Source organism: Topomyia yanbarensis, chromosome 3 (assembly GCF_030247195.1).
Source record: "Topomyia yanbarensis strain Yona2022 chromosome 3, ASM3024719v1, whole genome shotgun sequence".
Lineage (NCBI taxonomy): Eukaryota > Metazoa > Arthropoda > Insecta > Diptera > Culicidae > Topomyia > Topomyia yanbarensis.
The window spans coordinates 12,947,811-13,091,989 of NC_080672.1; the positions used below are offsets into that span (position 1 = coordinate 12,947,811).

The following is a 144,179-nucleotide window of genomic DNA, read 5'->3' on the forward strand; positions in this document are numbered from 1 at the left end:
TTATTTAAACGAAAATGAGCGCTTCATCTTTGCCGTACCCAGCCTTCGCGCATCCTTCAACCGACAGGGAAAACAAACGCCTCCGCCTTCACAGACATAATTTTACAACAGGACCCCATTGAGTATAATGTTTGATAATTTTATCTCCCAAATTAAATGCCATTTCCATTTTTCACTTTTCTACGCCTCAGCAGCTAGCGCCTACGGCAGGGTGGGGAGAATGTGGGGGGGGGGGGGTGCAAAACCCAGGCTCTGCTCTGCCCAGCCTCTGTGAATATTTTCCTTTCAGAGTTCTGCGTCATCCAAGCAAGCGCTGGCCAGGCTCCACGTGGTCTCTACCCTATCGCTTCGGGTCGGGTGTGCGCTGTCTGATGGGATGGGATGAAGGCAAGCATGCTTCATAGCATTTTAAGGTTAGGTTCGGTTGGGAAAACTTTCTTGTTTTGTTTAGGTTCACCTGGTTTATCAAGGGGATATGAATTGTTACTAAAATAAATAAGCTTGTGGGGTTGGGTGGGGTGAAGCGATTAAACCACCAGTGCCTTATAGCAGGGGTACATTATTGTTAAAGATTTGAGATCTTTTGCAGATTGTAAGTGTAAAAAAATTTCTTTTTTCTTTTCGTCCACAGTGAAACAGGGTCGCAACTTGATTCCGATGGATCCAAACGGTTCGAGTGACCCGTACGTCAAGATTAAGCTCATTCCAGACTCGGACAACGTGAAGAAGAAAACTAAGACGATCCGGGCGTCGCTGAATCCGGTGTGGAATGAGACCCTTGTTTTGTAAGTTGTTTACCATTTTCAGTTTGACAGATTCTGATCTTAATTCTGTTTTTCAGTGAGCTTAAAGCAGAGGACAAGGACCGGCGTGTGCTGATCGAGGTCTGGGATTGGGATCGGACCTCGCGGAACGACTTTATGGGTTCACTGTCGTTCGGGATCTCGGAGATCCTGAAGAATCCAGTGGACGGATGGTTCAAGCTGCTCACCCAGGAGGAGGGCGACTACTATAATGTTCCGGTGCCGGAGGAGGGTGCCGATCTGGTGCAGCTCAAGAGTCAGATGAGGGTAGGTTTATTGACACGTCCTTTCGGCATTGTGTTAATAAATTTTAATATTTTCAAATGCAGAAAACATCGATCTCCAAAAAGATCCCGGTACTTGGCGATAAGGATGTTCCTCACAATATGGGCAAAAAGGATGTGATACGAGCCACGGATTTCAACTTCTTGATGGTTCTCGGCAAAGGTTCGTTCGGTAAGGTGATGCTAGCCGAACGGAAGGGAGCCGATGAGTTGTATGCGATTAAGATTTTGAAAAAGGACATCATCATCCAGGACGATGACGTCGAGTGTACCATGGTGGAGAAACGGGTGCTTGCCCTGTCCATGAAGCCACCATTCCTAGTGCAGCTGCATTCCTGCTTCCAGACAATGGTTCGGAATGGTTTCGAAGGAAATTCGTTTCAGTAGAAATTTAATTAAAATGCTATTTGTTTTCGGCAGGATCGCTTGTATTTCGTGATGGAGTACGTCAATGGAGGGGATCTTATGTTTCAAATTCAACAATGTGGCAAATTCAAGGAACCTGTTGCAGTGTAAGTATTTCTATGAATCAATTTACATGTTTCAGTTTATGGTAGCATCTGATTCGATCAGTGCAAATGGTTTATTATCTGGAAACCGATAATATACAGCTTCTAAATTTCAAAGGCATGTACCTATTGGGCTGGAACTCCGTGGCGTACGATAATAAAAGCTTTCCGCTGATTTTGTGCCGGGGTAATCTCAACACCATGGCGTAGCTCATGACGACCAGGCTACAAAATGGATACTAATTTTCATTTAGCAATGTAACAACAGCCGTGATTTATGCCCCGTTCCGGTGGTCATGGGAATGGAACGATTGTTAGCCAGTTATTTTCCGCGTTGCCTAGCGAATATGCCGAGTAAGCGTGATAATTGCCGGATAATCAATTTAACGCACGAACAAAGTTGAATTGAACGAAGTTGTTTGGCGCTTGATGTTCAATAGGCATGAAAAAATTCTGCTAACATGGGCTTAAATAATAAATATATTATTCGTAAATATTCATTACAAATCTACAACCGTAATAAATGTACAATGTGTCATAGCACATGGTAAAACGATTTGTTTACCTCTATTGAAGCCTTGTATTACACCCATTTACCCTCAGCCCAATATGTAAATTTATAACTGCGGTTATATATTGCAGAATTTAAATGTCAGCACTGTCTACGTTTAATCCAACGGATTAATCGATGATATGAAAGAAATATTCTTAAAGTCGCTCCGACTCATTCCGAAACAGTTTGTATCACTTTTATTTCTATTAGTTCAATTCTATAGCTAGAAGAGCAGAACCAGCAGAGCATGATTATGATTATTTTATAATTAGGTACATATAAAATGCAGTGGCGTAGCCAGGGGGGGTTTTGGGGGTTAAACCCCCCCCCCAACCAAAATTAATTGGATTGAAAAAAAATTGATGCTGACGAATTTAATTTAATATTCCACAAAATATTTTTGGAAAAATATTCTCTGATCACTACAATGAGAACTGTGTTTAAAGCGTCATGAGAACTTTTGGAAAATTGTGGGAAGGGGATCTTGTAACTTATCTTTTAGCCAAAATCCCATAGTTGTCAAATTTCTTCAATGTAAAATAAAATAACTGTCTGAATTATTATGAGCTCATTTTTGGAAAGATGCTTCAAAATATGGATTAGAGACAATTTCTCGAATGGGAATCTAAATTTGAATAGGTTGATTGCATATAAAACATAAGCTTGTTTACCGAAAACTTACATACATTTCAACATTTGCTGAAAATGTATTTTTTTAGATTGTGTAGAGTTTAGACAAGAATTCAATATGGGTTACAACAAGAATAACATTTCAGAAACTAGTTGAAAGCTGATGTAATTTTATCTCTAGCAGGTCAGGATCGGTTTTATGAGCATTGGATTTTTGTTGTATTATCAACTATATGAATAGCCTCTTAGCAGGATGCAATGAATGGCGTACTAAAATTTTGTGTGCTACGTACTAGTACTGCAAGTTGTGAGGTTGACTAATGAAGAAAAGTAAAATTAATGCTCGATAAATTTTTAACGGTCACGATCACATTCATTCGAAACTGCCAAATTTCGATGTTAAGTAACATTGAAGAATTTCAAAACGTAAAACTGTTCATCTGCTGATAGAATAATTTTGACGGTTAATCCTCCTAGAAGTAATTATAGACAAGAATTACTCTTCAACCAAATTTGGGTCGAGACTTAATGTCTCCAGCAAAGTTTTCGAAAGTGCTATTTCAAACAACTTTGTCAAAGACATAAATATCCCACATATTCAGAGTATCGAAATATAGTAGTAGAAAACCTTTACAACAAGCTATTCTGAAATTACTGTATTTGATAAATCTCTTCTGCGGTAATTAAATAATAAATTCACATTGCGTTCAAGGTGCCTTTGAAGTGGATTACTCTTCGTCGCCTATTTATTGTTCAATATAGTAATAATCCATTGAAATAAGCCAAACATTATTTCGATAAATTGAATTTTGTATTTCATTTTTCTATCTACAACCGCTAGAAATAATCACCGAACATTTCCAAGTTGTCTGGAAGGAACTTGATAACTTATCAGTGCAAAAATGTTCGAACCTTCTGACTGCAATTTTTCTAACTTATGACCATCGGATCGATCTGAAACCTTTCGGAAAATGAAAAGCGAAATAAATAACTCCAAGCAACGGCGTAGCCAAGAGAAGGTTTTGGGGTTTAACACCATACAGCCCCCCCCCCCCCCCCCCCACCACACCAAAAAAAATATTGGATTGGAGTTGAAAATTTATTGATGCTGACTGATTTAATTCAATATTACAATAACAATTATCTGATCCGTAGATTGATAACCTGTTGTTGTAAACATCATGAGGGCTTTTGATAAATTGTCGGAATGGGGTCCTGATATGTAACTGATCTATTGGTCTTGATTTCACAGTTGTCTAATAGCATCAATATCAAATTCCTGCCTGAAAACATTCCAATAGAAAATTCCAGAGTTCTGTAATCAATCGTAATTCTCAGATTTATTTTCAAATTTTCAGTTTTTTTCCTACACAATATTACGAAAGCTTATTAAACAATTTTTCCTAATAAGTTTGTGAAAATTATAAACTATTTGATATTTTTTAATAGTTTTATTTTTTATTCAACCGTGATTTTTTAATAAATAGTGACCATCGCTTCACAACGTAGTCTATTTTTCATGGCTTGCGGTGAGCACGATCTCTCGAATTGCTGAACTGAAAATTATGGAATAGAAATTAATTTTTAGTATTCTTTACAGACCCACTGGTGCCCTAAGACGATTTCGCTAGATTTTTAGAGCACTGTGCACTAGACTACCCAGAAAAATGATGAATTTTTGAAAACTCAATCGGCCCACCCCTGAGTCGATTCCTAGTCCCACCAGGAGTACTTGTACCAAATTTGAAGCAAATCGGACAAGTCTAACTACCGGACCAACGTGCCTGAAGTTTATATTGGATTTTTCAACAATTTACATGAAGAAAACTCACTAGCTCGTATTTTCGCTGCTAGGGGGCACTGTATGCATCGTATTATCACTGTAAGTGAAAATAAGAAGTATAATTGAATTGTCTACAACTTAGTCGAAGACTGCAAGTAAATCCGACTTTGTTAAAAGAAGTTATTAAACTTTTAACGAAGTGATGTCTGAGTCAGTTTTGCATGGGGCCTAGCAGTGCATGGTTGAGTATCAGTACTCGAGTCCCGCGAACTATATATTTTTGTGAAATAATGGTCAGCTGATCTGTCAGTGAAGCAAAGTACGCACCCATACAAGACCAACAAGCCGATTAGCTTTTGCAGGCTTGCTTGCAACATTGTATGCAACTAGGCTCTGCCCGCCCACAGCTAGTCGCAATTGAAAGCTCTAACAAAACAGAGCTCTCTGTCACTCCGAGAGCCACCTGCCTTTGACCGTTGGAGGCATCAAAGCAGAAGCCGATTGCGGTAGACCACGTGTTTGCGAGTACGCACAAAGTACCAAGAAACCACATTTAAAAAATTTTGCGTTGGTGCGCATTGTACTTGTCAGAACCTTTGAACGTATTGGGCAGGGTACATTAACGAGGTTAAAACGTTCCTATTTCGGCTGGATCTTCTAACGCTTGGCCGGGATAGTTGAAGGAAAAAGCGTAGTCGCCATCCGCCTCGGCGGAGTCACATAACTGACCATCAGTACCTTTAACCCTTGGGTGGATCAGATTAAAACTAGGTTAAAGGGTAGACGTTACTTGCTTAGGCAAGAACGCATCCAAAGCATTTGTCGAGAAACCCGTTGATTGAAAATCTGCTGTGCTGATCGTCGCCTAATCACGACCCCGACAGGGCTTGCTGACAGAATGGCGTCAGCAAGTGCCATTTCTTTGGGGGACCCACCGCCAGGTGATCCACCAGAAACCGGTAGAATAAACGCCAACGAACGAACGCTGCCTGAGTGGATGGACCACTCTGGCATGCACGGACAAAGAATAGTTCTACAGCTACGAGCCGCTGGGGAAGGGCTACTACCAAAAAACCCATTTGTTATAGGCAAATCAATTGAGAATATCTGCGGAGGAAAAATTGAATCAGCCCACACAGAGGATAGGGGTTCCAAATATGTTCTGAGAACCAGAAGTACCGAACAAGCGAGAAAGCTAATGAACATGCATAAATTGATCGATGGTACGGAGGTTGTGGTTGACTCTCACCCAACCTTGAACCGAGTACGCTGCGTGTTGAGTTGTCGAGATGCTATTGACGTGCCAACAGAAGTTCTACTTAAAGAGCTGGCACCATTGGGGGTGATAGATGTTCGTAGAATCACAAGACGGATAGAAAATACTCGAGTGAACACGCCCACATTGATTCTAACTTTCCACGGAACTACATTCCCCAAGCACATTTACTTTGGTCCCCTACGAGTGGAAACACGAGAATTCATCCCAAATCCAATGATTTGTTTCAACTGCTGCAGTTACGGCCACACAAAAGACAAATGTCCCGGCAATACTGTGTGCCAAAACTGCTCAGGTGCTCACAAACTTGAGAAAGACGCGTGCAAAGAACCAGCTCACTGCAAAAACTGCAAAGGTAGCCACTCACCTACCAGCAGGGTGTGTCCCATGTACATTAAGGAAGAGAAAATACTAAAGCTGAAGATCGAGAAGGGGATATCGTTTAGCGAAGCTAGAAAGGAGTACAATAAACAGAACGGACAGCAATCATTCGCAGCAGTTTGCAGTGCACAAGACAGACTGAATAACATAAGGAAGGATGAAGAAATTCGAATGCTGAAAGAAGAAATTCTTAAACTCAAGGAATTGCCAAAGGAGACAGAAAAGGACATTGAAATCCGGAAACTGCGCAGCGAACTCACTCAAATGCAAAAAATGATAGCCGAATTCAACAAAATGAAACAAGAGCTGGAAGAAATGAAAAAGATGAAAAGTATGGAGTACGTCGATATATCTGAAGACGACCAGGACCAGACGATGTCCGATGCAAGTGATTCTAAGGAAGACAGAGCCAAAAAGGATGAAAAAGTGAAGGCACCAGCTGCGAAAAGAAAAATTCAAGGGACGGACAGTGAAACCGATCCCCGAGGAAGTACTGACGAGAAATCGACGGGAGCAATACCGAAGCCTGGAAAACACCCCATCCTTGTCAAAAAGGGAAGGGGTAGACCGCGAAAACATTGAAATTGCTGAACAAACCAAACCTACACTAAATGAAATCTCTGGCGACGAAATTGGCACTGACAACGGATACGAAGATGATATTAATAACGAAATTATTAACGATAATGAAATACCCTCCCCGCATGCAGGACTGCACGACACAACCAACGAACAAGAGAACCACGTGATACACGAATCAGGTTGGTTGGGGCAGAGTGAAGAGAAAGTAGCCTCCCCACTCCTTCAAGAAGGAGAGAACGATTTTGAGGACGGGAGCGAGGACGCTATACCCCAACCTGTGCTCCGACGGTCACTCAGACGTTCTGCCAACCACAATAAGGAAGCATCCCGAACGCAACCACTATCAGTGATATCCTGGAACATTCAGGGACTAAGTACGAGCAAAGCAGAATTGGACATAATTATCAAAGAAAGGGATCCGGCAGCTATCTGCCTCCAAGAGAGTATGTGTTCATCTCGTAACGCCCCCAAGATCAATGGGTATACCGTATACCACCGTGAGCGACAAGGTGGCAGACGAGCCGCTGGCGGCATAATCACTGCTGTCAAAAACGGAATAGACAGCGAATAGACAGCGAGGAAGTACACACCGACACTAGCTTTGAAGCCATGACCATCAAGGTAGGCCAACCGTTGAACCTGAACATAATGAACATCTACCTCCCACCCAGTGAAGAAGTTACCTGCAGTGGATTGACTGAGCTGACCTCACAGACAGAAAACCCCCTCCTGATGGTTGGAGACTTGAACGCCCACCACCCCCTTTGGGGCTCCACTAATATCAGTGCACGCGGGCAGATCGTAATGGATTTCGTAGAGCAGAGTGAATTAACCGTGTTGAACACCGGTGAACCCACCCACGTCAATCATGCTACAGGGACCTTATCGTGCATTGATATTGCTTGCTGCTCGATTGACCTAGCAGGATTACTTGATTGGTCCATGTACGACGACTCTCATGGTAGTGACCACATACCTATGTGCATTACCTTGCCTGGAGAGCCCCTGCGACAAAAGACGCGAGTTAAATGGAAAATCGAAGAGGCTAACTGGGAGCTGTACCAATCCTCAGTGAATTTCGAACGGAAAAACGATGCTGCAAACCAAATCGAAGAAATCACGCAGCAGATACTCAAATCAGCAAATGCAGCTATTCCGAGAACAAAGGGTTTTACAGGCAAAAAGTGCGTCCATTGGTGGAATGACGACATAGCTTCCAAGATCAAAGCAAGGAAAAAAGCTCTAAGGAAGCTGAAATCAGTAAACGAGCAAACTGAAAAGGAAGTGGCTACCGAAGCATATCGCAAGGCTAGAACCTCCGCCAGAGAGGCGGTTCTAAATGCGAAGAAAGCGTGCTGGGAAAAAACGGCGAATAGCTTCACCGTACAAACACCTACCAAAGAAATGTGGAGTAAATACCGCCAGATACAGGGCAAAAGGAAAAGCGAACGCATCAATGCTATAACGCTAAATGGACACACCGCTAATGAGGATCCAGCGATTGCAGAACTTCTAGCAAACTCATTCGAAGAGATTTCTAGCAATGCTGCATACGATCCGGACTTCCTGGAACGAAAAAATCGAAACGAAGCAATTTCTCTGGACATCCCAGAACAACCGGAAGCTGAGTACAACCAAGCTTACAGTTTTCACGAATTGGAAGAAGCGCTGGAAGGACTCCGTGGGTCTACCCCCGGCCCCGACGATGTTCATTACGCGATGATCAGTCATTTACCGCTAGACTGTAAAATGCAACTCCTTGAAGCATACAATCGGCTGTGGTCAGAATCGATTTTTCCCGCAGAGTGGACCAAATCAACAGTGGTACCAGTTTACAAGGGGAAAGGAGAGCGCACGGACCCGCGAAGCTATCGACCCATATATCTCAACAGCTGTATGGGCAAGGTCTTTGAGCGCATGATAAACAACCGCTTAATCCACCTGATTGAAACAAGAAATTTGCTCCACCAGCATCAGTACGCGTTCAGAAAAGGTAGAACCACGGTCGACCATCTTGCGACAATGGAGGAAGAAATTAGAAACGCGATGGCCAAAAATCACTACACGCAAGTAGTCTTCTTGGACGTAACCAAAGCTTACGATACCACATGGAGGAGACTAATTCTTCAGAGAATAAAGGAGTGGAATATTGGAGGGGAGATGCTCCGATTCCTGGAAAAAATGCTAAGTGTCAGGACGTTTCGAGTTCTAGCGAACGGCGCGTTCTCCAACGAAAAAATGATGGAAACAGGACTCTGTCAGGGATCGGTGCTTAGTGTAAGCATGTTTCTAATCGCAATAGACACTATTACCCAATACTTGCCGCCGAATGTAAAATGTCTAATATACGCAGACGACATAGTTCTTCTCGCTAGCGGAGAAAATGCAACAGCAGTCGAGTCCCAACTACAATCCGCTCTAGACATGATCGAGATATGGGAAGCGGAAACCGGGTTCAAAATATCCGCCGAAAAAAGTGCTTCAGTGATATTTAGAAATCTGCGCTCTCGCAAACCACGAAACGCGAATACACTACAACTGAACGGCACAACAATTCCACGAGACAACAGCCACAGATGTTTAGGAGTGAGTTTTGACCAATTCTTACAATTTAGGAAACATGCAGAAGAAGTGAGAGCCAGTTGCCAGCAAAGGATACAGCTTATACGCAGCGTAGCCGCGAGGAACTGGGGAGGGGATAGAAGTACGTTACTAAAACTGTATCGCGCAACAGTACTGGAAAAACTGCTGTACGCTGCACCGGTAATTTCAGGAATGAACGAAGCTTCACTGAAAAGACTGGAGACTATCCACAATACTGGACTTCGAACGATAATAGGAGCATTCCATATGAGTCCTATCAGCAGCTTGCTAGCAGAAACAGGCATCCCGGACATACGCACTCTGCTCGAGCAGAGAACCGCAATATTTACGGCGCGGAGAAGAGCCATCGATGATGCTCAGGACGACGCTACCAGCAGGGAAAATGAGATGGTAAGCAATGATGATTTCACATCCAGTGAAGAGACACAGGATAGTGGAGAGCTTTGGGGAACAATGCCGAGCACGGCTAAGGAAGTGAATTCAACAGGATCCAGAGGAGATAAAGTGTTGAATGAACTTCAATTAACACTGCCAAAGCTAAAACGATTTACGCGCCCAGGTATTGCACCTTGGGAGAGGCATAATATTCCAACAGACAAGAGCCTATTTCTGAAAGCAAAGCAGGGAGCGCAACCAGCAGAATTGCGACTGCTGTTCAAAAAACTGAAAAGTATCGTATCCACCAATGCATCTATACGGATGGGTCAAAGGTGGAAGACAAATGCGGCTACAGCGTAGTTTCAGAAAACCTGGTGATCCAGAAACGAATTCACCATATGTGTAGCATATTCACTGCTGAAAGTATGGCAGTAAAGGATGCATTAGCATGGGTGGCAGACCAAGAGCATATTGGAGCCTTTCTCATATGCACCGACTCCATGAGCGTACTCACGTCTCTTGAAAGGTGGAAAACTCTGAGTAGATGGAAAGATGAGGTTGGAGCACTGTACAGGAAAGCTAAGAACAACGGAACAGAAGTGATTGTGTGTTGGGTTCCAAGCCATATCGGAATCACAGGGAATGAAAGGGCGGACCGAGAGGCGAAGGAGGCCCTAAAAGCAGAACAGATTGACGAGAAGGCGATCGACATAAATGAATTTAAAACTGTCATAAAGAACCGTATATGCTGCTTGTGGCAACGGAATTGGGACCAAGAACAGTTTAACAAACTACGCGAAATTAAAAACACCGTCATACCTTTTACCAAGGCGACAGGAAGAAACAGACAGGAGAGTGTAAAATTAGCGAGACTACGAATAGGACACACAGCGTTTACACATAGCTACTTACTCGAGAGGAGTGAGGCACCTCGATGCCAATTCTGCAATGATGCCTTATCGGTGAAACACGTAATCGTGAACTGCACAGGACTGATCGAAGAGCGGACGCGCGCAGGAATACCGACTAACATGAGGGAAGCACTGGCGGACGACCAGGAAAGAGCGGAGAAAATTCTCACATTCTTCAAAGAAATCAAGCTATACAATGGAATCTAAATTTATTTTGAAAAATGAAATGTACATATAGCTTCTCAACGGACCTAAATGACATTGGTTAAAAAGGTCCTTAAATAAAAAAAAAAAAAATAACTCCAAGTAGAATGAAAGTCGTTCTAAACTCGAACTTTTTCGAATACTGTCTTTCCATTATTATTCGCTTTATGTCGCATTCCATATTTTGATATATTATTTTGAAGACCCATATTTAAGATCAATACAATAGTAATTCTTCAAAAGGGCTAATGAGACTTTTGTAAACAAACTTATTTCGCTCATTTTTCCGCTACAGAGTTGAATTTTATGAAAAATACACATGAATCAACATCTTTGCCCTTGGTAGAATCGATTTCAAATGTTTTCTGTGTTGAAATGATAACAAATTAAGAGAAATCAGCAAAACAAAAGTTTGTTCACAAATCTTATTAGCCCTATTCAAATGTTGATATGGAATAATAAAATCAATCAAGATCAATTTCGATTTTTTTTTAATTTTGCGGTGGTGTAATCCCTTAAGTGGTTGATTTAACGGCTTCTTTCAAAATTTATCGAACCTACTCCCAGTTTGCGACAGAATTGCTCAACTGAAAATTATTAAATGAAATGAATGAAAACAAACATTAGACTGTAGCATTTTGTACGCATGCACTTCAGAGGTCCAAGGGTTACAATTTCTGTTCTAGTTCTCGGATCGCCAACACATTTTTTTTCGATTTTTTGGCCCAGTTCTCAAGGGAAATCCAGTTTTTAACTTTTTGCATACATATTGAATGAAGAGCTTAGATAATGTATTAGTAATAATTCGATTGTCCGTTCATTTTAAAAGGCTATTTTCTATAACTTTACAACTGATTTAATTTCACTTTCAAAATTCCTCGAAATATCATGTTCTAAAAGTTCTCAACCGATATAATATTCGAAAACAGTTATAAAAATGTCTCATCACACTGGTAGATGGATTCAAAGCGTTTTTTTAAATAAGTGCACGAAAAAACATGCGCCCTTCTAAAACATACTTCTGAATCAAAATGGTTTTACTGTTAGTCGAAAACAAGATTTACAAAACGACCAGAACTGCCAAATATGAATCGGGAATGGTCGAGTTTATTGACATTCCCTATTTATTTCTAGGATTCATCATACACATCATGACGTTATTTATTTAACTGATAATCGATTTTTTCCTTTGAATTGATATCGATATCTTTATCCTCAAGAAACTGACATAGGAACATGACTAAGATAAGCGAGCCACTCAATACGTTGTGTACATTGTGTTTAACTTCATTTTCTAGCCCTAATTTATTTCATTTGAAAATTTATCCCCGCCCTGTCACGAAATCTTGATTTTATCCCTACTGGTAATATATCAGTAGGGTATCTTAAATAAACTTGTTACGTCACTTTTCAGTTAACCCCAGCATCCATAAGCTACACATTGTCACAATTATTTTTCACCTATTCCACCCTTAATACAAGGCCTCTGTCTAGAATATACTTTTTTTTGCTTAACTAGTAGGTAGGTATTTGAATAAAGAAAACTAATATCGTCCGGCGAACCTGTTAGCGATGGCCCTCGCGATGCTAAATTGATATAATCCTTCGGTGTTCGCGATTCTGAAATACTTCGAGGTAATCTTTTTTCTGTGTTCGCGAACATCGCGTCGAAGCTCCGTGTAACTGTTTCAAAAATATCGATCACACGAACCAAGAGCTTAGCTCGTGTTCGTCGAAAACTACGCAAAAGCTTTTACATATCTTTCCGAACATCAATGAAATGAACAAGAAGCTTCATTTGTCCTCGCCGAAGAGCATGCAAAAGTATCGCCCAAATGTCCGCAATTACGATGGTAAGCGATTGTGATGCGAAGCTTGTGAATACGAACCAGTAACGCAAAGCTTCGCGCTTTGAAAGTATTCGAACATAGGTTCGGTTCGAATATTTCCTGCCATTGGTGAATGGCCGAGCTAAGTTATCATAAGCGGAAGGAGGCGATACGGTTATAAATTTTTTTCCTTCCCCACGAAAGGCGGACGTACTTTGTTGGCAAAGTCTTCTGACCATGCTTCAGAGTAAGAAGACACTGATTTTGTAGCAAATTGACAATTTCGAAGCCTCCGTGCAGTGTCCCACAGTTTGGACATCGCAGTGTCTTTATTTAAATTTGAGACAGACTTTTTTCAGTATATTATCTTTTTCTGCTTGCAAACACGTGCGAATATTGTTTCTCGTTTTCTATAACTCACTAATTTGTAGGCCTCAGATTTTTCTAATCGACACTTGGAACAATCATCATCCCACCAAAGCATTGGTAGATGCTTTCGTGTGGGCACTGCGGAAATTGCTTTTGATAAACTCTACGAATTTCGAGTATTTTTCAATTGGATCAGAAAGCGAATCTATGCTTGAGTTGTTATTGGAGAGGATACTCCCGAATTTCGACCAGTCTATATTCTTGGTAAGGTCAAGTGGGATAGTTACCTCTTCATTGAAAGTTCCTTGTGGCCAGCAGTTTATGAGCAAAGGTACATGATCACTACCCATGAGGTCATTCAGGGTTTCCCATTGGCAATTCAACGCTATTCCAGCGGAGACTAGAGACAAATCTATGCTTGAATTAGTAGCTGGAGGATAGGCAATACTAGTAAACTCAGCGGTGTTGAGTAGGCTAAGCACGTACTCGTCACTTATATCGTATATAATTCCCTTGGAATTAAAGTCTCCGGTACCCTTGAAATTAAATGTGTCTGTTGCCTTTCTAAACCCTGGGACATCTTTGGTTTTTGGTATTGGTGGCCATTCGTTCAGTGAGTTAGTATGAGGATCTAGGGGGATTTTTGTCCTGTTTTTTAGAAGGTGTTTCTAATTGCCTTTTTTGCGTTTGATTGGCGGTGGGGCAACGCAGCTGCAATGTGCAAGTAAAACGTCCGAATCCGATTCATTTTCGTTTGGATTGTTGAGAAGATCAATGCTATTCGAAGTATTCACAGCGGAAGAGGCAGACGACAGTATTTCAGCATAGCTGAACTTGCTACGGTTGAAAATTTTCTGTTTGATTTTTTGTTTACACTCATCCGCTTCAAGATCCAGTACCCGATACATTTCGTCACTGAACCGTTTATCCAGCTCGAGTTTCTTCCTCTCGATCTCGCCTTCTTTTTGCAGCCTTTCTTGTTCGTGCCGTCGTTGCTGGTCACGTTGCTATAACTCATTTTGCCGTTCCATAAGAGCTTTCTCTTCTGCCAGCCGTCGCAGATTCATTCGAGTCCTGGAAGTGGACGTGGTTGATGACCCGATGACACTATGTACGACTTCCGAGCAAATTTTGCAGACGAAATCCTTTTCGCTAATGCTATCGTTCACACGCTAGCACACTGATAATGCCACCATGCAAAACTGACTCAGACAGGCAACCATCCGACTATCATCCACCTGCTCACAGCCTTTGCAGCTGTAGCTCACTGACGTAGCTTCTAAATCCGATGGAATGATTTTATAATCTTTTAGTTTGTTGGTCGTACTTATTTCGGCGTCTTTTCAGCGAAAACACACAGTGAATATCCCGTGTGAATGTAGCTAAAAGTATATTTCAATAGTATATCTATTGCCCGTCTATCATTACCCACACCACTCCACGAATGTGTCAGCTAGACTGACCGAGGGATCTCGCTGGGACCGGCAAGATAAGCCGTAACATCTATTGAAACATATGAAAAGGAATGTGTCCTCAAATACACTGGTATTGTGGTCAGACGCGTGTGGTGGACAGAACCATAACATAAATTTGCCTTGATCAGGGCCGGCGGAAAGCGTGGGTAGTGTGGGTAGTACTACCCACTCGAAAATAACCGAGTGAACCATTTTCAAAAAATTTAGATGCGCAACGCATGTATCTCGCACTGCACACATTTGAAAACATCGATGTACCACAATTCCATTTGCATAAGCGAACGTGATTTAATGTGAATGTAATGTAAGCGTGTGCATTAGACCTCTCCACATTTTTAAAAAGTTTTGAAATATACATGAGTCAGATCAGATTTTTGTTCTAGGTGTGAATTTAAGAACTTTCGCCAAAAACGACGTTATTTGGACATGATTTAGAGGTGTCTCCAATCAAAAATCGTGTTTTTGCTATGTTTCCATAGGAAGATCACTTACACTCTGATATAATAGGCCCTACATGCCCACATATCATCAAAGGTTGTTCCTTAGACATATGTTAACATGTTTTAATAGGTGAACATAGCTCTAATCACAATAAAAAATTTGTAAAATGGATTTTTATATAGAAAATGATATCAAAGCCAAGGAAAATTAGTAGTATTTTTTCTTGGTTTTGATATTCTTTTCAATATAAAAAACCAGTTAACAAATTTTCTATTGCGATTAGAGCTATGTTTACCTGTTAAAACATGTTAAGATATGTCTAAGGAACAACCTTTGATGATATGTGGGCATGTAGGGCCTATTATATCAGAGTGTAAGTGATCTTCCTATGGAAACATAGCAAAAACACGATTTTTGATTGGAGACACCTCTAAATCATGTCCAAATAACGTCGTTTTTGGCGAAAGTTCTTAAATTCACACCTAGAACAAAAATCTGATCTGACTCATGTATATTTTAAAACTTTTTCAAAATGTGGAGAGGTCTAGTGTGCATTGTGAAAAGGGAAATAATAATAATACCCCTCACCCTATGCTTTCTACCCACTCGGGTGTAAAGTGTTTCGCCGCCCCTGGCCTTGATTATGATGTTTCTTGTTGCTTCAGATGAATGTCAAGTTGAAGTGATTGAGCATAAATTTTGCATTAGTGGACATAGCTACCTTCCTAATGATCGTGACTTCAGTCAAGTTGAAAACAAAATGCGAAAGATCAGCAATATGTACACTATTATAAGTTTTGCGATATAGTTCGATCTTGCAAGCAGAATAAAAAAAAGTTCATCGTCACGAAAATGGATACCAACAATTTGATGTCAGCGAAACCACTGAAGGTATTGATTACAAATCGAAAAAAGAGACGTTTGCAAGGAGAAAATCAACTGGCTTAATATGAGAGTGATTCGTGTTGAGAAATCAAAACCAGGTATTCTGATTTTCAAATACTCACACGACAGTGATGCATCCTTTATAGAACTGGACCTTTATAGAAAGAAATTGGGAGGAGCTCCATCATCTTATGAAGTTACTATATCCTGAAGGACACCCAATTTCATCCGCCAAGTATGCTGATCTTTTGAATATTTCGAAGTACGTGATTGATAGAAAATTTTCTTCAATTAAGTGTAATTTCAAACATGTTTTCACTTAGAACTCCAATATTAGAAAATTAATTCAGCCAGAGCGGACTAAGTGCAAACACATCTTTTAACTATTCATTTTTATACAAGAACCGAACTGAATTTTCTGAATATATGAAGTGTTTTAGTTAAAAACTTATTTTCAATTCGATTCTAACTATAGCTGATCCCTTGCATTCTTTGATAATGAAGTTACTGACAAATGAACTTTCACATGAAATATCTGTAAACTATGTTTTTGGCGCTCGTTCCGGTCTGGCTTAACACAGGCCAATTGAGCCAAGTTTTATGATAAATCTAGGACCACGATTGGTATTTTTTTTAGTATTTTGAGAATATCGGGTATCTGGATGACCGCGGAGTACTCTATGACTAGAATAGTTCTTGAGATGACGTTTGCAGTGAAAAATAACAAAGTATTCAAATGTTTTACCTCGATAGTCAAATTACTCAAACATGTGACTTGCGTTCTTTGTTCCTTCAGAATCGTAAAAATTAGTTCAAGGTGTTTTTATAGGAATTCATTGCTTTCATATGAATCCAACATACCAAGAATTAACTCTAGGAATATAGGAATTGGAACTTTGGATAACTGTTTTCATAAATGAAATGTGATTAATATGTTATTTCAAAATTATTGCACTATGTACCCAGTGGGCTCATTTACTATATTATATCTAGAGGCTTTGGAAGATATTTCGCAGTCAAACTTATCCGGAATATGATTAGTAATTCTGGTTGATTTAAGTATTTGAGTATTCCAACTCAATCAATCCGATTCCGACGATTTGCGTCATAATGTCTATAGAAACCAAATAGAACTTTAAACCAAATTTCGGAAGCTTTAACAATTTTTATCAAATTAACTCATACCCCAATATCTCTCCTCCCCCCGCAAACAGATTCTACTCCGCGGAGATCGCCATCGGGTTGTTCTATCTTCACGCACGCGGCATCGTTTATCGCGATCTGAAACTGGATAACGTTTTGCTGGATCAGGACGGCCATATCAAGATCGCCGATTTCGGTATGTGCAAGGAGGGCATCCTCGGGGACAAAACGACCAAAACGTTCTGCGGTACACCGGATTACATTGCACCGGAGGTAGGTTATTCTGTTTCGATGAGTAAAATAATTTTTAAATTTTCTGATCGATTGCAGATTATTTTATACCAACCGTACGGGAAGTCTGTTGATTGGTGGGCCTACGGAGTACTACTGTACGAGATGCTAGTCGGTCAACCTCCGTTCGATGGGGAGGATGAGGAGGAACTGTTTGCGGCCATCACCGACCATAATGTGTCGTATCCGAAGAGTTTGAGCAAAGAAGCCAAAGATGTTTGCAAGGGGGTAAGATTTGATGTTCGTTTTTGTTGGGTGAATTAGGACTAATTTCGTTTGTGGATTGCAGCTTTTAACCAAGAATCCGCAGAAACGTCTCGGTTGTGGACTGCGTGGTGAGGAAGATGTTAGAGCTCATGCCTTCTTCCGTCGTATCGATTGGGAAAAGATCGAGAATCGTGAGGTTCAGCCGCCATTTAAACCAAAAATTGTAAGGATTTCGATTGTTGGTGAATCACATTTTTAAGGTTTTTATTTTAAATTCACAGAAACATCGCAAAGACGTGTCCAACTTTGATCGCCAGTTCACCTCGGAAAAGACCGATCTAACACCAACCGACAAGCTGTTCATGATGAATCTCGACCAAACGGAGTTCAACGGGTTCTCCTATCTCAATCCGGAATTTATACAATACATCTAAGGAATTCGGAGCGCTGATAGCAAAACGGAAGGCATCACAACTTAGGAACCTACTTTTTAAACCGGAGGTCTCTCCCGTGGACTGGGACCGTAAACTTGATAAACCCCAGGAATTAAGTATATTCTGCTCAATTTCAGTGTCGTGCAAAGTAGCGGAATGTTTTGCAATCCCAAAGATATAATAAAAATCCCCATTTTAACGTGTAAGAAATGTCCGCGATTGTACTCCGTAGAATACATGTAAAAGTCATACTAGCGTTCCAAAGTGTTTCTGAACCTGTTTCCGTCTTCCTCTTGAGACAAAAAGAAAAGAGAAAAAAAAACAAACTACTAAATCGACACCAAAATACTACAAATACATTTCACTAGCTGCGCGTCTAGTTGTTTGTGAGCAGTATTCCCCTTCCACCAACTTTCCAAACGTTAACGGGCTTCGATAGTGTCCCTGCAGCGCAAAGATTTGAAATCCAGGCCAAATAATCTCTAATAGTACTGTTAATTCAGCTGACATGTGGCACCTTGTTATCTACTATACACACACACACTCACACACCCTTTTATATAGTTAAATGCGAATACAATGTGAATACTTTTTGGATTATTATAATATACAAGATGGATATAAAAAAAATATTTTATTTAAATCGTAAATGTTGAAATACATAAGAATATAAGAAGACAAGTAGCAGTAGCGGAAACCTAACAGGAATGATTAGTGCACTCAACAACCGAAGATTCCTTTCTAATTGCAAATTACATTCTCAAATTCTCTTCCGCCACCTGGTGGCAAATTCAGAAAATAAAAACGTACCCCGGTTGGTAAACAAACCAAAAGTACTGTCAGTGGTCGGAATGGCGCGCCTACTACGACGCTTTTCCGGCACGCTTTTTTCCAAAAGCAAATTAAAACCAATCGCCTAACTTCCATGCTGCGATGAGTAGGCTGGAACAAAACAAAACAGAACAAAAAAAAAACAATACCATAACGATAGCAAATGTGCATTGATGAGTTTTCGATCGAAACTTCCATTCTTCAGTAGCAATAATTATGATTATTAAGCAACATCATCTCGACTATGTATGAATTGTAGGCTGGTAGAAGAAGAAGAAAAAACACAAAAAAAAAACATAAACAGTAAAGAAATGAAACAACAAAATGGAGCTTTAATCTTGCACTTTATATTATACATAAATAAAATTAAAACAAGTATATTATTCTTTTTACTTAATAACATACATTTAAACGAGTAAATAACATGAGTATATTTAAATCATAATTGTGATAATAGTGAAAAATGGTCATTTCAAAAAAAAATCAAAGAGACTATTCCGCATCTCTTTCAAACCGTTGAATTCTTGCAAATGGAACCTCCGGGACCGGTGTTTTACATACATACTCACGCAAATGGCGCATGATGATGATGATGGCAGAATAAATTGACCTTTTAATAGCTAATCTTACGGGAAACTAGCGAACAAGTGTCGTAAAAGAACGGAAGTTTATTGTATAGTATGGAAGCTAGTATTTCTATTTATTATCGAAGCAAAAATATGCATGTCGTACATAACAGAAGAAGAAAATATGCAAAAAAACCCTAGGATATTTATCAAAATACCCAAAAAAACACGAATAAAGTGGAGAATGGGGGAATCGACTCTATACTGAACTGTAGTGAAAAAAAAATGAGGAAGACAAGCTGAGGCAAATCTCACTATAATTTTGACAATCTGAATGTAGTTAAACTATATGAAACAAAAACAAGAAAACAGAATAGTTCTTAGTACAGAAATCGATTTGAGATAGCGAACAAGGAGTAATTTTACTATAAACAGCTTAACTGATGAAAAGAAAACAAAAAACATTCCAATTTCCGATGAAGAAAATGTAGAACTCATCAAAAGTTGAAACGGAAACGGTAGATATAATCACCTAATAGATATTTATTGATCACAAATAAGCAAAAGAGCAATTCAAGTTGCATGAGATTATTTACTCTTATTTGCTTGAACAAATTGCGTTGTGTTGTTTGCGAAACAAGGGGTAAAATCAACTGATAGTCACTAATGTTAAACAAAAATATCTGTTCGACTAGTTTTGTAAATGTTGTTGAATTTGAAATCATCTTACCTATATTTCTGCAGCGTTCTTGCCTATACTGAATACTTTGATATATTACAGTAAACACAATATAAAGAAAAGAAATGCTAAACAAAAGCGAAAATTAAATCAAACAAAAAACTTAAGTATTCAATCCATTTTGACGAGATTGGGACTTGAAAGGGCGCCGTCGAAACGTTGCCACTGTTGAACCGAGATAATCTTGACCGTCAACGAAATCCCACCTTGTGCAAAAAAAAAACAAAAATTTATTGTTATACAAGCAGTAAAAACAAACAAGCAAACAAACAAACATTGCTGTCTCAAACTAACACCAACACACCAAGTTTAGATGTGCAATTAGTTCTACGATCCTTCGCTAGAGAATGCTTTTCTTTCCGATCCAAGTAGACCAGGCGACGCGACGCAACGCGCGCTGGCCCAATTTCTGTTACCATATGCAACCAGCGAAAAAACAAAACCTCCTAGCACACCAACCAACCAACCAACAAAAAAGTGCGCGCGCGTTCGTGGTCGCTAATTCTCGCCTATACATGCACACCGCGTGCAATCGCAGCAGGCAACGGCTCGGACGCTATAGGTCACAGTCAACCAACAACAATAAATTGAAGGGAAGAAAACAAAAAAACAAATAAGCAACCCAACTATAAATGAACCTGAAAATAAATGCTGAATAAGTGAGACATAAAAAACAAGAGTTTACAACCAAAAAAAAAATGAATACTTATAAATATTTAATAGCAAAGCAAAATGTGTAAGGAAATTTCTATTTCACCACTGCCTTAATTTTTAAATCTGTAACAATTTGTGAGAACCGCGAAATCACACTCATAAACATACACACAAGTATAAATTAACCGGTGAAGAACAAAAACAAACGTGAAACTATTAGAAACGTAAAGTCCTGTTTCCCTCCTAACTATGTACTGAGATGGTATTAACTGCAGACAGGCGAATTATATATATCGTTGAAGAAAAGGCTAGCATAAAATGTGCAAATATGATTTTGGATACCGGGAACCCCCGTCTCTCAAGCAAGCACGAGTTCAGCTAAACCGCTCATCTCATTGAATTTAGAACTTTAGAGCAAATGTTATCAACACATGTAAAATTTCAACAAACAACCAAAAAAAAAGACATTTTACGAAATTCAAGCATTTATATTTCAGTGTTTCTTTTTTCACACCTCTAATTGTTATCCGATTTCAAGAGATATTGATTGAATTTGAAAAGCAAAACAAAAACACATAATCATACTCACGAGTTTAAGAAACAAGGAAAACAAAAAAAAACGGCAGGCGAAAGCTGACAGAAAGCATTTAACGGTATTAATATTCCGGACGGACGGACAGTGGATAAACGGTACACATATTTTGATTGGTAGCAAAAACAGCAAACAAAACAGTAGTTGAAAAAAAAACTTTTAACCAAACACAACAGAACTGTAATTTCGGACGAACTGAAAAACTGTGAGAGTCTGCTTCAAATAATAAGGTAAATACATTGATTGAAAAACAAAACATCCATTCACAGAACAAGGGAAACCAACCAAAAGTACAGACATGCATACACACACTACTGCTAGATTGGTCCTACACAGATGCAAGTGAAAGAGAAATATTCTTTATTCTTCACGGAAATAAAGGAAGAAAGTATGACAGAACGATAGAAAAACCTGGTTTAGTGATGAAATACAGCAAGAAATAAAGGTACTGTTCTTTTATCTGTAGAAAATAAAAATTTTGATTTCAATTGTATGCCGAACGGGAATGTCATCCTTTTACACATCGATCCTAGTAAATATGGGATTTGATAGATCTACGGTATTCAATCGATGTTTCTGTCTTTTTAAACCGACGAAACGGTGCCAATAGCCGTACTTTTGAAGTAGAATTCTTCCAACGTTTCAATATATGGGTCCCGTTTCAAAATTTTCTACCGGAATTTTACCAGATTTTTAAACGTGAATGGAAAAATAAGATTATTACGCTATCTGATTTTACTAGTTGTACATATTGTATCCAATTCGGTAGTATGTACAATTACTAAAAATAGCGGAAATAATGGATTTTTTGAAAGTAGTAATTATCTGATCCATGATTGGTCGGTACAATTCGCTCAAAAAGCAAGCGTTGCTGGGACTGCCTCTTTTTCATCGAATGAACTGCGACGCGTATAAAAAGGGAATGCAAGAAAAATTCGTTAGTTCATCACCGAAGATTCTTGTTTCGCCGTCGGGATAGTTAAGACGTGTCTGATCAGGTTTTCGTCCAGTTTTGTGAAATCGGAATGTCTAAACGCAAACGGCATTCGGGTGGCGCGAAGGCGAGCCCGAAGACAAACCCAAAGCGGAAAAATGTCTTAAGAAGTCCTCAAGTACCAACTGGTGATGTGATGTCAGTGCATTCTGCACAAACGCACCGTGGAAGTCTAATAAGCAGTCGTGGCAATACTGTAATGAATGCCAGTGACTTGAACGGTTTTGGTGATTCAGTGATTGATTCGCCAGAGGAAGAAAAAAAGATGGGTGGGTAATGTCTGCGACATAACCGGAGAGATGTAGAATACATAAGGATCACGTTCTTCAAATATGTTGATACTCATTGGAATTTTCGGACAAAAGGTGATTTGGGCGAGGAATATTTCAAATTATTCTTTACAAAAATGATGGTGGTCCTGAAAAGGACCGTTTTTGTTGGCGATGTTGGCCTTGGTGAGGGAGATGGCTAACGATGAAATAAATTGTTAGCATGAGGAAGTCGCATAGTACTGGCCAATGGCAGAACAGATAATAATTGATTCCTGAAAATCAATTTTTCTTTATTCATGTAAATTATAAATACTTACAAATCTAATAGAAGATTCCTGGTCATATTTCTGAATCATTAGTGCGAACATTGTATAATTTGGTTAAGTACAATGAAAGTTACAAACTTTCCAAACTCGACCTTCTGTTCCTTCCGAAATATTGAAATGGGGTGTCTATATTAAACCGTTAGTCGTGGTCACAATAAAAAAGATGGGTTGGTAATGTCTGTGACATAACCAGAGCGTCGTGACATCAATTCGAGACGTTTAATTACGGCTGAACTTTATAAGCTTAGCTCGACTTTGAAATCCTGCACAATCTCACGAATCAGACGCCATTTTGTTTGCTACTAGCGCGGAGCTGCACAAAAAAATAGTTAATTCGCGGAGGCTGCCTGTGTCTTTCCTTTCCGTTCGGCTACCAATACTAGCATAACCAAAACGAATATTTTGCCTTTCCATCGCCTTCAATCTAGTGGCCAGTGCTAGCAAACTTGCATGTTCAGTTTTTCCATAACAACATTCCAACAATATTTTCAAAGAATGTTGCAGATTTGAAAAGAAGGAAGGAAAAGATTTTCACAAATTTAAATTCTTTTGTTTTATTTGTTAGCGCTGATACTGGCCATGGGATGATGGGGGAACACGTACACTCGTTTTAGTTATGATGGTATTAGCAGCAGAAAGGAATGGAAAAGCAGTGCACGAAAACGAGCGAGAGAGGGTAACTTAAATTCTCTTTCTTTCTTTCCACACATCGTATTTCTTATATAGCTAGGGTGACCATATCAGACGAGTAAAAAACCAGGACAGTCGAAAGGGTACTGATTCCCCCGTTACCTCTCAATCGACATTGCCTTTTCCGCATGTTTTAGGCAGTTAAAAAGTTCTGGGGTCTGGCAGGCAGAGCTTGCACAGTAAAAAAGTTATGGGAGTCTAGGAGGAAGAGCTCTGCCAGAAAGTCTTTCATCGGAATTTCACAGTGGCAGTTCTTGCTACACCATCATAAGCAAACGTTTAATGCTGAGATGGTCTATGCAGTACCGGCGAGGAGTTTTCTGTACTAAAAACACGACATGGACGTAGATCAGAAACATCAGTGATCCCAAGTAGCTTCCCTGCGCTATGCCTGGCAATCTCCATTGATAACCATTATCTCTCGACTTGAGAGCTGCAAAACCTACCGTTGTTACCAAAAATTTCTCTGTTTAATCGATTGTTATATGAAAACTGGCGGATAGCTTGGTGTAAATAATATCAGTTTGAGCCCGAGCTTGAAAAAATTGACATCCCTGCGTGAATTTGAAAGAAAACAAAATTCAATTCATGCACGTCACGGTGAAAGAAATGTTTGGTTCGTTTCCCTCGTTTTCGTTCATGCTATTCTCGCTGTTAATGTTGTATGGGCTTTCACGATTACCTAGTTTGAGTTGCTTGTGGGGCCTACGGTTCACGATCGCGTATCCGTGTTCTTTGTTATTTACTTTAATATCGGTGGTGCCGGCAGTTGTTTGGGAAGTAGTAGGCACATCACAATGATCGTTCACGCTGTGCGTACGTTCTGTTGTTCCAGTAATCGTTGATGCCTGAGCTGCAACTCCGATGGTTTGTGATTTAGCCTTCAAACTACCAAGCCCTCTTCGATACACCAAAATCGACGTTCAATTGGCCATAACTTTTTTTCTGTTTAATCGATTTGGATGCAGTTTTTTGCCAAAGAACCGGAAATTATTCCAATTTTCGAAAATGCTTTAAAAATTGTATTCGGAGCTCCGACCCCGGAGTAAATCCAGATTGCAGTGGGGTACCAACTTTTGGCCATTTTCAGTTTTTCATAAATATTTTCAAAACAACGCTAGAATTCAACATTTTTCAACAAAAATTTGTTAGAAATGACCTTCTTACATAATAATTGCACTTCATATATGAGTAATACGAATTGGCCAGTTCCTGGGAGCGGTTCCCAAAAGTGGCCATTCATGAGCTTACATTGCATATGCTTTATTACAACAGAAACACTAATTTATTTCAACAAATCTTATCAGATCGTCTACTTAGTATAACAAGCAATTAATTCAATAAAGATTTAATATAGATTTGCCACTTTCTGACCAGTTCCGGGAATTCCGGAACATGGTTCCCAGGTCAAATTTTATTTTTATGATAATCATAGCATGCGGCACATCAAAAAACATCAACTCGATGATCTATGAAGAATGCAATCATGTATGAAGACATCCGTACACATGCGGACCCATGATGCCCGGTTCCGATAATTCCGGAATACGGTTCCCAGGACGAATTTTGTTTTTATGATAATCATGGCATGAGGCACAACAAAAAACGTCAAGTCGAAGATCTATGAAGAATGCAATTATATACGAAGGTATCCTGACACATACGGTCACTTGATGGCCAGTTCCGGAAATTCCGAAATACGGCACATTAAAAATCATCAACTTGATGATCTACGAAGAATACGGCAATAAGGCATCGATACAAGCGGACTATAGCAAATCGCATGTGAGTGTGTCATCGCTCCAAATTTGGGCTCCGATCACAACATGTCCCGTATAAACTGAATGTCACTCCTGAATACCATGTCTACAAACATGTCCAGTATGAATAAGAAAATCGGAGACAAATAATAACTTTATTGTGGCGACTTATACTGTGACATTTTACTTATGAGTTTCTCATTTGACTTCCCAGCATTGATTATGATCGCTGAGAAATATTTTCCTAAAAAGGCAAATAAAATTAGCACTAAAATGGGGTAAAGATGAGATTGCAAAGCTGGTGATGAACGATAATTTTTTTCACCACACCAACGGGGAAAAATTATCGTTCATCACGCATATGAAGTTTACCATTGTATGGTATTGGTGATAAAGGAGTAGAGGGTAAAGCCGGCGCAAAACAAAATGTCAATAATGTGGGTTGAGAGAGGGGTGTGGTGGTAAAAAAATACTATCCAATTCTATTTTATCTCCTTGTGGTTCGTTGATATTTGCACTCAATCACTGTGTGCGAATTACTGCAAGTACACGAGGATGACTTTTGGACAAGAGAGCGTTAGCTCAAAATCAAAAAATGCGACCGCGCTATTTTGGGTAAAACTTAAAAAAATAAGTTACGTAACGGAGTGTAGTATCAAGGCTTTGCTTTAAATACATTACAGATCATACAGAAAAATGTTTCGGCCAAGGAACCGTGTTCCGGAATCCACGGAACCACAACATCAATAGACCGCATGTGTCCGGATGTCTTCATATATGATTGCTTTCCTCGAATTGATTTGTTTGGTTATGTTACTCTCCATCAAGTGTCCGTATGTATCCGGTTGCCTTCGTATATGATTGCATTCTTCATAGATCATCGAGTTGATGTTTTTTGATGTGCCGCATGCCATGATTATCATAAAAAATAAATTTCGTCCTGGGAACCGTGTTCCGGAATTCCCGGAACTGGTCAGAAAGTGGCAAATCTATATTAAATCTTTATTGAATTAATTGCTTGTTATACTAAGTAGACGATCTGATAAGATTTGTTGAAATAAATTAGTGTTTCTGTTGTAATAAAGCATATGCAATGTAAGCTCATGAATGGCCACTTTTGGGAACCGCTCCCAGGAACTGGCCAATTCGTATTACTCATATATGAAGTGCAATTATTATGTAAGAAGGTCATTTCTAACAAATTTTTGTTGAAAAATGTTGAATTCTAGCGTTGTTTTGAAAATATTTATGAAAAACTGAAAATGGCCAAAAGTTGGTACCCCACTGCAATCTGGATTTACTCCGGGGTCGGAGCTCCGAATACAATTTTTAAAGCATTTTCGAAAATTGGAATAATTTTCGGTTCTTTGGCAAAAAACTGCATCCAAATCGATTAAACAGAAAAAAAGTTATGGCCAATTGAACGTCGATTTTGGTGTATCGAAGAGGGCTTGGTAGTATGAAAGTTAGTTGATGTTGATGAAGGGCTGTGTGAATGGTATGCTTGCTGTTGATATTGCTTCGTTAGAGGTTTGTGTACATGGTTTCTCGTAGTGTGTCTTCTTGTATAACAACGTAGGACACGCAGGAGTCTGTCCTTCATACGTGCACAGCGTGATGTGAGATTTGGTCACGCGTTTTGCTTTGAATTGAAAGTTCAGATATGAAGGAATAGGTCACTCGCATTCTCACGAAATAAAAACCGTTGGAAATACCTAAATTTCCTCCGGGTTTCAAACTTAAAGGATTCCACCGTTACGTATTCCGACATGATGGTTGTAATAAATTTATTAATAGTACCTAGGTGTTGATCGTGCAGACGCATATCAATCTTATCATTGTCGATATAAATGGGTATCTTGGTCCTATCATGCTCAACGACGTATTGCATGTTGTCTTCCATTGCGTAGCTTTCCGTTGTAGCCAAAGTTTTAAATGTTATCAGTAATAAGTGTTCGAGAGTGGACTGTAACTTGGTGACTATTGGCGAACCGACGAACTCCGCGAATTTTCTACCAAATAATTCGGAAACCGGATAGAAACACTTGCGTTCAGTTTTAATAATTGTATTCCGTCTATTTACATGATTAACTTTGTTTTAATTTACTTCACTCAAATAGCTAATCTTCGACTGCATGTCTTCACACGACGAAAGTACGATACCTTATGCCCTTTATTCTCCAATACAGGTAGCATTTTTCTTCCCTTTCGCGCGCTTCGTTTGCGTTGTGTTTGTTACGCTGACGTGGCGCAGCGGTGCGTGTTGCCATATTATCTAGGCAGGCTGTGTTTAAAAGTTACACACAAAATTTTCATTCGTGACGTTTAAACGGCCCGAACAATAAGTATAGTGAGCTTGTATAACGACGACTTCCGATAGGCTAAACTGCATTTGCAAATTTGCTGTTGAATTTTGCTGTTGAGTTTCAAACATCTTGAAATGAATGATCGATATCGTATCGATGAAATTAACGGTGCTTTATTGTTCACAATGGCTTTGGAAGATATTTATTATTCGATTGCTTTGCTTGTTTATAGTACTGGCACGGTACATATAGACAGCAGACTTTAGGTAGAAACGTTCGTTTGATTCACTGCACTGTTGACAAGCAGAGCGATTGATTAGGTGCTATTTTTCTTTTTATGGAATGGATTTTCAGTAAGATGAAAAAAAAGCCACTAGCAAGTGTTACCATTTGGGCCCTTTACCCCATAGACCAGTTGCAAAAAGCGAGAGCAAAACGCGAGCAAGAGAGTTTGCCATACTGCTGTTCGACACGAACGTAGGCAGTAATAGATACGCTATAATACTGCGTATAACAGTTAGGAGGCTTAACCATACTCTCAAATATGTGTCTTGGATAATGAAAGTATATAACGTTTATTTTATATATAAATATTTCATATAATGTTTAATGTGATTAGGAGGAAAATTAAAATAAAGCACACGTAAATTATTTTTAAACGGTCTAAATAAATACTTAAGCTTTAATATGTAACACATGAACACAAAACATCAAATTACACACACGTTAGGAAAACAGGAAACGCTCGGGATTGGAAAACCATGGGAAAGCAGGAAATAAAGCCAAACGGGAGAGGAAAATTGCGAGTGAGAGGGAAGCTACTGGGTTAGGATAGAAAGAATGCGAATCACTTTTGCTAAAGACTTCAAGAAAGGCAGACATCAAAGTTAAAAAAAGTAAGAAGATAAGACAGTTGGAAATATTTTATACCGTAAGGTTACAGTGGAACAAATAGAGGAGTGATAGAAAGTTAATTAAATAAACCCCGAGAAGGAATCAGGTATGAAATAAAAATAAGAGCTTCCCAGTAGCAAACCTATAAGATTTCCCTCCCTCGTCAATATTATCCGCTTGCAGGACCCATTATATTACATTAGATCCTAAAGCCATCGGAGTGGCTTATAGTCCGAGCGTGGTGTCCCTGAACAGCCCGTCGTCGATAGCGGCACCATTATCGCTAAAAGCAAGTCAAAAGTGCCCGCGAGCTCACTGAACCAGCCACGAGGTTCCATCGAGACCTCCGGGTCATCATCAGGTAGCTGAGTCCAGCCAGAGTGCCCTTGAATCGCCGGCCTGTCGCCGAAGATCAACCGCAGTGATCGCCTATCGACGCACTCGCCAGAAAGTGGCATCGCTGGTCGCATCGGACCCCGCCACCCAACAGCCCACGTGTACCATCGCCACACCAACAGCAGACCATCGCAGCAGCATCCCGTCGTCGTAGCCATCGCCACAGCAGCCGACCGTTTCCCGGTTCGTCCTAGCGTTCGCCGGCCGGCCTTATATACACCTACACTCACACACAAAAATTGTAAGTTACAATAAATAATTAAAAAAAGTGAAAAGACCGTGTTTGTCTTCTGATTGGGATAGAGTGACATTGAGCCGACCCTGAAGCCTCCGTGCCTCAAGCTCGAGCTAGCCAAGAAAAGAGGCCTTCGGAGCCCACCCCAAACGGTCCCCGTGGCTTGACCAGGGACTAGGGGCAATATAAGCCGCGACCCCTCTGGTCCGGCAAGTAACACAAGAGAACTCAAGTAGAAGCAGAAGCACCAAAATGCCGATGTGTCTTTTCAGAGGTACCAAAGGGAATTCTTCGAGTCCCGGATTGAATGACGATTTAAGCCAAGGAGAAGCGCTGGTAACCATTGTTTCATCGATATTGACGAGGTACTCTTGGGAGATTTAAAGAACCATCGAAAGGTACAATTGGGAGATTCGACTATATTAAGTTTTGTTTGTCACATTCCGATTGAGGATGAGTATACGTTGCAGTTATGGTTGCAGTCAGTCGTTACTGCGATCTAGAGCATAGTGAAAATCGAAGACTGAATAGATAGAAATATATTAGGCTTACATGAGCATGAGCATGAGCATGATAACCGTACAATTCGTAGTTGCTACTCCGCGATTGACCAGGACTAGCGAAATTGCACAGAAAATCAACGAATGGAGCCTGGGAGTAGCTATGCATTCTCTGTGCAAGTTTCGAGAGTTCCATATTTTTAAAGTCAATAGCAGCGCCGGCCACGTCCTTACGGTCATCGGGGAAGGAAAGGAATGTTAGTGTAACAAACGTTGTTATGGAGACCGGGTATACCTCTGCATCTCCACGTTTGTCACAGGAAGGAATTTTTGTTAGTAGGATGGGATAAAAAGTTACACAAATCAGGATTCACCGTGATAAGCGATACGATCTATGTAACTCTAAGAATTGTTATCATGTGTTTATTGCTCTGGGCAGCCGGCTGCCGAGAATTTGTGATAGATTTATCGTTTGTTGATTTAATTCGGAAATTCTCAGTTTGTAAACTTCATTTCCAGACAGCCGGCTGTTAGGAATATCATATACGTTTATTTGAATCGAACGGCATGTGAACGATGTTATTACTTCTTGCCTCTCTACACCGGCGAAACACGACAGTTTAAAAGTATTGCATCACTACGCAGAGTTATTAACTTTACTGCCTTGAGATATTTGACGGCTAATACCTATGTTATCGAAGATCTCGTAATACAAGAATCACTCATCGTGCAAAACCTACGGTATTATTATAAACAATAGAACAACTATTTACTGTTTCCTCGCCACGAACAATTGAATAAGATGCCGACTTATATGTCATCAATACTCACGCGCGTTAATATGTAAACCGAAATGTACCCTAAGCGGTATGAAACAAGCATTATTTAAGCACCTGAAACGACGGACACACAACCGACGACACGCGTACGTTTTCATGCTTGAAATCCTACTATAAATAGAACCAAGAATAGCAGTCAAGAAAGACAAAAAGAAAGCAATACACCAATTCAACACAACAATATGCTAACGCCATACAATAGAATAAGAAAAAAAATTAAGAATAAACTCCCGTTTCTGTCGCCATCAATCGAGTATAAAACCAATACGCATATGACGACATATGCCTAACATGACAATCAATAAAGCACTATTTAGAGGATCCGACCAGATGCTCAGTCAAACCTATGCAAACCTCTTAACAAATTTACAACTATACAAAAATGGTCAAAATGCAATGTGTAAAATTCCTCCACTCATTCATGAGATTCCACAGAAATCAGTCCCAACAAAGCCATGAAAGCTTTTCCATTTTCGTCCCTCCCTAGTCAAATCTTCTTGAAGCATGGAAACCTGTCCAAGGGCTGAAGATTAATATAACCCTTCAAATTGTGCACCTTTGGTTTTAATGACTCCTTCAATCCGACCGATAAAAAGGCATATCACCAGTTCACAAGGAACAACGTAATACACAAGTACTATTAAAAATTCCTACACACGGCTTACATATACAAGGTTAGCTTGTTAGAGTGTAAACATTTGACGAGCGGGTGTCATAGAAATTGTCGGCGAAAACAATTAGATGAAATTCATATATTCTTTGCTGCTAACGGATGATCGGCACCTGGTAGATCACAAGGTAGCTACCCCGATGTCCAAAACCTTGGGAACAGAAAATTACGGTTAGATATGTTTTCTATGTCAGCAACCCAATTCCCACTTTTCGCTAATAAACACATAGATGCACTGAATATCTACTGTGTCTAGTGTAATTATGGTGTAATTTACATAATCCATTACACATTATTTTTTCCCCACCGTAAGAGCTTGAATATTGTTAATTATCAACTTTCGAGAAATCCGTTTGTTTATCTCAACGATTTCTCTGACGTCACCAAAAACTGTCAATTCGCGGAGTAGCAAGTCTCGTTTCTGTGAGCCGTGTTCCTACATAGCTTGGAAGTTTTCTCTCTCTCTGCATCATTCAGTGCAAGTTCATTAATGTGAGTTAGCCAATCCCTCGTGGAAGGATTTTCGTCCCAAACTTCAAAAGAGTTTTTAAGCTGTCGAAACATGTATATACATTCCTTTAAAAAGCCTTGATCCATCTCGCGAGCTACCAACTCTCATACATGACTCAACAGCCAGCACTACACTCAGTCAAAACCACGCGTACATCCAACATCCCATGCGTCAGCTGCTCAGTTAGCCAAACAAACACTAAACTTTGTTCAGTTCAAAGGAATATCAGCTCTATTAGTGCCACCCTGTTGACATATACTATCCCACAATGCCGTAAAATCTACGAACATCCAAAATCTCAAAACGAGCAATTCTGTAGATAGATCAAAATAAAAACGACCGCTTATCTGTAACAAACTAAGATTCGAAGCCAGGGACGGATCCAGAACAAAATTGCGGGAGGGGTCCGAAACTTTCTATTTTAAAATCAACATTGTACAATACGTAAACGTAAAAACCTCATTTAAGGTTCAAGTTACCTTTTTTAAGCATGTGTTAGAATTGAACGCTTGGTAGTGTGCGTAGGAAAAATTGTCTTCAGCTTTGCCACCGGATTATCCATTTAAACCTTTTTAAAACTCCAAAATAAGAATATCAGTCGATTTATTAGATCATCACGATTCAATTCATGCAAAATACCTGCTGGCAAAACCATCGGCTTAGCTAAATGGTGCTTTTGAAAAAGTGGCTGTGGTTTTTTCATTGCGCAGTTGTGTTGCGTACCCCAGCTCGGTGTGGTAGTGTGATAAAAAATCACAGCCACTTTTTCAAAAGCACCATCCAGCTAAGCCGATGGTTTTTCCAGCAGGTATTTTGCATGAATTGAATCGTGATGATCTAATAAATCGACTGATATTCTTCTTTTAGAGTTTTGAAAAGGTTTAAATGGATAATCTGGTGGCAAAGCTGAACACAATTTTTCTTACGCATACTACCAAGCCTTGAGGTAACTTGAGCCTTAATGAAATTCAGTAGTGGTCGTCGCATTTAGTTTTAAAAAGATTTTAAGTTTGAAACCGATAAAAAATTCAGACCAATTCAAAATTTCTCAACAAGTTGAAAATTTTCGGGAGGAATCCGGACCCCTAGGATCCCCCCCCCCCCTAAACCCGCCATTGTTCGAAGCCAATGAACCACTGCATGCAAACCAGGTGACAAAAGATGTAAGACGAAAATAGTTAACCATCGACACTTCAGAAATAATCGCACAAACACTATCACTTCGTTTTCGCAATTATCCATCCACATTACGTATCTGTGGGTCTAATAGAAGTAGGAATATGTAATTCAATATTTCACACACGTTTATAAAGCCTCTCAGTACTTGCATGCGAATTAGTGGTATAAGCTGTAGCAAAATAAGCCGTCACGCACGCTCTCTGAGCCCGATCGGAACGACCCCCGCCGCACTCCCCGTCAGCCACTAATGTTGTATATGTCTCGACGAACATATGACTACGGCCCAAAAGCCAACCGTCAAAATCCACCCCGAATGGAAATTCCAGACGAACCGTTACTAGTCGAATACAGTTCACAACAGTTTATGAAAGAGAAAACTTTTCTCTTTCGTTTACTACCAACATCTGTGATTGGCGTGCAACGGTTTGTCCGGAATCCCCACTCAAAGCGGACTGTGACAGCCGGCCTCCAGGCCGCAATCATATGTTTGTCGAGATGTGAATCGTGGGCTCTGCTACTGTGAACACTATGGCGTCGACCCGTTGTGCTTCTGGATTGTTTACATACCTCTGGCCGCCAACACCAGCAAACCGTGTGCTCTGCCACATCTATATATACCTCATTGGTCAGCCACCGCTGCTCGGCTATTCACAGAATTTCCAAAGAACAACCGATCAGCAACAGCCAACAAAGAGCGATACAAGCGCCATACAGGCCAAACCGGCCACGCAAAGCAACACTACGCAACAAAGCTCATCTAGCTCACACAATCTTGAAATCAGCTACACAACTATTGATACCAGCCATTCCCTGCACAGAATATTTCTGTGCCTAGTGTATGGTTTGAAGGTGCGGTAGGAGTCATTTTGTTTTCATCCAAACAAAAATCATTAGAATCATCAAATCGATCAACAGATTTGATAACAGAAGGAAAGATAGAAAAGAATGATACAACCCACATATGCTTTCTCACACTTGATAGAAATATATTAGGCTTACAAGAGAAAAACCAGGACAAATCAAGCATTTTCCTCGACTGCCCAGGACACCATGACAGACAATGCAAAACCAGGACATGTCCTGGGAAACCAGGACGTATGGTCACCCTATATATAGCTTTCTGAAAATTATTTGTTATACACCATAAAATGTAAATTTCAGTTTAACTCTTATTAGAACACAATTAATTGCTCCTGTAAAGAACCGATTATTGTTTTATTGCGGGAGCATAATTCAGACGCACTCCCCGCGGACACGGTGAGCCAGTTTAATGTATTTGGCCTGAAAGTTATGCGCTTGGTGCACTATTTTGCATCCTCGAACAAACCGACCAAGTAGGCATCGTTGGCTTCTCGGGGTATCATTACGACTGAGCTTTGTAAGCGTAGCTCGACTTTGCAGTCCTGTACAATCTCACGAACCAGGCGCTGGAACGATAGCCTACTCTGTTGCCCTTTAGTTGGGGCGAAATTCTTGCAGGGCGACAGTTCCTGATCGGGTTGCGATGAGTCACCAGTAGCTGGGGCACTTTTTCCGACCGTCGTCATCGCCAACTGCTATCCTTCGGTGGACTGGCTGCTTGCTAGTACTTGAACGAATACGAATGATGAGAAAAACCGGCCGACAGATATTTATATAATCGCGCTAATATGCACTGCTATCGCTTTCTTATTAAATTAGCCATTTACGGGGACGCAATACCTTTCATTTGAGACCAAGTTTAGTTGAATCGGTCTAGCCATCTCCGAGAAACCGATGTGACTGTTATTCTGAATTTAGATACTTCCGCCGGGGGCTTCCGGAACCGATGATGGTGGTCAATGTGGCCAAATAGACTTTGAATGGATGTACTACAAATCGAAGCATATTTTTTTCATATTTTGGAAAAAAATTCACCTTTATACATTTATTGCAGAATTTATTAAAATCGACATTTTCTGTGTGTTCGTACTCATCACCCTGTAATTCCGGAACCGGAAGTCGGATCCATTAGAAATTCAATAGCAGCCTATGGGAACGTTGCACCTTTCATTTGAGACTAAGTTTGTCAAAATCGGTTCAGCCATCTCTGAGAAAAATGAGTGACATTTTTGGTCACATACACACACATACGCACATACACACTAGAGTGACAGGAAAAAATGACCCCTATCGGCCAACCCCTGAGTCGATTCCTAGCCCCACCAGGAGTACTTGCACCAAATTTGAAGCAAATCGGACAAGTCGAACTGCCGGACCAACGGGTCTGAAGTTTGTATGGGATTTTTCAACAAATTACATGGAGAAACCCCTCTAGCTCGTATTTTCGCCGTTAGGTGGCACTGTATGCATCTTCTCATCACTGTATGTCAAAATAAGAAAGAAAATTTAATTGTCTACAACTTTGTCGAAGACTGCCAGTTAATCCGGCTTTGTTAAAAGAAGTTATTAAACTTTTAACGAAGTGATGTCTGAGTCAGTTTTGCATGGGGCCTAAAAGTACATGGTTGTGTATCAGTAATCGATTCGTACGAACTAAACCTTTTTGTGAAATAATCATTAGGTTTAGCTCAATGGTATGTTCAGAAGAATTATAGTAAATAATACGAGTCATGTTTTGATTAGAAAATTTTAGTTCCACATATTACCGCATGGAGGGCGCCAACACTAAATTTTTAACGAAGAGAGATAGAAATTTGGTGTCTTCTACAAAGTTATAGAACAGGCATTTTTTAGTATTTCTTCCAAACATCTTAATACTCTATCTCTCTTCTATAAAAAGTTAGTAGTAGCGCCCTCTATGCGGTCACATGTGGAACTAAAATTTTCTAATCAAAACATAACACGTATTATTTACTACAATTCTTCTAAACATACTATTCAGCTAAATCGTACCATTATTTCACAAAAATGTATAGTTCGCGGGACTCGAATACTGATACACAACCATGCACTGCTAGGCCCCATGCAAAACTGACTCAGACATCACTTCGTTTAAAATTTAATTACATCTTTCAGTAATGCCGGATTGACTAGCAGTCTTCTACAAAGTTGTAGACAATTAAGTTATCTTTCTTATTTTCACTTGTAGTGATAATACGATGCATACAGTGCCACCTAGTAGCGAAAATACGAACTAGTGGGTTTTCTCCATGTAAATTGTTGAAAAATCCCATACAAACTTCAGGCACGTTGGTCCGGTAGTTAGACTTGCCCGATTTGCTTCAAATTTGGTGCAAGTACTCCTGGTGGGACTAGGAATCGACTCAGGGGTGGGCCGATTAAGTTTTCAAAAATTCATTATTTTTCTGGGCAGTCTAATACACACACATACATACATATGCACACAGACATTTGCCGAACTCCGGAACAAGATGTCGGTTGAAAATGAAATTCAATAGCAGCCTATGGGGATATTATACCTTTCATTTGAGTCTTAGTTTGTAAAAATCGGCTCAGCCATCTCCGAGAAACCGATGTGGACATTTTGTTAATAAATCCGCACATACACACACATATACATACATACATACATACATACATACACACATACATACATACATACATACATACATACACACATACATACATACACACAGATTACACACATACATACATACACACAGATATATTGGCGAACTGAGTCGAATGTTATATGAGACTCGGCCCTCCGGGCCTCGGTTAGAACGTCGGTTTTTGGAGCAATTGCATAACCTTTCTATATGAGAAAGGCAAAAGAATAATATTTAATTAGCTTAATAAGCATGAGTTCAATGTTATCTTCATGTGATTATAATTTGGAAAGGTTGGTGGAATGGGTTTGAACATGTAGGGAATGGGGGGTTAGTAGAGTGGGAGTGGAGGATGCGTCAGAAATCCTTCATCTTATTTCGGTATACAGGGTGGATGAAGGAAATGCGGGCGTGAGGGTGGTCCAAGGGTAGGGGAGTGATGAAGGAGGGTGGTGTAAGGGCAAGGCGGGGGGGGGAGGGTCGGCGACGCAATACTCAACTGCATATTTTGCCTTCCATTTGAGACTTGGTTTGAGAAAATCGGTTCAGTCATCACCGAAGAACCGATGTGACTTTAATTGTGGAATATGTCCGGAATTCCGGACATCCGGAATCGTCGATAGTGGACAATATATTCAAAGAATGTTTGATTGGCAATCAGTGATCTAGATCTGCGATTAGAAGTAATTTGGTGACCATTTCAATAGTTTTTAGCCTCTGAGGTATTACGATTGTATCGTTATGGGAAATTCCAGTGTATCCTTACTAACACCCCTGTAACTCCGGAAGCAAGAGTCAGAACCGAATGTAGCAGTCAATGGTATTACTGTGTCTTTCATTTGAAATCAAGTTTGTATAAATCGGTAGAGAATTCGTTGCGGAATGGGTGTGATATTAGTTTAGGAACTTGGCGGGTTCCCCGGGGGCGTCATGATCCGTCATAGGTGGCCAATGTGGTCAAAACTGCTTTGATTGATCAGTAGTGATCCAGACCCGCAAACTAGAGTCAGTTACATAAATTTTAATATGTTTTACATCATTTGAACATCATGGTGGTACCAGTTTATATGGAAATTTGCTGTGTGACCGTACTCTTCAACCCGTAACTCCGGAAAGGGAAGTCGGATCAACTAAAAATTCAATAGCGGCTTATGGGAGCGTTATACCTTTCAGATGAAACTAAGTTTGCGGAAATCGGTTCAGCCATCTCTGAGAAAATTGTGTGAGTTTAAATGACACATACATACACACACACAGACATTTGCCGATCTCGACGAACTGAATCGAATGGTGTATGACACTCGGCCCTCCGGGCCTCGGTTAAAAAGTCGATTTTTACAGTGATTGCATAGCCTTTCTTTATATGAGAAAGGCAAAAAGTGCGCTCTGATAAGAAACAGCTGGAACAGTCGTTAGCAGAAGGTAGGATGAGCGGTGATGTACAGAAGTTCGTGAAAAATTGCAACACCTGCATAGTAATTTCCAAAAAAAATCCTCCAATTCCTCTCTCAAGTCGCCAGTTGCCAGAACGCCCTTGGGAAATATTGCAGGTTGATTTCCTGGCAGTTCATGGCTGTGGTTTTGGAGAGTTTATGGTTTTAGTAGACACGTACGTACAGATTTCTCACAGTAGTTGAAATAAGAACTACCGATGCTAGAAATACCAACGAAGCAGTTCAGAAGATTTTCTTCACTTGGGGTTTACTGCTTATCCTACAAAGCGATAATGGACCCCCATTCCAGAGCAACGAATTTCAAAAGGTGTAAAGGTAATTTACAGAGCAATGTAGTAAAATATTTATGATTTAACTGTTAATATTATTAGGCAAGGAAATCTATTCCGTTGTGTCCTCAGACAAACGGAGCCGTAGAACGCCAAAATCAAGGAGTTATAAAAGCATTGGCAGCAGCTAAAGTTGATGGCGAAAATTGGCGACACGCGTTACAGGAATATGTACACGTACACAATACGCTTAAACCACACGCTAGACTTGGAATTACTCCGTTTGAGTTATTAGTGGGATGGAAGTACAGAGGTACATTCTCTTCACTTTGGGACTCAAAATCAGAGGATAGACTTGACCGAGACAACGTACGTGATATGGATGCAAAGACCAAGTTGCAGAGTAAAAAATATGCTGACGCCCGAAGGTGTGCAAAATACTCGGACATTTCAGTCGGGGATATCATACTGATAGCGATACCAAAGAAAGGAAAGATTGCTCCTATGTTCACCAGCGAACGATTCACAGTTCTATCGCGAGTTGGCGCCAAGGTAGTAGTTAAAAGTGACCGCGGTGTTACAAGAAGTATTAATGAGCTCAAGCGAGCTCCATTGCACAGTGAAGACATTGCAGAGAATGTACTTAGTTCTGAAAGCGAAGCTGAGAACAACACAGATGATCGCCATGGCGATACAGAAGACCTCGTCGAGACAATACCAAAGCGACTAGCTCGGAACATTCGCAAACCGGTCAGGTTCTACAACATGTATTTGTATAATATTTTCCAGTAGGATCACAGGATCCCGCACATTTGAAACTTGAATAACCTTAGATAGATGGATTGTTATTATTGCACTAACTTTGTGTTATTTTACAAATTACATTTTCATTAAAAAAAATAAATCTGTACTTACAATATGTCTAATCGTTAATTTATTATTCATCTATCCCAGTCACTACAGACAACCAAAATAATCCAGGCCACGTGAATGTTTTATATTTGTTTTTATATCCTTTCGTCTGCAAGAGGGTAATTTTGTGAACAGAAGATTGTCAAGTATTTCGCTTGAATGATTCCTTGCGTGATCGCTAGTTATCCCACCAAATATGCAGTGATTAAAATCTTTTTCATCGCCAAGAACGGAGTTAAGCCTACGATTCACCAATGTACTGCGCATCTAAGTGGTTCGATTGGTTTCAGATCTGTAAATAACGAATTTGTAAGTGAAATCAAATTGATTGATCATAACCTCAAAACGAAAGATATGTTTCCTTTTAGTTGAATTTCTACAATATTGTACTTATGTGCGTCATACTCGTACTTACTATTTTATGCACGAAAAGAGCAATATATTTATAAAAAAAGCACGGTAAATTTAAAAAATTTAAAAACTGGTTTAGTCTAGGTCTCAGCTAATCCTTAAAGCCAACGAGAATCACAATTAAAAAAAAAATTAATAAGCAATGTATATTATGAACTAGTGAAAACGACTATCGACCACAAATCGCCCTGTGGCTGCGCACGTCCGGACAAGAGTTTGTTTTTATGGAAGAGTCACGCAAAGGGAAACTGACAGCATGTAATTTTGCGGTATACTGTGGGAGGTGTCCACATTTATCTATGTGTGAATGCGGTTGTCATATTTTTGAAAGTTCGAGAAAATAATTAAACCACTTAGAGTTAACTAAAAACAAAAGTGGTGTCATACTTTGTTCGGTTTGGTTAACGCAATGATTGTTTTCGCTAAAAATAAAAATTGTGTATAAATTGTAATCAAAAGCGAACAATGCAAACTAAAAAAAATCGAATGGTGTGCTTTTTGATTTAGGTAAATGTTTACTAATAGGTAAGAGTAGAAGAGGAGAAAGATGTATGTGATATATATTGTAGGTACATATGACGAAGCAATAGTTAAAGGTTGCATATATTAAAAGCAAGCGGGAATTATAAAATGAAAATTATTTCAAGAATGAAATAAAAATACTAAACATTAGATGCATCTGTTTCAAATATATGTGTAAATAAATATTCATCACATAGGGTGTAAGAATAGCATTATGCAAAAAAGCGTAAATTGAGGCACTTACCCTAACTTCATTGTAGTGTGTCGGTGTATGCTTAAATTATCTTAATATAACACGCGACTAATGTTACGGTAACGGAAGTAACTAAAATGAAAAAAATGGAAAATATGATTTCAAACATAGTAGGCGGATGAAAAAAAGATTGGAAGAATTCATTCGAAGAAAGATTGTTGAGTGTGACAGTTGCGGTGCCGCATTCGCACCACCCGAACACCGTTGAGTAAGAAAAAAATGGAGGAATCCGACAGCAGCATACTGGGGAGTTCGCCCAACTCTTTCCAGGCTCCGTTCGCCATTGAGAATATTTTAAACCCCCTCAACAATTTTACCCATGACACTATAGAATTGGGGTTCCCTGTATGGTGGGTTTTTATCACTGGAACAGGTAGTCCGTAGTGTAATTCTTAGCCGGTTGAAACAACTACTACTGATACTACACGGCTTATCTAGGCTGCCCTTATTGAAATTTTAAAGGTACACGACAGTGATTCTAAATTATTCGATTATATTTTCTAAATACTTTTCAACCGAAACAATAACAATCACAATTACGTTTTTGCAAAAATCGACACATCCAGCGTGATCAAATTTACTAACCACATCTGCGCGTCCTTCTTCTCATCACAGTTCTCCATCGTCAGCGTTTTGTTGTTTGTCAGATCCACTGCCAAACATTTTCCATATTTGACACTTTTGAACTGTCCGGTTGCATTGACATTTTGCCATTCCTGATTGCCGCGAGCTCGGTGACAACCGAATACCAGCACCGCTCCACTTCCCGTATAATCGATGCAGTTCCGTCGACTGTTCAGCTCGCGATAGTAGTTGTGGGTCCAGTACTGATTCCGCTCCTGATGGTCACAGCGTGCCATCGTCAGTGAGTTTTCCTCCTTCACGTATTCCAAACAAAACCCGTTTCCAAGTGCTTTATTTTTCATCTGCAAATAAACTTAAAATTTACAGTGACTTTCTAACGAAAAATATTTCAATCACCTCTCCTCGAAAAGCTCCTTCAACCATTGGATTCCTCATTTCTGGAAACGCAGTTTCCACATAGTATAGGAAACTTTTACATTTTGCCCTCTTCCGTATTTCTCTTCTGGAGCACAGCTCACCAATCTCATCCACCGGATATTTCGGAATGCCATAAATATCATAGATTACATGCTTATACTCATCCATCCAAACTTCCGCCAGCCGAAGCGAGTTCGCTCGCACGACATCCTTCGAAGTTTGCTGCATGTAAGGATGACCGGTCTTCTGGATGTGAGCAACCCGGGAGCAGGGTACGGTCATCATCTTTCCGCCACACATCCAACTCTTCATCGATAGTTCAATGTTCTCCACTCCGTAGATTTCGAAACCTTCATCGTACCAACCGACGTGTTCGAAAAACCTTCTGGTGATCGCAAACAACCCACCCGACATGGCCGGCGTATCGAACGGTTCGAACTTGTTGTCATACTTGATCTTACGCGAGGCACGTCCCCACCAACCAAAGTTTAGATCCCAATCGTATGCCCCGTAGAACTGTGGGGCACTCTCCGAACGCAGATGCAGATCGTGCTCGTCAATCCAGTCGATAGTTGGAATCGAAATTGTGGTCCAGTTTCGTGCAACCGGGTCCAAAAGAGCCTCCAACCATCCTTCGATACATTCGACGTGGGCATCCAGGAATGTCAGAACGTCGGCAGTGGCGCAGCGTGCTCCGAGAAGTCTTGCGCGCATCAATCCTAGCCGTTCCTCGGCGCGAACGATCCGAACCTTGGGGTAGGGTAGGAAGTAGTCCTCCAGTTGGATTTTCAAATGGGCTAAAATAATTGTTGTAAGTGAATGATGTTAAAATACGAGTATAAAACTTACGTAGATAGGAGAAGTCGTCTACTAAAATAATTTCCTTGATCAACTTCGCTGGAGATCGATCGAGGATAGAGTGAACCGTTCGCACCAACACTGACCAGGCTTCGTTGTAGAACACAATGACAATAGAAGTAGCCGGTAGATTCGGTAGATATCGTCCCGGTTGTCGGCACCACTCATCCCGGATGTCCGGTAATCTCCGCTTCACCGATATCAGATCGGATATGTACTGATTCAGACCTTGACTATCGTATCCTAGTTTGACCATTTTCCCAACCGAATCTTCAGTTGAGCCCAGTGTGACTGCATATCCCAAATCACCAGGAGGGGTCCAAATATTAGAATCCTTTGTCGTCGTACTTGTCGAAGAAATCATTATTTCGGCTTCCGTGGAAGATCTATTGTCTAATTCGAATTCCCGCTGCCGCAATGGCAATCGCGTGTCTCGTAAAGATTGACTTTCAAGCGCATTCTTACTGTTATTCATGTACCCGACAAAGCAAACCACCATCACTATGGAAACCAGCACTAACAGGTGCCGGGTGATGTGACGGAACATAGCTACCACCGAACGCGCCATCCGTGCTGGATGTAGATACCGAACGAACTGAGGTGCTTTCTCCAGGCATTGCGGATCCCAAAATTATGACCTTATTTCATTTTGGACCCGCACCGAAGAAAGTACAAAATGGAAAGGGACTTTCTGGAAGTGGTTTACAAGGGGCTTTCTTTATCACACATTTTGTGACAATTTGGTTTATACCTTCTTCAGAGCATCAGTTGCTTTACCATCCGGTAACCCTTCCGAGGAGCAAGCAACTCGCTCCTACGATGCAGTTTGCTAAAAAAACAATTTGGGCAATTTCTTTCGTCTGAACTGCAAGCGAGAATCAAAAAAAAAAATGCAAAACCAGTTTCCCGCGTTCTTGCTTGGAGTGCACTTTCCTTCGCATGTTGAACCGTTCTCGTTCACATCTTTCTTACTATAGGGGATAGTGTTGTGAAATGGTTACTGATAGTCTACTTTTACACCGTTCGGTTTTTATATTTCCGTTGTGCACCGGTTTGAATGCTAGAAAAAGTGGAGGTAAGGTGCATATTTAAATTAATCAAACTAATGTGATTTTTAAAATTTCTAATGCAAGAAAGGTGTTTTTACATTTTGGATATCTTAAAACTAGGAGGTTACAATGCTGAATTTTTTTTTTACAAAAGAAAAGGTTTACGGCTATCTTAAGACTAGAAATAAGATTCTATATACAAGGCGAGTAGCTTTTAAATTTTGTACAAGGGGTGAGTCGCTTAGAACCGTGTGCCATACACACTATAACAGCTACGATAATGCGATAGAGGAATACGATCCACAGTATTGCACACTCATTACACTCTTTATTATAATAAGTGACATGTTCAGGTATATTTTGTCAACTCACTTCTTAGGCTGTGAACCATTTGGTGAAATTTTTAACTTTTAGTTAAAACCTGACACTTCGAAAGTTATTTGCAAAATAACCCTACTCTGGAGCATGGTTAAATTTGACAATTCTATAGTTGATTTTGACAATCAGATAGTTATTTTCCGACACGATGCAGAATGAAAGGTGCAAACATTAACTTTTATGAGAACGTTTTTCAATATTTTTCAGATAAACGGAATATACAAAATTCAAACTATATTATGCTAGATAATATGTGTGTTTTGAATTGTCTGTATCGTTGTTGTTCACATATCGGAGGCCCTGCTACTTTACTTTTATTTAACCTGCAAAATCCCAACCATTTAAAAATTAACAAATGTTTGCACCACTCCAATACTACAGTGATTTGACAGCACACGTTGTTTGAGCGAAATTTTGTTAACAAAATGGAGCGCAAGCAAAAGGCGAGAAAAAGTATGAATTGTACAATTATATTATTTGTATGGCTAACGCTTCCTTTTCCAGTGAATGCAACTGAAGTTGCAGCTCTAATCAACAGCCGTATTGCGCAGAATGGGTTATTCACCAACAAACTGTTTGACAAAAAGGACGCCTGGCGGTAACAATTATTTCATTCATGTTCTCCCAATATATTTGAAAAATTTGCATAATTTCCAGAACCGTTCAAGAAACTGCTGGGCTACAACATTTTACTGTCGACCAGTTAAAGGCGAAGTGGAGCAATTTGACGAAAAAGTACAAGGTTAGTATATTGCTTGCCTTCATAAAACAAAGATGTAATGCCAAATATTTTTAGCAACTTATTGCTCCTCCAACTGGAGGTGGTACCGAGAACGGAGAACAGAGAGCTGACCATTGGTTGCACTTCGATAAAATGCACGAGTTCATGTCAACACAACATACGTGTTATCCTCCGCTCGTTGTCAACAGTAATGGAGACATTATCCACAATTAACCGGATCCGGTTCGAGATGAAAGTAATTCAATTGATTTCAACATGAGCGAATATATAGTTTTTGAACCAGAAACATCATTTCTTTCGTCGCCGGAAGATTTCCAACTTCGAACTTCGACACCAAATTCGACGGTCTCGCCTGTGGCTGGTCCTTCAGGTCAAGTACCTCATCGCAGAAGCTCTAACACGGAAGATATGGAAAACAAGATCCATCCGGAGAAAAGGCGGAGGAAGCGCTACTCGCAACAGGATATGTTCGATTTTTTCCGTAAAGAATCGAAACGAAAAAAGAAAGAAAACAAGAAGTGTTTGATGCTTTTAAAATCAATCGCTCAGTCACAGAACATTACTGTTCCTTTCGATAGCTCCAGTTCGTCTGATTCTGATATATGAACTTAAAATTAAACTTCCTGGGTCCTATTCTCATTGCCACGTCACGTAGTGACCAGAAGAAAATGTCCTTCTAGTCACTATGGGACGTGGCAGTGAGGATAGCGCCCCTGATCGAGCTTATGGGAAAATAAAGACGCTTTACTAGTACAGGTTTATTTATTCTATCATAGAGAAAAAATCCGCTACATTTGAAATAGTTCTGACGTTAGTTTTGATTTATAATAGATTCCAATTTCTCCAAAAGTTGCAAACGAAAAGCAACGCCTTCCCCTGTATCAGAAACAGGTTGATATTCAATATCATTGTTATGCATGGGTTCTTCTGCTCCATCCAAGTCAATTTCCATTTCATCGTTCATATCCACACAAATATTGTGTAAGACACAACATGCCACAATAGTTTTGATGCAATTTTCAATATTCAGTTCTAGTTCTTTATTAAAAATACTTCGCCACCTTGTTTTCATTTGACCAAAAACGCACTCAACAACAGTTCTTGATTTACTGTGGAGGTTATTGAACCGTTTTTTAATTGCACTAAGCCTCTGGCCAACAGGTTCTTTAAATGGAGTTACTATAGCAATTGGGTACAAGCTACACGGATAACCACTGTCACCCAGTAGATAATAGCCAGGAGGTGGTTACAATCTCTAATAGTACAAAGAACTATTATACATGACTCGTGTATCATGGACACTTCCAGGAAAACCTACACCTATGTCAATGAATTTGTAGCTACTATCACAAACTGCTTGACACTGAATAGAATAGCTGAGTTTACGGTTGATGTATTGGTCATGAAGAGAAGTTGGACACTTAATACGAATGTGAGAACCATCAATTGCTCCTACAGCTTTATCGAATATCGGTATGCCAGCTCGTTTACAAAATATGTAAGCCACATTAGCGAGATCTTCTTCGTGGGGATATTTGATGATTTGTGTCATTAACGTGTTGAGTGTAAATTTTAACAGCTTATGGCAGATTCTCTTTGTGGTATTTCTAGGAACGTTAAACACTGCACCAACCACTCGACGACTTGTTCCGGTTGCTAACCAGAAAAGGAAAATAGCAACATCTATTTGCAATTCCCATCCAGATCGCTTCTCAGGGATCATGCAACAAAATCTCTGGTAGACGGCAGCTGATACTCTTAGGTGTTCCTTTATAATATGCGGATTTAAATTAATTATCTCCGTCATAACTTTGGATCCAGGGCATTTAACAGCGTACCTTATTCCCTTAAAAATAAATTTATACAATATTCATATTTTGCATTTCCATATTTACCCTTACAGTTCTCGGAGACGGCAGCATACAACGCATATACATTTCCGCTGAATTATCTTCCGGTTTAATGAAATAATAGAATATAACAAATAATAACGTAAACATTATAATCTCTTCCGACAGCATTCTTTTTAATTTTACTGTGAACAGATTGTTTGCTGGATTTGAAAAATCTGTATAAGTGTTACTTTTCATCAGCTGTCAAATCAGCAGATACATAAGCTTATAGATTAGGAGCAGGGTGGCCAGATTGAATTCCTTAATATTGGTAGACTCACTAAAAGTTTATCGATAGTTATCAGTAGCCCTTAGTATTGTTCCAAAATCGTAATGTTAACATAGAATTGCAAAATATTGACAAATGACCCTTTGAAGGAATTTAAAAATGTTGTTAAATTTTGGACCGTTCAGACACTTTATACATAGACTAGCGAAGTGTTAAAACTGCAGCTAAACAGTGTCAAAAAGTGCAGCCAAACGAGCATAAGGGTTTTGTGAGGGGAACCCAGTTAAACTCATTCCGGAACCGGTTCGGATTTCTGAATGGAGTCATTATGGATTCCAGATCAAATGCAACAACCGATTCCGACTCAGAATCGGTTGTTGCATTTGATTTGGATTCCATACTGACTTCATTCAGGATTCCGAATCAAATTCCGAATGGTTTGACCGAGAAGTAGAGGTGGAAGCCCATGCAAAGCTTATGGGATTTTCCGTGATGCCAGTTTACATCCATGGTTGCTAGTTTTACTGTTTTTGTCTCCGCAAGTCTGTGTATAAAGCAGCAGTCAGATGTGAAGACGTGTCTTCACTTTGAAGTCATTTGAAAGGTTGTGAAGAAGGGTTTTTCATTTTGAAGACAAAAATAAGGAGCCGATTGTCACGTCATAGACAGAGTGTATACACTATATGTATATGAAAGGATAGTGAAGACAACTGTCTAATGATTATCTGTCAGTGCTATTCCAAACGAACAAACGACCTCTCAAAATATACGAATTTGACACGTTTGGAATGACACTGACAAATAATCATTGTTCCAATTTTGACAGTGTCGTCATTGTCCTTATATACACTAAGGTCATAGAGACAGCCGGGCCAATTTATCTCTTTTGGGAGTACTGATAGGTTTTAACAATGGAGTTGAGAGTTGCCATTTTGTCCGCATTTCTCTCCGCATATGTCTCCCTAATTGTCGCCTGTAAAAAGATATTCTGATTTCATTTGTAGATCCAAGTCGCTCTAGGATCACTCGAAACGGTGATTTTATATGGATTTTTATAAGCTAGAACAAACTTTTCCGAAAAACCTGCGTAAACATTTGGCCGATGTTAAGTCAGACCGGACCAAGTTACATCGCGTTGATTTCGATAAAAACGAGTTTAAAGTTTCAATCGCAGCATCCTTCACATTATAATTTGAAATTTACTTTTACCATAATTCATTCTAATTGTAACATATTATAATTATGGCCAAAGTGGAATGTAGCTGAAGAAATTATTTATCCAGTGCTATCATTATCTCACTTTTTAAGATTTTGCGACTTAGTCCGGTGTGACTTAACACCGACCATTTGAAAGAAGATCCGTTGAAAACCACCGTCGGACACAGGTTCGCATGCGTGAATCACCATTGTTTCCAAGTTTGCATGCAAGGTCCGCATAGCGATCGCTGGTCGATCGTAGCGCCGGCTAGTGACAAATTGCTACCTGCCGATAGCATTTCAAAGCAAGGCTATTTAGATTTTTGCAATTATCTGTGACATATACTGCCCTTTTATGCAAAAGTGACGTAAACGCCACTTTGGTCAAATTTTACTTTTTCGTATTTTTAAGTTCTTTACGAAAATCCGCATCTTTCAGTGCAAGCGACTTCAAATAAAAATAAAAAATGACTATATATATATATATATATATATATATATATATATATATATATATATATATATATATATATATATATATATATATATATATATATATATATATATATATATATATATATATATATATATATATATATATATATATATATATATATATATATATATATATATATATATATATATATATATATATATATATATATATATATATATATATATATATATATATATATATATATATATATATATATATATATATATATATATATATATATATATATATATATATATATATATATATATATATATATATATATATATATATATATATATATTGTTACCGATCTAAGTTTTAGCTGTTTCGTAACAATATAATTCCATCCACCATTAATTCAATTATAGTATCTAAGTTATGATTTTGTTCTTTTTTGTTAGTTTTTTTTGTTATTGGCTCTCTATTATTATTGTTGTTAGTTTGTTAATTGAATTGAAAAAAATATATTTGTTGTTATTTTTGTTTAACATAGGATAAGTTTTGTACTAACCACTAACCCCGTTAAAATTCAAATCAATAATTACGCGTCGATAATTTGCGAAAAAAAAACATTGTAAATGATAGCGGTTGGGGGAAATTTGGGAATTCTGCCTGTATTGTTCGAGGGCTGAAAAGAGGTCTTTCGTACCCACCCCGGAACGTCCAGACCAGGCGTTGGGGCCTAAGACGTGTTCCCCTCTGGACCAGTCATAACTCCTCAAGGCACCTATAATCCCGCAACCGTTACCAATCTGAAGCTATTGACTGTACCGAAAAAACCGCAACGGCAAAAGACGGCAAAATAGTCCGCACTAATCATAGGCAAACTGTATAATGCAAAATTTACTAACGCCGAATCTGTTGCTGCATGACTGATTGGCACCGCAGTGGAGTTGAGTCAGGTGCCAGTAATTTAGCCGCAGAACCACTGTTTCCGGAAAAGCTAAGGGAGAGAGAGAGATAAGAAGGACGAGAGAGAGAGAATAAGAGGAATTGGATATCGTAGGGTTCATGGGAAATGATAATGAGTGAGGTAGGTCAGTTTGGATGCAGGTCTAAGGCGAGTAAGTTCAGTGAAATTATAAAACGGTATAGTTCGCAAAGTATAAAATCCTGCGAGAAGTTTCCAACCGAGATCAGTACGGACCGGATATCACGAGTCCGCTCGAAGTGATTTTCCGGTCAAAATTCGGCTTGTGTCCCACCGTTGGCCGCTACGATTTTTCGGAAGTCTGTTTCCATTAAGACGGCAACCCGCCACTACATCGTGAAATTATCAACCCACGGTACGTCCGCCGAAGTCCGCCGCCGCATCCTAGCACGGCCGATGAGAATCGCTCCTGGGTTAGACAACGGTACGCCACTCCATTGTGGAGCAACGAAAGCACCAAGTGACGGTAACATCTCGGACGCGTGCGCAGTTTGCTAAAAGGCCACGCGCATCAGTTCTCCCCACGCTGGAAGCACCGGCGCTACGCTAGTATTGACGCCAAAACCACTGCCTCGTTCGCCAAGCAGCATCGACAGCAACGACGGCCCGCCAAACGGGCTCAGGTACGTTCAATTCCTCCTCTCTCCCACCCACGTGTCGGATCAGCGAAGGGCCCCAACGTTAATAATTAGGCGCCTAAAACTCCGTTCAAAAATGAATTGTAAAATTGTAAACCTTTTCTTTTTGTTCCTACGAGAGCCTTTTTCTTTGTTGGATGGTTTCTATATTGATTCGCCTGAGTTGAAAAATTGTTTAAAAGCGGTAAGTACAGTGAGTCCTCCCGAGAACGGTAGCCGACCCTGAGATCAAAAATAAAGGTGAGCTAGCCGCGTGGTGTTCTTCAAGGATACTTTCAATATATATATATATATATATATATATATATATATATATATATATATATATATATATATATATATATATATATATATATATATATATATATATATATATATATATATATATATATATATATATATATATATATATATCTATATATATATATATATATATATATATATATATATATATATATATATATATATATATATATATATATATATATATATATATATGTTTCATATGACGCAAAAGTTTGACGGTCCCAATTTTTTCGTTATGCATTTTAAATTTTTTGAAACTAGAGGGTTGCGATACGAAATTATCTGAATTACTATATTTAAACAATAAGGGATAATTTTAGACTAGAAATTCCTTGTCATATGTGATAAAATTTTTGTTAAAACTGCAACGGAGGAAGAGCAGGGGTGACAATAAATATTGTTTTTAATTAGCTGAACATTTTCATATTGGTGCTAGGGGCAGATCACTGTATAATAAATTTGCATCAAATTAAAAAAAATGTATTTAATTTCCATTTTTGCATCAGCTTTGCACTTTCTCGCTGAAAAGATTGTTTAACAATCGTTTTACGCTGATCCACTTTGTTCGATATTTAATTGAATTTTGGGTTTCTTTTGTAGGGTTTTGACGTCTTACACGTAACGCAAAATACATTATAAATTTCAATTTTTATGGAAAAAAAAGGATTTAATTTCGATGATTTTTGAAAATGTTTAGCAAGTGATCAGCCCCTAGTATTGATGTTTATTTTTATGTTTGAGAATCTTGTTTTTTTTTTGAAAAAATGTACAATTCTCGACAAACATATGATTACGGCTTAAAAGCCAACTATCAAAATTCTCTTTGATAGGAAATTCCGGACAAACCGTTACTGGCTAAACACAGTTCATAGGAGTGAATGAAAGAGAAAACTTTTCTCATTTGTTTACTACTAATATCTGTGATTGGCGAGTAACGTTTTGTCCGGAATTTTTTTCAAAGACAATTTTGACAGTTGGCTTTTAAGCCGTAATCATATGTTTGTCGAGAATTTATTTGAAAACAAAAAAAAACTGGTGGGCCCCCTGATTGCAAAGATAAATTTGGTTTTTCAAGCATCCTTTTTATTACAGAGGTTCCAGTTTTTTTTGAAAGCATTATTGGCAACGCTGCTCTGCATGCAGTAGACTGGCTAATTGTTTTTCCTCGTCGCTTTGAAAATATTTATGAAAATCAGTTTTGGTGATTTTTATAGAAATCATTCATAATTCGTAAATGATTGCAAAATTTGTAAACACTTTTTGATCGACTTGTGCAAAATTGTGTAACCCCAGTACAATGACATTTATTTACTCTCACTTCAGTCTAAAAAAAAAATTGCAGCGCTCCCTACTTTTTGTTAACAAACCGAAATTAAAACATCAAATTGAGGTTTTGTAAGTTTCTCCATTAAAAAAAACAGTTTCGGTTTGGGTCGGCTATTTACTAAATTTAATCGATTGTTGCCCCGTTCAACTACACTAGCAACAATCCTGATCTAGTGATTTGGTATCTCACAGAAAACTTCCCAGTTAAGCTCAGCCGGAAATGAACCGGAATTCTGGCTGGTTCCAGTTCGTATTCCGGCTCTAGTGACACAACCGATTCTAGTTAGAATCGGTTGTTGCACTGGAGCCGGAATACGAACTGGAACCAGCCAGAATTCCTGTTCATTTCCGGCTGAACTTTACTGGGCTAATGCTTCACACAATTAACCATTCATCTGTCAAAATATCAAATGGTTCGCATTCCGAGTTAAATTCAACCATTTGAGATAAAATAACTTTCGAACTGTCAAATTTTAACTAAAAGTTAAAAAAATTCGCCAAATGGTTCACAGCCTTAGAAGATAGACCTAGGCACAAGTGCAGTAAAATAATCATAGTAGCCCGTGTTTTTGTTTTGTTGAACACTATGGCTTTTCTTGGCACATTGTGGCACAGGCTAGCAAGCCGTACAAGGAAATTACAACTTGGTTTGGGCAAAGCGGTTCACCTCTTGATACTGTATGAATCGAAAAATCATAATGATAATTTACGCAGTCCGTGATTTTGAAAGCTTTGTGAATAATGGCCGAAATTTGGTATACACTACAGAATATTTTTTTCAGTGGCGTAGTAAGAAAATTTTTCGGGGGGGGATATGAATTTTTTTTTAGTATATATATAAAAAAATGTTCAAAAACTTTGTGAGCAGGAAAAAATGTTCAAAAACCAACTCAGGGAACGGGTTTGGGTAGTCAAGATAGGAAAGCTAGTTGTTGGTATAGAATTAATGCTCTTCCCCTACGAGGACAATCTGGGCGGCAAACTTCAGACTGTCTAATTTACTGAGCCCTTCAGTTCCCTTGTGCCATTCAGTACCACTTCCTCGTTGAGCTTCCGACTGGTTCGCGAACTACTCGGTCTAGTCCCCGACGATAGATCTAGCCTACTCCGACGAAAAGTTCCCCGGCGAGAGAAGTTCGAGCCAACCAGCCAGGTGCTGTCAGTTCGGCGATTCCGGTAAAGTAGGGGTTTGCTGGAGCTCCGGCGCGACTGGTGGTGTATCGTCGCGGTCTACGCGGTCTCGTTCCCGGCGGTGAATCTGACTGTAAGCTGACGGAGAGGTCCCAGACGAAAGAAGTTCTCCCGATACCGATTCTTATTTGGTTTCAGTACTACAACTTCTTGAGCCCTTTGGCTCCGTAGCCGGTGCCATTTAGCACCGCAACTCCTTTAAACCATTTAGTTCACTTCTTGGGCCATTTAGCACTACTTCCTTGATCCATTCAGTCCTCGACTTGTTCGCGAACAACTCGGTCTGGTCCCCGACGATGGACCTGACCTACTCCGACAGAGAATTCCCCGGCGAGAGAAGTTCTCCCGAGATCGAGCCAATCAGCTAGCTGCCGAGGTCAGTTCGGCGATTCTGGTGAAGCAGGGTATCCGGTGCACTGGTGCGCCGATGACCCGCGACTAGTGGTGTTTCGTCGCTGTCTACTCAGTCTAGACGGCGAATCTAGCTTACGCTAACGGAGAGTTCCCTGGCGAAAAAAGTTTTCCCAATATCGATTCTTCTTTAGTTTACGCTATTTTTCTATCGGAACAACCGGTGGGGTGCCGTGGTCGTTCTGGCTATTCATTCCGAGTGGAGCGTGACGTCCGGTTCGCTGGCGTTTCGACGACTCATACTCGCTGCTCTGTTGCAGTCTACTCGACTAGTCCTTGGCGGTGAATCTAGCTTATTCCTGCGGAGAGTTCCCTGGCGGTGATTGCTCTCCCGAAACCGTTGTTCGATGTCCATTCCGCTGTAAGACGGTCATGATCTACATCAGCGGTTCTCAACCTTTTTCGTACCACGGACCCCTTAGATATCACACTGGGTTGCTGCGGACCCCCCACAGATAAACATCAATTTTGTATGCTATCAATATGTTATTTTCAATTTGTTAGGAAACAAGATTTGAAATTTCAATATGCACTCGGAAAATATATTTCTCTTTGCGGACTCCCAGCAATGACATCGCGGCCCCCTAGGGGCCCGCGGACCCCAGGGTGAGAAGCACTGATCTACATCATATCTCTGTTTACGGCGTTACGCGTCTTTACGAGGCTTGTCATTCTGTAGGCTACATTATTCGGGTTGATGTCCGGTCCTCCCGTTTTAAGTAGCTCCCTGCACGTCACTTCAAACCTCGGACATTCAAAGACTCTCCTCGGACATTCAAAGACTTCAAAACTCGGACATTCAAAGACGCTCCGGTGTCTCCTCGATGTTCACACACTCCAGGCACAGTGTTGACGTTGCGTACCCACACCGATGAAGATACTCCTTAAGCAGCCGTGGCTCGGTAGGAGCTGTTTCAGGTGGAAGGTCATCTCTCCGTGCTTTCTATTGATCCACGTCGACAGGTTTGGATGAGCCGGTAGGTCCACTTTCCTTTCTCCGTATTATCCCATTCCTGCTGCTACGTCACCATCGAATCGATACTCATCATCTTCCTCACGTTTCTGACGTTTCATTGATTGTAGCTCTTGATATCCTCCGTCAGGGTAATGCAGATGGGGATCATCTCGGCGTCAAGGCATACTGCCTCCGGTACGCAATCGCAACTCATACGACCAGCAGTCGAAGCGTCCAGTACAGCTTTTCGCGGTTTCACTTGGTTTTCAGCGCCGCACCCCAAGCAGGAGCCCCATATCGCAGTATCGATGACGAAACACTAGATAAAAACCCGACATTTCGCATGTGTAATCAACGTGGTTGTTAAAGCTCAATCAGCCGTCGATTATCACTCCCAATTGTTTCAGTGCACGCTTCGATGCATTCACATGCCCTTCGATGGTGATCTGTATCCGCTGAACCGCTTTGCAGTTGCTGTCCAACAACAAATCCGTCTTGTAGTGAGCCATTTGCAGCTTGACCTGTTCATCCAGCTCTCGATCGCATAGATTGTGTCCGTCGCCGACACCTCCATTTCTTCAAGTGTCTCACCGTTAGTGATACATCGTCCACGAAACCAACGATTTTCACTTTCCTGGGTAGCCGCAGTGTTAAGACCCCACACTGATAGAATATATTCGTAAATCGCTAGGAATTAATTTCGTACAAACAACTTTCATAAAATATACGAATTTTTCCTACATATGATGAATCGTTCGTAGTTCTTTCGAAACACTTTTACTTTATATTGCGAGTTTTTCGTGAAAACCGCGAAATGACTTTCGTTGGCTTATTACGAAACAGCTTCATTCAGCAAACGAGTCGTTCGCTGTTATATACGAATATCTTTATAATATTTACGAGCACCATTCGTCAAACCGTCCACATCAAAAGAGCAATATGGAGCAATTGTTGCTATACGTCAGATAATTGTTATTGTCTGACTATTTAGTAGTCGTATCCGTGTCCTCCGGTTGCAGGCAGATTTCCTGAACCTCTTTCGCTTCCAGTTGATTCAGAATCTGGAGCAGTACAGAATCAGTTGAGCCGTCGCGAACTGCTCGTTGATTTTGTATGAATAAGTTTGAGTTTTTCTCTGCCGGAGCAATATCGGTGCTGTCAAACATCGATCCTAAAAGATCGAATGCGACCAACGAAATCGTTTGTAATATACATAAACGTTTATTAAAATAAACGAAACTTTCGTTCATCAAGCGGCCATTTCCTTGAATCACAATAAAATCGAATTGGCCAGATCGATTTTTTTAAATAAAAAAAAAAACATCGATCTTAAAAGATCGACTGAAAACAATAAGAGGCCAATAAATACGAAAACTTTTCTAAAATAAACGAAAAGATTTCGTGCGACGAAATCGTTCGTAATATACACAAACGATTATTAAAATAAACAAAACATTTCATTTCATTCACGAAAAATAATGTCGTTATCAACGATATCATTCGTGCAGTGTACATTAAATGTGTAAAATTTACGAAAGCTTTCGTTCACCATACGGCCATTCTCGTTCATGAAATGAACGAAAATTACTATTTACAATGCACGAAAATACTTCGTTGCAGAAAACGACGAATGAATTCGTGCATTGCATGATTTATTATATTCACGAATTTATGTTATCAGTGCATCTTACATCCCATTCCAAAGTGTTTGACAGAGAATGGAGCCCTGAGTAACGCCCGCTGCGACTCGCATTGCCTTCTGCCCTTTTGTTCGTCTGGTACAGCAGCGCTCTACTCTGGAAGTAGCTCTTCAGGATCTGGGTCATTCTTTTATGCCACGCTGCGGCATTGGTCTATTCGAGGCTGGATGGCCCGGTGACTTCCCTGACTTTGGCAGCAACATCAGTTTCTGTACCTTCCTCATTTCGGGGATTACTATCGTCTAAAGACTTCAGCAGTAGCATCCTGAACATGTCCGGATATGCCAGGATCGCAGCTTTCAGCGCCACGGTTGGTATTCCATCCGGACAGGGGGTTTTCTTTGATTTTAGTCACATCGACGCGTCTTTGAGCTCGTCGTTAGTCACTTGCCACTCGACTGTGTTACCTCCTTCTTCTTCGCCGTACAGTGTCGGTGACCAGGTAGTTGAATCGTGATTTGGGAAGAGACCCTCAACGATTATCTTTAGCTGACATTTTTCAGCGGACATATTTCAGCCGGTGTCGACGGACCCTCGTCTTCGTCATGACGACTCAGTACGCGCCCCAGGGATTGGCGTTGCGCAGCTACTTATGGCAATTGGCTTGCTAAGCTTGATCTCCCGTTTTAAAGAGTCCCTACCTTCTAGATACGTCGCTTGCGCTTCTTTCTCACTCTCCAATATTGCGCTCTGAGCCCGCCTGTTAATGACCTATTCTAACTACTCTAATGCTGGATATATCGAAATTAAAAAAAATCAAACTATTTTGTTTTGACAAATAAAGGTAAATGTTTGTTTTATGATTTTAGTACTATGACGCAATTGAAAAAGTTGTCAAATTAAGTCAAATTAAGATAAAAGGTTGAAAGCATTCGAAACTATCGGCTATTGTCAGTCCATCGCAGGTGGATACTCATCCGACCGCGTCCGACCGTTGGTTTGAGAGCAATTTAAAAATTGTAGTTTTTACATAATTTTGGTGCTTTTTATAAAACATTATAAGAAACTATAAGTCTTATTTAACTGAATCGCCTGCTAAGATTTCTATCAGTTTCGTAAATTGTTTACCGTTTGTAATAGTCATAAATTTTCGATGAAAAAGCCTCACCTCCCTCCCTCCTCACCTTTTCAAACCAGCGGTAAAACTTGTAGATGAGGAACAAAGAGTCATCGAGGAATGTTAACGATACACACTTTTCTTTAGTATAAAGTAGCACTTCCGAAACAATTTTTTTTTCACTTTTGTTCATAGTTGATAAACTGAAAGTGTTTTTTCAGCACAAAATCGTCATCTCCACAACCATTTCGGCCAGTGCAAAAACACCCAACCTGCCACCGTTGGCAATCAGCGACTACGACAAAAACGACACAGAACTGCAATTTTGGTTTTGTTTCGTACTTTTTCATATATGTTTTTACTATGCTTTACCTGTTCACTCATAATTAACGATTATTTTAGTTTCCTTTGAAAAAGGCCGCCAAATACGGTCGAAACGTCGGGCAGTTTTAAAAACAATTCGTTTGCTCAAGTTAAATTGACTGAGAAAGCCGTAAATATTCACAGATAACATAACAAGTTTTGGAATGGTCATCAATAAAACAAGGTAATGTATGTATTGTCTCCAATGTACAAATATAATTTAGAAAATTACATTTGTTAGAAAATCGTCCAACTAATGTTACTATAGCTACCATTCACAATGGTTTCGTTTAGGTTGAGTTTTTGACGAAATATTAGAAGAAAACAAATTTCACACTGTTAAGTGGATTTTTTATGAAAAATGTGCTTAAGATCAAATATTTAAGCTTCTCTTGAATTATAATTGCAAAATAATATATATAACAGCAGAAAATAATTTTGTCCGGGTTTTCGGCCTAATAACCCCATGCGCCGTCTACTGCATGGCCCTAGTTTTCGTGATATTGTCTTGTTAGATCAGCCTATCAACGTACTTGATTCCGTTGTTCGCCGAAGTAACTCAACAACGTCCTTCTTCGTGCTGCAGCAGGGTTATATTGGCTGATGCGGCAGCGAATCGCCTGGTGGTCTCTATGGGGATACTTCTCTCACACTCTCCAGTCCATGTACGCCGTCAGTCAAGGACTACAAAACGTGGCGAAATTTCTCTCGGTAGCGATATCCGTTTCGTGAACCATTAAGCTCCTAGCTCCTCGCTTGTTATAGTCCTCGGAGGTCGGGCTGGCCTCCACAACGTGCCGACAGGTAGGTGTCGAGTCTGCAGCGAATTTTCAATACAAGGAATAATTTTCACAAGATAACTTTTGCAAATGAAACTTTGAGAATTTCATTTTAAATATTAGGTATATTTTTGTTTAACATATTCAATTTTTTCAAATTTCTCCAAAATATTTCGGGGGGGGGTTTCGTCCCCAAAACCCCCCCCCCCCCGCTACTACGCCACTGATTTTTTTATCTTGAATTAGTTGATCATTTTAATAGAAAGACGTATACGAATTACATTATTACCTCATCAGGTGGATGGCATACAGGATGTTTAACAAAATTTCAATTTTTCCAATAAATCCAGAAGATCCGAAACGTTTATACCTGTTTTAAATTGTTTATTTAAATCGCTAGTTGTTAGTCCGGTCGCTTCTCCCCTATGAGGATTGGTGTAGCGTCCGAAAAGAGTACGTTCCTGACACTTGATTCGGTTTCTTATTAAGGCTCAATTGAAATATATAAAAAATGAACCATGTCGAGAATAATAAAGAGTACTGTTTTCAATTTCCGTGGGCACCTTGGCACTTGATTGGAATCTATACTGTGCATTTCTTAGCCTCATGGATTTTTCTGTTGACCCTTAACAGTCGAGTGAAAGGTACAATTCCAGGTTTTGTTGAATGGTAACGGGAAATCTTCTTAGTTTACCGTACAGGACCCATTCATCGATTACTATTATATAGGATGATGAGTCCATTTTCGCCATGGTTTCTATTGTCACCCTACCCATTTGAAACCGTTGGATAGAGCAGTGTCTGCCATCTTTGTTCAACGCATTGAGTCAAATGGTAGCGCAACAATAGTGGCACTCGATTCGAGTTTTGTTGCGTTGTTGATGTGAATTTTTAGGCATTCCATTGATCGTAGGCCGAGAAATTAATGGATTAGTGAGGAAAAAAAATGGACACTTTACCCTTTAACAAAATTATTCTAAATACATGATAAACATCTAATATTTAAGATTGACAGGGTACGTGACAATTTTTTGTAAAAAAGACATGTTTTAGAAAAATTATACCAGTGTATCATATCTGCAATGAATGGTTCATAATATATTTTCTGTCATAACATATGGGAATTTATAATTATTTAATTAAAAATCGTCTTTTCTTTGTTGTTGTTGATGGAGAAAATTCAAATTTTGCATATTGAAAAGTAAAAAAAAAGAGTAGGCGCTGCGTAGCTGCAACGGAAAAATATGCCTTAGCAACTAGAACTAACGCTGTATAAGTAAAACAAAATGATTTGTAAAACGTGCATCTCCAGTGGAGTGTGTGAAATGAACGAATTTCGAAGAATATAAGTCCTTCTCCCCACCGGTAGGCAGGTGAGTCCCGTTGTCCATTGCAGCCAGGGCCGGCGTTACACTTTTAGCACGAGTGGGTAGTAAGCATAGGGTGAGGGTAATAGAATAGGGATTTGTCTCATTTTCAAAATGCACACGCTTGCATTACATTTACATTAAATCACTTGCAGTGTGTTTGTGCAAATGAAGTTGTCATGTAGTGCCCGAGATACATACGTGGCAGATTTCAAATTTATGAAAATGTCCAAAATTTCGAGTGGGTAATTACCCACTCGGTTATTTTCGAGTGGGTAGTACTACCCATACTCCCCACGCTATTCGCAGGCCCTGATTGCAGCTCGTTCAAATTGACTGAACTAACATTGGCCCAGCTGTCTGGTGGCTGAAATCTCTCGCAGTATTTCAGCAAAGAATTGACCCACTGGGTTTCTGTTCCCCAAGTCGTAAGAGGCGACTAACAACCGCTGTGCTGTCAAATGGTGAGATAACGTCGTACTCACAGGTTTCCTATCTCATGCCTACACGTTAGTCTATCGATGACATTCGATCGTTAGACCGGCGTCGGCTGGGTGCTAACAGCATCGGAATGAGAGGGTGGGCCTCAAAACCCGAACCGTAAAATTTATGCCCCAATCCAAGGTGTGACGTAACCCGTGCCGAGGCATCAACACTTCGAACCCCAACTCTACGTAAAACAAGGACTGGAATCCGAAGTGTTGACAAATACCAAACCGAGCACGGAGCCTGCGGGGAACCAGCATGCACCCCACAGTATTTTTGCCCTTACCCTGTCAAGCGGGGCTCCGACAGGGTTGACTTTCTTTCTCTAGCTATTCGTGGGAACAAAACGGTAAACACTAAGAACTCTGTAAACATGAGTTTGGAGGAGATTGTGGCGATGGAGGTGGATGAGGAGAGGGATTGCGTGGAAAGCAAACTTGGAGAGCTGCTGAATAGCGGCTCTTTGGAGGATGATGTGTCCTGCACTTCGTTCATTCTCAACTCTCCAGATAGAGACGAGGATCGGACAGTGACTAGGGAGGGCACAGACCGGTCCGGCGGAGCAACCTTCGTTTTGGCAAGGCTTCGAGGATAAAACAAAAGGAACAGGAAGAATTCGGCACTTAAGCGGAGTGGCGAAGAAACCAGGGGCCGGCGGAAAGAGTGGGTAGTATGTGTAGTACTACCCACTCGAAAATAACGAGGGGAGAATTACCCACTCGAAAGTTTGGAACAAATCAAAACCTGAGATTAACCACGTATGTGTTTTTTTCGCACAAAATTCTTGCGTTGTAAATCTTCGATGTAAAACAATTGCATATTTTTATTCCGATACAAATCACTTTGCTTTACAATTTAAATTTCTTGAGAATAATTAGGATTTGTTTGAAAATTAGAATTATTTATTATATTTATACTCATGGTAATACATTTTGACACATCTACATCTTAAAACAATGAGTTCAGATCGATAGACAAAAAATATTAATATACAATTTTATTCAGACTATGGGATGCAGTTAGAAATATTTTTAAGGACAATATAAACAATTTGTAATTTTTTAACATGAATAATCATTTGATTAAAAATTGAAGCATGGAGAAACAATCACTATAAAAATCAGTAGACTTTGTATAAGGAAGGCAAAAGATTGTTGATCCCAACATCAGTAGCAGAGGCCATATCAGAGAACAATCAGAGAAAAATGACAAGGAAAAAAAGAAATTAAACTTGTAGCTTTGTGGCAAACGGAAGGCATCATAAACCGGATCGCCAACTGTCCTCCTTGGATCCGTTTGGAACTCTTGGGATCACATTTGCAGGTACCTGTTAGTAAGTCAACCAAAAGAGTAGATATAAATAAATTTGGAGGATAGCCAGCAAATCTCGGACTAGAACCAGGCCGAAGGGATTCGTTTAAAGCAGATCTGGCGCTAAACAACTAGAAAAAATCGTGTAAATTTACGTCTCTTGACCATGACTATACGAGCATCAAAAAATAAAATGGTTTTACATTTGATTTTAATTTAACATGTCGCTGAATTTTGCGAGTCACGTAATTTTACTCCACATATGGCGTTTGTTTAAAATGTGTAATTTTATGGCACTGCGCTTGGAAAGTACATCTTTCATGTAAAATTAAACAGAACACGATTATATTTTCTCATTTCGTCAATTACGGTTTGTTAGATTGTGGTAAAATTTAGTTTTCTTTGTGTGTAGAACACTAGGCACACGACCAGACAACATGTTTAATGTCGCAATAGCCGTCACCGCAAGCGCAGAGAACGCTCTTTACGATCCCATTACGCCGCAAATGCGCATTCAACGTATAATGATTGGACATGACCCGAGATGCCACCAGAAGGAAGTCACGACATTCATCCATCCTTTTTAACCAAGGTTGGTTGATGTCTTTGGGATTACTAAACTTCCATTATCCCATTTGACAATTTTCGAGCGTTCTCTAACTCTAAATCTAACTGAAAAATTCGTTAAAGCTGCGCGATGTTTCATTCTAATCTAAGTGTCACTTTTTCTATTAGCCGGAACAGATCAATGCGAATGAACTCAAACTAATATTTGTATCAGGCAATCCGGAACGATTTCAATATAAAGAATCTAGGATCGCCCCTATTCTCTACGGGAAAATTAGGAGTGCTTTCCATTCTCCATCGACCGAAGCGCCTACTTGGAACTGTAACGATGTAGACATGGTCGAAGGTAAATATAAAACCATAAGTTTTGTGGGGAAAATGCTTAGCGCGAGTATCTTTTCTGTCAGATAAATTTGTGTGTTTGAGAACAATTTTTACGTTTATATACATTATTATAATTTCATCGCGAAACGTCTATCATTTGAATGTGAATTTACGTGGAATGCTGCTTGCCGCCGATAAATAATTCTTAGTTCCGTGTATTCCGATCAAAGGTCGAATCAAGTACACGATGTAGGGCCCAGCTGTTAGACGAAATATTGGTTCTCTCCGTTAATCCGTTGACGAACCGGTGCCAATAACCGCGTTTTTCAGTTTGCATCAAGTTTTTTATTTGCGTTTCTAACGTAACGTATATTCGGAAAAATTTGGGCGATCTGAAGTTCAAAAAGTTCTCATAAGACCTTTTCGCATACAATTCTGCGCATTATCTGCCCACAACGGAGTGGGAAACCGTCCACGATTGTTCGCGCCAGGTATTCGTTTCGTCTGACCATTAATCTCAGTGTAGAAAAACAAGCCAGTCAAAACGTTGCACACTGCCACCGGAGGAATTTCTCATTTTGATTCGATTGTTTCGGATATAGTGGACGCGTAGCTCTTTCAATCAATGGGCCCAACAATGAGGTAGAGTACAACGATAAATCTAACGCACTTGGCCGCGCTGGTAGGCATTCGCGTCATTTCCACTGTATTCAAGATGGTCATACTGAAATTGTCGCGAATATCATGTAGTAAGATAGATCGGTTATCAGCATGAAGACAACCCCGTTACATGCCGTGGGAGTTGAAATCTTCTCGAACCAGTTGAGGTACGATGTATATGGAAAGAATATCAATAAATCTTTTCCTATGATTCAGATTTAACAAGCGACAACTTCAATACCTGGTACCGAGCAAAGGCTAATCCGATTGAAATAGCACGTTTTGATCCCCCAAACACTCTGTTGTCGGCCATGGCGAATAATATTATAATTGAGGAAGATCTACGTCGGAAGTAAACCTAGAAAAATAATACGACTAAAGTATAGAGACACTTGAAGTTTTGGATGTCCCATATGGACTTTCCGAGACCAAGAGCCAATGTCTTGATCCTCTCCACATTTTCCACACCTTGCCTTATTTCTACAATGGGTTCTTCGGTTCATGCCCCGGGTTACAAAAAGCGAACAAGTAGACGAGCCCCGTTCAAAAGAACAAATTTTCGAAGAACAAAGGCGAAAGGCTCGAAATGAGGCTGATGGAAAATAAGTTTTATAATACTCCTCGATTTTCACTGAACACAATTGCTTGCATACAACAATTTACACTGACTGAAGCACAGGGATCTGGAAGGAGCTACCCCCTATTTCGCAATCAAGGCCCTTCTCGGAGACTACACCATCAATCTCTACTTCCCGGGTGGGTACGTAGACAAAATACTTTTTCGTACACGGTCGAGTGTTGTTTAGTTAGATCACGCGATTTATCAATTACGTTAAATGGCATGTCTTCGGTCCGGAAAAATGAGACTTATTGATATTATTTTTGCCATCTGAGAAATATTCAAATCGACCTCCACTAAGCCTGAATGAATGTCGGTCGCCGGAGATACCCATCGGCTCACACTCAGCTAGCTTCAAAGCAGTCAGAAAAAAGCCGACTCGGAATAGTGGTGGGGTATTTCGGTAGTAGTTAAATTAAATTTTTTTTCTATCACGAACGTCAACAGCATGGTAGCGACTGCACAAAACATTAACAGTCCTTCCCGTCATGTACGGAAAGCAAGACATATAGTTTGGATCCACGTATCCGATCCGAGAGTCCGGATCTAGACTCTTGTCTGGATCTAAGCACCAAATCTGGGCCTGGTTCAAGTCCTGACCTGGTAAGGGGAAAAGGGGATGGGCTAGATCCAGGGACTGGTCCATTACCGGGTATTGGTGCAGATTCGGAAACTTGTCCGGATCCGGAAGCTGGTCCGGATCGGGAACTAGTCCAGATCCGGAAACTGATCCAAATCCGGGAGGTCCAAATTTGGGTACTGGTCCAGATCGGGAGTTGTTGCCAATCCGGAAACTAAGCCGGATCCGAAAACTGCCTAAAATTTTCTTTCACTATCCTGGTTTGACTCGATACTAATACTATTATAGAAATCGACCAAATTATACTACATCGTCATTCCACCGTTTTCTACCTTTGCGGTAATATGAGTTTAAAACCGCAATGCGCAATTCCGTGGTCTGTTACCAAAAAGGCAATAGAATCATACCCAATAGTAATAGAAACATGCCCGTTGGATTTTGGGTGTAGTATTCAACAAATACATTTTCGCTGAGCCGTCAGATAAACAGCCCTGTTAACAAAGAGGGTTTCCAAATAGCCACCAGATATTATCAGGGAATTTTAATTTTCACTTACACACGCCATATCTGAACTTTCGTCAGTACGAGGAGAAATCACTTCGAATCTACCCACTACCCACTCGGGAAAAAGGTGTTCCGCCGGCCCTGGAAGCAACACCGAAAAATGAGCAGCATTCGCTGTATTCAAGTGAACCTCCAGCATGCAAAAGGCGCCACAAGCATCCTTGCCCGGAGGTTCACCAAAGAGCAACTAAACAACGCTCTTCTACAGGAGCCGTGAGCAAATAAGCACAAAATATTTAGCTTACATTCCTCAGCTCACAAGTTAGTATTTTGTAACGACCAGCAGGCACGTAGGCAGAGTGGGGGGGGGGGGGGGGGGCTAAAGCCCCACCTCACGAAATTTTGCAAAAATAAATTTAAAAACTACAAGGGACAGCCCTATGGGGTTGTACGAACTGTAGACGTAGGACTGCAAAAAAAGAAATACTTCGTGTCTTATTACATTTGGATTAATAATTAATCAAAAATATTTCTTTCCACAGTTCGCTTCACGTATAACCAATCAACATTTATTTAAGATCTTAAGAAAGCAGACAGAAAACTGCGATTTTCCTAAAGTACACATATAAATGTGGCAAATGCAGTGGTCTTAATCATATTACGAAGCAAAACATATACAAGAAAGGCGAATGACCAAGTTGGTTAAAGCCTGCAATTAAATAAATAAAATAAATAAATATACAAGAATCAAAAATAATTTTATATATGAACTTTGATGCGTTTTTTGAAACGGTTTTTTGAGTAACAGTGTATTCATTCATAAATGGGCTTTGAAGTGCCTATGTATTAGGGAGAATCAAAGTGGGATAGGTTGAGTGGAAATGAATCTCGTGGAATCAATAAATTGATGGAACTTATTATTTACCTTCGTTGCGCTTTCCATCAATTCGCGTGAATTTGTGGCTAAGAAAGTTTTTGTCTCCTTAGCCTGTGATGGAGACGACAATACAAAGAAGAAAAGAAAAAAAAAACGTTTTCGTTTTGCGCAACGAAATCTCAGAGACTGAGATGTCTATCATACACGCATGTAACCGCAACAACTTGGATATACATTCAGCGAACGGTGTACAATGCTCGAATCAAACAGCTATGTTAGTAAATGGAATGGAATGGAAGCTACGCACAAAGTAAAATGAGCCAACGCTAGTGATGATATGAATTAGTGCTTTCAAGATTGTACATGAAATATGTGCTTGAAACGAGCACGACACAAGAGAACGCATGGTGTTCGATCGGACAAGCTCAGTCGTCTGCACTACGTAGCGTGTCTCCACAGCCAGTGTAACGGACTTATCATTTTGCTACACTAGCTGTGAAAGCACGCAGCGCAGTGCTCTGCTCTGCCTGCCGTTCAACAGGCAACTGAGCTTGTTCGACCAAATCTGTTCTTTAAATAGTCGATGATGACATCATTCATAGAAGCGTTGCGCGTTAGGTACATAAATCTGTCGTGCCAGACTAGGGTAGCGCAGTCTGCTGTGCGTAAATGCGTGGTATTTTGACTATGTTATACATAATTCAAATTTTTAATGCCACGATATTAAAAATCTTTAGGTTTATCCATTGGAATATATTCTTAGAAGTATTTCTGAGCGATATGCGCAAAAAATTTGAAGAATTTTCCATGAGATGGCTGAATTATAAGCGTTTAAAATTGGACTACTTTTCGTTACATACTATTTTTGTTGAATTTGCAAAGTGTACCCCCATATCGAAAACAAAGACGTAGTCCTACGTCAAAAAAACGTGTTTTTCGGCGGCTTTTAACAAAATTGGTAGCTCATTTGGTTTGAACAAATAATTGAGAAAAAGTTGAAGAAGGCTATTTCCAATCCCCAAAGACAACGGTCACGAAATTCAGTGTGCCTTGTGCGCTTGCTCGAGCCAGTGCGAGGCAAACGACAAAATTAATTACTTTAATATTTTGTGCCTTGTCTGAAGAACAAACGAAACCGTTACTATAATTCTTTCTGTAGTAATCTGTCGAGATGAGTGAGTAGCAGAAGAAAGAAGTGGAGCTCCGGCCAAATACGGTGATTATGAAATTATTGATGACTCGCGATGACAGCATTTATAATGTGGAACATTTCCTGGAAGTGTAAATGCAGGTTAGACTTTTGGAAGTCGCCTTTATCAAGTTCTACCATGTCAGGCATTCAACGCTCATAGCCCTTAAATTAGCCCAGACGAAACCATTCATTTTGAACAATTTAAAACACATAGTTGTGTGTGATAATGCTATAATTAAGATCCTCCTATATATGGACGATGAGAAAATCAATCTTACGCTAAAAGATCGGGCACCGTTTACTTGCAGATTCATGTCACATTTAAGAGAAATGGAATCCATTCCAAAGGGAACGTGTAGGAACTACTTCTCGGTATTTATAATAGTGTTTATGTGGTGAGAATGTCGGTGGGCCGATCCCTTTCATCCTACCTGACCTTGCAGTACAACACACAATGCGATAGTACCGTTACACAGAGAATTATTTGCACAAGATCAAATTAAAACGTGCGAGCTCTGTGAAAAACGGCACATTACGGCCTACCCTGCTTAGAAACCGCTGACTATAAACAATTGCAAAATTTGTGCTCAGGTAATATTGACAATGGCAAAAGCTGCGTAAAGTACCTCAAAATCTACAACCAGCACCATCATTGAGGAAGTTCACACTCGTAAGGACAAGAAGCTAGGAAGAAATCAGATATTCGCGAACATATAGGCAGCAACTACGATGATGTCACGGAAATATACAATACAGTCGTGATTCGCTGATTGGACACTCTTTAACTGGACCGCTTTTTAGTTGGATCTCCGCTAGTTGGACCTGTGTCCAACTAAAAAGCATCTGAATGTCAAAATCTCATGTCAAATTTACTTTGATAATGTATCTAACAATCTTTTATACTACTAATGTCTTCTTTGGAGAGTTTTTAACATTTGTCAGTCGGTCCAACTAGCGAATCAAATTCGTCAGTTGGACAGAGGCTGTGGCCCAACCAGTGAATCACGACTATAGCGAGATAGAAATGAAACAGGTTTCCACGTGCAATGGGTAAGCGCTTGCACGAGATCTGCCGGACAACTATTCAAACTCGTTTTATTATTATCATTGTTTACATAATGGAAATATATAAAAACAAACTCACGGCTCCGTTTGTTATTTGAATGATACATTTTTGAATCGCGCACAATATAGAATTTCCGTATTAGGTCAGTGTACAGCACATTCAAGCTGAGAACGATACAGCCGAGAAGATAGTTTTGATTTAAATGGTCACCTGAGAATAATAAAGAAACTCAAATTAAAACCTTTCTTGACTACAGTTCAAGATAAAATGAAGGCTAAACCGAACTTTCATACATCCAGATACAACGAGAGCCAAAAACTAATGGATTTAAAAAAAAAAAAAATACGAATAATCACAGGTTTACTTACGGGACATTGTCCTGCTAAGTTTCATCTGAAAAACACAGAGCTCGGTACACATTCTCTGCCATTGTGCAGAACTATTTCTTCGACGGGAGCTATACTTCGGAAGGCATGTTATGACGCCTCGCGAGGTATTGCATATGGGATAATTATCTCATGTCTCGTATTGAAGACGGTAGTTCGGAGATTTTGAAACTCTTGGAAATCTACCAGAAGATGTTCCACGGTGAGTCTGGTGTGGTATACCTGACAGACGGGGGGGGGGGTGTAAGTTCGAGTGATCGGATCGCATGTGCATGAGTTATTTTGGTGTGTCCAACTCGTAGGCGAGGAAGGGTTCTCTGTTCGAGCCTGTTACTCCGGTCGGTAAATCGCTCCGGTCCTCCCTTGATTTTTTGAAGGAACCAGGTTGGCTCTTCTAGTGGCTAATAAACCAAGCCGTGGTTCCTACTTTGAAGTGGGATGTAATATCCGTCGATGGGACCAATTTGGTCAGCAATCTTCGGGCCAGTTTCCCACGAGCTGCCAATGAGTCGGCATCCTCATTCCCGCTGATCCCGCAGTGATCGGATACCCAGCATATCGTAGTCAACGGATCACAGGTGTCCTCCATAGCCTGTGTGATGGTGGCGTGACATTCCCGTCTACAAGGCGGATATAACCGACAAAGAGCCCGTCAGAATGATAGTCGGTATTCCCTCTAGCCTCCTTGCGATCGCAAGACTGATGGCAGCAGCTTCTGCCGAGAAAACGGAGCAGCTTGTGGGAAGGCGATAGGCCAGAGCAGCTCCTATTCCGCAGACCCCCACTCCAACTTTTTCTTGCAGCTTAGAAGCGTCAGTGTAGATTATAGCGTGATTAGGGAAACATTAGTTCATCAGCTCGAGGAATTTGGTCTGAGCGACCTCGGGGGGAGGGCCTGCTCACAGCGATCCTGATAGGTTGGTGCTGGTGTACAGACTTCTTGTCCCGGGTTCTGTGAAGGCGAGCTATTTCTGGGAGGTCTGTGTCGGTGTTTTCCAGGAATATATTTTGAGCTGTTTTCAGGAGGGTGCAAGTACTACCAGAAGTCCTTTCGAGAAATTCCAGTATGCACCTGAGTGTGGTAAGTGTGCTGTTAGCGGCTGCCCACCGAAGGATTGCCAGCTTCGACACAAGCTACTTTCGCAGGAGTGCAAGGATCCTCATAAGCCCGTCCAGGTTGTGGCTGGATATTTCAGTTCCGTAGAATATTTTGATGTTGACGAGCGTCGAGTAGGATGCCGGGCACTGGTGGTTCGAATGACGCCTCATTTCCTGCTTTCACAGTGTGTTTTGAGTCTATAAGTGCGATAAGATCGTGAGACGACGATCCAGCGTGATACCGAGGATTTTTGGTTCTCTGAGGAAAGGGATAAATGTAATTCTGAGTTTGACTGGTCCGTTAGTGGTTAGGTGATAGGAATTGCAACAGTGCGATTCTGAGCATTTGGCCCCTGCTTCAGCCCATTTTCCGATGGCGTTTAGTGCGGCTTGGAGCACTCGAGCGGTCGATCCTCCCACTACGAAGACTATGATGTCATCGGCGCAGATGAAAATATAAACTCTCCCCGGCAGAGATACAAAGAGGGAGTTCATGCTGACGAGGAATAAAGTGACGGCGAGGACGGATCCTTGTGGGATACCGTTTTCTTCCACATATGTTCTGGATTGTAGGCTGTCGACTCCCACTCGGAAGAGACGATTATTGAGGTAGTCCTTGATGTAGTTCCCAAGGTTTCCGGTAACTCCCCAGGTAGTTAGTTGTCGGAGAACCCCTCGCGTTAGACTGTGTTGTAGGCCTTGGCGATGTCCAATATTGCTATGTCGGCATGCAGATCGTTTGCCAGAGCCTGTCGAAGGACTTCTTCAAAGGATCCGAGGTGCGTTTTTTTACGAGTACCGGTTGCCCAACCACGGTCCGGGATTGGTCCCGTCTTGGATATGAGTTTCTTGGAGAGCCAAGCAAATTGGTTGAAGTTAAGCAATTTGCAACTGTAGATTCCCTAAGCAAACCCGGAGGCCGTTCATGTTCCACTGTCAAGGGAGTGCGAGCCAGGGGGTGGAGTCGTTTTTATTGAATTCTATCTCTACACGTATTTTCTTTTTAATTTTAGAATTTTTTTGGAAAAGTTTTTGAGGATTTGACGTGCTACTCGATGGTGGGCAAATTATTTTGGAATTGATCTACTATGCAGCACTAAGGAACGTGCAAAAAATTATGTCAAGTCCGATATCGAATCACGACGCCAATTTGGTGTTAATTTGGATATAGTCTAACTGATACCAAGTTCGTGTCAGTTACTGACGAGTAGAACACGAAACATTCAAATCCAACTTATTTAACCGTCACTCGCCAAACACAAATGTACCTAACAAAGTCTTTGATCTCTAAAAGCTCTTTGTCGAAGACACCACCCGTCTGAATATTCACAAATTTATCATGCTTGGTTGGTACCTAGCGCCAAATAGAAATAGATTTCCGAATAAATATTCAGCCGTAGATCTCTTCACTAATTTTAAAATACTCTACCAAAGACACCACCCTTATAAATAGTCAGGATTCTTATTTAAAGCTTGCAATGAAATCCGTCATGATTTGAAATGATTTGAAATGTCAAATCGAGAGTGTAAAAGTGGAAAGGTTGGAATTTAAGCCAATTATGGAGAAGGAGCTTAATTTCTAGTCATCCGCTAGAAAGATCGAAGAAATGGAAATGAAGAAACAAATATATGGCAGAAAAAACTGTTTATTTTTGCTATATCACCGAGCATCTTGGAAAGAAATACGAGTATTTTGCAAGTTTGATCAACAAATAACATTGGTTACCATGAACTGGTGGAATCTGGAATTCATTTTTTTGTTCGCTTTAAATTCTTCCGAATAAACTGTTCAACAAATCCCAACAATTTTTATTGTAAATGGAAAAGTTTGTGTAAATCGTAAACTAAAATAATAGAAGTGTTTGTAAGATTCTCACTTAAAGTAATGTTTGAATGTCTGTAGTACTGCTTAGTTGTAAAATAGTAACAAGTTTAATTGTAAAACCTCAATTTTCATATGAAATGCAGCATTATAAAAAGTTTTGCTGGATGTCGCCAACAATCCAGATTTAAACGTTACACAACCAGCTACGGAAACAGCTTCTGTTTATATACTTGACACGATCTATTTCGATATAGATGTTTATTTAAAACTGTAGGCAAGACATATCCATATTCAACATTGTAGCACATGCAGTGAAAAATGCAGTAAAATCCATATTCATCAGAGGGCGGTGAAGAAGCGGTGACTCTTCTGAATTGTTTTGAAGTTACTAACGCCTAGTTTGTGCGAACGGATAACAGTGTGTTCTAAATTATGAAAATCATAAATTCCGACTTTTTGGGCTGTTAATCCAAAACTTCTGAAAATGTTAATTAAATTGAAACCTATTTAAACTTGTGCTTCATTGAACTAAAGCGCACTCCATCCAATAAGGAGAACAAATTGCCGTCTTAAACAATGCAACTTTATGCAATTATCTACTAGACAAATCATTCCCGCTAACTAGAAGCTAATTGCCATCCCTAAGCAGTGCTCCACTTCCCCAGTCAGGTACCGACGAAAAGTGCTGATCGAAGCAACCCGTTCCGTACCAGTATCTAGTAAACAACGCGGCAAACAACGGCGGTGTCACCCGCCCGAGCGTAGTTCTAGGCTTTTGCAGGGTGGCTTACTTTGTTTGTACAACTGCACGACAAAGAAGGTCTGCCTAGTTGGACGACATCGGCTGCACTAAATATCTGGCTGGCGCTTGAGCAGGCCCGGAAAACGCTATCCACTACAGTGTGTGCTGTTTGCCGTCAGTCCCCTGTCATCGCAGCAGTCCTCAAAACGCGGTTATCTCTGCTGCCTTTGTTGGGCGGCAGCAGGTTCTGATAACGCACGTCTTATTGCTGTATCGCAAACACCGCCCCGACAGCTTGTCCAATTGGTATGTCGACAAGCTTATTCGGCTCAGTCCGCCACACACGATTCGCCGGTGAAGTATGTTTCGGGTAATTGTCAATCATGCTTAATCTCTTTTGTTTTATTTAGATAAACGTGAATTTTAATCTTGTTTTTTTTTCTTCGCATGGTTTTTAACCCGTTCGTCGTGGCATTTGTGGATCAGGCGTTTAGTAAAAGATGGCTCCTTGGAGTGCTGTTTACGATCGTGGCCATTTTAGGGCTGGTTACTCTGTTCGGTTCCAGCTGGGAGATAGCCGACTTTCAGGATATCATTCGTGCGCGCCACTTCAAAAGCTTTGGTTTCGTAGCTAATGAAACAGACTCGCCGGCACCGACTACTAGATCGACCGAAGCGGAAACCACAATTGATTTTGTGTACGTTTCACAAACACTGGATCCAAGACTGCCGACACCTCCCGGTGATATGGGGGCTGCTGTCACGCTTGGTGTTACGAACGAGGCAGTTGCTGATATTGTGAAGTATGGATATGACACCCAAGGTTTGAATCAGTATCTGTCCGATTTAGTGTCCGTGCGAAGGCGGCTTCCTGATACTCGAGATGAATGGTGCCGGCAACCGGATCGATTTCTCAAAAATCTACCAGAAACTTCTATCGTGATTGTGTTCTACAACGAAGCCTGGTCGGTGTTGGTACGAACGGTTCACTCGATCCTCGATCGGTCACCACCTAAGCTTGTGAAAGAGATTATCCTGGTAGATGATTTTTCCTATCTGCGTAAGTGATTGTGTGGAATAGTTTGTGACTGTAGTTGAAACAATTATTTAATTTGATTTGAATACAGCGCACACGAAAACTCAGTTGGACGACTACTTCCGGTCGTATTCGAAAGTACGTATTCTACGGGCTCCCACGAGACAAGGATTGATACGAGCGCGACTGTTGGGGGCGAAGAACACGACTGCCGAGGTCATCACGTTTCTCGATGCTCACGTTGAGTGCACAGTTGGTATAACTTTAAACTGTAGTTTCCTAATTAGTGATAACATAGTTGTTGTGTAATGACGAGTTTCAGTACGTTCGGTGTGTTGACGGTTGTGTATGTGTATGTGCGGTGTTGGGGTTAATATGGTGTTATTGCAACCTATTTACAAAATATTTGAGTAATTCAAAAGTAATCAAGTTTCGTGGCGGAAATTTAGGTTTTCAAGTTCACATTCAGGATGGTGAAAAAAAAACCAACGGAAATGAAATGTTGCTAATATCTCGAGACTGTACAAGCAATCAAATTTCGAGATACCTGCTACGATAAGGGGCAATCAAACATCGACACTTGTTGTAATGAAAACTCGTTTTCGTCATACTGTAGGAAGGTCATAAATGTGCTTCGGCAGTGGAATTTGGTGATATTTCAGATTTAACTAAGGGCTAAGACGGTGTGATGTGGTGCGACTTTAATCTGAATGTTTATTCTGTTGGCATCTATTTACTTAATTTTCTTATTGTCGAAATTTCTCAATTTCTTCTCTTTCCTACATATTTAGTCATTCCCTGAATGCTGCTAGTCGCTAATATTTATAGATTGATAGCAGATGAAAGTAATTATCTAATTTATAATTATGGTGCAGTTCTTCGGGATTTCTCTAAATTTTTATTTAATGTTTTATATAAGGATGAGGCCTCGTGATATCTTCCTATGGCAGCTTTGATATGGTTTCACACATCAATGCAATCATTGGTAAACTATTGAGTTTTGGTTGCATCGGATCTCCTGTTACGATGATACGGATTAATGAGTCGTATACGCATTCCATAGGCAGTCTCTGACCACCATGGTGTAAAAATGAACGGAACTCTTTCTAAATGGGTACCAAATTTCTAGAAACTGCAAGTCTAGACCACAAAGAGTGTTTCTAATTGCATTTGCCTTCTTCCGGCGAAGAATCGAGATGTTAGATATAACTAATACAGTTATCGTTTCATCGTGAAATCGTTGAATCGACAATTTTTCCCGGGGAGGTTCTCATTTAAATGACCAAAAAGTAAGCACAATTCGGTTTTCTTTCGGCCAATGAACAAACATATAAGGAAACAGTTTTGGGATTCAAAAAGCTTATATTTTCGTCTTTTTTCAAGGCGGCATTCCGTTTAATTTAGGTGCACGTGGAATTCCAAACCTGCGTACAGCATCAGGATCGATCTGAAACACAAAACTAAAAATAAAACTCTAAACTAAATATATTGGTGGAATGACCCATTACCGGTTAAAATTTGAAACTTGACGGAATGGTGTTATCTCAAACTTCGAGTTCGATTTTTTAGCCTTTTTTCCACTTTAAGTGAATACAAAGAATTTATTTCGAGAAATCAAAAGATGAACATACGTGGCTCCAGCTGGCTGACAAAGGAGAGGCACGCCTTCCTAACAGAATAGCGTCAAATTTTGGTGACACATTTCTCAACATGGTATTTAGAGATTGGCGAATAGCTGGAATAGATGGAGTGTGTATCTCAATAACGACAATCACTCATCAATAGTGATATGTCATAGTAGATAGTACGCTTAGATTAAGTAAGGGGCATACCACAGTAGATCTAAATACTGGTCGCAGTGGTGCGTCTCAAAAAAAAAGCTGGATAAATCACATCATCCGTGAAAGCAATAACCTTTCTGTTTTCTCTGTTAAGGGGGGGAGGGGGTAAGAAAAAAAATGTTTTGAGATAAATTTTTAATCAAGGGGTTTTATACAACCGGCACCCGAAAATGATAGTCGCACGGATAGAACATGCTTCGTAAAATCAGTTTCAGATATATTAGAATATAAAAATCGGAAATGCGCTTCTAGCTTAAAAATCGGACATAGATCCTGCAGCATAAGAATCGCTTAAAAAATGTTCACTGATAAAACTCGACAAGAATGATCCTTCAGTATAAAAACCGGTTTAACGGACCACTTCAATGAGATTTGTGATAATACCGCATCTGTATTCTTTCTCGTTTTCCTCGATTTAAGTAATTTGAATTGCGTTCATTTTACTTTGATACCTGAAATGAAGTGCAAGAAACATTTAGAAACATTCATCGATTCAAAATATTCATCCGTTACGAAGATTTCCTGTCCCAAAAATCCGAATCTCAGTGCAGATCAGCGCAGTATGGGTCTCTCTGACACTGCAGTATTCTGGGTCAGTTATCTCCGTTACTAAATAATAGAACACACTCAACATACCTTGATCCCTTTATGATAAGTATACGAAGCTTTCCTAATTTATGGTTTCGTGAAAAACAGCGCTGGAACCATAATTTCCTGTCCGAAAGTTTTTTGAAAAAACATGTTTGTTTACATGTCTATCGGCAACACTACAGTATAGCACAAAGTTCTTGAGCACTACGTGAAAACGGTTTGATGGTGGTCAAAATTGGATATATAATCTTTCGAAACCCATGTATTACGTTATAGTAAAATGGAAATTTGAAATAAGTCTTTGAGAGTAAGTTTTATTTCAGAAAAAGTATTACAGGTGAATGTTTATCTCATTTTTTTGCAAATAAGACTATGAACACCTGCTAGCATAATTGACCATTCATAATCGAACGATTGTCACAGTGTGAAAGCTTGTTGCATAAAGTTATATCTCATGGCCAGCTAGTCATAGTTTCGCATGTTTGTTGATACAAATGACTTGAGTTGCATTGATGTCAATTTCTATATCTAGGCAGCAAGTTGAAAAGGGTTTATATTCATTTTAGGAAATCGATGTGTTTGATTGTTTGTACTTTTTACTAAGCACAATGCTCTGTAGTTTACATAAATAGTAATGGTAGAATATAATTCAACTGTATATCTGTTTCGGAGATAAATTGGTATCAGGAGTATAATTCGAATGTAAGAAGTCAACATCTATCACGTTATACGATAAATAACAGGTGAATTTTAAAAGTATTCGTCATAATCAATCGAAACAAATGAGGTAGACTACAACAATGAATGCTTGGCTGCTATTTAGATTAGCAAATAAATTGATAATATTTTTTTGGTACACATCATTACTTTCAACTATTTACGAAAAATGTTTTGAATTTTTTTGTGATCGTATATTACGATCATTTATGTTGTCAACCTTCATCATTCGTTTTTCATTATTGAACGATATGTATCGGTTACCTTAGGCGGAAGAACTCTTGTATGTTAGCAGACAGGGATACAGGTACACAAACCATTTTTTTCCGTCCAACTTATGAACTATGTGCCTGAGTATGGTGTACGACTACTCTGCTTTGCCTAAGTTGTACGAAAAAAAACAATGAAATTGGTGAACTTAGATGTCAATAAGATCAATGTAGAGCCATTTATCCAAGGTTTGACGCAAAACGGAACTTTCTTCGTCGACATGCTTCACACAGCACCATCAGAAGACAAGTGAAGCGAATCTACTGAATTTATGAATCCTTTTTGGTTGGAACTCCAACGTATGATTACTATCTTGAAATTCCAGCTCTATATTTTTGTGCCCACAGGCCAGGCACTTTCTCAATTTTGGCAACGGAATACTGCAGAGTTTGATCAAGAGTTAGTAGATGAGTAAATAATGCGAGGTCTTGTTAGTTATGCTCTAAATAGTTGAGTCATTGTTTTTGTAGCTAGTAACCCTACTAAGACAAGATTTTAAATCAAATCCATGTAATGGTCTGGATAATGACATTCCTATTCCTATGTCCAAATAGTATGCTGGTATATAGATATTGAACTGACATTTTAATCATTGTACTAGTCAAGTAAATAGTCTGTAAGTATCGACCAACTACCATGTGAACTATCGAATCACGGAGAAATGACATTGGCTAGCGATATGATACTGCCCTAGAAGGACACAAGCGCTCTCAGTGTTTCGAATGGAATAAGTTGCGAACCGTTTACTGTGGGTAGTAGATAGAACACAAAAGATGAAGACATCGTAAGCATCAGGAAATGCGACAACTGCTTGAAGAGCATCCCCATCGTTCGTAGAACGATAAATTGATCGGAATAACGTATAACCATCCTGTAAAAAGGTTCCCGCTACTGATCTGATCCCGCAAATTCGAGAACAAGAGAGAGCAGCGGGCAAAAATAAATCTATTACATTGCAACTGACTAGAATTGAATTAATTGATTTACTAATATAATTTTTACTTGAAAACCTACTTCGTTCCTTCTAACAGTCGTTTTCGAAGAAACAATAGATTCACGTAATACCAGAGGTGATGAAAACGAATGCTGTAATTCAGATTAGACCCCAGTCCGATTTTGGTTCAATTGAGAAAAAATTTGCTAGGCATGAAACTGAGTTCAGTTTCATGCAAAATCGACATAATATATTCGCATGTTATTAACTATTGAAGGACCTTTTCAAATGTAACGCTCAATTTATCGCAATACGTATTTTGTCAAAACCCATCAAAGTAATCAACAGTGCTCCTAGAATACTTTGAATGACGGTATACATTTTCCATTGAAGTGGTCCCTTAAATAAATAAATTGTTCGCAGGAGTATCCGTTTTTTTCAAGATTATAAGTCGGCTAAAAAAGCTACTTTGTTAGAATCGGATATATTTCTTTCCGGTTTTAATACTGAAGTATTTTTTTATCCGAGCCTCACAAAGGAATGCCCCAGTCCGATTTTTATGCTGGAAGTTTATATCCGCTTTTTATATTCTAATATACAGGGTGTTTGGTTCATGGTTAAGAACCTCTCGAGGGGTGATAGACTGTTAAATTTGGAGAAAAAAATTGTTCTACACATACCATCAAATCTCAACCGATACAGAGTTATTGAACTTTTTGTGTAAAAAACTTACTTGTCTTAATATACCTCTAACTTTAAAAGTATACTTTATATTTTAAATTTTTTAGTTCCATTCGAAAGGTGATAAAATTTGCTATTCAATGGTGCTCTCATATCTTTTAGTTAATTAAATTTAATTACCTTTTAGCTGTAAAGTAGTTAAAAGTTAGTGTTTTTGAGGAGGTTTTTGCTAATTTTCTCGAAATAATGAAGTATGATTATAGCAATATCCATTGTCTAAAAGTTGGGTTTTAGGACGATTCGTAATTTGTTCTTGGACGTCATTTTTCTATCTCTTCTCATTTCTTTGTAATTTCATTACTTTTCCTGTAACCGACTTGCAAGTGCTTGCTAATCTGAAAAATATGCTTTATATCGTTATTTACAAGATTTTATTAGAAAGCTGAGAAAATGTCCTATCAGTGTATATACAAATATCTTTTAGTTAAGTGTACTAAATGATTTTTTACTAACGAAATAACTCAAAATTTGTGTTTTTTGGAGATTTTTTAATTTTTTAAGAATTATTATTAATCAACAAAATTTATCGTTACTATTGTTCATTTGATGCCCCTTAATGTTCTCTATAACTTTTTGACACTATGTCTATATCTCTTTTCATTTTGCTGCTATTTAATAGTTAATACAGCATGACCTCGCCACAAATGTAGTGGGTTCGAAATCGTTATTTTTGCATATGAAACGATATAATAAACCCGATTTTGCATCGAAACCAAAAGAGATAATTGAATACAGTCAAAGAAAGAACTGTAGAACTTGCTGAGATCCATTATTTCCATGATAATAATGGTGATGTTTATTATTTACTATTTTAAGAAAATTAACAAAAATGCTAATAATAGCACTAACTTTAAACTAATTTACTTCTAAAAGAATACTAAATTCACTTAACTGAAAGGTATTAATACATTTTTCTCTGTAAAATTTTCCTGGCTTTCGAATAAAAAGAAAAAAGGTACAATAAGTGCCATACTTTTTCAATTAGAGCTGGTATTAGTGAAAATGAGATAAAAATATCCAAGTTGAATAACCCAAACTCATGAAAATAAGAAAAGGTAAGTGTATCATGTCAAAGAACGAATTATGCAGCTCTTCAAGACTAACAATCTGGATTATTAAAATTATGAGGTTAACTATTAGGATTTTCAAGAAATGAACGAAAAATCGATTAAAATTTTTTAATTTTCGCTAAATTACTTTGAAAAGGCTACTTAAACTCATTAGCTGAAACATGTGAGGGCATCACTCAATGCGAAATTTTCCCAGTGAACCTAAAATATTTGAAATACAAATTATACTTTTTGAGTTAGAGGTATTTTAAGACAAATAAGTTTTTTACACATAAAGTTCAATAACTCTGTAACGGTTGAGATTTGATGGTATGTGTAGAACAATTTTTTTCTCCAAATATAACAGTCTATCACCCCCCGAGAGGTTCTTAACCATGAACCAAACACCCTGTATTTGAAACTGGTTTTACGAAGCGTGTTCTACACGTAAAAAAATCCGTTTATAAATTCATGAACAAAAGATCATAATTTCGTGAACTGAATGATTTACGAAAATCGTGACCAAATTCCTAAAATTGTGAATTATAAACCTCGTATTCGTGAAACTATTTATGTTTCTAGAAAACTAGTTCACCCCGAATGTATGCATGGCGTTACATTCAAATATTTGGTTGGGTTACTATTGTTGTTCTCTAGACATGATTAGTTTTTGTTATGATTTTTGTTCATAATTTGGGAATATACAGCCGACAGTCAAACGATGTTCATGATTTCAGGATCATAGTCGCGCATTTCGTAATTTCTATTCACGTTATCGTCATATTTTAGTCTTGAGTAGAGTGATTCATGTTCATGATCTCAGGATCTTAGTCACGATTTTTGATATTTTAATCACGAGTAATGTGATTTATGTTCATGATTTCAGGAACTTTGTCATGATTTTCGTGATTTCCATTTACGTTGTCGTGATATTTTAGTCACGAGTAGAGATTTTTTTATTTTAATATTTTTATTTATGTTCTTGATTTCAGGATCTTAGTTACGATTTTTTACATTTTTGTCGCTAATAGTTTGATTTATGATTTCAAAGTCTTAGTCACGATTTTCGCAATTTCTGTTCACGTTATCCTGATATTTTATTATAGAGCTTACTTTTCAATTTGACAGGCGGCGTAATGTGACTCATGTTATCAAATGAATAACGATGTTCGAGGCCCTAATAGTTTTCTTATATCTACTGCTCGTACCTATTACTGGCCGCTAGCAGCTGAACAGTTCATGAAAAAGTGCATGTAACAAAAATGATTCCACGAATAATTCCCCAAATTTCATTACCATTCATTTCATTACCATGTTGCATGAAATTGAAAATGATAAAGAATATACTATAAATATTACAAGCACACAAAATATATCATAAATAATGTACTACGAATCATGAACTAGTTCACGAATCCATAAATAATATTTCACAGTTTTGTGAACTATTTGACGAGTACGAATTGTCAAACGTATACTAGAAATCATGAACCAATTCATGAATACATGAATAATATTTTATGATATTGTGAACTATTTCACGATCACGAATGGTAAGTCGTGAGTATTATGTTGGGAGCATGAAACAGTTCACGAATACATGAAAAATATTTCATGATTTTGTGATTTATTTCACGGGCATGCATGGTCCATCGTGATTATTATACTAGGAATCATGAACCAGTTCACGAATACGTGAAAAATATTGCATGATTATGTGGACTATTTCACGAGCACGGATATTGGATCGTGACTAATATATTTGGAATCATGAATTAGTTCACGAGGATTGAAGGGATTCATGAATAAAATTCCGAGTTTCGTTAACTAGTTTACGAAAAAATATCCAGAATGTTTTGATTTTGTGAATCTATGAACAACAGCATGAGTTAACCTTTAGTTTTATGAATAATATTCATAAAGTTGCGAACTAGTTCACGTACAGAAAATCTATTTGGTAGTGACGTGGCGGAAACCGTGATCGAAGTTTACAAAACAAAAACAAATATTTTTTCAACTAATCTCATACTTGTGCAATACAATACCGTGCCCCATTGCTACACGTTGTTGGCTACACAGTGCAGAGAAAACTTGAAGAACATATACTAACGTCTCCATTCTGTCCAGCATGTAATCGCTGCTACAATTATGTGAAGTTTAAATAGCCCATTCGAACATCATCATGTGTCGGTATGGCCTATGGTGTAAGTAGTCGTTTTGACGAGTAGATGTTTGACGGTTCGGGTTCAGATGCTGCCCGTTAGCCTTTTTTCTAGAAAGGCTTAGTTCCATACACATACATAAAAACAGAATAAAACAGCGGGAAAGTGGTGGTACAAAGCAAAATGTCAATGTCGATACTGAAATACCGGCGCGGCGACGGGAAGCCAAACGATATTATCTCACTCATCATTAGTGTGAAACGTATATATGCCATTTTACTACTCAGTGAGAACATGTCATCATGGTACGGGTTGTAAAGAGGTGTTTTAGGCGAACAGATGTTTGTCGGCTCTAATCTAGGAATCTGACGGTCGGATTATTTTACTAGAATTTTCAGGATGGGTACGTGGGAGGAATGTAAGGTGTGTAAGGTGGAGAATAAAGGGAATCTTTTGTGAGCTTCTTAAGCAGCAATTTGATACGAAACCAAATACTAACAAAGGCTCGTTGTGTGTGAGTGTGCGTAATCGATTTTTTTCGTGAGCATTGCGTCCATCTCGAACTAGTTCACGAATCCATGAATAATATTTCATAACTTCGTGAACTAATTGACGAGCACGAATTGTCAGATGTATACTAGGGATCATGAACCAATTCACGAATACATGAATAATATTTTATGATTTCGTGAACTATTTCGCGATCACGACTATTGGATTGTGACTAATATATTAGAAATCATGAATTAGTTCACGAGGATTGAAGGGTTTCATCAATAAAATTGCGAGCTTCGTTCACGAGAAAATATCCAGAATGTTTTGATTTTGTGAATTAATGTTATAAATTTTACTCATTGAAACGGAATAACCTACCTTGTCATAAAAATTTACCCTGATCTGCTAGAAGCAAACCAAAAACGTAGTTTTTCATCATTTCTCGTCTACTTCACGAAAAATTATGTTTGAACTCAGAATACTCAATTTTGTTTTTTAGTGTTGTGCGCTTGCGATTTTATATGGGAAATTGTTGTTTTTTCTCTTCAAAACGGTGTATCTCAGGATTCGCTCGAATTATATTGAGATGATAAGTGTTTTTTATGTAAAAATGTCTGACAAAAACAAGATGGCATTAGAATTTTCAAAATTAAAATATATGTATTGAGAGAAAAGTAACCTTTTAATATTTAACTGAAAAAATCGCATAGTTGGCAGCACTGCCGCCAAAAATTTCTAAATTCCTTGAATAATTTTTTTCAAAAGCCATCTTGCGGTTTGATCCTAGAGTCAACAGAACCGGAGATATGAACAAAAGAAATCCAAGGGTTTTGGCAATTTGCCAAAACGGGGGGTGCTCCCATGACCCGAGGGGTGGTTCAATTGACACAAAAATTTGGGTTTTTATATATTGGCCCAGGATGAACACTTCCTCCAAATTTAGTTCAAATCCGTGAAGGTTAGGGCGTTGCAAAAAAATTATTTGGCCCCCCTCCCATACTGTGACAAATATCAAAGTAAGCTCAGATGCCAAATTTCACATCATTTGGTCAATTCTAGTCTCCCGCCCACTTCGTTTTAAATTTTTGAAATTGGTGCTATGAGAAAATGTGCAGGAAAAATATATTAAGTGCTATAACTTTTGAAGCAGCAATCGGAAAATTACAACTTATACCTCTTTTTAAAGTAAATAACCTTAGTATTGGAATAGAGATTATTCTGTTCCTAGAAAAATATGGGAAAGTGGGGTACTAGGTCATTTTGGCCCCAAAAACCCTTATCTTTTAAATTTTTCTGCTCCGTGGTACATATTTTGCAGTTTTTCTAATGCGAAAAAATCTCAGGAATCGAACGGAACCTTTTGGACCTTTGTCCGAATACGAGAAGTTGGGGTTCTAGGGCCTTTTGTCATTTATATTAAATTTTATCATTTTCTCATGCATATATCTCTATTATTCTTCATTCAATTTTAATAAATTGTACCTACGAGTTTGAAATGATACACAATTTAGTCCAGTCCAATACGATTGCCATTCAAAATTGTCGCTTACTGGAGCAAGGGATACGTGAGGTAGCTAATACTGTGTTTCTGTGGATCTACGCAAGACAAACTCGAACCGATGATCACGCCGTCAATATCAACTTTATCCGGGCATGTAGACGCAGTAGTTTTTCATAAAACACTTATCGCTAACAATATCAGTTACTTGTTTTAGACAGAATGTCACAATCGTGAGCTTATCTAGGCAAACTACATATCATCATTGATCGTAATTCTGTTCTGAATTATTTACCATTTGATCGGTTATTCGTCGGTCAATCGCCTCAATCAAGGAAGACTCAAAAATAAACTCCTTGGCCTTTACAGTCTCAATATAGAAGTTATGCCATAGGGCCTTGGATCCAGACATATCATTTAACTACAAACTAACAGAAATATCACTCAAAAATAATGCATCATCCGCTTTAACGGTTACTTTAAATGTATTTTGGTTAGAACACATTGTGGTCACATTTCGATGATGGCGGAAATGTAGGGATGTGTCACTAATTGAAAATTGCTCGCTTGAGGGGTAACCTACTAGTATATGAGTGTTTGAATCTGATTATAGAAGGTGGAGTTGGTGTTATGCAAATTGGGCTGATCGATATTTTTTGGAGAAATTTTCTCATAGTTTTATGTCTGTTATTCTGTGATTTAACAGCCAATTATATGGGTCACAACCAATTGACGAATTTGTAAGAAGTGTGGATGCGTCTGTTCTCATCATCGGTGAGAATGAAAAAACAGTGAAAATTCACCTTTTTATTAGAAACATTGAGAAAAGATATGCCCTAAAGCTGGAATCGAACCTGCGATCTCCATACCGATATCTCGTATAAGTTCCTCGATGGTAGAGTGGTTGACGCACCAACTAGAAACTGGGATAAAATATGTTTGAAATATAAAAATTTGAAATAAAATAAAAAATGGAAAGAATGAAAAATGAAAATAGGAAAATGTGAAAAATGTTTCCAAATAGAAGGAATGAAAAAGAACAAGAAAGGAATAAATTGATAAAAATAAAATAACTACGAAAAATCAAAAAGTGGACAAGTTATTTTTTTTTAAATGAACTCATTTAGAATTGAATATGTGCAATGAAATAACAGAAATTGAAATAAATGGGAGCAGTTGAACGGAATAGATTCGGGAAAAAAATAGATAACAAGAACAAGTTAAAACAGAAAACAGATAAAAGTGAAATCATAGAGAACATGTAAAATCAAAATGGTTTAAAAGGAGATAAATGAAAATGCAAGAAACAATGGGAATCCCATAATGAAAAATTAAAGAAAATTTAATAAATATGGGTTAAATAATAAATAAATTTGTGTAACATAAAAGTGGAAAAAATTTAAATATTGATGAAATGGAAAGCAGAAAACATTCACAGAACGCAAAAAGATTAAAATAAAATAGTAGGAAATGAACTTAAATGTAAAAATGCACAAAATAGAAAACATGGAATTCAAAATTTTTTAAATGGGTTAAATAGGAACACGAAACATTACTATGGATCGTTTTTTTCGTGGAATTTCATGTTTTTTCTTGATTGGTGGAGTTATTCAAAATTCTTTTATCAAAACTTATTTGATCAATTGAGTTTTCTAAAAATTTGCTGCATTTTCCCCTTCTTTGTAATAAATTCTCTTATGATTCGTTTAGCAGATACGATGGATTGAAATAAGTAGAAATAGTGGTGATAAATCGTACTGAAAAGATAAGATATTCATTTAACCGTATAGCTTAAGCAAAAAAATAAAACACATTTTTTTTAAACCCATCCACAGATTGCAAAGTTTCGAATCATTTGGTAAAATACGAATCAATATCGATTTCGAGAGCCCAGAACTGAGAGACACATAAGTATTTTTCATTTATCATTTATGTTTCAAAGTTTTCTTTTGATTAGTCTTTCATGCAGTATAAACATTATATCATTATAAATTATGATTAACTTTATGATAGAAATTGGAGGAAATTCAATCATACCAATATTGAAACTCCAATTGAATTTTCAAATAAAGTATCATTGATATAATATTTGACAGAATTATTCCTTCTGTTCAAAGTCCGGGCCCGGGGAAACACCTCGTCTCCCCTCCCCTCTTGGCGGCCCTGACCGGGGCCCTTTCGGAATTTCAAAAGAACTTGACAGTGTCCCAGATACTCGGACGTAACCCTTTTCTCGATCCATTGTCAAACTGATCAATTATGTCAGTTTAGCCTCGAACCCATATTTGTAATGATCTTGATTCGATTGTATCATATGCGGCTCTGAAAACTATGAACAGGTGGCACATTGTATTCGCGACATTTTTGCAAAACTAGTCGAATCGAGAATATTGCGTTTGCAGTGACGCGTGTCCCAGTAATATCTACTTGGTATTTCCCAGCGAACTCATTTTCTTACAATGAAAGGTGTCGTCAAATTATTCGGGCAAGCACTGTATACTAGGGTGGGACAAAAAATAGATTCCAGCTCCGAGCAACTTTTTGGGTACCATTTGGGTCCTAGAACATCTGTGCAAATTCTCAGCTTGATCCCTGAAACTATATTTTTGCGCCCACTGTTTAAAGTTTACATGGGATTTTATATGGAAAAATTAACTTTCACAAAATAATTTCTTCAGGAGTCGCCCATTGCTTCCTAAAAATAAACCGTTATGTGGCTTTTGTAGGAAATTTAACAAAGAAACAAAGTCTCGAAAACTACGAAACGATCTGACGCTTGAGAAAAGAGTTATTAAGCTGAAATTAATTGATGCCCTGACGATTGATAAAATATTCATTTTTTGTTGGTTGTCCAAATATACGCAATTTCGTTTTAATCTTCTCTTAATGTTTCTAAATCATTTATCTATACTGTTTGGCCACTTCGCAAGAGTTTTGAGAGATAAATTGAGTCATCTTTTGTACATAATAAGAGAAAGTTAAAGATTTTGTATATAACTCGACCGTCAGCAGCAGTGATGCTATGAAAAGTAAAATTTTCATTAACCTTCAGGGCATCAATCGGTTTTTGCTTAATAACTTTTTCCACAAGCATCAGATCGTTTCGTGGTCTTCTAGGCTCTGTTTCCTTGTCAAATTTCCTATAAAAATCGGACATCTATTTATTTTTAGGAGGTAACGGGCGACTCTTGGAAGAATTATTTTAAAAAAGACGTTTTCCCCATACGAAATCCCATGTAAACTTTAAACCGTGGGCGCAAAAATACAGTTTCACCGATCGAACTAAAAATTTGCAGAGTTGTTCTGGGAGCTAAATGGGACCCAAAAAATTACTCGGAGTGAAATTTATTTTTTTTCATATAACCATGTCCCATTCTAATGCACATGCGCCTCGAATAAAGTGGACAATCCAAATTCCACGTAGCGCAACTCATATTCATTTTCTCGGTGGCAGACTGTGCGGCTGCATGCTTTCCAACAAAGTGCACACACTGCTCGTTAGCGGCTTCGCAGTCCTTGGATTGGTGGCCTTCCGCATATTTTGGGCAACATGCTGGCTTCGAGCAGGCGTGTGCTTCGTTGCCATATTCGGAGCAATTGTAGCATCGGAAAACATCGACGTCTTCGAAGATCCGGCAGCGGATGTAGACACGTTGAAGTTTTAGCAAGAGGTTGTAGGAGTTGGCATCAGTTTCCAATGTTATTACAATGGGATTGTTCTGCACATGTTCTCGTTTCTGAGATTTCACGATCATAAGCTGACACGATTCCGGCAGACTGTTTTTAGTTTTAGCATATTCATCCTGGTCAAATTTTTCGAGCTGTTTATGAATATCGATAACTAATTTCTCGGAGAACAACTCTTTGGAAGTGGACACCAGTTTTAGAGCAAGCTCGCTATATACACATCTAACAGCCACCGCGCCATTATCTTTAAATTTAACATCTTTGACTGATGATGTAGTCGGATCGAGGTTAATTCGGATGTCTTTTTTTTTGGTTATTTCAGCTGCTTGAGAAGTTTTTGGCTGGAAAACAATGTTTGTTCGTTCTTTCGCACAACAATTGACTTCGGTGGTGGCGTTTTATTTTCAAACTCAGTAAAATCTGGCGGAATGGAATAATTCTGTCAAAATTATTTCAATAACAATTTATATGAAATATTAATTAGTTTCAATATACGTATGATTTGATTAGGATAGCTTGGCTAAATTCTCAATTGCAGCATGTTGGAAAACAAATATATGATTTTCTCAATTAGTAAACCAAATTGTTCAATATCATGATTTTCTATTCTATTCTATTCTAACCCTTACACAGCCAGTATTGAAAAGCATCCTGGAAAACACTGCAGTTATTCTTTAGTGTCTTTCTTGTCAACATTAATATTTGAAGCATATTATAATATGTCGCAAATATTAAAACGGCCAGGCCTACTGTGCAGAGTTGGGTTTGAAGATGTTCCAATATTATACGGCAATTGAATTAATCATTTAATGAACAATTCAATCAACGAATCGTTTTGAAACTTGAATGAGGAAGAAACGAGGACAACCGTACCGACCGTTTCAGTTTGTAGGGGTTATAATAAAACGTTGGGAGTGACTTTGCTAAAAAGATTGATGTCACTCCTTTGGTTCTTTTGGGATGGGACAGAGGTATTTGCACCTTGCCCTGACTCATTAAGTCTAGGTTAAAGCGCCTTTACTCGCTCTCCTCCAAACTAATGCTGACTTCAGTTCTGAATCCGAGTCTCCCGAGGTTCGATCTAATATTTATTAAAGTCATAAAAAATGACAATTCAGAGCGAACTTAGAGCTATTCCGATCCAAAAATGAAATCAGCATTGGTATGGACCTGTGCTTTAAACTGTTATTGCGGATATTATTTCGAGAAAAAATATGTTATTTCCTAGTTTTAGTATTTAAGTATAAAGTTATTTTCGTTCAATTGATGGCTAACAGAAGAGAAACAAGCGATACAGAAAGATGACTATACATTATAGAAGTTATGAGCGTAAAATGAAACTCTTGGATGGAACCTTAGACTACTGACCGCAGGTTTATTGCTAAGCCTAGTTCCATGGTCATGACTAGAACAATGTTCTCCAACCGAGGGCGAATCCACCCCCAGGGGTTCGTCAGATTATGAATCATTTCAAGTAAACCCCAACCTGCTATCCCAACGCCTCCATCGAATTATTGACTCTATAATATAGAGACAATAATTCGATGGGAACATCAGGATAACAAGTTGAAACTGAACTCACCCCCGGCTGAAAAACACTGCTCTAGAACATCAGCTGTCAAACCATTGTAGCAAATATAAATCGTTGGATACCCCTCTAATGAAAAATACTTCACACGTCCTAGAGCATGGCGCAGAGTAGACACACAAATCATAGAAAGTCGACTGAAGGAGATAGCATAGCAGGGTGGCTGATACAGTGAAATCTTTTTATACAATAGTATAGTTCAATGCACATCTGGCCATTCTCTTACGATCGCTTGATGGAAGTAAATGTTAGTTGAATACCTACTTAGGAAGATACGGGGAAACCACACAATCTCCACAGGTATTACGGATGTTAGAATTTGTTAGTAGGGAAGGAAATGAGGTGAGAGTGGGTTGATAAATTTCATAGGTCATAAATTAAATAAAATGGAAATTTCTCACCAGGAACTCCTCCATCCATCACCTTATCTGCTACATCCTTGTACATTAGACTGCCCAGAAAAATAATGAATTTTTGAAAACACAATCGGCCCATCCCTAAGTCGATTCCTAGTCCCACCAGGAGTACTTGCTCCAAATTTGAAGCAAATCGAACAAGTCTAGCTACCGGACCAACGTGCTTGAAGTTTGTATGGGATTTTTCGACAATTTACATGGAGAAAACCCTCTTGCTCACATTTTTGCCGCTAGGTGGCACTGTATACATCAGATTATCACCAAAAGTGAAAATTAAGAAGTTAATTCTATTGTCTACAACTTTGTTGAAGACTGCAAAGCGATCCGACTCGAATAGGAAAAGTTATTAAACTTTTAACGAAGTGATGTCTGAGTCAGTTTTGCATGGGGCCTAGCAGTGCATGATAGTGTATCAGTACTAGGTTCTAACAAACTAAACATTTTTGTGGATTAATGGTTAGATTTAGCTGAATAGTATGTTCAGAAGAATTGCAGTACATAATACGAGCTATGCTTTGGTTAGAAAATTTTAGTTCAATCTGTGACCGCATAGATGGCGCCATCACTAACTTTTCAAAGGAGAGAGATACTGCACGTGACGAAAGTAATTTGTAGTAGAAAACAACGAATGAATTCGTGCATTGCATGATTGATTTCATTATATTTACGAAGTTATATTATCAGTGATAAATAGAAAGTATAGCAGCTTCCTACCATGCGCTTGGAAAAACATTTCCCGAGACTGAAAGCTGGAACATTATGATTACTGGTGCTGAGAGTACTCGGGCACAATATTGTAAAATCGCTGGATGCAAGCAATCCGGACCAAGTCCTTTCAACGGATCAACGCTGGACAGAGCGCTGAATACATCGACATCATTTACGCTAGGACGAGGAAGATTGATATTATACGATGGCAATATTTCAAGGTACTGAAATGCGATGGATAGACCAAAGGGCTTCTAAGTACACCTCGGAAGTGATCTGCAAAAAGGTCCACCGATTTAGCTGCAGACTGTGCATTTTTGTCTGAAAGATAGACATTTTCTGATATATCCCCAGAGTGTTCCTGCTCTTTATAAACCAGAATGTTGAGGGATCATTTAAAAAACTGCGTTGGACTTGATTCAGATATCAACGAAGGCACTGTTACGGGCTGTTGATGAAGAATAGTTTTGTTGTCCTTTGACGTAAGTGTCACTTTTGCTGTTTCCGGAGTTAGAATCGTTACGATCGCGTCGCTAGATTGTGTAGTTCGTCGTACCCTGGTTTCAATGAGAACGATGATATCGTAGTCGTAGAAAAGGCGGCCTGCGTTTTGTTCTCGTTCCACGAACGTTCTGGTAGTAGACGAATATGAAATCATGTGTTGTACGCGACGGCATGTTATGGCACAAAAGGTTTTCAGGGAGCGAATTATTTTTAAGCTTAATACTCGCCTAAGAAGATAGTTCGGAAGACCTCTGAACGCAGGGCCGAAACGACTAAGCTGTTCGCTGGCTGGTAACGCGACCGCATCGGAGGCTTCCTTAGTACTACGCAATGGGTGTCCCGGTGATAACAGCGGCGAACAGAGAGCACCTTCATTTAGTTGGTTGATGTCACTGGAGAGCGCAACCGGATTGTACAATTGGTTCTCCCCTTTGTTATTATACTCATTCAAACTTATTTTAACTACAGCTCGCCGTCAATTATTCTTACGAGGTGTTATCTAAAAAATTATCCAAAGCTTTTCACTTGGGCGAAGCTCTCCCGGCATAACCATATCGTCACATTTCGAGCGTAGTATATTTCACGGTTGATTGTTCCAGAATTTATTCGGAGATTTCACAACAACCCCAAATTGTCTGCCAGTTCAGAAATTTCTTAGCAAATGACGACCATTTCTTTTTTTCGGAGATGCTCTAGAATAGAAAACTAGAAAAACGTAGCTCCGAATTATTTCGGAAGTTGGTGGCCTTGGCATAAGTTTTGTTATCCGGCACAAACCAACATGGAACGGTGAGCAACTCCCTGTAAAACATTCTTGCGCGGTTTTTTGTGTAGATATTTGTTTATCAAACAGACCGCACGCCCGCAGCACTTCCTCGATTGCTCACAGCCAGCGAGTGTGGGGTCTGGTCCAGCCCGTGGTTCTGCTACTCTCAATTTTCTGGTGTACTCCCGAGTATTGAATGTTGAATTATTCTCTCAAATACACCGAGTTTTCGATAGTCTATTTAGTTGAACGCACGTGCCTCATCACCGCACTGTGCAACAGGGAGTATCAGCGATTTAGTTGGAGTAAGTTTTCTGTGCCTCTATAGGCTACGGGACTTTAGATGACAACGTAAACCATAGAAAGTCCTACACGCAGCTGCAAAACCTGATTATCATGATATATGAATTCGTTGACAATATTGTACCGTATCCCATCGATTTTTACCTGGGAATGAACACCGTTCGGACTGCCTCTTTCTCCACCAGCTACCATGTACTTTGTCTTGTCATAGTTTATAGTCAGTCCGATTCACACAACTTTCCTTTTTAAAGATTTTTGGCTCTTCTACTGTTCAGCGATTAATGCCAGGAACTTTTGAAGGGTTCCGCAATATTTTTAACATTCATATACGAAATGATAACCCTCCATTTTTAAATTTTTGATTGCCATTGTTTTAGATTATGGGTCGTTTTATTGGAAAAATTATTTCACAACTTCGAGTATTCATAAGCCTTTTTCCACGTGATGGAAAGTGCAATAAAAAGTACATCTTGAATTACTCACCTAGGATTCTCACTTACGAGCATCTTTTCCGTTTTTTTCTTACTCGATAAGGGGCACAAACTAGTAAATCAGAAATTCACACAAATGTATCTATTTACACCTAAGCGCCTATCGACTATCTTCTTTACCTACTTCAAACAAGAACTCTTTACGACACAAGCGTAGACTGTTTTCGGTTATTTTATTGCCTATATACATGGTAAATAACAATGTTATTTTAACAATCAGCACTCTTTCTTTAATGCACTGTTTCAATTCTGGGATGCCCCAATCACTTACACCTTTTCCAGATTAAGCGTAGAAAATAATCTAATGTGATACACATTCTTAAATGTACACAACACTAATCATAGCCGACTGAGTTTTTCTCCCAAAAAATAATACTGCATCGAATGAATTTTTCAGTAAGTTGTCTATCAGTAGGTTTAACATATATGTGTGTGATACGTTTTTTGTGTTATTAATAATATCTATGTTCTGTGATTTAAATATATAATTTTACAGGATAAATACATTGTCAGTCGGATTTCTCATCTTCTCATCACCTCCGACAGTATTAATTTATCGTTCAATTAAACTAATTTCACTATAGCAAATTATCACCATTTTACCCGAACACCGTTCCCCTATTCCACAGGTTGGCTGGAAGCCCTACTGGACCCGGTAGCCCGGAATTGGCAAACGATCGCCATCCCCACGATCGATTGGATCGACGAGAACGATATGCATCTGCGCACCGAAAATGCCCCCTCCTATTACGGAGCGTACGATTGGGATCTGAACTTTGGCTGGTGGGGCCGGTGGAGTCGGTTACATAAACCCGAGAACAAGATGGAACCGTTTGACACACCGGCGATGGCCGGTGGGTTGTTTTCGATCAATCGGACGTTCTTCGAACTGCTCGGTTGGTATGATGAAGGCTTCGACATCTACGGGATCGAGAACATCGAACTGTCAATGAAGAGCTGGATCTGTGGGGGAAAGATGGTGACGGTTCCCTGTTCGAGGGTGGCACACATCCAGAAAATAGGACATCCGTACCTGTCCGAAACGAAGAAGGATGTCGTACGAGCGAATTCGTTGCGGTTAGCGGAAGTGTGGATGGATGAGTACAAGCAGGTCATTTTTGACATTTACGGGCTTCCCAAGTACCCCGAAGAGGATTTGGGTGATGTTTCCAGTAGAAAGGAAATCAGGCGGAAAGCAAACTGTAAAACATTCCGGTATTATATTGAGAATGCGTTCCCCGAGATGAGGAATCCACTCATAGTAGGCGCTTTCCATGGGGAGGTAAATTTGTATCTATCTCAAAGCTAACGGCAAATAATCATAGCTTACTTTGTTTCAGGTAAAAAATAAAGCACTGGGGAACGACACGTGTTTACAGTATAAAGCGGAAATGAACACGCTATCTATGGCACCCTGCAACCACAAACAAACGGATCAATACTGGACGCATAATTACTATCAGGAATTGAACAGCTACAAACACTGCGTCGATTACACCGGAGATGTACTGGCTGTTTACGGTTGCCATCGTGCCCGGCAGAATCAGGCGTGGCAGTACGTAATCGAAACTGGACAGTTAAAAAGTGTCAAACACGGCAAGTGTTTTGCTCTAAATACGAAAACCAACCGAACGCTGCTGATGGAAGCCTGCGACGAGAAGAAGGATTCGCAGAAGTGGCTCGTTACACTCATTGAGATGGACGTGTCCATTTTTGCGAAAACCTAGCGATTAGATAGATTGTTTGTAGATAGAAAGTATTGTTATTTATATGATGAGATTTATCTAATGCTGAATATAATATTTTTTATTTATGATAATGAATCTTTGATTACTAGAGTAGCAGTTAGATTACTCCACATGTATGTCGTGATTTTGCAAAATCGAGATATTTACCCTCTATAACAAAAGTATTCATTACCACCGATGCAACCCGGAAAACACGCGTGCCACGATGACTGCAATAAAACTACGGAAGATCAAACGGAAACGAAATCAGATCTAGTGAGCAATGACCGACCATTGCTACTCATCACAATTGACATTCAAACGAACGACGATGTTCACCGTCCGCGGCCTACTACTGTTGGTGCTAAAATTTATTTCCCTGCCGATGACGAACCGGGCTCAATTCGATCCACATTTCGCAGATGCTACCGGCAGCCGCAGTGCAATAGTACAGTTGTTCGAGTGGACCTTCGCGGATATCGAATCCGAGTGCCTGCTGTATCTGGGACCGAATCGGTTCGGGGCTGTGCAGGTATCACCGGTCAACGAGGTTCGTATCTTACCGGACCGACCGTGGCGCGAACGGTACGAACCGATTTCATACAAGATCTTCGGTCGATCCGGTAACGAGATGCAGTTTCGTTCGATGGTCAAAACTTGCAACGAAGCCGGTGTGCGGATCTATGTGGAAGTTGTGCTGAATAATATGGCCGGTGGTAGTGGATCTGTTGCAGGTACGGCGGGGTCAGTTGCTTATCCCGTTAATAAAGACTATCCGGATGCTCCGTACGGAGCGGGGGATTTTAACGACGCTTGTATAATTCTTCCCGGAAGTGAGCCGCATGAAGTGAGAAATTGTCAGGTTAACGATATGCCCGATTTGAATCAGGGTTTGGCGAGGGTTCGGCAGAGAATTACGGATTTTTTGAACAAGCTGATCGCGGCGGGAGTGGCTGGATTCTATGTTCATGCTGCAAAGAACATGTGGCCGCATGATTTGAAGGTAAGTTTCGAAGGGCTTACTTGAAAGGAAAGAATAACATCAACATGTTCCAAATATTTTCAGGCAATTTATTCAAAGTTGGAGAATTTAAGCATTTCGGCAGGATTTCCCCCTGAAAGTAAACCCTTTATTTACCAAGACGTGCTGGATTTAAGCAGTGAGGGAACTTTCAGGAACGATTACTTAGTGTTGGGTATGGTAACTGAGTACCGTTTCGCCTATGACATCGGTGCGATCATGTTCAAGCAAAAACCTTTTCACTTGATGGTCAATCTCGGAACAAGACTTGGTTTTATCCCAAGAGAAAAATCAATTATTTTCATAGATGATCAAGTTCTCCAAAGAAAGCATAAAGTGGAAGATTTTCCAAAAATAGTAACGTTCAACCACAGTCGGTTGTACAGAATTGCATTGGTGTTCATGCTAGGGCACCGGTACGGAACACCAAGGATCATGAGTTCCTACTATTTCAGCTATAGTGATGAGGAGCCTCCAAGTACCACGATAGGCACAATCTTACCCGTTTTGCTAGATGAAGACGATCAATGTACCGGTACTTGGATCTGTGAACATCGCTGGAAAGTAGTGACGAGCATGATGAGGTTCAGGATTGAGGTTGCCGATCAACCAGTGATCAGTTGGGTCGACAACGGCCAGAATCAGTTGGCTTTTTGTCGCGGAAAAGTCGGATTCATCGCGATCAATGCTGAAATATCGTTGAGTATGAAAGCAAATTTGTATACGTGTTTGGAAGCGGGGATTTACTGTGATATCATCAGTGGAAAGGCAAATGGGGAAGAGTGCAGTGGTTTGGCTGTTGCGGTGGATGATGACGGGAGGGCGGAAATATTCATATCTAGTGAAGCAGAAGATCCATTTATTGTGCTATTGGCGAGTGAAAAAGTGTAGTAAATTTTTATTGGTAAATAAATTAAAAGCCATTCCTGCCAGTGTATTGAACATGGGATATCAAATCCCATGTGTTTACATTTTTCAGTTTTCAGATTCCAGAATGCTGATTCTAAATACAACATTCCATGTTTCGGGTGGCAAGTTTCTAATTCCAGTTTGATTTAGCGAAAGCCTTTGAGCGCGATGTTTCTAGAAGATAAGTTTCGGATACTTCTGACTCTCCGCTTCTTTTCAGCAGAGGAATGTTTATGTCAATACAAAAGATTCAACGAAAAAATCCAACCCCAATCCCGACGCGAGCTCTGTGCTATGTCGCATATTACTCAACTAGTCTCCGGCAGTGGATCTAGTTTACTTCGACGGAGAGTTCCTCGGTGGAGGAATTTCTCCCGAACCCGATGTGTTGTTCTCTTCGTCACTGCAGCTAGAACAGTATATGCGTCATTACTTTGTTGACATGCCGGGCATATTCCTTGGAATCTAGGGCATTCGAAGATTACGTGTTACGTTTCTATGTCTCATGCACATCAACAAACTCCCTGCAAAGGAGTGACGAAGCATGTCCAAATCGATGCAAGTACTTCCGGAAGCATTTGGGATGAGTCGGTGGATCGATCTTTCTTTCTCCGTGTTGTGGCACTCTTGCTACCCATTTTATTAGCAAGTCCGCTCTGAACAGTCTCGTTGCATTTTGTGTATTCCTTCTATTGAAGTTAAGAGAAAACGGGCTAAGTAGAAACAATTAATACACGTGTGGACGATAGTACGCTACACAAAGGAATGAATTTTATTGTGTCCAAATATATATCTTTTTTCGTAAGCAGTGTTGCCTGAATGGCTTTTTGTCAGTTGTTGCTAGTCGAGTGACACGAACATCCATTAGGCAAAATGTGCTCATCAACTTCGTTCGGATCCACTTTGAATTCAGTACAACAGCCCAGGCCAGAACGCCATAACTTAGTATTTAGGATGGATGATACACCCGACAGGAGACATGTCGTGCCGCATCTTGCTCCTGCGAAACTCAGACCCGACGCTGATGATCGCTGTCGCACGCTTGATTCTTCACGATTGTTGACCGGGGCTACCTCCGTCTTGTAGTGAGCCAGCTGGTACGTCCAGATTGTAACGATGCCTATTGTCAACATCTCCACTTTCTCCAGAGGCTCGCCAGCTATGGTTAAGACAACGTGATCTACAAAGCCGAAGACTTCATCTCCCCTGGCCAATTCCAGTGCTAAAACTCCACTGTACTTTATATTACAGATCGTTGGGCCGACTATGAAGTCCTCAGGTACTCCAGCCGTGACCCTAATCGAACTCTGCCCCCTGGCTCGTCTCGTAGACCTACTGCTACGGCGATAGCAACTCAGCTGTGCTATTCGCGTTCTTCGACGGTTACCACGACGCAATAGCGATTACCCTAAGTTTTTTACTTGTATGTTTTCTCCGCGCTCGAAATGACTGTGCGGATGACGTCAATTGTCGAGATCCCATTCCGAAACCCGAACTGCCTTTGCGATAGTCTGTTCTTACTTTCCGCGTAGTTTGTCAGCCTGTTGAGGACGATTCTTTCTAGAAGTTTACTAAAAGTATCCAACGACGCTGGATCTCCTGGTGGTTTCCATGGTTTTGGCAGCAACATCAGCTTCCATGTATCCTGGAAGTAGTGTCCAGGTATTTCTATAGAACTATCCTGAACATGTCCCAGGATCGCAGTCTTCGGTGCCACGATGGGTAGACCGTCCGAACCAAGAGCTTTCTTCGCTTTCTGTCTATTTGCCACTGTAAGGAGCTTGTCGTTGGAGACCTGATTGTAACCAACATCCACGGCGAAGGCTGGTCGGGTCGTGCTTCGGGAAGAAACACTCTACGATAGTCTTCGGTTTGTTAGCGCTCATTTCAGTTGGCGCCGTTGAACCCTTGATCTTGGGCAAATCGACTCGGTAAGCAGGTGTTAGCGTCATCTTCTCTGCACAGCCGTAAGGAATTTCACCTTGCGCTCTTTTCTCTGACTGCCTCAGAACCTGCTCTCTAAATGACTCTTCTGGCTTTCAGCACAGAGGATACCTAGCCCTTCGTTCCACCTATACGCCAGACGCCGGCAGTTCCTCGGCTCATCCGCATTTGGATTTGGAGTGCTACTGTCTGCACGAATTGCTTCGACAAAAAGGTCTTTGTGGAAGTCCTTTATTTTCCACTTCCGTTCGTTAGTCCTCGCCACCGCGTTGCAATAAAGTTCTGCTGACTCATTGTGTAGTGGGTCACTATGTATGTATTGCTAACTAACTTGCGAATTCATGTTGTTAATCAGCGACGAACTGCAGAATATTTCGTCGATGATGGATACCCGACCGCTTTTGTGGAGCTGCTAGCGAAGCCTTCGCTAAATACAGCTTCGCCAGAGTTTCCAGCTAAAACCTCTTGCGTTGGTCAGTCTGCTACCCCACTCCACGACCCAAGCGTTAAAATCTTCTCTAATAATAACCGGCGTTCATCCGACTAACGAATCGGTTGGTGCGTCCAGCAGTCCTTGGGAGAGCATATCAGCGACATATAAATACACCGTTAATCCTAGCGATTACGAAGCCTTCGTGTATGCTATCTACCACCTGTTGGATAGGGAAACCGCGCTTTACTTGAATTGCCACCATCTCTGCACTATCTACCACCCAGTTACCGTTATTGGGAGAAACACTATACGGTTCTACAATAATTGCAACGTCGCACTTTACTTCTATTGTCGACTATCACAACAGTTGCTATGCAATGTCGCACTGATTCAGATTAAGCTGGGTTAACTCCATCATTGTAGGCCTGACTTTTCTGCACAGATCAGACCTGTCTGGGCGGCTACAGTTTCTTGCCTGATGGCGGAAACCTGAAACACTTCTTCGTTCGTTTAATGGCTCCAGGGATCAATCGAAACGGGCACACCAACTATCCGACTTTGATCTTACCGGTGTACACAGCGTATCGATGCTGTCTGTGTGCCACTGTGCACCTTCCCCAAGCTGATTGATATCTGCTTTTTCTCCAGGTTACATTGCTATATTAGCGTGCTTCTCACTTCATCTTTCGTTGTGATCTCGTCCAGATTACTGCACTCGACCACTGCTTCCTGAACTAAAGCTCTCACGTTCGCTTCTTCTCCCACCGCTTCTGAGTTCCCGAAAGTTCGACTTCTTCATCAATAAATCTTTCTTCAGCTCGAATCATTCTGAGTGCACCTGGTTCTTACTATGTTTTCCCCTAGCTCCTTTAGCTTGGGACCCTCTCTCACCCGTTTAGGGATCGCAGCGTAGGTGACGCCGTCGTGTGCTTTGACAACTAGAGCGTCTTTCGTATTCCTCTTCTGGCACGGTCGAATGTCTTCTTTCTTCTGTTTTTTCTTTTCAACCCTTTCTTTCTGTTTTCCTCCTCTTTTCTACGGTTTCTACGGTTCGCCATTCACTCTCTATTTCCCGGCTGCTTCGCTGTCTTTCACCAAGCTTCTTGGGCTTCTTCGGTTACTCCTCCTCTTCCTCTATTCTTTTTACGGAACGGGAATACCAGTCACCCATCGGCGTCTCATTCAGCTTTCGCTACCTATTGGTTTGTCGCCGCTCGTGTTACCTGGGCTGCTCTCGCAGTTGCATTTGATCATTTTGCTGGGTCAGTAACCTCGCTAGTCCAACTTTGGCGAACGGGTTTACCACGCTTGCTCTGTTAGAATTTTTTTAATTTTTGTTTTTTTTTCCTTTTCGTCTTTTTGGGTCCAAGCCACTATCTACGCCCGTAATAGATAGTCGTCTCAATATGATCCCATGGTTACCTTTGCGAGTAGTGAGAACGCATGCGAAGGCTCGTGGGGTGCCGCGTTCAGAGCCGGTTCGGCGCTAGCCAGGAGCCTTCAGCTGAGCCTACTTCCACCGGCTAAAGTGTCGGGGTTCGAACGTACTTGGAGACCTACACACATAAAAATAATGAATATTACATTTGACGTAAACAGTATTGTAACGTATTTTGCTGTCTAATAATGGAATTTTACATGTTTTGATAAGTGAAATAAAATATTGTGTCTCTTTTGATGTAGAACTCGGTTGAATGGAAATTCATTGAGTCCGAAAATGTCAAAAAACTCGCTTCATTTTTCCAAGCACAACTGCAGTATTCTAGTCAGGGTACTGACTGGACATTGCAAACTCAATTATCATATGGCTACTATTCAGCGTGCTGAGCATTATTAGTATGATCTTTGTGAGTCCGATTACGGAACTGCATATCATTTGATATGTAACTACCCTGCAGTAATGCAATTGCGCAGCGGGTTTTTGATTCTCCATACATAGATGCATCTATGTGCAGAGAGCTGAAACTCAAGAATATGCTATTGCTTCTAAACCAGTGTCCCCTCGGGGAAATTGATAGATCCGTTCAACGAGAAGTGCCTTTTATTCCCTAGGGAATGAGGAAAACTTCCGTATTACCTATGTTCTCTGTGTCATTATTTTCCTTATCCCTAACCTTACAACTTCCCCAATCCTTCCCATCAGGAAATAATGTAAAAACAAATCACGGCAAAGCACAAATCAGTGGCTACATCAGTGGAGGACGCTGTAAATGGTAGATGGACCCATCGACTAATTCCATGCCTGTCGGTGTGGGTGAACAGAGCGCACAGCGAAGTGAACTTCCACATGACACAGTTCTTGTCTGATTCAAGAAGTATCTGAACAGGTTCGGCCACGCGAGATCGCCGTTCACGTGTGGTGGTGGGGCAGAGGAGACGCCTGAGCACGTGGTTTTCGTATGTCCGCGATTCGAGCACGAGCAAAACGAAATGAGAACCATTGTCGGTGAGGATGACAACATGAACAATATTGTCCAAATAATGTGCGCTAACGAAGAAAAATGGGACGCGGTGAACAGAACAGTCGTTCAGATCATGTCAGCGTTGTAACGAAGATAGCGAGAGGAGCAACGACTGGCAATGGGCTTCGGGTCGACGAGGCATCGATGCACCGGAAATCATATTTCAGCTTGAATCGTCGGACCGACCTTGGCACTCGGCAAGTTCGTCTGCTGAGGAGAGTTAATGTAGACCAGCGGGTGCGTCCTTGTCGTACATCCCAACAAACATTAGGAGCTGAACTATAAGACTACGTGTTGATTTAAAGCGGATTAAAGGTTATGTAAGCTGAATAAAACTTTCGCTGAACTATTTAAACATTAACAGTTTATTCAGCCTATTTAAAATCCAGTATTCGCCAGTTCCAACTAGGCTGAACTATACTGCTAATAAATGTAATAGCGACAATATTAAAGCTTTTATTCAACCATCTTAATTAGACTGAATTGCGAGTTGAATAAACGATGTTGTTACCAATAGTATTACCTTTAATCATTAAGCTGCACTACATGTCTTCAAAAGGTTATTTCTATCTTTACATTTGCCGTTATACCACCTTTGACTTTTAGCTGAATTATGTGTTTAACAAAGGTAATTGTAACTACTACAAAAGTTGGCGCTATTAGCAAATCATGAGGAATTGCAACCGACCTGGGTTCGAGTCCCAATACACACACAATTTTTTTTTACTATTAAGTGAAGGATTTTTTTTTATTATTTCGGTATATTCCAATTGAGATGTTTTGCATATATTACAGTTAAGGAGCTATAGATCAATACATGAATAAAGAAATAAAGAAAGTTTATTTAGTTTTTTTTTATATCTACTGAGTTTTCACCACGGGAAATACACGATTTACAGTTTTTCAATGCACAAGCTTACCAAATCACACGCACCCTCGTTTATGTAAATTTACCTTTTAATTCGAAACGGTCTGTTTACTTGTGAAACATGAATATTCTCATATTGAAAACAAGAGAAACTTTTTGTTCCAACGTCGCTATAAATTTTTGACACCAGCATTGTCACCATGATTTTTTTCTATCCATCGACTTGCAAACAAAGGTACAATAAAATGATTATTCACGCTGGCGAACTTAGTTGATATAAATAAATAAACTATTGAATTCGAACAGCGACTTCCGCTTACCAAAAAAAAAAATCACAATGGAAAGAAAATCATTTAGCAGGGAGTGGTAAATAAATTGAGGAGATTGCCGCCTTAGAATTATAAATGACTTCAATCCATCATTCAGTTACCACCACTTTCATATAACACCCATTTTTACTTATCTAAATGTTTTGTGACAACAATAAATCCTCACCTTGGAAACAAAAACAACTATAATCATCATTTTTGAAATAAATAAATTATCTAATTTAAAATATTCCCGAATGTTCTAAAAATTATTAATTAAAAAAATTGCAATAAACAAATTATCGTAGGTTGGGATTCGAACTCAAGCCAACTAGGTTCACTCAAATCTATAGAAGGCTACTGTAGCCTTTGTACAGACTCTATTCAGCAGCCTAGACTTGTCGGTACATCGGTGAAATCTTAAGCATTCGATGTATGCAAGATTGGTGCAGGAGTAAGGTAAGTGCTTAGTATTCAACAGGTTGCTGGTTCGGATCCAGGTACGTGATATGATATCCAACAAGGTAATACAATTTTTCTCTAACTGTAACGTAACACTAATAAAAGAATATGGCTTCCAAAGAGATTGATGGCGTGCGTAACTTGAAATAAAAAGGTCTTTCCTATGATAATTCTCTCAGCTGAATAGCGGTAACGAAAAGGTTTATTGATAAAGCTGAACTGTGGTTTTCTTCAGGCTGTATACTGCCCATATATGCATAAGAGTCCCATATTGAAAAACAGCAAGCCGAGAAAAACGTTGTTCAAGATTTACATTTTTCATTGAGCCTTATGGATGGGACAACCATGTTTTGGTATTTTTTTCGATATTTTCTGAACAAATCTGCTAATCTTATTTGTGCATTATGATTCAGTGGTGATACAGAATACAATCCAACAGATATCTCATTTTCGACAAAAAGCCATATGGGACTCTTATGCTTATATGGGCAGTATACGTGCTGAAGAATTGTTCTTTCATGTGTCTTAATCAGACAAGCTGAATAAATTCTCCAAATCCAGGATGTTTAAGGGTGGAATAAACGATATATGATTACACGTATACTTCCAATGTTCAGCTAGAGCTGAATAAAGCAACTGTTAAAACGTTTATAAAACCACGAAATGTTTGTTGGGATAGGTCCGACGGAGCTTGTTGCTGGCTGGCAGATGGTCAGCCTTTGAAAAGCCCCTATTTCCTGGTCAAGCCTCGAGGACCGTCTGGGGTAGACTCTCACGGTCTCTTCTCTGGCTAGCTCGATCGTGAAAGCACGAAGACTTTCAGGGTCGGCTCCGGGGTCTACTTTGGGATCAAGAGTTCGGATAGTAGTAATTGAAAAACTATTCCTCACTTTAATCTTATGTATTACTCACAATTGGTGTGTGTGTGTGTGTGTGTGTGTGTGTGTGTGTGTGTGTGTGTATCGGAATGCACTCGTCTGCAAGTGGTCGGCCGACCTGCTGCTGCTGCTGGTGGGTATTGGCGTTGCTGCTGTAGGGGACTGCTTTTGCGTTGAGAACTTCGGAGAGTCTCCCGCCCTTGACTGCATACGACTCCGAAAGCAGAAAAAAGGGTCGCGAGTGCGGTTATACAGTGATCCAATTAGCCAGTAGGGATCGGCTCTTGGTCCTTCTGGGAGATATTGTGTTGCCGCGTGTTTGCTCCAAAGGCGTAACTTGGAAAGGGCTCCAGCCCGTCGCAGCTTCGAACTTGAATCCGTACGACCTGGAAAGCTGGAGAGCGTCCGCGAGTGTGGTTATATCTAATTAGTCAGCCAAAGCCCGACACTTTGTTTTCCGTAGTCCGAAATCAGTAGGAAATTTAATGGGTCCTGACTGCTATTGTTGAAGCACGTCCAACGTACTTCGGCCTGAACTACCGGCTAGTTAATTTTCACTTTTGAAATAAAACTTGTGAATAATCTATGCTATATTTTTTGTGAATAATGATTTTTAGCGACTGTTCACATTGGTTGTCTAGATGATAAGACCTTGGCTTCAATAATTTACCCAGCTTCTCCCTACGGATGTTCAATAGAATGTTAGGGCAGCAATTTTCGTGCAGTGCATTTGTGATGTGTATAATGTCTGCTTTAGTACAATTATTTGAACTGCTCGTTATACATATTATTACGGATTTTTTAATTTTAGTTTATTTTATTCCTAATTTTAACTCTTTTTTACTTCTCTGACGATATTTTTAACTTAATAGACTATAATTAATTTTACTATCGAAAATAATACGATAATATAGATGATATCAATAATCATAAACGCATGCCCAACCTAACATGTATATTAGAGTGGCTCGAATATGAAATTTTTTAGCACAGCCCTTTTTGAGTTCTTTTTGTGGTCCCAAATGCCTGTGCAAAGTTTAGGAGCGATCTGTTGCTTCCCGGACTTGCGCATTGCGTTCAAATTTTGTATGGGATTTTATATGGGTAAATCAATTATTTTGAATTTACGTTAATACAGATCGCTATTTCACTCAATACGAAAAACCAGCTTTATAAAACTATAGTTCAAACCTTGGGTAACAACTTTGTCGAAGACGGTAACTAGCTACGAGTTTTCAAAAAATAGTTTTAACGATTTCGAAACTTATGGTTCAATCCAAATGTTTATTTTTTCCAACACTGCCAGTACACCACCGACACCGATATTTTAAACTTAAATAAATGAGAATATAGTCATCGCACAGACTTGGTACCTTTAAAGGAAATGTTCAGAATGGATTGCTGAATAACATAGACGTAGTCAGAAAATGAAAAGATGAGGGGTGTGGCTTGTATACTCTCCAGCCCTCTTTTTAGACAGTTTGTTATAACATAAGGAGCACATCTTCAACGTTGGTTTATACCGCCGAATTAAAAATTAATCTTACGTGTTTGAGTGCTACTATTTAAGGACTCTACTGCTATCTCATTTAACTTGGTACAACGGTTTATAAGTTTTACATATTTTGCAAACCCTATTTCTTAGCCGTTCAGAGTCAGAATTAAAAAAATAAAAAATGTATATCCTTAGATTCCTTGAAGTCTCGGAAATGTTTCTATTAATGTTTTCGTTTGAGAATCTACGAACGAAACCAGGATAGTTACTTCAAACAAACGTTAGGTGTAAATCCTAAATATTGTAAATGTTATTTGCCACAAAAAAGATTGTAGTATGATTCGTATTTGGGTCTATCAAAATATTAAGAATGTTCAATCGTTCACATCCATAAGGACGTAAAGATTCTTTGTCTTATACAAAACAATCTAAAAAAGGGACTGGGGAGTACACAAGACCCCTCCCCCTTCTTTTCATTTTCTGACTTAGTCAGCAATCCATTCTGGACATTTTATTCTAAGGTACAAAGTATCTGTGATGAATATATTCTCATTTATTTAAGTTTTTAATGTCGATGTCGGTAATGCACTGGCAGTGTTGGAAAAAGTAATAAATTTGTAAATTTGTAGTTGTAACTATTTTTTGAAAACTCATAACTAGTTTCTTTCTTCGTCAAAGTTGTCAACCAAGGTATGAGCTATAGTTTTTAGTTAGCTGGTTTTTCACATTGAGTGAAATAGCGATCTTTATTAACGTGAATGCAAAATAATTGATTTCTCCATATAAAATCCCATACAAACTTTGAACGCAATGCGCAAATCCGGGAAGCAAGTAATCGCTACCAAATTTTGCATAGGCATTTGGAACCAGAAAAGGAACTCAAAAAGTGCTGTGCCCGCTGGTTGGAATCATTTTGAAGTTTTCCCATACAAACGCGAGCCACTCTAACGTATATACATGAAAATCATCATGAACGCTAGTTTTTTTTTATTTTTTGCTTCTCCTATAAGGGCTTCATAGGGTGTACGATTCGAAACGGTAACAAGCTACTGAGAACAGGAAGTCATCCTCTTCCCGGAATCGCTGGACTGCCCTTGACACCTAACTGACCAGCATCGAAATAACGGTTTCGAGAGAACTTTCGACGTCGGGATGTTTCTTCATCCGAGTAGATCGTGAAGTAGCACCGGTAAATGGTCGTCGTCGAGCCTGTGAACTGTAAGTTACCCTCCACCCAGAATCGCAGGACCGACATCGGCATCTGCCGATCTCCTATTCCGAGTAGTACGTAGTTAATCGCCGGCTTGAGTCATTGGGGCACCCGTGAACCGTAAGCCACCCACCAGTCGGAATCGCTGGATCGACCACGGCATCCAACTTGTCAACGCAGAGAGGATCGCATGTACAATATCATGCTATGCAAGACTGCTTTGTTATCAGTCTACTTTCTACCTCTGCCGCAGTCAGACGTACAATCGAGCCAAGTGAACAACAGGCCTCTCGATCTAGTGTGCATTGTCTCGAGAACAAAGAAAATATCGGATTGTTCTTGTCATCGCGTTGTGTTTAAATTTTGTTCAATTTGACCGAGTTTTTGTGTAGTTGAAAACCTTCTGAAGGAAAAAATGCAAAATATGCTTACGGAAGTCGTGTACCTTCAGTATCATCCTCTTCGCAATGCAGTGTTAAGGCTCAAGTTACTTTCTTTGAGCATGTGTTAGAATTGAACGCTTGGTAGTATGCGTAGGAAAAATTGTGTATAGCTTTGCCGCCGATTTATTCTGTGAAGCATTCATTAAACTCTAAAAGAAGAAAATCAGCCGATTTATTAGATTATCAGGACTCAAATCATGCAAAATAGTTTCTGTAAAAACAATTGACCGGGCGGGATGGTGCTTTTGAAAAAAGTGTGTTTTTTCACTATGCAGTTGTGTTGCGTGCCCCGGGACAGTGGTGGTGTGACAAAAAATAACCGCCACATTTTCAAAAGCACTATTCCACCCGGTCAATTGTTTTTCCACCAACTATTTTGCATGATTTGAATCCCAATAATCTAATAAATCGACTGATTTTCTTCTTTTAGAGTTTAATAAATGCTTTATAGAATAAACCGGTGACAAAGTTGAACGCATTTTTTCCAACGCATACTATCTAGCGTTCAAGGTGTAGACGCTCACCAAAAGTTCTTGGAACCTTAAAGGGAGGTAAGGATTTCAGCGTGAAAATAAAAACACTTTTCTTGCGATTTTTTTGGGGGAACTGAGTTCATCAAAAATTTTGTACATTATAATGTATTATTTCAATAACATTCTGTATTTTTTTCATGTAAAAATTTTGACAAGCGAATCGCTGACGAAGCTTTCTGTGGAACGTCTCTGGAAAAACACGATTTGGTGTTAACTTCCATTCAAAAACTACTTAACCGATTCATTTCAAACTTTGCATACACATTCTATGTAAAAAATACCTAATTTGCACGTTAAATTTTCGAGATAAATTAAGGGGGTTTTACGGTTTACATCTCTTAACAACCACCAAATTCGGGCGCGAAAGGGTTAAAACGGGAATAGCCCCTTGAAAAAATTAAGAAGCTATCACTACCGCCAGAAACTAGTTTCAATAGTCTTTTTATGATTTTGGACCACTACGTGTTAAATCGAATAGCGCCCAGGGGACTCACCCTGAGTATACCTCAAATAAAGTGTTGACTAAATCGCGCTAAGCATGTTACAGTTGCACCAACCGGCGATCTGTCGTCACAAAGCAATTGAAGTTATGTCATAAACGTAAAAAAAATTATCATTTTTTTATCGCCACGCTTGTTCTACTTAACAAAAGTGTTTTGCCTAAACTTTATCAATGAACGCATGCCTGTTCAACTGGACTCACACCCATTATCTGTTGTATATGGAAGGGGAGCAGATAACAAACGTAGACCCTATCGGTGGGTTCATTCCCGCCTGTTGTCATTCGCAGTTGGACCTTTGAAGTTGAAACATTTCGCTAAACTTATTTATAAACTGCACTCACCTGTTCAAAACTCATTACTTGTGCAATCGGAATAAACAATGATCGAAGTAGGTGCCGTTAAGCGAATGAATGGTAACTATAGTGCATTCGAATGAGTGAAAAGTGTATATCAATAGCCTACTTTGCCGCCTATATGAATGTTTATCTGTTCACACAATAAAATTGATTAGTGTTATTTCCTTACCGATAAACATTTACAAATCAATACGAACTAAATGGCGTATTCCACAGCACTTGGCCCGGTTTCGGAGGCATACCTGTGCGCTTATCACCGTTGCATGCGTGAGTGTGATTCTACTGTTTACCTGCTATCAACGTACAACGAGCATTCGATATGCCAGTATACCAAAGCACCCGCCGGATGACATCAGTGTTCCCATCGTAGCGGACACTGGCGGATCGGCACCGTATGAATATCCCGGTTACGAGATAAATCCAAAACTACCTGTGCCTCCAGGCGATATGGGTAAAGCGGTTGAGCTACCAGCAGATTTACCGCAGTCAGCTAAAGATCTAGCCGATCAAGAGTTTAAAACATTCGCCCTGAATCAGTTCGCTAGCGATCTAGTTTCGGTTCGACGACGACTGCCTGACTACCGGGACGATTGGTGTAAGGAACCTGGTCGTTTTCTGGCCCACTTACCTCAAACGACGGTGGTGATCGTGTTCTACAACGAGCCATGGTCGGTTCTGGTACGGACGGTTCATTCCGTGCTGGATAGGTCTCCGCCACAGTTGCTACGGGAAGTGCTTCTGGTTGATGATTTTTCCTACATGCGTAAGCGATCATAAATGGAGTAACGAAAAAAAAAATTAAAAATTTTACCATTTCAGCTCACACAAAAACTCAACTGGATGATTATTTCGCCAGTTTCCCAAAAGTGCGTATCATGCGAGCCCCGGAACGACTTGGTCTGATTAAGGCTCGCCTACTGGGAGCGAAAAATGCAACGTCCGAGATTCTCACTTTCCTCGATGCTCACTGTGAGTGCATATTTGGTAACTGTCAATTGAAACACGGCGTCGAAACAGCACTCACCATAGTTTCTGTTTAATTCAGGATGGCTTGAAGCTCAGCTGGACCGGGTAGCACGGAACCCAACCACGATTGCACTCCCGGCCATCGACTGGATCGATGAGCACAACATGGGTTACATTTCGGACAAAGCCCTATCCTACTACGGAGCTACCGATTGGGGCTTTCAGTTTGCCTGGCGAGGTCGATGGGATAGAAAGGTGCAATCGGCCAACCGATTGGAGCCCTTCGAAACACCGATTATGGCAGGTGGACTTTTCTCCATCAACCGGACGTTTTTCGCACATCTTGGGTGGTACGACGAAGATTTCGGCATCTATGGAGGGGAAAATGTCGAATTGTCGCTCAAGGCGTGGATGTGTGGTGGTCGGTTGGAAACTGTGCCTTGTTCGAGAGTTGGTCACATTCAAAAAGCCGGTCATCCCTACCTGCGGGGACTAAAAACCGACTGGGTACGGGTTAATACGGTTCGCGTAGCAGAGGTCTGGCTGGATCAGTACGCTCAGGTTGTTTACGACATGTTTGGGGGACCGCAGTTTCGGGGAGACTTTGGCGATGTTTCGGCAAGGAAGAAACTTCGCGACAGTCTTAGCTGCAGGCCGTTTAAGTGGTACTTGGAGAACGTGTTTCCGGAGTTGGAAGATCCTGGTGGTCGTGGAGTAGGACACGGGAAGGTGAGTTGCTTTGAATGTTTCCGTCAATCAACGAAAGGGTTTATAATGATTCATTTTTCAGTTTACAAATGTTGCAACTGGCGCCAATTTTTGCCTACAGTTCCCCCGTTCAAATCGCAGTCCGGGTATGAAAATGTGCAAAGACGATCCTCACCAGCACTGGGTTTACAACATGCTGGGAGAAATCAGCACCAACAATACCTGCCTAGACTACACGGGAAGCTCTCTATACATGTACGGATGCCACAAGGGCAAAGGCAATCAAGAGTGGAGGTATTCGAAGGCCAGCAAACAGTTCACCCACGTGAAGCACAACAAATGTCTGGCCGTAAGTGTGGATGGCAGAAAAGACCTTGTAATCGAGAGTTGCGATCCGCAAAAAGAATCCCAACGGTGGGAGTTTCCATTCCTGAATCTGGATTAAATTTGTTGGGAATATTTCACTCGTTAACTTTTTTATTGAAGCGCAAGAAAGAAATATTATTTGATGTAAGATGCTGCACCATGTCATGGCTGAACGATGTTGTATCAATCGACTCGCCGGTGATACAACTACATAAGAGACGCTACAGCGGCAAAGCATCGTCTCTATTGTTCTACACTGTTATCCCGACCCCCCTTAAAAGGACCATAAATATGTTTAGCGTCAAATTTCACAATCATCAAAACGCTATAAAGGTATCTCAATAATCCATAAATACACCAAAACACAACGCTGTGGTGGTGAACTTGAACCCTTAACACGGTACTTTTTGTTCGCCCGGGTTACGGTACTTCACCGAGCCATCCGAGCGTCACAGTACGATTAAATTCACAACTTGTATTGCATCACATCACTTGTTCCATGCAAGTATCTTCTATGTCAACAAATCTGGTTCTGCTCACTTCAGTGAGATGAAATTTGAATATCTCAAAATTTAAAGAAGATTGGCTTTTTCTCTAAATTTCTACATCAAAATTTGCGTTCAAGATATTTATGTCTGATTGTGGCAAATCTTGAATCGTAGTATTAGATTCAACTTCGTGATATTTTTGGAAGCGTTATTGAGACGGTGGCCTTCCATTAAGTATCGCTCCAAAATTCTGGATCTTATTCCAAACATCAGTGATGATTATCGTAATTGGTTTAGAATACTATTAGTTTATTGATGATGGCAGACATTCGATGCATTTTCGAAAAGTCAATATTAGACGATGGCAAGATGGCAAATTGAATGGAACGATCAGTAAGAACAAATATCATCACTTAAGATGCGGTTCGCTTATTGATGGGCTTATCATAGATTTGAAACATAGGTCATTTTGGACACCTGATTCTGTACGATAGTGCTATTTTCTTGTGAAATAAGATGCAAGATGATTCCGCTATTTAGAGAAATATTCGAAAGAGAAGTTCCCGAAGTGGTGATCTGGTATATGGATGATGGAAAACGATGTCTGACGTCGTTTTAAGATCCAAGATGGCGATAATCAGTTGAACAAATTTCGCTATAAACCTAATCATATGCCTGTTTTTTGGAATGGAGTTAGCGAGTAGATGACGAAAATCAATGTCTGACACCAATGCGAAAATTACGGAATCTCCTCAGAAAATTTCTTTTTGTCGCACTGGGACCATCTAGTATCCAATACTAGCAAGAGTCTCTCCAAGATTAATTTGATGTTTCTAAACGTGCAGAAAGCTGACGTATACCAATTATGGACAGGGACACATCAAATTTCTGCTCACTTGAATTCAAATGTTTATTTTTCTTCATCGCGGAGGCAAATTGTCTTTCACGCACATTTCAGAACTTTTCGAAATGAATAGATTTTTTTCTTATTCATGTTCATCGAGATAATTTTGAATCAGTTGGAAATAGTTACGGTGATTCGTCTTTAACCCCCTTATGCCCATGCTGTTTATGAACAACAACGTTATTAAACAGCTATAACTTGTGGTTTATGCAAGAATTGCACACAAAACAAGTAAGGCTAATAAATGTGACTATTATCTTTTATTTGAGTTCCAACAGTTACAAGTATTAGCTCTAGATCGGAAGTTATTGCAATTAGTTCGATTGGATTCCGATGGAACAGTGCTGCCAGGAACAGTTTTCGTTGACGAGAAAAACTGAAATTTTGATATATTTTGCAATATGATTGAAAAATTATAAAACGAATCAATTTAGACTGTCTTCGACTACATTTTCAATTTAATTTGGCTATTGAAAAAATTCTAGGAAAATTGTGTTAAGCATTGGAAGGAAAAACTTGAGCTGCTTTTAGCATTACGACCTATCTTTATGAAATAAGAATTTTCGTATTTCTTAACTTCACTATTCTCAAGGAAAAATAGTTTTGAACCCCTATATGCACAAGAAAAAAGTTGGGCATGAAAGGGTTAAAAATGATGAGCCTCGGTTATGCAATTCCTTTCATGTCCAACTTTTTTCTCACCCATGTAGAGTTCCAAAATTATTTATCTTTAAAAATATTGGGCCCAAGAAACATGAAAAACTTTATGCTTATGGTTTTACCAACAAATTTTCACCCTAGTGAGAAATTTTGGTTTTTACCAAATTTTCCTCCTTAGGGTGAAATATAGCATAGTGCTTTCGCATAGGCCTGCTAAGCCAAGACAAGTTTCGGCTTCACTGTGTCTCATCGGCATAAACAGAACTCCTGCTCGAACGGGACATCACGTTTGATCAGTCGTTCGATTGAAACACAAAGTGTGTTTTAGTTTTAAGGGATTTGCTTCAAGCTGGCGCTGATCTATTCCGACAATAAGTTAGTGTCGGTTTCTGATGAGGCGAAGCCGAAACGCAACTGAGTACGAAAAACTTATTTTGATCAAGATGGGTGCTTTTCTTGCAGTGCTAGATGCTGTTCAATTTTTACTTTCCGATGCCCAATACAATTCTCCTAGAATTTTTACAACAGTTAAAATTTAAAGATTTTATCAGTTTGCAATAATATTTTAAGGCAACGAAACTATATCAAAATACCATTTCTCACCTTTAACTTATACTGTCCTTGGCAGCATTGCTCTATAGGAATCCAATCACAATAATTGCAATAACTTCAGTTCTACGGCAATACGTACAACTGTTGCTGCTCAAATGGAAGATAATAGTAACAGTTATTAGTTTTACCTGTTTTTGTGAGCAGCTCTTGCCAAAATCAAAAGTTATAGATGTTGTTTATAAGCACCATATGCATGAAGGGATTAATATTTTCTGATTTTATTTTCTTGCAATTGAGTAGTAGTAGTATTTCATTTCATTATCTTCAAAATTGCACATTTTATGTGTATATTATTTTAAATGTTCGTTTATTTGATGGCATTGTAAAGGAACACGCCAGGTGACGCCATTCGAGCTGATAGCTAATTCACAGGGTAGCACGGGATTCAATTCAGAGGGCTTCGAGGGGTAAAATATTGTCTAAATCGTTAAGAACGGGTTCTTTCGCTACTCTGTACTCAATACGCATGCAAATCAATCAACATATTCGGGGCATCGATAGGGTATTAGTGATTTAGTTTCATGCGTGGGGAATACGCATGGTATTGTTTGAGTGGAATGATGACTATTGAATCATGTATGAGAGTTGTAAATTCGCGAGAAGGATCTAACGCTAGTTACTCATTTGTGACAGTGCGACATTAGTGCGTAATTTTGTCACGCTGAATTTGTTTTTAATATTAAAATGTGACGAAAAAAAATTATTTTCATTAGTGTGGGTCAAATATATTTATTTTGACGAGATTGTTCTGAAAATTTTTGTATTGTAATTTTTGTGCGCTGAATCATTTAGATATTGCAGTTTATTAAATAAATATTTTGCTGTGAACGTTCATACTTTTCTAAAGAAATATTTGGCGCTGAAATATTTTTTATGTGTATAAATATATTAGAAATTGAAGTGCTTATTAGATTGACTCAAGAATTATTTTTACGAGTAAAATGATTTTTAGAATAGTAATTATGGTACCCCTAATGAATTTTTAATGCTGAAACGGATCTGCATCAACCGCTTCAAAAAGGATTATTTAGTTTTAGCTGGTCAAATAAGGCTCCATTCATAAAATACGTGATGCTTTTAGGGGGAAGGGAGGTGATACGACAAATTGTGTCATATGGGGGAGAGGGAGTAGGCTAGAACGTTACGTAACATGTTTGACTGAAGACCCAAAAAAATTTCAAAAACATTGTTACGTAATAGGGAGGGGGAGATAAAGAAGCTTGTGATAATTTGTTACGTGGGAGGAAGGGGGAATCAATTTTGGGCGGTTTTTGCGTTACGTAATTTATGAATGGTCCCTAAGATTTGCATGAATAATTTTGGGACGTCGAATTTATTTTGGACTTACTTTATATGAAAAAATGCATTCGTTTATCAGTAAAATGATCAGAGAATATTTTTTCGTAATGATTCGAATATATTTATGTCTATTTTTGACTCATGTGTTTCATACAATTTTTTTTGTTGTGTTCCTCACCCCTTAGATAGATTGGTACAATACAAATTCTTATCAACACAGTTTTACTAAATGGCTAAAATGAAGTAAGCGTGAATTCAATTGTATTTACTAATTTTAACAGTTACTATTTGTATTTGTATCTGTCAATATACACAAACAAACAATTCAAAGCCCCAATAATGTCTTAATGCTAAACTTATTTCTAACAGTCTAATCAGTAGCAGTTGGTAAAAATAATAACAATAAAGAGAAAAAAAACGCAACTTTTGAACATTATAATGTACCATTTCAATAACATTATGTAATTTTTCTATGCAAAAATATCGACAAGCGACTCTGTGATGAAGCTTTTTGTAGAATGTATCTGGAAAAACACGATTTGCGGTGTTAACTGTCATTCAAAAACTATTTAACCGATTTATTTCAAACTTTGCATACACATTCTATATATGAGATATCTAACTCCTACGTTGAATTTTCGAGATAATTTTTCAATGAAGAGAGTTTTTTACAAATTTGCAATGAACTGCTATTTTCACGAAAAATTCCGCCATTTTCAAGATTGGTTTCTCCCTCGAAATTACAACTATTATTAAATTTAAATTAGTAATGAGTTGATATTTTATTCCGTATAGACAAACAGAGCTCATATGTTCATCGTGTTTGTTTATTTTAGAGTTATTCATAATCATAGCAAATTCATTTGATTCTTTTTGCATCTCGTTGAGTTTATACTAAATTGTCCTTCAGTGACTCGCAGCTCTTTAAAAAAGAATCGCGATTCATTCGCTCTTTCTGAAGAGTCGATTCTTTTGATCAATTCGCGATTCATTCGCCCATCTCTATCTTCGTCACATTTGAGTATGTAAATGGACTAAATCGCATGGAAATGTTCAAAAGTGACTTTTTGAGGTCTTACGAAGACTCGATACTTTATGGTCGAATTTGGCATGTTTCATATTGCCTGGTTAGTCTTAGACTGACACAATACCAGTAGTGTTGTTCTGTAGTTCATCCACCTTATCTAAAAAAAAATTAAACCATCATGAAAACAAACGCCATGAAATCCCAAAAAATGGTTTGAAAATGCTCTTTTGGAAGTGTTTGGCTTTCCCTTACATTTGAAGAAATGAGTCAGGGCAAGTGTGCGTGCGTTTGAGGGTATTCAAAGAGCTTCAGACATTTGGTAGCGCAATTTTTTTATATTTTTTTTTATTCTCTAAAGGTGTATTTGATATGGCTCAATGCGTTAGCACAACTGAACCGTGGATCTCTTAAGTTTTTACAATAACTAAAAATAAAAAAAAATACTAAGAATATCTGTCTGCCAGATCTTATTGACGCAGCTTACTGCTGCGTAGTGAGACCCTTTTCCTTGGCGTGAAGTCGCTTGGGGGCCATTCAGTCCGCCTTTTCTGCGTCATCGTTTACGTCCATGTCATCATCGGTACTGCTTTCTTGCTGGTCACGATCAGAGATTTCTTGTTACTACGGGTTCGCTACTGCAAATCCGTCTTCGTCGGTATTGGCGATGCTAGTTTTTGGTTTGGGAGCGGTTTTCGCGGTCGTCATACCTGCATTATTAATTGGATATTTGTTTTTGGTTTATCTGTAAGTGTCGGTGGCTGCTTGTTAGAGTGGCCATGTTGGGGTCTGCCCACGATATGTGATTAGCGTTTGCTCGTAGGTTACGCCTTCCCTTGGTGATTTGCATTCGAGAGTCATGTAAGAAGGTATTGGTTTAGTCACACGCATCCTCACAATGCGAACGCCGTTGGGAATACCATTGAAAAAAATTCTCCAGGTGTCATTCGTAATAGATTCTACTTCTCCATATCACGACATGATTCGTTTGATGTACTCTTCCTTAGTGCGCGGGGCCAAATCATGGATACGCACGTCCACCATGTCGTTTTCCATATGCACGGGGATCTTGTTTCTGATGTTATTAAATTCGACCTCGTGTTGCATGTTGTTCTTCGCAATGAAGTTTTCTGCCTGTGCTAAACTTCTAAACGTGATCAAAACACAGTTTTTGACGTGGTGTAGCTGAATGTACGTAACTTCAGCGAGATTTAGCTCCATTTTAACTTTAACTAATTGTTCCACTTCCTGAACTCTAACAGTTTTATTAAAATCGATCGAAATCGTGTTATCCCTTAGCGCAAGCACTTTTGTTTCATTTGGCAGACTCATTTCACTCCACTGCCGGGGGCAACGACACAATATTGTTTGTGCATTGATATAGAACAAAACGCTGGTTTGCTTGACTGGTGCCTACAGCCTGCTATAGCGTAACGATTTTTTTGCTTCTGATTTGTGCGAGGTCTGAAGATAGACTGAATTTGTTTTATAAATATTGTTAGATGGTGCCTCATAAAAGCAGTTCTCCTAGCTAAATTCAAAACCTCAGTTTTTGGACATAAGGCGTTTCGGCCACGTGCACTCGGTATCTTTAATATTTCAACTGTTTTACATTTCTGATATTGAAACGAATTGTACCAATCATATCGATAGATTCGAGTAATCTTTTGAGTCGTTTTGAAAGCGATTCATGCAAAAAGAGGCAATTTCGCTAAGAACTGTTATTTTTCTCGAGACGATTCGCGTGGTTCCCAAATCCGGTCATCTGTAAGCAAAGTGGAATATTCATTGAAAGAAAAAAATGTGGCTTTTTCTAAAGTCGGAAGTCGACTCCGCTATGTTTCCTTATATCAGGAACATTAAAATGCTATCATACCAGAAACAACACTAAACGAATCAATACAACTGAACGTGTCCAAGCAACATAAAGTATTTCAGAAATTATTACCCCAACATTCCTCCTTCATGATGGAGGCACCCTTCATCCTCAAACAACGTCTTCCAACTATGAAGGTCAGATTACACCGTCTGGGAATACTATGGCGTAGTTAATAAGTCCTGACGATATTTGGACAACAGCAACGACACATGGTTGTGGAAATTTGAAATCATCTTTGTTCTCAGCATAATCTAAATTCCACTTTATTTTTAAAGTAATGTCAACACAGTTGACTGATTTGGCTTAAATTTGGAAAAGAGGCTCAGGGTGGTATGGAGTGGAAACCGTCCCGTAAAGCTGGGAATCTTTTTTGATCATCTTATTACTACAGCTATTTATACCTGTTCAATTGTAGGGGCCCCTTGGCTCAAGAGTGCCCAGGGGCCCCGCGTAGTCTTAAGGCGGCCCAGGTCCGTTGAAGGTTCTGAAAAATGGTAGACGCATACTTGGGCGAGACAAATTGAAGTTGAAAACAGATGCGACCCGGTTGAAGATCCTTTGTAGCCCAGTAAAGGACGACTCAGACGATACATCAGCTTCCGTCAACGTCAACGGAACGTCACCGTTTCGTCAGGATAAGTTACATTCAGTTAAATGGAGGCATTCACACACAACATCAACGGTACGGAGCGTTTTGACGTACGGCACGTGTGAACGGGCGCAAGAGAAAAGTATTTAACTTATCCTGACGGAACGGTGACGTTCCGTTGCCGTAAGCTGATGTATCGTCTGAGTCGCGCTTAATGGCTCCGTGCATGCTATAATTAGTGCGTCAAAAAGCAAATCGGAGCATAAGGTTGTTACACGTTGTTCGAGGTGCGACATTTGTTTTAATTTGTTCCAAGATGGCTGGGTAATCCAGATTACCTCGCAAAGTATCAGCAACGAACAGAGCGCTTGATGTATTCCTTCGAACAAGCAGAGGTACCAAACTAATCAGCTGGCACTGGCTTTCGTAATTTGGCAGACGGACGGGATCTCTCCACGGCAACATACGGAGCGCAAAACGTAAAAAACGTTGTACAATTCTCTTAATACCGTTGTTATAGTTTGGGCTCCAAACTTCGCAGCAGTATTCCAGGATTGACCGCATCAAAGAGCAGTACAGCGCTTGGGGGAAAAATAAATATCCGTAAAATTTTTCGCTATCCTGAAGGTGCATCCCAGTATTCGAGATGCTTTGCTAACTGTATAGAAGACGTGCTGTTTAAACGTAAGTTGCGAGTCTAGTATCACTCCTAGATCCTTCACCTGACTAACGCGCTCAATTTCAGTATCCAGTAGACGATAGTTAAAACAAACCGGCTCTTTTTTTCGTGAGAACGAACGAACGGTTCGTGTTACACCAGTCAGCGAAGGTTTCAAACTGTCGTTGAAGTAATCTGCAATCTATAGTAAAGCGAATGAGAAGAAACATCTTCAGATCATAAATTAAGTTTTATTTTTTTGTGTTTCGAATTCATCTCGTCAGTAACTAGCACCATCTGGGTGTCTAGTTAGACGATGTATCTAAACTAGTACCCAAATTTGCACTAGTTAGACACAAAAAAATTCCAAACAGTTCTTACGACACATGTGAACGTTCAAAGTAACTGATTTTTCCCAGATGGTGCTAATTACTGACGAGATGACTTCCAAACACAAAAAATAAAACTTAATTTAAGTTAGGTTTTGTGCCCTTAATGCGCAAAGTGGTTCAGTCCAATTTTCCCTTATGGGAATCTAAGATTGCATAATCTTGAGATCGTCTACGAAGGACATGCGTGGACTCTTCAAAACTAGATGGACGTCGTTGAAGTAAAGCAGAAACATCGGCGGTCCCAAGTGACTTCCCTGGGATACTCCTGACGTAGAAGTAAATGTGGGTGCCTGACAATCTTCACTATTTCTATTTCTCGAATTTTCTATCTGAAGGAAAATCATAGCAGCTTTGGTTATCTTTGGAAGCCAAAAAATGGCAGGTTTGGATCATTGATTGGTGAATTAATTGAGTTTGTCATAGAATAAAGACGTTTTCTTCAACACGACGCCATCTCTTTGAAATTATCCGTGATAAATCAGCTTTTAGTCGAGATGTGCAGAAAGAACACGTTATTCGCTATATTTTGAATTGCATTTGACTTCCAGCAAGATGAAAAGATGCCACTGGCAATACATGCTCTAAAGATGCGAAGAAGTGGAGTCGCTAAAACGTCGATGTGCCTTTTCAAAAGAACTAAAGGTAAACCATCGGGTCCCGGATTGAAAGACGATTTTAACCGAGAATAAGCTCGGGTAATCATCGTTTCATTGGCATCGATTGCGCTTTGAGTTTGGCTCACGACCGGAACCTGACTAACAGCGACTTCAATTTGATCTACTGTTCGGGAATTTCTCCGAAAAAAGGTTGCACATATCTTGGATGTGGTGGCTGTGCGGCCGTTGAAAATCATAGATTCCTTGCACTACTTATTCACATATTTCCAGAAACGTTTGGGGTGCGACTTGAGGTTACGCTGAATATTTTACTGATATCGAAAGAAACAATCTTCACTAGCTCGTTTATAAAAATAGTTGAGACTGACGAAATAGTTTCTTAGTGAGATTGTGCGATACTTTGTAAACCTCCGCTGAGCAGTTCTCTTAATGGTCCTCAGCCATCGCATCGTGCTCGTTTGCCAAGGAGTGCCGGTTTGATGATGATGAACTTTCTTCGGGACCTGCCTAACACCTAAAATGTTGAAAAATGTTTGAACTGCAGTATCATCATCTTCGGGGTCCAGAATATTTAGCCAATCGAGAGTGGAGAAGAGGTCTGCGATACTGCGATGATCAGCTTTGTGGAAGTCGTATGAGACGAGGACCGGAGAAACATTGTAATCGTGCGCCAGGGTGCGATCGATCGTGGCGATCAATGGTGGGTGATGTGCTACTGGTTTCACTAGAGGAGAGGGAGCCATCACTACTGATGTAGTAGAAACCTGATCGCTGACAAAACAACGATCAAGATGACGGTTATTCTCATTAGCAATAGAATTAATTTGCAGCAACGTTGCTGAGCTGTAGCTGTCAAGAAGCCTCATCGCCTCTGAGTGAAGAACGGAGTGATCGGAATCTGGGTAAAGAAACCCATTGCGGGAAGATCTCCACAAAATATTGGGAAGATTGAAATCTCCTAGTACGATGATCTCGTCAACCGATTTAGCATCTTCGAGGATAGTAAAAACTGAGCTGCAGTGTGCGTCAACAAATTCGATGTCACGGGCTCGATCGGGTTGGACGTACAACGCACACAAGTATAACTTACGGCCAACAAGCTCGATTATCGTCCAGACTTGCTCGAGACAATCCCATCGTGCCTTCAAACTGCTACTAACTGCCACTAATACACCCCATTCAGTAGATTTTCGGCTATTTTTATGGTTCCGGTCGCAACGAAAAACCTCATATCTAGTACCGAACACCTGACTGGAAAGCGTGTCATCGTTTAACCACGTTTCGACGAAGACGATTATGTTAAAGCTCTTATCGGAGACTGCAAGGCGATATTTGTCAACGGTTGAATTGATACCACCAACGTTTTGGTAATATGATAGCAGCTTGACCAAGGCTGGAAATCGAAGGGCTTTTTGGCAAGGAAGATCTCAAAGCTGCATTATACTTACCCGCTGCAGCTTTGCGGAAGACCCCTCGTCTCAACTGCCATTCAAACATTCTTTGAATATATTGTCCACTATCGACGATTCCGGAAGTCCGGAATTCCGGGCATATTCTACAATTAAAGTCACATCGGTTCTTCGGTGATGACTGAACCGATTTTCTCAAACCAAGTCTCAAATGGAAGGCAAAATATGCAGTTGAGTATTCCGTCGCCGACCCTCTCCCACCCGCCTTGCCCTTACACCTCCCTCCTTCATCATTCCCCTCCCCTTGGACCACCCTCACGCCCGCATTTTCTTCATCCACCCGAAAATACCGAAATAAGATGAAGGATTTCTGACGCATCCTCCACTCCCACTCTACTAACCCCCCATTCCCGCCACTTTCAAACCCATTCCACCAATATTTCAAAATATAATCACGTGAAGATAACATTGAACTCATGCTGATTAAGCTAATTAAATATTATTCTTTTGCCTTTCTCATAAAGAAAGGTTATGCAAAAACCGACTTTCTAACCGAGGCCCGGAGGACCGAGTCTCATAACATTCGACTCAGTTCGCCGAGATCGCAAAATATCTGTGTGTATGTATGTGTGTATGTATGTATGTATGTGTGTATGTATGTATGTATGTATGTATGTGTGTATGTATGTATGTATGTATGTGTGTATGTGTTAACAAAATGTCCCCATCGGTTTCTCGGAGATGGCTGAACCGATTTTGACAAACTTGATTTTAAATGAAAGGTCCATCAGCTGCTGTTGAATTTTGTGTGGATCTGAGTTCTGGTTCCTGAAATACAGGGTGATACGTACGATCGCGCAGCAAATCCCGATTCTAACGAATTCTGCGATGAATGTAAAAAGGTGATTTTTTTTCCAAAATGTAAACACAACTGTTGAATTCGTAGATCTAGGTCCCCAACAGTCATTCAAAGTCTTTTTGGCCACACTGGCCACCATCGACGTATCCGGAAGCATCCAAATTCAGAATAACGGTTATATTGGTTTCTCGAAAATGGTTAGAACGATTTGATCAACTTAGTCTCAAATGAAAGGTGTTGCGTCCCCGGAAACTGATATCAAATTCCATCTTCATCCGACTTCCGGCTCCGGAGTTACGGGTTGTGGAGTGCGATCACATAGAAAACTCCGATTCAAACCGATACCGCGATGAATGCAAAAAAGGTGCTCTTATATATACTTACCAAGTGTAATAAGAATGAAAGACATTTCCATAATGTTATATTGTACGAACCAGCTATTAAATCATAGTTTGGATAAATGAGAAAGGCACATTTGCACCACTAGGTGGATTAAAACAGGTTTTTTTTTGAAAAAATAACAGTTTTTTTTTATTTTTTTATAACTCTACGGAAACAACAAGACAAATGAATTTTATTGAGTTTTGCAGTGTGGATGTGGATGTTTCTAATTGCAACTAGAGCTAATTTTACCCAAAAATTCCCAATAACTTCTTATTTGCAAGAGATAGACCGATGATCTCTTCTGGTAAGATACGTATATGGATAAGACAAGCAACTTTCTGGAACATAATGAATCTTTATCTACGTTATTTAAGAAGTTATGTTGAAAAAACGTTATTATGGGGTCATTCACAAACAATTGTCAATAAATTTCAGTGCACTGTAAATAGAGACTTTTGGATTTAACATTTCTGAAGACTTCATCTTGTCTTTCATTCTTTGAAAAATAATGTAGCAAATATCCCACTTCAAGGGGGATTAATCACTATAAATATATCATCAAAATGAAAGTCTTAGAGCTACATAAAACATCTTAGAAGACATTATTGCTCTACGATGGACTGTTTTCGCCTGAATAATTTTTCGCATGTTTTTGGCGATTAAAACCACTGTGGGGAGGTATGCTATCACCCCTGCTCTGGTCCCTAGTGGTTGACAATCTTCTCAATGATCTGACTGAAAGGGCGTTTCGAAATTGTTGGATATGCAGATGACATCTTAGTCCTGCATTTCATCATGACATGGTGTTTCAAATAAGGACACCACAGAAAAAGCAGAAAACTCTTTTTGGCAGAGCTGAATAAATGGGTTGGCGATGGGGTGGTTTAGTGCGAGAACCGCTCTCTCTTCTTTAAATTATATGTGGCGTCAGGTACGAGTACAGATAAATTCACCACGGCGCGCGTTCCAGAGTACATCGTGGTGAATTTATTTGTGTTTCCTCTGGCAAGTCGTAGTGCGTACTGGTTATTTCGTTGTGTGAAGGAGATGGTGTTGGCTTATTGGATGCTGATATTTTGATTTTCTGTTGATGATTTGATACGAGTTTTTTCGGAAAGTTTATTTACGAGTTTATAGAGCATTTTTACACTAGCAGGGAAACTTCAATACAATACTCAATACTCGGTCCACGGAGCAAACTGAGAAAAAGTTTTACGTATCATCATGCTATAAACACAGTTAAATAACGGTCCGTAAAACAGATTATTTGTATCCACATTAAGCCCGGATTTTTTTATGTGCGGCTAAATGACGCAATGTGCATTTTACTTATTTTGTTTGCGAATATCGCGGCTACACAAGTCAATGTTTGTATGAAGTGATATATGAACTCCCGAACGGCTTGACCGATTGCCGTAAAAATTTATACGTAGTAGACATTTGTTATGGGGTGTGTCTATGTGCTATTGGTTGTGAATTATCTGCCGGCCAGATGGGGTAAAACGCGTCTCCTAAGCAAATATGATCATAGCTTAGCTATATAAGTTTAATTGGGAGAATTTAATAAATATTATTCAACCAACATTTCCCCTTGTAATCGCAATTATAACGCTTTGAAAAATATTTAAAATTTGAATAATTCAGAACAACAACGGGACAGAATGCTTGGTTTTCAAAACAATTGTTCTGTTTTAGATTAGAAAGATAAGTAATGTCAACGACATTACCGATATGAAGTAGCATACATTTTAAGTTGTTAATACGAATGCTGCAATTTGTACTAATTTACCATATAAGGGTAAATATGTTGGAATATTTTAGGTTTCGATGTACGTGTACCGATACCATTAGAAACCATTACAATTAACGATGTAGGTGGTTTTAATATAACCTATCAGAAGATAGTCAAAATTGTAGCATTCGCATTAACAGCCTAAAGTGTATTCTACTTCACTCCGGTTATGTCTCTGACATTACCCACCCATCTTTTTTATTCGGTTTTCTGTGGTTCATCGATAGACTGCTCATATTGGGCATCCTCATAAAAAAATCAAGTCATTGATTAGTTTTTGAGTTATCGTGTTCGCCAATTAGAAAAACACGGTTTCGAGAAAAACGCTATTAAAGGGTGTCCCACATCAAACTGCATCATGGAAGAAACGCTGCACAAAATGAGCCATTGGGTACTTTCGCTTGAAAATTTGGGTATAAGTAGTTTAGAGTGTATTGTTTACACTGTATTTTTATCGCTGCCAGTTTTTCGAAAATTGTTGCCGATAGATTGACATTTGCGTGTGTTATAGCAAATACGCGCGAGGAATGCATGACTGTTTAAAATAAAAGAAGTTCAGCGTGGCAATAGAGATTGCGGGTGACTATTCTAGAGGTTTAATACTAAAAATTAAGCGGATAAAAAAGAAGTCATTTTTTGCCCACTACAGCAGACGCCCCCTTGAGAAAAAAAGACGACACGGAAACTCGAAGCATCCCGTTTGGTATAATAGATAACTTAAGAGCTTGAAAAATAGGAAGCAAAAAGCCCATAAACTATACAAGAAAAACCAAAATAATGAGTACTTGGAAAATTATTGCGACATTTGCAATGAACTAAATATGGCCATAGATTCTGCACTTGCGGATTACAATTCAAACAACAGAACAGCAGATCAAATCTTGTCCAAAGAATTCACTATGTCAAAACTAAATTAAAATCAGACAATTTCCTATCAACACTCTGCAACCTAATTGCAACAATCTTCCAAGAAATATATACAACTTTTTCAGAACAAGACCGTGATCGCGATTTTTGCCTTTCTCATATAGAAAGGTTATGCAATCACTCTGAAAAACGTCAACCTAATCCCGGCCCGGAGGGCCGAGTGTCATATCCCATTCGACTCAGTTCGTCGAGATCGGAAAAAGTCTGTATGTGTGTGTGTATGTGTGTATGTATGTGTGTGTATGTGTGTGTGTATGTGTGTGTATGTATGTGCGTATGTGTCAAATAATGTCACTCATTTTTCTCAGAGATGGCTGGACCGATCTGCCCAAACTTAGTCTCAAATGAAAGGTGAAACCTTCCCATCGGCTGCTATTGAATTTTGGATCGATCGGAATTCTGGTTCTGGAATTACGGGTTTCAGAGTGCGGCCACACAGAAATTTATCATAAAAACTATAGGAAAAATTAAAAATAGAATTTTTATTTTTGATGCTAAATGTATTCAAGGTGCATAAAACGTCGAGATTTGATGCAAATACGAAAAAAATTTGACGAAGATTCACTTTTTTGGATTTTGCACATTTTTGCCTTTCTCATATAGAAAGGTTATGCAATCACTCTGAAAAACGTCAACCTAATCCCGGCCTAGCTAATTTTTTTTTCGACTCGCTTAAGGTTTCTGGATTTTAACAGGGGCGTAGTTGATGGTTTACGGAGAGGGGTTACACTCCCCCTCTACTGTTCACTCCCCTCCTTTAAAAATCTCCTTAAATCACCCCTCAGACCACCACCTCATACCCCTCCCTTTCAACCCCATCATCTTTAAACCACCACTATATCACAAAGCATACCAATTTAAGCTGGGGAGTCGTTCGTTCATGGGACTTTCGCCCTCCTCACATACCCATCCCCGCATGACAAAATGAGTTAGCAAGCAGATAACATTGATCTAATGCTGATTAGGCTAATGGAGTATGATATTTTTTGTTTCAAGTGTTTCACCGTCGACACGTAGCTCATCAAGTTCGTGGCTGGCATGCCATTGTGTATAAGTGCAAAGTGTACTAAGAATGTAATGGACATTTCCACAATTATGTTGAACATAAAAAGCCTCCGTGCCATAGTTTAGAGAAATGAGAAAGGCACAATTGCACCGCTAGGTGGATTAAAACAGGTTTTCGCTATTCTTTCAATTTGACGGCATTCTACTTTTCTTTTATTGGCGTAAGAAATATCTTTTCCAACCCTACAGTGTCCGTCATACCTAAGCTGACCAACTGTTGTAAGGGGGATTCTGGTAGGGCCTCTAAATACCCGGCTTATGCGCCAGACGACGAAGTCGTCTGCCGGGATTACAGATCAGTTTGCCCTGGCTAGCTTTAATTCCTAACCCTACCGCAGAATCCGCCTCCAGTTCATCTCCCACTCCAAAGCTCCCAATACCTATTCCTACCAGTCTTTACGAATATTCCCAAAACTTTCCAAAATAATGAAATTCCAATTATCTTGCTTTTAAACAGTCTAGAGAAACTTTTTATTTAAACCCTTTTATTTTTAATTGCAAATTTCGTCTACTTTAATATCGTTTCAGAGTTTATTTTCCTGTTTCTCTCCTATCGCTATCCTACCTTCGTGACGTCATCTAACCTTGGTTTCTTAATTTCTCCCGAACTGTGCGGGGCCTAATCTCTCTCTCTCTCTCTCTCTCTCTCTCTCTCTCTCTCTCTCTCTCACTTCTTACCCTATTTTACAATTTCCAATTCCCTACTCTCAACGCGCACTATGAAAGTTCGTATGTATGGTTGTGGTTGGTCGTACTTACAGGCACTGGAACGGTTACATGGTTCGCACTCGAGTGGTGAATATGCCAATGGTTTCGGCTCACCGTCGGGTGCTGATGGATTCGCTGCCCACCGGCGATGCTGGTTCGTTGCTACGATGTGCGACGAGGCGTTCGTTGTAGGCCACCAAGGTGGGTGGGTGGTAAATTGCACCGTATCGATGCTCGACGGACGATGCTGTGTTCACTGTGGGCCACCAGTGGGTGGTGGCAAAGCGTGCTGCTTCGGTTCGCCCACGGACGATTTGTACGGCGGTCGATGCGGGCCACCAATGGATAGTGGCGAAGCGTACTGCTTTGGTTTCACTGTTGCTGATGCTGCGGTTGGATGATTTCGAGCAGTGCGAAGCGGAACTGATGCTGTTCGCTGCGGCGGGGACGGCGTTTGACAGCCGGTGCACTGCGGGCGGTGATGGCGTGCACCAAGGATTGCACACGTGGTCGCACGACGAGGACGCGGTACAGCGTCGCTTCTGGGCTGTTAGCTGCGTGAGTAGCAGGCGAATCTCTCTGGCGTTGGGGAAAATCTTTCCCTTTGAACACGACTCGCTTTCGTGGCAACCGGTAATGGCGGGTGGTGCCGCGAGGCCGAGATTTTTATTGCAGCCAACGCACTCCAGATGTGCCAATAGTAGCACGCAGCCACGAGGCGATTGTCACATCCGGGGGATTGCCAAGAATACCCGAGGTCACTGCACTCACCGAAAATAGCGGATGTATTCCACTGTCGTCCTGTTGGATGGAGCAGAGCCCGGTCGGTGTTGAGCGTAGACTTGCACTCCGGGGCTTGGTCGATCCTTAGACCAACACTAAATATATAGAAAGCCCAACGATGTCGGCCACCAACATGGAAGCTGTGGAACAACCAAATTAGCATACGAACTTTTGTCTTATTTTATCACATTTACCTGACGCTAGTTCTATTTTTTCTACTCTAGCCTTTGTAATTATTCCTTGATTCACTCACATCTATAGTAAATAATTCCTACAGCAAATGATCATTAATTATACAATTTTTTTCTGAACAGTTAAAATTACTCACAATTCAAATATAATCTATTGTTTTAATCACTCACGACTTTTTTCTAATTCACCAAGAGAAGAAACTCTGTAAATCTCGGCTACTGGTAAAAGCCAACTTCAATTTATATTATGTTAATTACTACGGTCTAAATAATTAGTTTTCACTACACTGTTTCTACTGGACTCAATTTCCCCTTGTACTGATTTCCGGTTTTATTATGTTTCCGGTTTCTTGAATTATTTTTACTACGTTATAATTTTTTCTAGAAAAATGGTTTCCGGTACAAAAGGTTGATATCAGTATTCCCCCGTTTCTCCCACATTACCCTTACGCGAAAATTTATATTTGCGATTCGAGCACTGTCCTCCACGTTGCATACGTGTAGGCTAAATCTACTTAAAACTATTGCTTCCATGAAACGACTATGAACTCGTTTCACTGTGAGCTAGAAAAAATCCGTACACATTTCCCCAAAAAGACAAGTCGATTATTCAAGGTTTGAGAAAACCCGTCGTTTCATTAATCCGAGACAGTTAGGGAAATATTTTTTTGGGAATAGAATAGTTGTAGACTTAGGAGGGGGCGAGCATAACGTAGTTGGCGAGTCGATTGCCTTAAAAGGAACTCATCCGGGTCGATTCCCAACCCCACCCATAGGATCAGCAATTTTTCTAAACAGAAAAGAAGGCAAATTAGCCTATGGTTAAAACCTTTATAATTGAAACAAATAAAAACAGTTGTAGACAGAGGGTTTAATTATCAATAACTTACAAAACAAATTACGGCACTCAAAAGAAATTAATATAAAGCGTTAATATTCCAATAATATAACATCATTGCGGAAAGTCAAAAATGAAAACTTATCTTGGCATATTTATTCATCGTTACTCACGTTTTCTACAAGTGGTACTGTTTTGTTTACAGGAATCGACAAAGAGCCTGTAATTTGCTTAAAGTCATATTTATCTTGAGAAGCAATTTGTTGTAACAGTCTTGGCTGTTTTTTCAGAAATGTATAAAAGTCAACGCACTTGAAGTCCACATTCTTTTTTAAAATTAAAATTGATTTTAATGTGTCAACATGAAGCTGTGATGATTCAGTTTTCCAAATTTGATTAGCCAACGAAAAAATGCGCTCGACGGGTGCACTCGTTCCTGGTAAGCAAAGAACGAACTCAATCCAACGAGAAAACTCCAAATAAGGAACTTGTTCTGTTTCCATGTGTCGAAATACCTGCACCCATCGCTCTTCTGTAGGCGTTTTGCACTTGTTCCATTCAGTTATTTTATCTGACGAACAGTACGTTTTAATAAAGCCATATTGGCAGAACACCTTAGACGAGTTCACATTCAGATCAAAATTAAATCTTTCCGAAATATCTTTCATCGTGTTGTTAATTTCATTCCATATTGGGACGGTTCGCATTGATACCCAACGAAACGTTCGTATCTGTTCAAATTGTTCGCTCCATTCGCCAAGATAATCATTAGCTGTGTCTATAAAGAAGAACTGATTGAAAATTAAAAGAAATTTCATATAAAATCACTTGTTTAACCTAAGAAACTTGATATTATTTGATTGATACGAGATTCTTTCAGCCCCCCATTCTTGATAACTTGAGTTTTCTCGGCTTCCACATCCGGACTCAAATAATACTCATCTTTCCGAAGCATGATGTTTCCTCTCAACTCATCTAAATGAAATGCGACGTCGATCGTCGAGATGTTGTCACTCTCAATCTTGAGGACTGTTTCCTTAAAATAGTCGGCCTGGCATAACAGGAAAAAATCCGTGAAAATGAATCGTCAGACTGGGAAACTAAACCTACCTGTTCTTTAACAAAATAGAGCCAAAACTTCAACGTTGGATTGCCGAAAATCTTTTTAATCATTGTTTCGCCTTTCAAACCAAGGAAATACATTTTTAATGCATCGAATATATTGAGGATTCTTCCAATCGCTGGCCCCAAAGCTAAAAAACGTGTCTTTGCATAACCGAGTAATTGACTATATTCTACGTTGTCCATCTCGGAACATATCGACTTGAGATTCTCGACTCGTACCGTACAGATGTAAAAATGGGAATAAATTTTAACAACGATACTCTCGATGTCGATAGGCAACGAATCACAGGCCGATTTGAGTGCGCTGTGAACAATGTGCGCAGCACAGCCGATTCCAATTATTCCTGGAATCCATTGCTTTAAACGATGGTACACGTTATTTTGACCACCGCGATCTTTGGAACCAAAATTCGTCGAACAATTATCCGCGCAGAATCCCACGATTTTATCTTCAATTTGAAATGTTTCGGCTGTTGTTTTTAAAACATTCGTGATTATGATCGATGATTCTCCTTTTTCCGAAGAAAAATCTAGAACTTTTACACGCACTCCTCCAGTCGGTGTGAAATAACGTACTAAAACTGGAAACATTTTAACATTTCCGCGATTTGAAGCATCTGTTGAAACGGTTACGTATTTTACAGCAGTTAAATCATTTTTCAATTCACTCAATACAAATGGAACAAATACATTCGTTACGATCGCCTCACATTTAGTACGAGCACAATGAATTTTTTTCGTTTCGTAGCAACTACGAAAAATCTTTGAAGCGCAGTCTGAAGATCTAAAGCTCTGGTTTGACTTAACAACGTGATAGGCCCAAACACCCTCATATGCCGATGTTTTAAAATCCGCCGAGTTTTGGAAAAAATCTGTAACTGTCGTAGAACTTGATCTAGCAATCAATGCACTTTTATGCTTTTTAGATTCCAGGTGCTTTTGAATACCGGTTTTTCCATGCGTCGCTATATTGATTCTAGCACCGCAAATTCTGCACTCGATGTCACTACTCTTTGTGCCTTTTGCTAGAAAAGGATACTGTTTCTGAAGAGTTTCGTCAAATGAACAGTTCCTGCGTAATTTCAGCATTTTATTTTTTGTTTGGATTGCAACCCGCGCTGTAAACGATACTGAACCCAACAATTTGGAACCTTGGAAATATCGAATGTGTGAAATGTCAAAAAAAAATCAGCCTGGTGTGCATTCTGGGTAAAGTGAAAATGAAAGAATGGTGACCCGACGAAACTCAACCTATTTTATATGATTTCTGCTCAAATGTGACAACCGATTCCAACTAAATCGGTTTCAGAATCGACTGTTGCATTTGAACTAGAATTAAGTCAGAATTCCAAATCAGATATCACAAGGTTAGACCGGGTGTGACTTGAAAGTACCCAGTAAAGTTCAACCGGAAATGAGCCGGAGTTCTGGATGGTTCTAACTCGTATTCCGGCTCCAGTGACACAACCGATTCTAACTAGAATCGGTTGTGTCACTGGAGCCGGAATACGAATTAGAACCAGCCAGTATTCCGGCTGATTTTCCGGCTGAGCTTAACTGGGTAACAACAAGCAAAAAGTGTTGCTAGGTGGTTTTATACGTTTGCAACCAATTTTATAAATTTATTTGATTTGCATGTTTATAATATTCACCCTTATTCTTGTTTACGACGAATGCGAGATTCGTTCGAAAGCGATGCGAACGAATAGTAAGCCCACAGATAACAGACGTTTAGGCTCGATTTGAAATGCTGAAATTCCGAATAAATCAGACATCTGAAACATGTTTGGCAAACGTTTGCAGATGGCGCAGTGATCACTACAATGCATTTAGAGTGCAGCTGTCAAACACGTGTAGCAAACAGTTGCGCAGATGGCAATAGTGAAACACGAATTTTCAACGTATATCAATTTGAAAGTTTACACAGGTTTTTGAAGAAATTTTGTTCTAGCCTAAACGTCTGTTATCTGTGGTAAGCCCTTTTGATTTTGCTGTAGTAAACGGGAATACAAACCACTTTCGAACGGGTCTCGCATTCGTCGTAAACAAGAATAAGGGTGATTTCTTGACCAGCTAATGATTAAGTTGTTCGCAATACTATAATGTAAATTTGTTTCAAAGTGACGAGCAGGCATAGAACTGACAAAAAGACATCTAAAGCACGTTATTCTTATTTCCACGATTTAAACAGCTCTTCTTAATTTAATTTTCCAGATTTTCTTATAGTTTATAAGTTTTATGGTACTTGTCGATTTATCTGACATCAGTCGTCACACATACTAATAATAATATTTGAATCAGGTTTCTATTTATGTTGTGTGAAATTTAAAATTGAATTCCAAAATAGTGATTGAAAATAAAACTACATTTCAGCCTTATAATTGATCTGTTTTGGCCCGTAGATGTAACAGCTCATAAATAATTTATCTGTACTGCAAATAGCCTCAAGGCAGCTCAGCTATTTGATTCCGAATTTTGTGCCGGATTTGGATCAGGATTAGGACGATAAGGTATGAGCACATGCACAATAAGATTATTGTGGAAAACCCTCGAAAAAATTTAAAAATCTTTAAAGTGCTTTTGTTTTAATGCTCCTATGCTATATTTCGACAATACGTTAGTGTCGGTTTCTGATGAGGCGAAGCCGAAACGCAACATAGTATGAAATAAGGATTTGTGCCCTCCTGTACAAAGACTGGTTTTTACCAACAAATTTTCACCCTAGTGAGAAATTTTGGTTTTTACCAAATTTTCCTCCTTAGGGTGAAATATAGCATAGTGCTTACGCATAGGCCTGCTAAGCCAAGACAAGTTTCGGCTTCACTTGTGTCTCATCGGCATAAACAGAACTTCTGCTCGAACGGGACATCACGTTTGATCAGTCGTTTGTTTGAAACACATAGTGTGTTTTAGTTTTAAGGGATTTGCGTCAAGCCGGCGCTAATCTATTCCGACAATACGTTAGTGTCGGTTTCTGATGAGGCGAAGCCGAAACGCAACATAGTATGATTAATGCTCCTTTTTTGGGACACAATGCACGATCAATGTCATGTAGATTCTGCCGATTATATAATTGAAAGTTTCATATTATATATGTATTTATAGTTTAATACATATAATGTGAAAGTTTCAATTATATAATTTGTTTTTACCTTGGATTTTCACCTCAGTTGCTATTTGGCAAGTCCATAACTTGATGTTGGGAACAATCTATCCACAGGAATGGTCATTGAAAGGGCAGTCCCTCCTAATAAATACTTCAATTTTACTGTCGAAAACAATTCATGTTCTTGTTTTTGTGTTGTGCGGGTGTTCTACGTGAATTTTTGTGTGGATTGTTTTCCGTAGCGGACAACGGCAATCCGGTTTCCATTTAAAATACTTCGGAAAAAAAATCGCTATCAAATTTCTTAGATATGCAGCTGCTTTTAGGGCGTAAATACCAACTCTCAACGCTAGTTGTCCCAGTCACAGCAGAAGCCGATGACCAAGTTTTCTGAAAAAGACCGCCCTTGATTTTTCTGTGTTTGGTTTGGTAGTCCTGCTAGATTTCTACGCGCATCCTGCCGGGTCAGCTAAACTAGGGCGAAATCGATTTCACTCGCACTTTCTGATAACAGTCTACGCAAAACACTGGCTAAAAGCGTGCAGTACCATTTAGTTTCACCGTGTGTACCAGAATAGGTTGTTAAATTTGAGCTAATTTTCTGTCCGACTTTTGGTAACGCCCTCAGAATGCCAGCCGGATTCTGTCAGAACCAATTCACGATGATGCGATGACTTGGAAGTTGAGCAAAACGAAATGGCTTCTGACAAACTGTTGTTGACAATCTATGGGCGCGTTATGAAAATTTAAGCAGACATTTAGCTCAATGGAACAGCCGAGGCAGAAGCGCTAAAACAAACCGGCGCTGCTCGCTTTAAGCCATATTTCCGACAGGAATGTAATGCCAGGGATTTTCCTTAATTCCTACCATAACAATGATAGATTTTTGCTCGAATACTGCTATAATTCCACCTGGAAGATATCCAGCTTTTTACGTGCCATAATGACGGTCTAAATTGTTCAGTTCGTAATATGTTTAATTGCCCTTTTTGACAATAATCGTTTACGCCTGCTTGACAGCAACGCCCAGTTGAAGATGTCGGGCGTTCATTGAATAAACATCCAACGCATTGGACTAACGTAGATTATTTAATCTCACTGGGCGGTTGATGTAAACGATTATTGCCAAAAAATGACCATTAAAGGTATTACGAACTGAACAATTTAGACCGCCATTATGGCACGTTAAAAGCTGGATAGGCACGGTGCGGGTGCCTATCAGTATTCTGCCAAGGTTTTGCTCTTTTCCCGTCGGGATTTTGCCAGGCAGTGCGAGCGAACCCACACACCAAAATTTGGTTGTCAATCTTAGCACAATTTTGGTGAATTTTCATCAGCTGAAAGTTTCAGCAATACAAGGTGCCGAAAGATCGGCAATTTGAATTGAACCTGTTTGACAGATTCGCTTTGCTGAAAATTCAGTAATTCAAATTGTCAAATTGACAGCACATTTACCGGATTTAGAGCAATCCAGACCGGAATACTGAGAATTCGGCAATAGCGCTGTCAATTTGACAATTTGAACTACTAAATTTTCAGCAAAGCGAATTCGTCAAACCGGTTCAATTCAAATTGCCGATTATTTGGCATCTTCCCAGTCACCAAATTTTCTGGCAGAGACTGTCCTGCTATATTTCTGTCAGTCGTGATTTGGCAGCCCTGTCAGATTTCTACGCGCATCCTGTCGGGTTAGTTGAACTAGGGCGAATTCGGTTTCGCTCGCATTTTCTGGCAAATATTGACAAGAACCGAGCAAAACCCTGGCAATCGCTACCTAGTAGAATTTAGCACGAATCGAGCAAAACATCTGACAAAGATGTGACAGGTAGCGCATAGAAATCCTGGCCGTGCATTCCTGGCTGGAATGCACGGCCAAGCGTGCCCTAGCAAAAAGTTCGCAGAAGTTGAGCAAAGCGAAATTGATTCTGGCAGAGTTTTTGCCAGCATTTTGCACGATTTGTGCGAGAATTCTGGCAAAGAATTCAATTAAGTGCAACAACCGTTTCTGACAAAAGCGGTTAAACTAACCGATGCTGCTCACTTTTAACCAGAATCCAGCCAGGAATGTATGAACAGAATTTCTGTACGCTCCCTGCCACAACCTTATCGGAAGTTTTGCTCGATTCATGATAAAATTCTACCAGGTAGAAATTACCAGGATCTTTGCACGGTTTATTTCCGAGTTATGCCAGGGTTTTGCTCGGTTCCTGTCAAAATTTGCCAGAAAACGCAAGCGAAGCCGAGTTCGCCCTAGTTCAGCTAAGCCGACAGGATGCGCGCAGAAATCTGACAGGGCTGCTAAACCAAGACTGACAGAAATCTAGCAGAACCCAAGTAAAGATCAGTCAGAAATGAGCAGGAGTTCCGGCTGGTTCCAATGAGTATTACGGCTCCAGTGACACAACCGATTCTAGTTGTCACTGGAGCCGGAATACTAGCTGGAACCAGCCGGAATTCCGGCTAGTTTCTGGCTGAACTTTACTGGGACGGTCTCTGCCAGCTAGTAAGATATGATACGCGCAGAAATCTGGTAGGGCTGCTGAACCAAAGATTGAAAGAAACCTAGCAGAACGGTTTTTGTTGGAGGATTTGGTGGCTGGTATTGTGTGTTTCATTGGATTTTGAAGCGACAAAATTAGATTTGGTCCAGCACCAAGGAAACTGGAAGTACTCCGGAGCAAACAGGGACAAACCGTGCCTGTATTTTTTGCTTCTCTTTTTTCTTCTAGTAAACCAAGTGAAGAGGAATTTATTGCTCCTGTTTGCTCTTGTGCAACTGGAAGCAAAAAGCGTGTACTGGAACAAACCTATTAATGAAGTGTCCGGAAGTCGCGTAAATGGCTCACTGGACGAACTGCCGCTGGTGCCCTATTGCGCTAAGATTTCGGGTTTAGTATATTCAGGTTACAAAAACATTTTTATGATAAGTAGCAATCAGTTTTTTTTATATTACAATAAAAGCGATCAATTGTGCGGCGAATGGCACTTCGAAATGCGATGCAATGAACAATAGTCTCCTTTGGAAAAGCACGGGCAATGACAAAAAAAGCTTTCTCTTTTATCTGTTGATGTAATCTCTGTTCTGTGAGTAACGAGACTAACAATTTTTGCTCATTTTTTATACCTTTTGCTTTTTGCTGGTTTTTATACCTTTCTCGTAGATTACTCAAGATTAGTTTACTTTTTTGTTGTTTCTCGTTCACTTTAATGTTTAACAAAATTTAGTTGATCGAATCTGAACTTCGATTTTCGACAGAGCAATTCTCATTTCATTTTCGGTTTTAATGTAACCCAAACACAAGATGCGAAAAGAAATCCCCCGTTAAACCTGGTTTGAAAGGTAAGCGGTGGTGGAGAAATTGGTTCTAATAAAACAAATAAAGTTGTACTTGCAGATGTTATTACAAATTACTAGAAAAAATCAGGTTTAAATTGGTCTCTTGAAGGTTTTGATTAAGAGCTAATTTTTTAACTTTTATTATTTTTAGTTAAATTTCCATTACATTATTTTGAAATACTGCGAGCATTTGAAAAAACGATAGAAAATGTATTACAAGTTTGAGCTTTTCCAAAAAGATTCGAAAAGTTTTGAAATATCCGGCATCCCTGCCAAGCACTACTCCCCAGTAAATACAATCACAATCAGTTGTGTCATTAGAACCAGAATTACGACTGAAGCTAGCTGGAATTTCAGCTCATTTTCGGTACCCACTAAGAAACTAGTTCAACGTCCAATGGAATATTGGGACATCGTCTTTGCAGAGAAACTGCGCGCCCGAAATGGGAATAGGAAATAAAAATCTTTAAAGAACTGTGGGGACAAGAGACGCACTCTTCTATGCTCCAAATCGCGAGAACAACCCCAATTGCGACTGTACCACGAAAACACTACAGTACATTGCTGAAGATACACATTGCGTATATATTATAATTTTGATTAATTACATTGGGACTGGGAAGGACGACCAGGGCACCCGATGGAATCGATCTGGACAGGGGGAGTGGGAATGCCAACTTCCTGTTGCTAACATTTCGTGGACAAAGGGCGAGCTCTTCTCCCCACCTATTGGGAATTCTCTACAACACAGTGGCTTTCTTTGCGGTTGACTCATGAGATCAAAACATTGGATGGCGATTCTCAAACACTCCCGTGGATCGTATGAGCGAAGTGATTACTCTCAAGTAAACGAATTGCGGGCACGTTTCTCCTTTTTGGTCCTTCATACAGTGTTTAGCTGACTATGTTCAATGGGCAAAGATTGCACAAGTAGTAATGTATGAGCAGGCCATTGCAATAAAACAATTGTTTTGCTACAATAGGTGGTAGTAACACACATCACACAATTTCGAAAAGAGTAGGGTAAACTAATTTTCTTTCTTCCATCAAATAGTTGGATCACATGTGAGTATAAGAAGAGGTACTGTCATTTTTTGGCGATCTCAAATTTAACTGCAACCGTTGGATTTGGCGAGCCTTCCATTTAGATGCAATGTTGTCAAAAATTTTTAATATACTCCATCTAGTAGCAGCTGTGCAAATTTGACCATGAGAGGGTTGTACTTCACCTTCGGTTGATTGAAGCACACATTTTACCATTATGTTGGATATAACAGCTGTTTTATTGATGTTTTATTCCATGTAGACAAACAGTGTTCAATGTTCGTCATTCATTTTATTTCATTTGCTCTAAAGATTCATCATCATGGCAAACTGTCAAATCGACTCACAGTTCTTTAAAAAAGAATCGCGGTTCATTCGTTCTTTTTGAACAGTCGATTCTTTTGATCGATTCCTGATTAATACGCCCATCTCTAGTCCCCAGTTCACCGTCTTAGTAAAGTGTAATTCTAATAAATTTCAGGTCCCCAAAATGTTTTTATTGAAGCGTTACACTTTTTGCTTTTCCAACATTGATGGAAATAGTCTGTTTACTAAAATACTGTTAATAAATAGTGCAAATCAATAATACAGTAATAACTTTTAATAGAAAGTTACACTCAGTGGAATCACTTGAATTAGAATTTACCGAAGACTGCATATCAAGAAGACTGGCAACTCTGTCCAGAATCTGGAGACAGTAACAGCAACGCCACTTGCGGGTAAAGGTGGTACTTCTCATAGTGATGCACACACACATGTACAGTTTTACAGTAAGCTTCCTACCTTCCTCCAATAGAGGCGGTGTAACATCTGTCGCTTCTCGTTTGTGTGGGGGAAGGAAAGAGATATCAGTCTTCTTAATATGGAGTCTTCGAATTTACCCTCATGACTTGATTAGCCAGTAGTTTTCTTCTACACTCTATCACTGATCCTCATTCTGTCGCTTATTTCAACGCGCTAAAGCGGCTTCAAATTACTGGCATTATAGTGCTGTATTAACCATTGCTGTTTCGTTCCCACCTCGGCACAATCACTCATTTTGAGTTTCCCAGCATCCCACTCCAGGCACCGCTTATGATAGACATGCCGGAACTGTTTACTGTCACTGTCGAACACCCACAGCTGGTGGCCCTTCATCCGATGGCAACGAATCATATCCAGTTTCGTCCCATCGAAATCCATACAGTGGTCTTCCCGCGTAATCTCCCCGTCCGAGGTGAAAAACCACAATTGATGGCCTCCCTGGCCGTGACAGCTGGCTACACCTCGCTCTACCAGTGGAGGAGGCCATTCGAGGCACTGATCCCCTGCACCGACCGCACTGCGAAATTCCCCCCGACCAACGGCCTTCGAAGGATCGAACTGTTCCGGGAAAACATTTTCCATGTACCACCGAAACGATTCACAATTCAGTCGCTTTCGCAGTGCCTTTCTCTCGGACACATCGCCAAATTTGATCCGGTTTTTGGCACCTCCAAACGATTCGTAATAATATTCCGCGTAGTCATCAAGCCACACTTCGGCCAGTCGAATGGTGTTACGCGTAACGGCCGTGTACCCACCCGGCGAATGCTGTAAAACATTTCATTCAGTTCGATTAAAACTTAGTGATGCCGATAAATTTACCGCCATGTAAGGGTGTCCTCTTTTCTGGATGTGCGCAACCCGCGAACAGGGAACAATCTGCATCGAACCGCCACACATCCACGTTTTGAATGAAAGCTCCATATTCTCCGCCCCATACGTTTCGAATCCTTCGTCATACCATCCCAAATAGGCGAAAAAAGTTTTATTTATAGTGAACAACCCGCCGGCCATTACCGGCGTATCGAACGGTTCGACCGGATTTTCCATCTTCCGTTTCTTCTCCGACCGTGATTTCCACTGAAAATTCAATGTCCAATCGAAGGAGCCAAAGTACAGTTGCGAACTTTGTGCGTTCAGTGCCATCGTGTCCTCGTGGATCCAATCGATCGAGGGAATCGCGATTCTGGTGGGATCCCGGGCTACTCGATCCAGTTGCGCCTCAAGCCATCCTAGGTAGGTTCGAACAAAATCGATTTTTGAAATTTACCGGCAAACAATCTTCATCTAGTTTGCCATGGTAAAAAACGATAATACTCACCAACTATAACCTCACAGTGTGCATCGAGAAAAGTTACAATCTCAGCCCGGGCACTCTTCGCGCCGAGTATTCTCGCTCGTATCAAACCTTCCCGTTGGCCAGCCCGAACTATACGCACTTTACTGTACGGTCGAAAATAATCATCCAACTGAGTTTTCAGATGAGCCAACGTGGAAAAATCATCCACCAGAATAATCTCCTGAATCAGTTCGGGTGGGGTCCTATTCAGCACCGAGTGTACTGTCCGGACTAGAACCGACCACGCTTCGTTGAAGAACACAATCACTATCGAGGACGGCGGTAGCTCCTCCAGAAATCGGCCCGGTTCCTTACACCAATCGTCCCGGATGTCGGGCAGCCGGCGAAATACCGACACAATATCCGAGGCATACTGGTTCAGTCCCTGGGTACCCCAACCATCATCGATCTGGTGCCGGATGTCTTTATTAATATTGGTTCCCAATTCCACCGGTTGTCCCATATCTCCTGGAGGATAGGTTCCCCTTTCATCCGGTAGGCTTTGACCGGCTTCATTCTCCGACTGAAAATAGCTGACTAGTTTTGAACGTGTAGCTTCAAACACGGATGGTTGTGACACTGCTCCCTTCACGTTGTCGTATAGACTGTAGTAGTAGTATACAACGGTCAGTCCCAGCAGAGTTAGTACAATGAAAAAGAATACCCTAGCGGATGGGAAAACACGGGACGCCTAGAAGTTGGGACAGTTTTAAATGGTTTTCAGCCGATTTGACACTTTTTCTTTGGATCTGATTACTCACTCGCATTGTGTACTTGTCGAGCACTTCGCTTCCACTGATCAAAGTGCTGCGGTGAGCAAAGCTTTGAACAGTGTATACATTGTGGGTAGACTGATAAGCGCTTGGGAGTGTACAATTTTTATGATGTAACTTTAACCAGCTGTAGATATTAGCTCACCCAACGTTTTGTATTATTATTTCTCCAAATTATGTTTCACCAATTATTCGCCCAATTACATCCGCTCTCCACGAGCTCAAATGAATAGAATGATCGCTAAAGCCTACTGAGATGTAGCGAAAATGTATCAAATTCTGCGCGTCAAATGCTGTCAACTGGGTGACACACTGAGAATAGTTGATTGGTTCACCGTTTCCAGTATTCAATCTATCACATTCAAGTGTCCGGAGCACGTCAACTTGTTTCTCAAAAGTACAATACACCCGTCACCGGACGGACAGTAGTTTTGTCACCACGTTGGCAGTGATCAATGAATGAACTCGACCGAACCGAAGTTATGGTACTATTTGTGACAATTGGTCGTGTGGTAATACAATGGCGTATGAGTGTTATCAGATAGCTATTGGTGTTAGTTTAAAGCGTGTTATGATAAACATGATAAGATTATCCCAACGTTGTTTGTAGGTAAATATACGGATAGATGCTAGAAGACATAAAATACATGGCGATACGCTAGCTGATTCAAATATAGCAAACGGAGTTCTACATGTATACATTTAGAGGCAGACTGAAATAATAATCATTTGGATCTTTTGTAGCATGGAAGATATGTTTTAAGGCTTGTTAGCGCCAAAACCTGCACACCTGAAACACATAGATCTCTTAAAATGTTTAAGCAAAAAAATGATATATTTATCACAGATATGGAGGTATGTCTGTTTTGTCTATAAATACATACTTCGTTAATATGTAAAAAAGCGCTTTCAACAATAACATCGAAAGAAGTGCTTATTAGAATAGTTATGATGAGCAATCCAAGCGAAAATTAGGGATATATAATTAGAATAATTCTTAAAAAGTTTTGCTAACCTGCAAGCACTGTTCACAGCGTTTCAAAATCGCCTAATACTCGAATGCCAACAAATACAAATAAAAGAAATACAAAAAAGATCTTAAGAAACGACCAACTGGATTCGATAGTGACACAAACATTTAAAAGAAGGCCAGACCTTTGCAATACCACAGTTGGTAGGAAAATAAAAATGTTAAAAGTGCTTGTGCGTATTTTGAAGCATTAGCGGTCCCATACCGTAGTGATTAGGCAGAATGTTTGGGCTAAACACTTGCTCGAAATTTTTTTCGTGGATATTGGCAAAACTTAGGACGTAGTGGATTTCAACCAGCTTCATAGCATATTTTTCTACAGTGTTATGTAACGAAATGAGGCAACAACGTAATTTTGAATAATATGGAAGTTTAAGTTTCTCAAGAAATATTTGGTTTGGCAGGTCATCTGCAACAGTGGGTGAACCAGTAAAAGCTTCGTACCAACAGGAAGATACCTAAGATTAATAGTGACAAATGTCAGAATAAAGCTTAGGTACCAAATTTCTCATCATTTGAACAACTTTAGACCTCCGCCCACTTCACTTGAAATTTTTGATATTGATGCTAAGGCAAAAAATATCATCCATATTTTGCTGTTATTCTAATGTGAAAAAATCTCAAGAATCGAAAGGAATCTTTGCGACCTTTGTCATAATACAAGAAGTTGGGGTTAGGGCATTTTGTCACTCTTATTAAATTTTATCATCTTCTCGTGCATATATTTGTATTATTCTTCAAGAAATTTTTATTAAACATATCTTGTTGAACGTAAAAAATCTTGTGGAACAAAATATAAGTAGATTTGTGACCGGTGAAATTCCGATACATTACACATCACAATTTTGGGATGAAAGCTCAGCAAATGAAAGTGCTGAAAACTCAGCAATTTAATTTCAACCATTTGACAGATTCTTTTTGCTGAAAATTCGCCAATTGAATCGTCAAAATGACAGCACAGCGACCGAATTTTCAGTAATCTGGACTGGATTACTCAAAAGTTGGTGATTGTGCTGTCAATTTGACAACTAAATTGCAGAATTTTCAGCAAAAAGAATCTGTCAAATGGTTGAAATTAAATTGCTAAGTTTTCAGCACTTTCTTTTGCTGAGTTTTCATCCCAAAATTCTGTAGATTTTGTGACTCGCTTCCACATTTTATTTTAATGGTTCATATCAACTACATTTATCAACAAATTTTTGTTTAATTTAGAGAGGGAGGTGGGCCAATTCGGACCCCCAGCTGTTTCTCAACTAATATTATGAAAAGCGTATATATCATTTTCAAGGCTGTCATGTAGCACTGTTGTATCTCAAAACATTTTGCGGTTCTCAGTTTTCGTGTGCGGGGCAAATGTTGTTACGGAGCGCTGCATTTTGAAAAATGTGTAAGCCGAAAAACACGATTTTTGTTGGCAACAACGAATAATTAAATCAAGTTCATTATCGTGATTTTGGATCTGCGAATAATAACTTTCATATAATATCATGTTTTGGGCGAGACCATCAACGTTTAATCGGTTTGTGAATAATAGAACTGGGTTGGCCCACTATGCTCTTTTTAAAAGTTATTCGCGTTACCCCATTAAAAAATGTCAAAAATTTAATGTTTATCGTTTTAAAGACGTAAAATCAACCTTTTTAGTGTATTTGGATCCTGGAGAAGCTTTCAATAAAAAAGTTTTCCTAACAACAACTTTTGACATTTTTTTTATAATTCTTACTATTTGCAGTCAAAAATACAATTTTCTTTTTGAATATGATTCTAAACGCCATTTTAAATCGAAATGCTCTTAACAAAAAATTTCTAAAATGTAGTAGTTCTCGAGATATTTTAACTTTTGTTTTAACAACACAATTATTTTGTTTTATTACGACCTTTTCATAAGTTAGTTGCGTTTCTCCATCAACAATAATAGGTTTTCAATAAATGTCAGTCTGTTGAGAATCGTCACTGCTCACTCGTTGATTATAGTAGATTGAAATCCAATATCTTAATGAAGCCTTTGAAGGGTTGGTACCTCGGGCTCAATCTTAGTTGTAATGCCTATAAGTTTCACACATGGATGTAACTTAAGATAATTGATTTTTGGTTTATTCGTTAAAAATCTATGCCATTATGCGAAAACGAACTTCAAATAAATCCAGCGACTCGAATTTTAAAAGGCTACTGATCACGGTTTCTAGCAGAATAAAGTTTGTTTTCGAAACAAATGGTATGGCAAGGAAATTGTTCCTGTGGCAAGAAAAGCAGCATAAGCAGCACCATGATGGCCCAATTATCTAACCAGCTGTCATAACAGCAAGGACCTGCTTCAATGGTCGACAAGGGGGTCCAGTTGTGTGTGTTTTTACTTGGTGGTAAAGCTTTTACGCCAGCATACGTTCAATAGTTAAACCATATTAACGATTTCGTCCATCGTGTGCCAAAGTGATGGACGCTGAGTAGAAAAAATAACTTTGAACCCTACTCCTCTAATCACCACCAAGGACTCCGACATTTACCTGATCCCCCGGATTCCGTTTGAAATTACTACTTCGGAGGGAGGCTGTGCTCATACACTTCCCTTGATTCCAGGTCTAGCTGGTCGTGCTAGTTCTCTGGTCTCATAACAGCCATATCAGTCCTGCACGGCATGATATTCTACACGTGCTAGAGTGTAAACATTTGACGAGAGCGCGTCATAGAAATCGTCGGCGAAAACAATTACATGAAATTCATATATTGTTTGGTGCTAACGAATGATCGGCACCTGGTAAATCAAAAGGAAGCTATGCGAATGTCCAAAACCTTTGCTATGATCAGAAAATTACGGTGGGATATGTTTTCTATGGCATCCATCCACATTCCCGATTTACGCTAATAATCACATAGATGCACTGATTATCCACTGTGTCTAGTGTAATTATGGCGTAATTTACGTCAAAAATCCATTGCACACTATTTTTTCCACCGTAAGAGCTCAAATATTGTCAATTAACAACTTTCGAGAAATCTTTTTGTTTATCTCAACGATTTCTCTGACGTCACCGAAAACTGTCAATTCGCGGAATAGCAAGCCTCCTTTCTGTGAGCCGTGATTTTAAAGAAGATGCAGGAAGTATCAAGCACTCCAGATGAAATAAAGAAACGCAGATTCAAATTAAAAACGCATTTTTTAAACTATTTGTTATGGTTTAGTGAAATGATTATATAAATAATTTTCTTTTAATTAATTGTGCATATTGCGAAAACGAATTTTCAGAACTTAAAAAACTGTTTGATATATACTGATTTCCACAATACCGTTATGAATTTTGAAGATTGAGAATCTTCAGTCCGATTTCTACAATTTATGCGGGTTTTTCATGAACAACCAGTTTGTGGGTATCTGATTTTGTGTGTTCTCCGAGTTACCAAAGCATTGTAATTTTTTAATTAAACCCCCGCATAAAAATGTTTGAGTTTGAGATTGTTGTATATTTTCATTCCACCTAAGACTAATGTACTAATGTTTCCGTTGTGTTCGATGGTGCTTTGTTCGTCTTAAAAAATTATCGAACTAATAAATTTTCGTAATAATCAAGATACTTGATACTTGATAAAATGTTGTAGAAAGTTAAAAAAAGAAATAATGCGACCTGTTCAAATTGTTGAAAGATTGATATTTGTGAGTATGCTGCATAAATCTATCAATATTTCAAAATGGCCTCTGAATCTCTGAATATATACATATCCCAGTTGGTATTATTGTTTGCTGTTACAATTTAAATATGTGTTTTAGATAGTGCTTGAAATAGCTAAAAACTTTAATGTAAAAATATTGAAGAACTTCCTCCTTAAAACTAAAAAAAAATGTATTTTAGAAAACATGAAATATTCTAAAATTCGTCACACCGCAGAATCCTCAACAATTTCTCGAATTTTATGATTATCTGTTATAATATATGTGAGATAATTGTACTGGTTTGCTTAATCTTCCCCATATTAAAAATGCCAATAACAAAACCCCGAAAGCGACTTTACTTGAAATCTCAAAATGCAAACCTCAAAAGTTTGGTATTTGTTTCTTTGAATCTATTCGGAATCATAAGTAACATTTGTAGTATTCTCCGTAAAATAATGTAGGTAATTATCCGCTAAATGTTACCATATCGCATCGACATTATTTCTAGAAATCGTGTAAATCATGTTAACGTACAAGAGAAGCACCGAAGCGCACTATCCAGAATCTAAAAATAGCCCCACTTTCCAAATCTGAAAAGATATTATAAAGCTATTCAGGCTCTCGTCATATAGGCAGCTGTAGTAGTGAGAAAAACTGTATGAAAACAAAGCGTATTATACAAGGAAAACAAACAGTCCTTAGGCTTTGGCAAAGTTCAATGTGTGCGTTCTGGAAACATCTTCTGCATCTATAATCGTTTTGTCCTTGACGAATTCGTAGAATATTATGCTAACATTAAACATCGGTCGAAAGCAACGTCGTTGGTTCCTGCAGGAAACATCCCCATAAAACTCAGAATACTCAGGTTCAAAATCGCTATATCCACTAATAACAATCAGCGTGTCATATATTCATAATAACAATCAGCCAGCATGTACGCAATCATTTGACAGAACTATAGAAAGCTTTTGCTACATGAAGCTTTTTGCTTCCAAACGAAAAACGCCTTAATGTATGCTATATTTTTCTATTTTTAGACCTGCACGCTAAATTCGTTGATACTATACAGTAGGTAATAAAAACTATATTGGCCGTGTGAGAACCTAACAAATTTTGTTATAATTGTGATAGAAGCCTATGACAGGTTGTCATATTATTGATACATA

At 39.5% G+C, this 144,179-nt stretch overlaps 6 protein-coding genes across 6 annotated transcripts; 4 read left to right on the forward strand and 2 right to left on the reverse strand.

Moving 5' to 3' along the window:
- Positions 1 to 602: 602 nt before the first annotated feature.
- On the forward strand, positions 603 to 21,830 carry LOC131693216 (protein kinase C, brain isozyme-like). Its single transcript, XM_058980863.1, has 8 exons — positions 603 to 785; positions 842 to 1,070; positions 1,133 to 1,438; positions 1,508 to 1,599; positions 17,112 to 17,313; positions 17,371 to 17,559; positions 17,621 to 17,761; positions 17,820 to 21,830. Exons 1-8 carry the CDS (start codon positions 658 to 660, stop codon positions 17,970 to 17,972), a joined length of 1,440 nt encoding a protein of 479 aa, XP_058836846.1. The 5' UTR covers positions 603 to 657; the 3' UTR covers positions 17,973 to 21,830.
- Positions 21,831 to 40,774: 18,944 nt separating this feature from the next.
- On the reverse strand, positions 40,775 to 42,666 carry LOC131693849 (putative polypeptide N-acetylgalactosaminyltransferase 9). The gene is made up of 3 exons (XM_058982048.1): positions 42,090 to 42,666; positions 41,220 to 42,037; positions 40,775 to 41,164 (listed from the first exon to the last, which is right to left on the reverse strand). Exons 1-3 carry the CDS (start codon positions 42,664 to 42,666, stop codon positions 40,775 to 40,777), a joined length of 1,785 nt encoding a protein of 594 aa, XP_058838031.1.
- A 28,683-nt stretch (positions 42,667 to 71,349) lies between these two features.
- LOC131690861 (putative polypeptide N-acetylgalactosaminyltransferase 9) lies at positions 71,350 to 92,952 on the forward strand. The gene is made up of 5 exons (XM_058976931.1): positions 71,350 to 71,712; positions 71,829 to 72,402; positions 72,470 to 72,634; positions 91,769 to 92,421; positions 92,480 to 92,952. The coding sequence occupies exons 1-5, from the start codon at positions 71,704 to 71,706 to the stop codon at positions 92,864 to 92,866; spliced, it is 1,788 nt and encodes a 595-aa protein (XP_058832914.1). The 5' UTR covers positions 71,350 to 71,703; the 3' UTR covers positions 92,867 to 92,952.
- A 248-nt stretch (positions 92,953 to 93,200) lies between these two features.
- On the forward strand, positions 93,201 to 94,778 carry LOC131692290 (alpha-amylase 4N-like). Its single transcript, XM_058979259.1, has 2 exons — positions 93,201 to 93,869; positions 93,933 to 94,778. The coding sequence occupies exons 1-2, from the start codon at positions 93,252 to 93,254 to the stop codon at positions 94,776 to 94,778; spliced, it is 1,464 nt and encodes a 487-aa protein (XP_058835242.1). The 5' UTR covers positions 93,201 to 93,251.
- An 11,850-nt stretch (positions 94,779 to 106,628) lies between these two features.
- On the forward strand, positions 106,629 to 108,811 carry LOC131690586 (putative polypeptide N-acetylgalactosaminyltransferase 9). Its single transcript, XM_058976482.1, has 5 exons — positions 106,629 to 106,723; positions 106,908 to 107,454; positions 107,511 to 107,675; positions 107,737 to 108,386; positions 108,448 to 108,811. The coding sequence occupies exons 1-5, from the start codon at positions 106,715 to 106,717 to the stop codon at positions 108,808 to 108,810; spliced, it is 1,734 nt and encodes a 577-aa protein (XP_058832465.1). The 5' UTR covers positions 106,629 to 106,714; the 3' UTR covers position 108,811.
- Positions 108,812 to 135,899: 27,088 nt separating this feature from the next.
- On the reverse strand, positions 135,900 to 138,812 carry LOC131692810 (putative polypeptide N-acetylgalactosaminyltransferase 9). The gene is made up of 4 exons (XM_058980099.1): positions 138,326 to 138,812; positions 137,547 to 138,255; positions 137,048 to 137,457; positions 135,900 to 136,993 (listed from the first exon to the last, which is right to left on the reverse strand). The coding sequence occupies exons 1-4, from the start codon at positions 138,329 to 138,331 to the stop codon at positions 136,379 to 136,381; spliced, it is 1,740 nt and encodes a 579-aa protein (XP_058836082.1). The 5' UTR covers positions 138,332 to 138,812; the 3' UTR covers positions 135,900 to 136,378.
- Between the last annotated feature and the right edge of the window lie 5,367 nt (positions 138,813 to 144,179).

Bases quoted from the DNA above. Each gene is read 5' to 3' on its own strand.
- LOC131693216 (XM_058980863.1), top strand. From the start codon at position 658: ATGGATCCAAACGGTTCGAGTGACCCGTACGTCAAGATTAAGCTCATT. The intron at 1,600-17,111 runs GTAAGTATTTCT...CCCCGCAAACAG, and splicing joins TTCAAGGAACCTGTTGCAGT to ATTCTACTCCGCGGAGATCG. The intron at 17,560-17,620 runs GTAAGATTTGAT...TGTGGATTGCAG, and splicing joins CCAAAGATGTTTGCAAGGGG to CTTTTAACCAAGAATCCGCA.
- LOC131693849 (XM_058982048.1), bottom strand. From the start codon at position 42,666: ATGGCGCGTTCGGTGGTAGCTATGTTCCGTCACATCACCCGGCACCTG. The intron at 42,038-42,089 runs GTAAGTTTTATA...CAATTATTTTAG, and splicing joins AGACGACTTCTCCTATCTAC to CCCATTTGAAAATCCAACTG. The intron at 41,165-41,219 runs GTGATTGAAATA...GTTTATTTGCAG, and splicing joins AAGGAGCTTTTCGAGGAGAG to ATGAAAAATAAAGCACTTGG.
- LOC131690861 (XM_058976931.1), top strand. The intron at 72,635-91,768 runs GTATAACTTTAA...CCTATTCCACAG, and splicing joins TCACGTTGAGTGCACAGTTG to GTTGGCTGGAAGCCCTACTG. The intron at 92,422-92,479 runs GTAAATTTGTAT...ACTTTGTTTCAG, and splicing joins TAGGCGCTTTCCATGGGGAG to GTAAAAAATAAAGCACTGGG.
- LOC131692290 (XM_058979259.1), top strand. From the start codon at position 93,252: ATGACGAACCGGGCTCAATTCGATCCACATTTCGCAGATGCTACCGGC. The intron at 93,870-93,932 runs GTAAGTTTCGAA...AAATATTTTCAG, and splicing joins TGTGGCCGCATGATTTGAAG to GCAATTTATTCAAAGTTGGA.
- LOC131690586 (XM_058976482.1), top strand. The intron at 107,676-107,736 runs GTAACTGTCAAT...TGTTTAATTCAG, and splicing joins TCACTGTGAGTGCATATTTG to GATGGCTTGAAGCTCAGCTG. The intron at 108,387-108,447 runs GTGAGTTGCTTT...TTCATTTTTCAG, and splicing joins GTGGAGTAGGACACGGGAAG to TTTACAAATGTTGCAACTGG.
- LOC131692810 (XM_058980099.1), bottom strand. The intron at 137,458-137,546 runs GTGAGTATTATC...GAACCTACCTAG, and splicing joins ACACTGTGAGGTTATAGTTG to GATGGCTTGAGGCGCAACTG. The intron at 136,994-137,047 runs GTAAATTTATCG...AATGTTTTACAG, and splicing joins GAGGACACCCTTACATGGCG to CATTCGCCGGGTGGGTACAC.